At 32.3% G+C, this 143,434-nt stretch overlaps 10 protein-coding genes across 15 annotated transcripts in view; 5 read left to right on the top strand and 5 right to left on the bottom strand.

Moving 5' to 3' along the window:
* LOC130799263 (protein MAINTENANCE OF MERISTEMS-like) overlaps positions 1-2,136 on the top strand; it is a 2,738-nt gene extending 602 nt beyond the window's left edge. Inside the window, exon 2 of the mRNA XM_057662367.1 lies at positions 2,082-2,136. Within this exon, the coding sequence (XP_057518350.1) occupies positions 2,082-2,136 (55 nt within the window). The remainder of the gene's footprint in view (positions 1-2,081) is intronic.
* A 630-nt stretch (positions 2,137-2,766) lies between these two features.
* Positions 2,767-10,091, bottom strand: LOC130799840 (protein NUCLEAR FUSION DEFECTIVE 4-like). The gene is made up of 3 exons (XM_057663094.1): positions 9,471-10,091; positions 3,849-4,795; positions 2,767-3,748 (listed from the first exon to the last, which is right to left on the bottom strand). The coding sequence occupies exons 1-3, from the start codon at positions 9,777-9,779 to the stop codon at positions 3,271-3,273; spliced, it is 1,734 nt and encodes a 577-aa protein (XP_057519077.1). The 5' UTR covers positions 9,780-10,091; the 3' UTR covers positions 2,767-3,270.
* Positions 10,092-26,062: 15,971 nt separating this feature from the next.
* On the top strand, positions 26,063-38,770 carry LOC130799579 (carbon catabolite repressor protein 4 homolog 4). Its single transcript, XM_057662720.1, has 10 exons — positions 26,063-26,546; positions 26,824-26,921; positions 27,911-27,951; positions 28,960-29,009; positions 32,069-32,138; positions 32,274-32,395; positions 34,609-34,742; positions 36,050-36,200; positions 36,336-36,483; positions 38,177-38,770. The coding sequence occupies exons 1-10, from the start codon at positions 26,494-26,496 to the stop codon at positions 38,483-38,485; spliced, it is 1,176 nt and encodes a 391-aa protein (XP_057518703.1). The 5' UTR covers positions 26,063-26,493; the 3' UTR covers positions 38,486-38,770.
* A 12,403-nt stretch (positions 38,771-51,173) lies between these two features.
* On the top strand, positions 51,174-56,827 carry LOC130799767 (pectin acetylesterase 8-like). 2 transcript variants are annotated; one of them, XM_057662998.1, is made up of 13 exons: positions 51,174-51,433; positions 51,895-52,007; positions 52,383-52,465; positions 53,425-53,554; positions 53,633-53,712; positions 54,180-54,266; positions 54,363-54,487; positions 54,576-54,636; positions 54,722-54,775; positions 54,860-54,937; positions 55,741-55,846; positions 55,944-56,089; positions 56,586-56,827. In XM_057662998.1, exons 2-13 carry the CDS (start codon positions 51,896-51,898, stop codon positions 56,691-56,693), a joined length of 1,170 nt encoding a protein of 389 aa, XP_057518981.1. In that variant the 5' UTR covers positions 51,174-51,433; position 51,895; the 3' UTR covers positions 56,694-56,827. The 2 variants fall into 2 exon arrangements, with proteins under 2 accessions (XP_057518981.1, XP_057518982.1); XM_057662999.1 differs by having other exon boundaries at positions 51,238-51,433; positions 51,892-52,007.
* A 15,756-nt stretch (positions 56,828-72,583) lies between these two features.
* LOC130799821 (pectin acetylesterase 8-like) lies at positions 72,584-82,853 on the top strand. 3 transcript variants are annotated; one of them, XM_057663066.1, is made up of 14 exons: positions 72,584-72,635; positions 74,102-74,223; positions 74,383-74,465; positions 75,281-75,410; positions 75,493-75,572; positions 75,663-75,749; positions 75,825-75,949; positions 76,022-76,082; positions 76,160-76,213; positions 76,456-76,533; positions 77,186-77,291; positions 77,377-77,522; positions 78,582-78,713; positions 79,221-80,176. In XM_057663066.1, the coding sequence occupies exons 2-14, from the start codon at positions 74,103-74,105 to the stop codon at positions 79,311-79,313; spliced, it is 1,296 nt and encodes a 431-aa protein (XP_057519049.1). In that variant the 5' UTR covers positions 72,584-72,635; position 74,102; the 3' UTR covers positions 79,314-80,176. The 3 variants fall into 3 exon arrangements, with proteins under 3 accessions (XP_057519049.1, XP_057519050.1, XP_057519051.1); XM_057663067.1 differs by having other exon boundaries at positions 72,590-73,000; positions 79,221-80,153; XM_057663068.1 differs by lacking the exons at positions 72,584-72,635; positions 79,221-80,176 and adding exons at positions 72,647-73,000; positions 80,395-82,853.
* A 1,399-nt stretch (positions 82,854-84,252) lies between these two features.
* Positions 84,253-103,369, top strand: LOC130799180 (phenylalanine--tRNA ligase alpha subunit, cytoplasmic-like). Of its 3 annotated transcripts, none has more exons than XM_057662283.1 (20): positions 84,304-84,450; positions 84,624-84,811; positions 85,100-85,139; positions 87,057-87,121; positions 87,212-87,304; positions 91,664-91,720; positions 92,552-92,607; positions 92,737-92,829; positions 94,248-94,338; positions 95,542-95,579; positions 95,739-95,777; positions 97,625-97,701; positions 98,252-98,336; positions 98,638-98,734; positions 101,132-101,228; positions 101,623-101,694; positions 101,956-102,022; positions 102,199-102,324; positions 102,711-102,765; positions 102,889-103,369. In XM_057662283.1, the coding sequence occupies exons 2-20, from the start codon at positions 84,665-84,667 to the stop codon at positions 102,940-102,942; spliced, it is 1,449 nt and encodes a 482-aa protein (XP_057518266.1). In that variant the 5' UTR covers positions 84,304-84,450; positions 84,624-84,664; the 3' UTR covers positions 102,943-103,369. The 3 variants fall into 3 exon arrangements, with proteins under 3 accessions (XP_057518265.1, XP_057518266.1, XP_057518264.1); XM_057662281.1 differs by having other exon boundaries at positions 85,100-85,163; XM_057662282.1 differs by lacking the exon at positions 85,100-85,139 and having other exon boundaries at positions 84,253-84,450; positions 86,999-87,121.
* Positions 103,370-105,812: 2,443 nt separating this feature from the next.
* Positions 105,813-112,202, bottom strand: LOC130799858 (diphosphomevalonate decarboxylase MVD1, peroxisomal-like). The gene is made up of 10 exons (XM_057663122.1): positions 111,593-112,202; positions 110,531-110,729; positions 110,313-110,376; positions 110,092-110,155; positions 109,641-109,721; positions 108,811-108,897; positions 108,116-108,273; positions 107,985-108,033; positions 106,510-106,634; positions 105,813-106,403 (listed from the first exon to the last, which is right to left on the bottom strand). The coding sequence occupies exons 1-10, from the start codon at positions 111,812-111,814 to the stop codon at positions 106,181-106,183; spliced, it is 1,272 nt and encodes a 423-aa protein (XP_057519105.1). The 5' UTR covers positions 111,815-112,202; the 3' UTR covers positions 105,813-106,180.
* A 7,506-nt stretch (positions 112,203-119,708) lies between these two features.
* Positions 119,709-125,913, bottom strand: LOC130799839 (zinc transporter 8-like). The gene is made up of 3 exons (XM_057663093.1): positions 124,102-125,913; positions 121,214-121,363; positions 119,709-120,227 (listed from the first exon to the last, which is right to left on the bottom strand). Exons 1-3 carry the CDS (start codon positions 124,735-124,737, stop codon positions 119,922-119,924), a joined length of 1,092 nt encoding a protein of 363 aa, XP_057519076.1. The 5' UTR covers positions 124,738-125,913; the 3' UTR covers positions 119,709-119,921.
* Positions 125,914-132,118: 6,205 nt separating this feature from the next.
* LOC130799695 (probable receptor-like protein kinase At1g11050) lies at positions 132,119-134,167 on the bottom strand. The gene has a single exon (XM_057662883.1). It carries the CDS (start codon positions 134,121-134,123, stop codon positions 132,279-132,281), a length of 1,845 nt encoding a protein of 614 aa, XP_057518866.1. The 5' UTR covers positions 134,124-134,167; the 3' UTR covers positions 132,119-132,278.
* Positions 134,168-137,787: 3,620 nt separating this feature from the next.
* LOC130799686 (uncharacterized) lies at positions 137,788-140,208 on the bottom strand. The gene is made up of 2 exons (XM_057662868.1): positions 139,954-140,208; positions 137,788-138,965 (listed from the first exon to the last, which is right to left on the bottom strand). Exon 2 carries the CDS (start codon positions 138,554-138,556, stop codon positions 138,140-138,142), a length of 417 nt encoding a protein of 138 aa, XP_057518851.1. The 5' UTR covers positions 138,557-138,965; positions 139,954-140,208; the 3' UTR covers positions 137,788-138,139.
* Between the last annotated feature and the right edge of the window lie 3,226 nt (positions 140,209-143,434).

The following is a 143,434-nucleotide window of genomic DNA, read 5'->3' as shown; positions in this document are numbered from 1 at the left end:
TGGAAAATTTATAATAATAATAATAATAATAATAATAATAATAATAATAATAATAATAATAATAATAACAACAACAACAATAATATAATAATAATATTAATAACAACAATAATAATTCATTTATTATTATTATTATTATTATTATTATTATTATTATTATTATTATTATTAATTCATTTATATTATTTTTATTAATTCATTTATATTATTATTATTATTATTATTATTATTATTATTATTATTATTATTCTTGTTATTACTATTATTTAAAAGAATATAGAAAAGCTAATAATATTATTGTTGTTGTTATTAATATTATTATTATTATTATTATAAATTTTCCAAAAAAAATTTTTTAAAAAAAATGAATCGCCCAAAACCGGGCGATTGGACCCCGGTTCAATCGCCACTTTTTTGGCGATTGAACCAGGGTCCAATCCCCCGGTTCTGGGCGATTCAATTTTTTTTTCTTTTTGAATAATAATTATTATTTTTAATTTTATTAATTATATTATTATTATTATTATTATTATTATTATTATTATTATTACTAATTTTATTTATATTCTTTTTGAAGAATATATAAAAGTTACTTATTATTATTATTATTGTTGTTGTTATTATTATTATTATTATTATTATTATTATTATTATTATTATTATTATTATTATTATAAATAAGAAATTTACAGGGAGTGGAAAAATTATAATTCTTTAAAAATTAGGGGCAAATTCGTAATTTTTGAAAGGGGTGGCGATAAAATAAAAAGGGTGGCGAAGTTTAAGAATTGGGTAAATTAAATTCGTTAGCCATCTTTGCAACAAATGATGAAATGAATGATTGCACTTCATCTTTCCCATGCCATCTATGCTTTACCTTTTTCCTCAAAGTAGGGATGGTCATGGGTCCAGGATCCTATTGGACCCGCCCCTTTTTAAGGGTCTAGAATTTAATTTTTGAGACCCATAGGATCCGGATCCGGGTCTGGATCTAAAAAAAATCTGACGGGTCCAAGTCCGGGTCCTAAGGTGAAGACCCGGACCCTAAACTTTTAAATTTTATATTTTGAATTTATGATTTCTTAATTCTAATAGTATGAAAAAAATCATCTGAAATTGATGCATAATACATCTTGGAACAAAATATTAGTATGAAATGAATGAATCATACTTCTTCTATCACTAAAGTAAGTAAGCTTCATTGATTATTTGTTTTTTTATTTACTTGATAATTGTTCTGAATTCTAAGTATTTTTTTGATTGTGATACAAAAATACAAAAAGACTCGAAAAATGTTTAATTTTGACAAATCAAAGAAGCTTTGTATAAGACCCATTAAGGACCCTAGGCCTGCCAAATTCGTAGGGTCCGGGTCCGGGTCTGAAAATTTTGGACCCTTAGGGTCCAGATTCGGGTCTGGATCCAAAAAAATAAAAGGATCCAGGTCCGGGTCTAGCCAGACCCGCTCCATGACCATCCCCAAACCAAAGGGATGAATACTATCATTTTTTTGCTAATGAACAGTAATGTAACTGTTTCCTTACTTTTGGTGTTTATTTCCTTTTTTCTTTGAGTTCATTTAGTTTGTATGTATTTCTTCAGTTTTATACAATTTAATGTTATTTTTAATTATTATATATTTAACTATACATATCTAAAAATTATAAAAAGTTAATATTATTAAAGTATGCGAATAGTGCGATTATTTTCTTACACATTTGCCGCAATACGTAAAATAAGTTTAAACGATGAATAGTATCAATAATCGCAATGTTGCGAGTATTTCAAAATGGAAAAAGTTTAACAAATCTTCATGCATCTCCCATTTCTCTCTCTTTTAATTTTCTCTAATCAGAACTTAAAAATTATTTTTTTCCTGTTAAAAATTATTTTTCTCTAAGCAGAATACTATTCATTTTTGCTAATGAACGTTGTTATAACTGTTATATTTGTTTCGACAGTTAAAGCTCAAATTTCAAAAAATAAACTTGAACTTTAGTATAAATGACATGAGATGTTATCGCCCTATTAAATTTGACATTAAATGACTTGAGGAATTTGTGATTACACATTTGTTCTAGGACAAGTAGGAGATCGAAGAAATTGGATATTCTTCGATCAAATGTAAACACTTAATATAAATAAGACAAAATATGAAGATGAAATATATTTGATTATTTTAGGTGTTTGTAGTGTTTTAGTAGATACTTAGTTTGATTTGTTTACTTATTCTATAGTTTAGTACTATTTGCAATCAGGTCTTATAAGGTCACCTATAAAAACATTCATAATCATAATCATTGTCATCCCAATAAGTCCAGTTTAAGGACATCGAGGGTGGGAAAGAAGAATAATCAATACCCCCATCACCAGGAAGTCGCGATTGAAGAGAGCCCCTAAACTTGAGTATCGCCTAACATATAAGGTCTCTACAAATTAGGGAAAAATCTGCAAAATAATAGAAGACATAAAACACAAGAACATATGATCACATCACCTTCTAGGAAAACAAAACTAACCAGACTACAAGAAGACAAAAACGAATAAGAAAACACTAGAAAAAGAAGGATTTGACATCTCTAACTACTCACGTTTTCTTAGGTCTTTCTCGATCTCTTTTACTGTAATGTGATGCTTTCTACTCTGCTCACTAGTGTATTACTAACTTTCCTTTACATAAGATGCATTGTAGTCATGCAGTGTATTGCAAATTAAGACGTATGAAAAAAATGTCAAACTTTATTACATTATTTGGAACTTAAGTAATGCAGGTAAAAGTACATTTATCTTCATTATGTTACTTAAGAAATACAAATGTAGTGACACAGATGCATTTGCTTATACAATCATTTATGTCATGTTCATTGACATTTTTCATAACAAAATTGCATTCTCTACATCCACCATTTATACACCCCGGAAATAATAAGAAAAATACATGTTTCGTACTAGTTTGCATTGTGATCCAATCGGTACTTAGTGGACCAATAATAAAGGAACGTCGATTGACGTTCATTCTTCTCCATTCAGTGAAGTACATACTCGATTATATAAAGTGGATGGCACGTTTCAATGTTATGATATTCTTCTATATTTGATAATGCATATTTATAATATGCATGCAATATTAGATTAGATGTTAAGAAAATATTTCTTGAAATTCCTCTTTGTGCATCTAACATCCAACATGTCAATGTTTTGCAAACTCGATGACCAGTTATTTCTGCCCCCCAAAACATATACAATATCAGCAGATAACTCAATAGTTTTCTAATCCAATTGGTAAGAAATTCGATCACGTTCAAACCGTTGATAAGCATGCCTCGTTCGCAAGAACAAAAGAAAGCACGAAAATAGCCCAACAATGGAGATGCATCCCCACCACACAAAGGTCCCAAAATAGCAGTTTCTCCCCATACAAACCACAGTATCAGTAACCATTGAGATACCTTGAGATGTATATCCAGCATTCGAATCATAAACGACTGCAGCTAAGAAACCGTAAAGTAAAGAACCAATAGGGATGTTTGTGATCAAGATATTGTGGTTGACTCCTACACTTAGAGGCCCGAAAAGCTCAGATGTTATGGAGACAGCTGCTGCGAATATGAAACCCGAGCTAAGTCCTATCAATGCTGTTCCTGCTTGGAGTGCCAGTGCACTTCCTGATCCTGTCAGCAGGAAGAAAGCAATTGGGGTTGGTATAAGTGCAATTGTTAGCCATCCTGTCCTCGCGAAGTACAGTTTCCTGCACAAAGTATAGATTTCATCTTTCATTAGTTAACTTCAACCATTCGAAAGACGAGTTTGAATCTGATATATATCATTCAGAAAGATGAATGACTTACGCACGAATGTAATCTGGTGTAGCTGAAAGTAAACGGCCAAAGAAGGAAAACGATGAATAGAGAGTTATGAGGGTCGTTGTGCTAGAACTCTGCCCAAGAGACTGAGCAATCTGTCCTAAGTTATTACTATAAACCAACCCAATTGTACCTCCACAAAAGTAAGCAATATAGTAAAGCCAGAAATCCACCCTACGAACAAGATCTGATGCTGAATGTTCTTCCCCAAGCATTACCAATTGATCTTTTTTGATTAATGCACCACATGAAATTTCACTCTTCCCGTCAGTAAGTGCACTGAAGCTATAAGAGGATCCAGTAATATGACTGGGATCCCAATTTTCGGGGAAAGAAATACTACCACTAATATAACTACCCTCTCGAATTGACACTTCCTTATGAAGCTCTAGATCATCGTCATCAATCAAAAGGAAACTCGACCCATTAATGTGGAAGCTTGAGTGAATCTGTTTGAACCATTCCCGAGCATAGACAATGCCAGGAATGCATAGAGGAAAGAAAAGAAGGAAAATCGCACCTCCAAAGAGAAGGCGTGAAGATGTCATACTATCATTAGTAGATGAAGAAAGGAAAAGAAGGTAAAAGCCTGTCATGATAGCCCAAATGTTAAGGAAGCAGAAAATGAAGGAGTCCCTTTGGACAGCATCAGGTGGAAGAGGTTCAAGTTCGGGTTGTCTAAGAATTGGGATCAATCCAATGAGGGAAGTTAATAAGGGAACAACAGCATTTAAGAAAAGGTAGAGTGAATGTGAAGATGGGTTGATTGCGTTAGCTGCTAAGGTGTAGAGCGCGGCACTTACACCATTGAAACTTACTGTAAGGGAGAGTGCAAGAGCTCGGTTTGCAGGAAAGTTCTTAATGCAGAGGACAAAACATACAGTATTGAACCAACAGATGCTGCATCCTGCTAATAAGCATAGGAGAAATACCTGCCAAATATAATTATAAAAAAGTTTAGAATCATTTATACATAAAAGGTTTTTCAAGACACATAATCTTCTTTAATATTGCTTCTTTTGCTTTTAATTGCAACTTTGTTATTAATTCTTTTTTTTTCTGTTGTATTTTTCCATATTGGCAATCAAAAGAATATGGTCACTAAATGAGCACCTTCATGCAAGGATCTTACAATGGAAAATGATCAAGTAGGGACACTTTCTTCTATGGCGAATAGATCACATGAGAATCATTTATCAAATCATAATGCTAAGGAGAAAGAAGAAGAGACCCGAGTCTTAGGTCTAGTCTCTCATGTTTGAATTGATCAAAACTTGATCACAATCATGTTCAAAACCTTTTGAAAAAGCGAGTATAAGTCCATGTAGTATATGACAGGAGAAAAAGGCATCTCTAGAATCATGGAGTTTTGGCTATGAAAGTCAACATATATACCTATCACAGTAGGCCAAGCCAAAAAGTTACAGTTAAGGGTTACCGAACAGTCTTAGTTGTTGGGCTTATTTGCATCGGCAACTATACTAAAAACAAACAATAAAAAATTTGTTGCGAAGAAAACTTAAACCTCTAACCCCGTGAAGTATCACGTCTTTCTTTATCATTAATTATTAAACCACTAACTCTTTGCTACTCTTGTAATAATACTATCATTATAGAATCAAACATTTCACAGCGTCAAACAAAAAAGTAGGTCACGAAAGTAGGCCGTAAAAGTGTCCTACTATTACTCTGAAAGAAAAAAATGATAAAAATCAAATCAAAAGTTTTTTAAAAAATAATGCATATTCTTATCGAGGCAAGATCCATTCTCATTTGAAAAATAAAACACAAAAAGGAGTAATTGAATCGTAAATTAACGTGAGCGTCTAATAAAATCGAATACTCATCTCCAATTTACGTTCTTGGATATAAGACCCGGACCTAATTTGTCCCAAAGTGATTTGAATAAAAGCAAGATGTCTTCTCGTTTAGAATGTGGCCCAATCTAGTGATCTAGTTATAACTGATAACTATAAAAATGTGTTTTTCATTTAAAAAAATAATAAATTAATTACATTAATTAAAAGGTAGTAGATTGTAAGGTTCTCAATTTTTGCAAGCTCTAAAGGCTCACACAAAAATGAGTAATGCTGGACCATGCCTAGACAAGACCCACAAAACTTTGTCTCATCCTCTTGTCATATTTTATGGAATACAAAAAAAATTGTATGCTACCATTTTACGCATGAGATCAAAAAATTTTTATATTTGTCAAATTTAAACCTTAAAACACCCATTTTAAAATTTAAAACGCCAAATTTAACCTTAAACTCCTATTCCAAGGCTCAATTTTCCTTCTTCAGAGGCTTAATTTAATTTTTTAGCTTTCGACGTCAACTTTTAAAACACTCATTCCTCCACTTAAAATGTCAATTCTAACTCTTAAAATCGCTACTCCAACCCTTAATTTTATATTTTACTTACCTACTTCAATTGTAAAATATCAATTTTAAAATTTAAAATGTATATTCCAAAAGTCTAAAGTTTGTCAAATCAAATACTTAAAATTGCTATTTTAAAGTCTAAAATGTTCAATTCAAGCTTTAAAAATAGCAACTTTAAAATTATGGGCTGGTCTTGTAAGTGGTCCCACGTATGCAGCCGTCTCATAAGAGATTTGCTGTATGAATAAAGTTTATACAAATTCTTAAATGAGTGATCTCATAATAAAATTATCTCTATTAGGCTGACTCTTCTATATGTTGATGTGTGATCGCTTACAATTTAAAGTTGAACAATTATAAAAATGAGCTAATACTATAGAATGAGTGTCATACAAACGAGTTATAAAGTTTGTTACTTGTGTGTCTCAGAATAGTATTTAAAATTCAGTTAAAGCGTTCTATTACTTATCATGGTATTATAATTGAGGTCTTATTTATCACTTTTGCGAAGATTTTCCTAATGGGTGATCAAGAATCCAATTAAGTTCCCCATTATTTCTTATCACCCCATCTATACATACTCACGTTATGTCTTCGGCTAATCAAGACATTCTTTTCACTACTTATTTTAATCTTTTTCTCCAATTGAGTCATGGCATAAATTGGAAAAAAAAAATGTTTTATGTTAAGTGTTACAAAAAAAATAAGATAATGAATTAAATAATACTCCCTCCGTTCCTTTTTGATCTTCCACATTACTATAACGGGTAGTTTCAAAAGTTCTTCCACTTTAGAATACTTTCTATTTTTAGAAAGTTTTTATCTCACTTTTACCCATTAAAATCCCCATTTTCTTTTAATAATACCCATTTTCTTTTATTTATAATTATTTTCTCTCTCATACTTCCAATACAATCATTACTTCACACTACTATTTAATTAAAATAATACCCACTACAACCTCATACTTCCAATACAATCATTACTTCCCACTATTATATAATTAAAATAATACTCACTACCACCAAAGATTCTCTTTTTCTTAATCTTTGTGAAATACCCAAATAGGAAGAACAAATAGGAACGGAGGAAGTAGATTGTTAGTGCAAGTGCCAGAGCTCCTTGTGTGAGGGATGATTTTGATCATCTCATAGCTCACTCTTTAGCATGAACATTGGAGGAGAGTAATGTGTATGCGATGGGATATGATAGATTGGTGTTTGGATCAGTACTTGAGGTGATCGATTTGAAGCAAGTGGGGTGTATTGGGCAAGACAAGGGAGGCTTTGATCAACGCAAGAAGAAGCTTCACATGAATATTGGGTCTTGCTTTGAACAAGACAAGGCATGGGGAAGGTAGCCTTGAACGAGGCAACGCATGGGGGACCTTGAACGAGGCAAAGGATCGCAACAGACAGTATCTTCCTGGACAAGGTGATCATTCGAGTGGGCCTTTTGCTGGTTCGAGCGGCCAGTGCAGAATCCAAACACGCGCGCTTTTTTGTTTTGTGGGCTTTGCTTGGGGAACAAGTAGTAACTCGTCCTAGGGTTTCTCTAATATATTGTAGGCTATATAAAGGCTTAAAGTAAATCAGACTAAAGAAAACAAGAGAGAGGCTATACAAGGAGGCAATTAGGTTAACACTAAGAGAGTTTCTTTTACATTGTATTGGTGTATTATAGGATGATCTCCATCAAAAGTGTAATCATTGTCTTGAGAGTTTGTTCTCAAGTGTGTGAATTATGGGGAGTTGATTTATTAAAGTAATGTTTATTGATTAATGATATGCAACTTAGTTTGAACAGGAGGTATCTAAGATACCTCATTAAATTATTATATGCGCCTCCATTGTGCTCTATTTTTCTTGTTGTCCTCGTATTGTTTATCACTTGCGAGTCCTAGACACTTACATTTCATTATGATATCAATATGCATAAACTAAAACAATAAATATAGTAACTTGTTGATGTAATTAACACTACCATCATGAGGGAATATTTCTTAGTGAAACGACATCAAAATAAGGAGTTTATATTTTTATAATTGGTATTAGTTGGATTATCAATCCACATACAATATCTTCATCGAGTTTCTAACTCAATTAGAGAGCAAATACCATATTTAAAGAAAGGCCTTTTGTTAGATTATTACCTAACTATCCTCTTTCCATAATCAATAAAAAAAAAAAAAAAAAAAAAACTCCATCCGTACTAGTCAATGTGTCCATATATTTGACACTTTTATTAAAATTATTTTTAATTTGCATTTTATTCTAAATTTATAAACTAAAATATAGCCAAGTAAAATTTTATTTGATTCATCTCAATATAAAGATATTGATATTAAATTTTATAATTTTAATTCTATTAAAAATCAATTTTAATTTACATATTATTCTAAATTTATAAACTGAAATATAGCCAAGTGAAATTTTATTTGATTCATCTCAATATAAAAATATTGATATTAAATTTTTAGAATTTTAATCCTATTAAATTAGATGTATTAAAGTTTGAATAAAGGTATTAGCATAATGGCATGTGTACCAAATTAAATTGGACAAACAAGTAGTACGCAGATGTTAAACTAAATGCACTAAAGATTTGGAAGTACTATTCGGATAAATTTATTTTATTTTTCATGTTAGTCTATTCTTTTTAAATTTATCATATTCTATTTTTAGATATAGTATCACCATTTTACTTTATATTTTCTCCATTTTCTATATATTTTACTAATTTAACTCATTATACTTATTTTTTAATTTTAGTGCCAAAAATAAATTGGCTAATTCGTTGGGATGAAGGAGTACCAGCTACTCCCAATATCCATCAATCAATATTTCATTTTCAAATGATGATAATAAAGTTTTTCGGAATATTTTACATGTGAGGAAGATTTTATATTATTTAAATATTAAGTTATAGATTTGCATATAATGCTTGATAAATAATCTCTTAAATTTGAAAAGAAGTAAACATTATCAAGTGCGTATGTACACTCATTACTCATGAGCTTGTAAGCCACAACACATAGATGTCGCATGAATATGTCCACACAAGCGGACCCACATGGTAATTGGGTGATTATTTGAAAACTATTAGGCCTAAATTTTTAAATTCACAAATTCTTGCATGAGACGTTTTACCATAAAACATGTCTCATGTTTGAATTAAATAGTCTAATAATAAAAAAGCAGAAGAAGGGAGGAAGATAACATACCACAAAATACGGGGGAGAAAATAAGCCACGAATAACAAGCCATTGACAACCATAACCAACCAAACCCATAAAAGCAGCTATGAACGTAACAAGCCACAAAGGCAAACACATCAACGCTAATCCAGATGACCATCCAAACACTTTCCCTAAATCGGACGCAACTGCTAAGTAATTTAGTTGCACTTGACTGATCCCTAACAACGCTTTCATTTCCGATGAATACGCCGAGAAATCAAAATTAGTGCCGGTAAATGCTTGCAACCATATTGTCGCTACTAATATTACCCATTTTCGTGATTGTCCGGCCATCGATGTTTAATACTATCTGTGTGCTGGTTCTGGTGTTGGTTCTGGTGCAGCTTGTTCGAGATTTGTGGGAAGATGGCGGATGTCGCCTTACGGGTCGATTACCAGTGCGGGGTGTTGTAATGTGTAGTCCATTGGCATTTATAAAGAAGGAAGAGTCTGGAAGTTGAGTTTTGATAATGGGTGTTATAATTTGAGTGGGCTCCTTTTTTTTGTGTTTATTTATTTTGATAGTTCTGCAAAACATGGTGTGGATTGATTGGATAGTGAGATGAGGGACTAAGGAGTGAGAGGACCAAAGTGGAAGCTAATGGAACAACCCATTCTACTTCTATTTGATAACAAAATAAATTGCATTTATTTGATAAAAAGCTTATTTTTATCAAAAATTATCTAGAATAATTTTTTTGTCAAAAAATATCTTTAAAATTTATTCTTTTTGTTAAAGACTATAAGTATATTATTTACGTTTTTCATTCAAAATTCTGTTTTCTCATCACACATGAAAATCACGTGACTTTTTTTGTATAAAACTCCATTCTAGTTTCTAATTGGAAAGCTAACGGAATTCTAATTTGAATGAAGCACAGTTCTTTTTCATCCTATTACTTCTTCCAAATTAAAATCATGTGTTCAAGCTTTGAAATATGTCCTTCTAATATTAATAGCCTTCATCATCCAATTTAAGTGAAGTCAATCAAATTTTAGAGACAAAGAATAACTTACCTAGAGAAGGAATCAACGAATCATGATGAGTTTGGAATGGCAGAAGTGCAATTGAAATGGAAGAAATTTCGAAACCCTAGTATGAGTGGAAGGGAAAACAAGAGATGTTAACTTTGGGACATAAGAAATTGAACATGATTTAGAAAGGCATAATATTATTGGGATTTTTTATATTTAAAACTTGATTTACTAACGGATATTTAACAGTAACCGTTAACAGGTAGTCTTTCACAATAAAAATAGAATTTGTAGGTAGTTTTGATTAAAAAAAATGTTTGAGGTAGTTAATAGGTAATTTGATAAAAATAGATTTTAAAAGTAATCTTATCTAATCCTGATAACTAGGGTTTGGGAACACCTTTTCAAAGACCTAGATGAAAACGACGATGTATTAGAGTTCGAACAATGTGTTTCAAACTCCAATATTGCCAAGATCGAGTGTATGAAGTTTTAGTGACAAACAAATTACGCTATCAATAATATTGATGTTTGTAGGAGAAAATAAAGCAATAAAACGACACAAAGATTTAACGAGGTTCACCAAATTAAGGCTACGTCCTCCGGTGTGTAGTATCTCTTATATTATCAAAAGGAGTTCAAAGAACTCTCAAATATGGAGAATTACAATAGAGAAGAGATATAGGCTAGTGCTTGGCTTGGGGTGTATTTTGTGGATGATTACAATGTGATTGAGAGCTCTCTATTTATAGGAGAGATCACACTAAGTTACATTAAGTACATTAAAGCTATGATTAAATGATAATGAAACATCCCTAAGTACATGAAGAGTCATAAAACAACATTCTAGAGTATCAGAGACTTCGCTCGACCAAAACAGGGGTTCGCTCGGTCGAGCGACTTGGTCGAGCGGACCTCAGGAAGTTTCTTGTTGCATTCTGTCTGCTCGCTCGACCCAACCTGAAGCTCGCTCGGTCGAGCGGCCCTTCAAAAGGCTTCTGACAGTATTGCTCGACTTGCATAGTAGAGCATCTTGATTCAACCTTTCCACTTCTTCATTAAGTCCCATAACTCTCACACTTCATTACCTTATTAATCCATACTTAATCACCATCATAAATCAATCATCAAAACTTAACTTAATACACCCACATTAACACATTCATGGGATTCCATCCCAAAGGTCACACATGAATGCACCTCATCAAATGTGCACTCAAGTCACACTAATCACAACACTAGACTATATACACAGTTCCATACATAGTTGCAACCCGCAAGGTACGTTAACCTTTATGTAACACCCCGACATTTTCCCGATATATTAAATGATTTGCTAGTAATATTATTATTTTTATTATTATTATTTTTTTTAGAAAAAATATATATTTCTTTTTATTATTTATTTTGTTAGTAGATTAAATCATGAGACTTCAACTTTTAAGGCAATTAAAATCATTTTAAGCCCAAATCTTTTTCCTAATCTATCTTTAACTTCAAAAAAAAAAAAATAAATAAAAATAAAAACAAAAAAAATAAAATAAAATAAATGGGAAGTGGAATCATTTGGCCGGCCATATGGAGGGTTAAGGGGGGATTAGTAACCTCTTAGGAAGATGAAGATCAAGGAATTATTGCCTTCTATAATTATTGCCTTAATTTCCTTAATTCCTTTATTTCCTTAATCTCCTAATTACCTTACATCTTTTCATTTTCAAACCATTTGCAAGTAAGAAAACACTCCCAAAACACTACATTTCTCACGCCTAAATCCTCCACCTTGGTTCATCAATTTTGGTGTTTTGTTCTTGAAGCAATTGTGAGTAATCCTTAATCTAGTTTTTATTTTTTAAATTTTAATTTAAATTTCTATGATTTTTATGTGTGTTATTTTATAGTTTATGATTTATTCATGATTTAAAATTCATGTGTGGAAGTATGATGTTTTTCCATTTAAATTAATGTATGGTTTTAGGGTTTTAGATATGTTTACATGTGTATGAAGAATTGTTTGAAGAATGATTGAAAAAAAATATATATATATATATATATATGTATATACAAAAAAAAAAAAAAATGGTTGCTCATATAAAAAAAAATATATGTGGTGATGGAAATTTATTTTTATTTTTATTGATAAATAGTGGAGATTTATAATGTTGGTAGAGAAATATACATGTATATGTGTGGTGTGTTTGTGTGTGTAAATTGGTGTAAAAAGATTTATTTTTGAGAAAAATATAAATAAATAATTAAAATTTATTTTTGGATGTGATCATGAAAATTATGTAAATTTTATTGTTTAGATTTAATAGGGAATAAAGCATTGAAATTTATATATTTGTGATAAAAAAATGAGATCCCGTAGGTTTTGAAGATGATGGAAAAATTGTGTTTTTGGAGCATTTTTGGCTTTAAAATTAAGTTAAAAATACTTATACTATGTTATAAATTATGAAAATTGGTACTCGGGGGTTTTGACGCCTTCCGGACGCAACGGTGAAGTCGGATTTTCAGTTTGACAGTTTTAAGATGAGTTTCTGGACAGATTGTATAGGCTGTCCGGTTTTGTGTATATACCATGTCATAGTATGTGATGGATGTTCATGTTGTGTGTAGTATTCTAGGTATGGATGTGATTGTATATGTGTGTTATGGATGATTTGAGGAAAATGTGTATGTGTGCTTATTTCCCGAATACGATTGAACCTTGTAGGAAGTCGATTCGTGACCGGGAATTGATTAAGACGCTTGCGAGTTGGTTATCTTGCTTAAGGTATGTACACGCAGCGTGGTTCGCATTAGTCCGATGTATCATGTATTAATGATACCCGAAAGTAAGGCATGGGTATATAGAACGAATAATGTTATCGTTCGAATCAATAATTTTATACATTGTTATGATAAGTAGAGGTAGTATGTCCTCACTAACTTAAAAGTGGACGTAGTATGACGTCAATCTTTATATATTGTTTTGATAAATGGAGGTAGTATGACCTTACTAACTTAAAAAGTGGACGTAGTATGACGTCAATTGGTGGAAAAGAATTACTCGCGGTATATGAGGGCATTATGAGCCACCGCGGGGGTATGCATACTTAACTATAGACACCGAAGTAAGGCGAGTGTCTATGGTAGAGGCTTGCTTAGGGGTTAGCTCCCCCTAATGTATTGTCTCACTTATGGAGTTTGGAGTGTACCGGCAGTATGGCTGGATAGTACAGCAGTATGGCTGACTAACTTTTACATGAAAATAAATATTCTTAATAAGCATGATCGAAGCGTACGGTTCTGTGATTTGTTAGCTAATTAATTAAAACTTTCTCTTGTGTTATTATTTATTGGTATGCGACGTTCGCTGACGTGTGCTTTTGGTCTTAACGACCCTGCGATGATGTTGTGTCCTATCTGGGCAATGACTAGCAGTAAGTTAAGTTGCAGGTCTGGGGAGTGAGGATTGTCCCTTGAAGAAATAAATTATTAGGGTAGAAAAGTCTTAATAAGATCTTAAAAATTTAGTTTAAAGAACATTTGGTTTTTATGAGGCGACTTTCGTTCTCAAGTTGTAATAAGTAGATTTAACTTTTCGTTCTTATCCGCTGCTAAGAATTTCTTATTATCTAGTAGATCTTAATAACGCTAATAGAACTCGATCCGCACGTTTTCCTTAACTTCAAAACCGTTTTAAACTGTTTTCTAACATCCCGGTTTGACTCGGATTATAGTTGTCTCGTTTTTAAAAGGTCATTTTCTCTTCTCGTACGACCCGAGTTATTCCGAGATGTTACAACTGGTATCAGAGCGGGAGTTTTATTTAGTGTTATTTATCTATATCGATAGACTAACGTTAAAAAAAAAATTTTTAAAATTAATTAACGAGAGTAAAAGGGGTAGACATTAAGGGGATATGATGTGTTGTGCTTTGTGTCTTTAAGCATGATGTCATGGATAACTTGATGAGTGTATGATAGCATTTCTGTGTCTATATCTCTGATGTTTTGAATTATCTATCTTTGTCTGATCTTAGAAATTGATTGCCTTGTTTTCTTTCCTTGTGAGTTAGGAAGTTCGATTATTATTTTTCTCTCATGGATAAAGGAAAAAGACCGGCCGATGAAGGAATTAATACCCGAGAGGAACCCTGGAGAGTTTTAGATAATGCCCCAGCTTGGGCAGAAATAGAGGCTCAGGGAATTTGGGATAGAAAAGAGGGAGAAAGTGATTTGGATTACACCCGACGAATGAAAATGATCTACAAAAAGTCCAAACAGGTGTATGAAAGAATAATGGAAGAGGAAACGAATGCATTGAAAGGGATGATTGACGAGTTTCACCTAGAGCTTGACAGGAGGGTAAGAGCAGTGCAAACTGAGGGTCGGGACGGAGTTGACGTTCCAGAGTCTAGTGGGGCAAGGAGAGATAATAATGAGGAGGATGTTCACATAGTAGACCCAGACTCAATGCCATTTATAATCTTCGATGGGTTGGATTTCGAGAGGGATCCAAAGGAGGATCCAGAAGAGGACCCGGAGGAGGAGGACCCCGATGAGGACCCAGAAGAGGAATATGAGGAGGAGTTCGAAGAAAATTCTGATGAGGAGCAGGGAGAATTCATGGAGGAGGATCCTTTAGGAGTGGTAGAAGATCCTGATGATGATAACTTAGGGGATGGATATAATGCTGATGAGGAGGGGGAACTAGCTTATAGAGATGGAATGATGAGTGATGATGATAGTGGGCATATTATTTTAGGGGGTTGGCCGGTGAGGCGAGAGGATCTTATGAGCGAGGAAGAGAGTGAAATCATGATGTGGGTGGAGGAACCACCTGAGCCAATAATTGTAGAGCTTTCTGATTCAGTAGCGCGACTTACTATGAGTGATTCCTTATCTGTGGGGACCCTTTCTGATTCCGATAGCGCGTCTAGCGATGACTCCGATGATGCTGATTTTGACCCTGATCAATACATGGAGGATCGGGACCGCATGGATGCGTCACCTTTATGTGCCTGATTGTTTTTACTTTATTTTGATGATGCATGTGCTTGAGTCGTATGTCTAGTCCCTTAGTAGAATAATTGCGAACAATTTTGTTGGTTAAGTGATTTGGTTGTTTATCTCGGACTTTTGTAGTTTTGAACAATGACTATGTGGGAATTTATACCCCAGTATTCTTTCTAGATTGGAAGTATACGGTTTGTTTGTTTTGAATTTGAATTTCATTTTTAAAATTATAAACAATTAGAAAGTAGAATTGATTCAGTGTTGTATTTATGGAACAAAAAAAAAAAAAAAAAAAAAAAAAAATCTGATTATAGACTTATTGTTCAACCTTTTTACCTTTAGGGCTACTACCTTGTTTACTTTAGAACAATAACAGAATGAGTTTTTTTTCCTTAAACCTCAAACGCTATAGAAATGTATTTACACACCTTGTTTGAACCTGATGCAGTAAACTTGCCATCATGCCACCCTTTTTGAAAAGGTCCGTGCCAAGAGGAAACTCTGATCGAGTGCTTCGAAACCTAGTCAAGGCCCTAGCTGGCGCAAGGAATCCGAGACCGAAATCCTTGGAGGAAAAGGCTTCGTCAATTAGTAAGAGAATAGCCCAGAGTAAACCCTCGACTTATAGTGGAAAAGGTGAACCTTCTATGTTGGAAAACTGGCTGAGAGAATTTGACAAGCTTTTTAGTGTGGTGAGATGTCCTGCTGAGCTCATGGTTGACCAAGCCGCGTTTTTCCTAGTGGAAGACGCTGACTATTGGTGGACACATAGTAAGATGAGGTTGATATCAGAAAACAACGGTGACTTAAGCTGGGAAGGATTTAAGGGGGCGTTAAGGGACCAATTTTATCCGCCTCATGTTAGGAAGGACAAATCAAATGAGTTTGCTAGGTTCGAAATGGGAAACCTAACGGTAGATGAATATTATCAGAAATTTATGGAATACTTGAAGTTTTGCCCTGACGATGTCCCAACTGAGGGAAAGAAAATACAGCGTTTTGAGTTAGGTCTATCGTATGAGATCCAAAAACACATTGAGACTGATAGATATGATACGTTAGACCAGCTATATAAGAGAGCTGCGCAGATTGGGAATGTTATCAGGAAGGAAAAAGAGAAGTTGGGCCATAGCGGAGAAAAGAGAAAAGAACCCGTGTTTCAGAATGATACGAATGCGAGTAATCAAGTCCAAAATCAATTTAAGAAGCACAAACCGTTTGGAGGCTTTCAGGAGAAAGGTTTCCATTCTGGTCAAAACAGCAAGAATGGGGGAAATTCGAGAATAGAGGCTAGAATGCAGAAGCCTTTGTATGATCGTAATGGGAAGGAAAGAATCTTCAACTGTAGGAGATGCCAAAAGAACCACCCAGGAAGGGACTGCCGGGGTGCGTTAGTGGACTGTTCTTACTGTGGTAAGCCGGGCCATAGATTGTACGAGTGTTATACTCGCATAGGACAACAAGAGTTGCAAGGGGGAAATCATAGAGGTTTCCAACAACAAAGAATCGCTAACGGACGGGGTAGTAATGATGCTGGTAGGGGGAATCACATTGGTGGAAGTTTTGGCCGAAACTTGGGAGGTGCCTCAAACCCAAGGTTTTCGGGGAATAACTCCGGTCTTCAGCAACGACCGGGAAATGCTAGAAACGAGAATTTCCTTTCAAGCCAACGTGGGAATCAAGGAGGTGTTACTACTTTTACCCAGAACTACGGCAGGCTTTCAGCAGTTAACTCGAGGGAGGCAGCGCAGGCGTCGGATGTGGTCATAGGTACATTCTGTATTAATGAAAAATCCGTTAAAGTACTGTTTGATTCTGGTGCATCATGCTCGTTTGTTTCAAAGTCTAGAGTTAAGGACTTAGAATTGGAAAACCCCGAGGAAACATCTTTTTCAGTCTCTACTCCTTCCGGGGAGATATTTCATTGTAATACGTTGTTCCGTGAAGTGCCGGTTAAGATAGGGAAAGTAAAATTTCCAAGTAATTTATTTTCTCTAGAAATGGATGACTTAAATGTAATACTTGGGATGGATTGGCTAAGTAGATATAAAGCGATAATAGATTGTGAAGAACAGTCAGTGACCTTAAGTGGACCTAGGGGGGAGAAGGTTAAATATAGGAGTCTTCCTAAGGGACCGAGGATAAAAATCGTATCATCATTAAAAGTCAAGAAGTTAATTAAGCAAGGGCAACCGTGGTTTCTGTGTAGTATAAGTAAAGTAGGGGAGCGGGAGTTGCAGCTTGAGAACATTCCAGTGGTCTGTGGTTTTAGAGATGTTTTCCCAGAAGAACTTCCTGGTATGCCGCCAAGAAGGGACGTGGATTTCTCGATTGATTTAATCCCTGGGACAGGACCGATTTCAAAAGCTCCTTACCGAATGGCCCCAAGGGAGATGGAAGAATTGAAAATCCAATTGGAGGAGTTGTTAGAGAAGAGTTATATAAGACCTAGTGTGTCGCCTTGGGGAGCCCCAGTGTTGTTTGTAAGGAAAAAGGACGGAACGATGCGTCTCTGTATTGATTACAGAGAACTTAATAAGGTCACTGTTAAGAATAAGTACCCATTACCACGGATCGATGATCTTTTTGATCAGTTGCAAGGGGCAGGAGTCTTTTCCAAGATTGATCTGCGGTCCGGGTATCATCAGTTACGCATCAAGGAGGAGGATATTAGTAAATCAGCTTTTAGAACCAGATACGGACACTTTGAATTTATAGTGATGCCTTTTGGGTTGACCAATGCACCCGCAGCATTTATGGGGTTGATGAATCGGGTTTTTAACGCGTACCTCGATAAGTGTGTGGTGGTGTTCATTGATGATATTTTGGTATATTCCAAGAGCCAAGAAGAACATCAAGAACATTTAAGGATAGTCTTGCAGATTCTGCGAGAGAATCAGTTGTATGCTAAGTTTTCGAAGTGTGAATTTTGGTTAGAGCAAGTGGCTTTTCTGGGTCACATTGTTTCTAAGGAAGGAATTTCCGTTGATCCAGCAAAAGTAGCAGCTGTTCGGGATTGGTCTACACCTCGGAATGTTACAGATATCCGGAGTTTCTTGGGATTAGCAGGATACTATCGTCGTTTTGTGAAGGACTTTTCTCGCATCGCTCGTCCACTGACAGCCTTGATGAAGAAGGAAAAGAAGTTCGAATGGACTGAGGAGTGCGAGAAGGCATTTCGGTTATTAAAGGAGAAGTTAACTACAGCCCCTGTGTTGACCTTACCTGACCCATCCTTGGAATACTCTGTCTATAGTGACGCTTCCAAACATGGGTTAGGTTGTGTTTTGATGCAAGATAGAAAGGTGGTGGCGTATGCTTCACGTCAACTAAGGACTCATGAGGTGAATTATCCAACACATGACTTGGAGTTAGCTGCTGTGGTTTTCGCATTGAAAATCTGGCGACATTACCTTTATGGTGTCAAATGCAAGGTCTTTACGGATCATAAAAGTTTGCAATTTTTGTTCACTCAATCCGAGTTGAATTTGCGCCAACGACGTTGGTTAGAACTTATCAGTGATTATGATTTAGAGATTTCATATCACGAAGGCCGTGCGAATGTAGTCGCTGATGCTTTGAGTAGGAAATCGAGGCATTCCGTCTCAGCGTTAATAACCTCTGAGGAGTTGTGTAAGGAGTTTGGGAGAATGAACTTGGAGATAATCCAAGAAGGGGAATTGGAAGCCAAGTTGAGTGCCTTGTCTATTCAACCTACCTTTTTCGAAGAGATTATGGCTAAGCAACTGGAAGACCCAAAGTTCATTAAACTTCGGGAGCAGATCAGTGAAGGGAAAGCTGAAGGTTTTACAATTCATGAGGACGGTAGTCTTCGTTTTAAAGGACGGTGGTGTGTGCCGGATGGGTGTAACTCCTTGAAGGAAAAATTATTGAACGAAGCTCATTATTCTAGATACTCGGTTCATCCTGGTGGGGATAAAATGTATCAAGATTTAAAATGCATGTTTTGGTGGTCTGGTATGAAAAAGAATATTGCTGAATTTGTTTCCAAGTGTTTAACGTGTCAAAAGGTTAAGAGTGAACATCGAAGACCAGCTGGGTTACTGCAACCTCTAGAAGTCCCGGTCTGGAAGTGGGATGACATATCTATGGATTTCGTGTTAGGGTTGCCACGAACTAAAGCTGGTAATGATACTCTTTGGGTTATCGTGGATAGGCTTACTAAGTCTGCAAGGTTTATTCCGATGAACTGTAAGTGGGATATGGAACAACTTGCTCGTGCCTATATTCGATACGTTGTTCGATATCACGGAATACCTCGTACTATTGTCTCCGATCGTGATACTCGATACTTGTCACATTTTTGGAAATCATTACAGCAGGCTTTGAGAACCACTCTTCTTCATAGTACGTCTTTTCACCCTATGACGGATGGTCAGACTGAACGTGTCAATCAGATACTAGAAGACATGTTGAGAGCAATAGCCATGGAATGGCAAGGTTCATGGGATGAACATTTGGATTTAGTAGAATTCTCTTATAATAACAGTTATCAGGCAACGATTCAAATGGCTCCGTTTGAAGCACTGTATGGTCGTAAGTGCCGTAGTCCTGTATGTTGGGATGATTTTACTGAATCCGTCACCTTAGGACCTGATATGCTTGTGCAAATGACAGAGAAAGTAAAGTTGATTCGCGATAAAATGAAGGCAGCCCAGAATAGACAAAAATCGTACGCCGATCTCCGACGTCGGCCTGATGAGTACGAAGTGGGCGACAAAGTTTTACTCCGTGTGTCTCCGATGAGAGGTGTGGTTCGTTTTGGTGCTCGTGGGAAGTTGAGCCCGCGTTTCATTGGCCCCTATGATATTGTGGAGCGGATTGGGAAGTTAGCTTACCGGTTAGCGTTACCTAATGCGTTGGGTAAGGTTCATGACGTTTTTCATATCTCCCAGTTAAAACGTTATGTTGCGGCTTCTTCGCATGTCTTAGACCCGGAACCGTTAGAACTTGATGAAAGCCTCACCTATGAAGAGCAACCTGTCCAGATTTTAGATAGAAAGGTTCGCAGTACTCGGCGAAAGGATGTTGCAATGGTTAAGGTTCTATGGTCAAATCATCGGTCACAAGAGGCAACTTGGGAAACAGAAGCTTCAATGCGAGAGAAGTATCCGCATCTTTTTCCTCAGGTTAGTAAGTTACGGGGACGTAACTTTTTAAGGGGGGTAGGAAGCGGTAGAATTTTGCGTTTTACGCGCTTTGAGGTTTATTTTGATCTATTTCTTTTGTTGTGTGCATGTTTTGTCGTTTTTTTTTTATGTGTGTGATTGTTGTGTGTTTGTGTTTGTACGTTGAGGTTTGGGGGTCAAAACCTTTTTAAGGGGGGTAGTCTGTAACACCCCGATATTTTCCCGATATATTAAATGATTTGCTAGTAATATTATTATTTTTATTATTATTATTTTTTTTAGAAAAAATATATATTTCTTTTTATTATTTATTTTGTTAGTAGATTAAATCATGAGACTTCAACTTTTAAGGCAATTAAAATCATTTTAAGCCCAAATCTTTTTCCTAATCTATCTTTAACTTCAAAAAAAAAAATAAAAATAAAAATAAAAACAAAAAAAATAAAATAAAATAAATGGGAAGTGGAATCATTTGGCCGGCCATATGGAGGGTTAAGGGGGGATTAGTAACCTCTTAGGAAGATGAAGATCAAGGAATTATTGCCTTCTATAATTATTGCCTTAATTTCCTTAATTCCTTTATTTCCTTAATCTCCTAATTACCTTACATCTTTTCATTTTCAAACCATTTGCAAGTAAGAAAACACTCCCAAAACACTACATTTCTCACGCCTAAATCCTCCACCTTGGTTCATCAATTTTGGTGTTTTGTTCTTGAAGCAATTGTGAGTAATCCTTAATCTAGTTTTTATTTTTTAAATTTTAATTTAAATTTCTATGATTTTTATGTGTGTTATTTTATAGTTTATGATTTATTCATGATTTAAAATTCATGTGTGGAAGTATGATGTTTTTCCATTTAAATTAATGTATGGTTTTAGGGTTTTAGATATGTTTACATGTGTATGAAGAATTGTTTGAAGAATGATTGAAAAAAAATATATATATATATATATGTATATACAAAAAAAAAAAAAAATGGTTGCTCATATAAAAAAAAATATATGTGGTGATGGAAATTTATTTTTATTTTTATTGATAAATAGTGGAGATTTATAATGTTGGTAGAGAAATATACATGTATATGTGTGGTGTGTTTGTGTGTGTAAATTGGTGTAAAAAGATTTATTTTTGAGAAAAATATAAATAAATAATTAAAATTTATTTTTGGATGTGATCATGAAAATTATGTAAATTTTATTGTTTAGATTTAATAGGGAATAAAGCATTGAAATTTATATATTTGTGATAAAAAAATGAGATCCCGTAGGTTTTGAAGATGATGGAAAAATTGTGTTTTTGGAGCATTTTTGGCTTTAAAATTAAGTTAAAAATACTTATACTATGTTATAAATTATGAAAATTGGTACTCGGGGGTTTTGACGCCTTCCGGACGCAACGGTGAAGTCGGATTTTCAGTTTGACAGTTTTAAGATGAGTTTCTGGACAGATTGTATAGGCTGTCCGGTTTTGTGTATATACCATGTCATAGTATGTGATGGATGTTCATGTTGTGTGTAGTATTCTAGGTATGGATGTGATTGTATATGTGTGTTATGGATGATTTGAGGAAAATGTGTATGTGTGCTTATTTCCCGAATACGATTGAACCTTGTAGGAAGTCGATTCGTGACCGGGAATTGATTAAGACGCTTGCGAGTTGGTTATCTTGCTTAAGGTATGTACACGCAGCGTGGTTCGCATTAGTCCGATGTATCATGTATTAATGATACCCGAAAGTAAGGCATGGGTATATAGAACGAATAATGTTATCGTTCGAATCAATAATTTTATACATTGTTATGATAAGTAGAGGTAGTATGTCCTCACTAACTTAAAAGTGGACGTAGTATGACGTCAATCTTTATATATTGTTTTGATAAATGGAGGTAGTATGACCTTACTAACTTAAAAAGTGGACGTAGTATGACGTCAATTGGTGGAAAAGAATTACTCGCGGTATATGAGGGCATTATGAGCCACCGCGGGGGTATGCATACTTAACTATAGACACCGAAGTAAGGCGAGTGTCTATGGTAGAGGCTTGCTTAGGGGTTAGCTCCCCCTAATGTATTGTCTCACTTATGGAGTTTGGAGTGTACCGGCAGTATGGCTGGATAGTACAGCAGTATGGCTGACTAACTTTTACATGAAAATAAATATTCTTAATAAGCATGATCGAAGCGTACGGTTCTGTGATTTGTTAGCTAATTAATTAAAACTTTCTCTTGTGTTATTATTTATTGGTATGCGACGTTCGCTGACGTGTGCTTTTGGTCTTAACGACCCTGCGATGATGTTGTGTCCTATCTGGGCAATGACTAGCAGTAAGTTAAGTTGCAGGTCTGGGGAGTGAGGATTGTCCCTTGAAGAAATAAATTATTAGGGTAGAAAAGTCTTAATAAGATCTTAAAAATTTAGTTTAAAGAACATTTGGTTTTTATGAGGCGACTTTCGTTCTCAAGTTGTAATAAGTAGATTTAACTTTTCGTTCTTATCCGCTGCTAAGAATTTCTTATTATCTAGTAGATCTTAATAACGCTAATAGAACTCGATCCGCACGTTTTCCTTAACTTCAAAACCGTTTTAAACTGTTTTCTAACATCCCGGTTTGACTCGGATTATAGTTGTCTCGTTTTTAAAAGGTCATTTTCTCTTTTCGTACGACCCGAGTTATTCCGAGATGTTACACTTTACCTATTCATTCATACTTCCACAAAAGGATCTCACATTCTAAACAAGCCCTAAGTCTTCTTCTGTTAGAGCAACAGGCCACTATGCATTCTTATAGAAAGGTTAGGCAACATTTCTCAAACACATACTGACTTAATCATCGGAGGAGATCCCCTAGAGAAGCCCTCTTCAGCCCTCGTTTGTTGCTTGTGTAGGTTAAACCGTTCAAGGCACACTAGATAGTAACTCTAAACCTTACCAGCATTTCATTACCATCAATCGGTTTAAAAGACACTCTTAATTCCCTATTTAGTGTGATGATTGATCCAATCCTTGAAAAAATGATAATAGTATTGAAATTTTTTGGATGATATCATAGAGGAGAGAAAAATGAGAAGAGATAATCAAAGATGGTGATAGAGATATTTTTATAAAGAAAATTTGTTAAGTTAAATGGATAGATGAAAATAAAAAGTGTTGGTAATTCATGGAAATAGATGGAGTACTTCCTTACTTAGCTCCTATAAAATTACACCACTTTGTAGAAGTTGTTTTATTAGTGTTGTAGTTGGTTAATACAATGAAAAACAAATGGGTAAAAGGCAGTGACATATTATTTAAGGGCCACTTGTGTTACCAATCCTATAGAAGAAATAAAAATCTTAAAATTTTTAGGCTAATAAATTATATATAGGTTCACAATAAACTTCATTGAATACACTCAATTTCCTTTTGAAATTGTCATATGACTCCAAAAGGCTCTAATATATTTCAGTCATAAGGTTTAACTTGTTCCTAGTTTGGACCAGATACAATTAATAAACACTAATGTGGTTAGTGTAAACAGGATTAAAGGAGTAATTGTTAGTTTAGAGACTTGTCTTTGCTATATCACATTTTTTTAAGTTAGATAACTATGGGGACCAAGTCTTCACAAGTAACACACGTTAGAGGGCTTCCAATTCGACTTCGAGGACCGCCTTCGATGCTCAAGTCAATGTGCATTCCGACCCCTCAAACCGCCGGTGACTACTTATAGAGACTGTAGACTGGCCCCACAAACCAACATAAGTCTTTCCAACGCACTTTGACCTCACTCGTTCACCCATCCTAAGATTACTCCCACCAAGCACATTGAATTGTGAAGTTCTTATCAAATGGGCTCCCATGATGTTGTAAGATCGCCTAAGACTTAGGGGTTCATACAAACTTTAATCAAAGATCGAAAGATAGAACGATGAAGAACGATGGAAGGAAAGGGTGATGATGGAGGACAAATGAACAAACTGATTTGTTTTTCTGTATTTTTTGCTTGATTTTTCGAACAGCAAGGGGAAGGATAGTGATGGCTAATATCAAAACTCACTATGAATCCACGTAGCAAGTAACGACGCTCTTAAAGCACAAGTGCACGCGCCAATACACCAAGCATAAGAACTTTTGCTAATACAACTCTAATCCAAGAATCATACAACAACGAGGATTGAAACAAAGCGTTTCGGGTTTTCTCTAACATCAATCATCAACTGAAAATTACAATACATGTTGAACTATTTACAAAAAAAGCAAAACGAAAGAAACTAACTTAAAAACCGACTCACAGTTATGGCCGACTGTATGGCGTGTGGAAGTTACCACATATGGCCGGTCATAACCACTTCTCGTGTAACTTTCGTCCCATTATTGCCTATTACAAAACCGACAAATAACTCCCTAAATTTCTGAAAATAACTCCTGATTACTCGACTTAAAACCGAAAATAACTACCCTAATATTTTTGAAAATAAATCCCCTAATATTTCTGATTTTTTTGATTGCTTGCATGATAATAACTACCTAGCTACTTGGACTAAAAGGACTACAATTATGATGACCTTCCACACGCCTAGATTGGCTCAACTTTTGCTGAAAATAACTTCCGTGCTTTGACTTGATTTCTGTCTTTGATTTCTTCTTGACTTAAATAACTTCCGTGCTTTGACTTGATTTCCGTCCTTTATTTCTTCTTGACAATACTCACATACATGACATATTTTTGTTTGTTTTCTTAATTAAAAGTAATCATTAAAAACATAAATGGACCGACCCTAATAAATATAACACAAACTGCAAACTTAAACATTAAAATTTAGATTTTTATGAGGTGAAGCTTGATTACGGATGATCTTTGAAAGGTGGATGAAATGAGTGCTTGTTACATAAGGATGAGGCACCAACACATGAAAAGAAGATGCACCTTATTGATATAAGTAGTCTATTAATTCTTTTTTAAAGTCACCCCCACTTAGGAATACAACATCCTCGTTAAACCGTAGTTTCAGGATCTTTTCTCTCGCTAGGTGTATTGAACACACAATCATCCACAATCGCAAAGTAACTCTAATACCATTTGTAACACCCCGACCCTTCAAAACGTCGGTGACTACTCATGGAGACTGTAGACTGGCTCCACAGACCAACACAAGTCTTTTTATCGCACTTTGGCCTCACTCGTGCGTACCAAGTAAAACTTCCCAAGGAAGTCACCCATTCTAAAATTACTCCCCACCAAGCACGCTTCACTGTGGAGTTCTCATCAAATGGGCTCCCATGAAGAGAAGATACACCTTATTGATATGAGTAATCTATTAACTTTTTTAAAGCTAAATTTGTGGTATCACACAATGAATATACTAAATGAGTACCTGGGATCCAATTCTAAATACCCCATGTACCTTTAAAGTGTGGTACAAGATATATGGGTTGCTTGGAAGAATTGCATCTAGGACAAACTCTTTAGGGCGGGGAGCATTTGAGAGAACCTTGTCTAAAAGAAGTCCCGCCCAAAAGGACCTTGCTGCTTGGAACAAACTCGTTTGGAAGAACCTTGTTCAGTATAAACCCTTGTCTGATACAAGGCATTTCCTGTTAAATGACTTCTCACAAATACAATTCTTTCAACCCACTAGCGTTTATCTATAACGCTCCTGCTCAATCAAACCACCTTATCTATCCATGGAGGCTGTAGACTGGCACCACAAACCTACACAAGTTCTTTTGAGTAAATTTGGGTACTAAATCTGGAACCGACCTGTGTGACTCAGCCGCCAACGGCCTACAACAGGCTTTGAACGCTTACGGACAACAGCAAAACAGCCTTGGTTGAGATTCAGACTCAGAAAATTCAAAACCATTAATTGATGAACTCAATTCGTTCATATCATTCTCATGTTTAGAACCCTCTCTTTGTTTCCTCGTTTGCCGCTTTCCTTCCCTCAAAGGTAATAACTACTAATTAGTATTCCTTATGTTTTGATTTAATGCTTACCCTTTGTAATTTAGGCTGTAATATATCATGGTTCGGGTTTAAATTTGTTGTTAATCAACCTATATGGGGTTTACCTACAATGGTTCTTGCTGTACTTGGATGAATTTTCACTTTTCAGTAATTGTTGGGTACTTTTAATTTTTTATCACATGAATTTGTTTTGGATTTATACTCTGAGTAATCATTGTTGATTTGACATCCAAATATGTTGTTTTTTTTTTTAATTTCAGATTTTGTTTTGCTACAATGTCTGTGGAAGTTAAACCATGGCGTCCTAAGTTTATTCCTGTGGAGCAAAGTCAAATCACTTCAATTAGTAGCTCTGAAGGTTTGTTTCTGCTTATATTTGAAATGTTTTCTCAAATTGGATTCTAATTTGAAATATTGTGTGACCTCATCGAGCACAAAAGTCTTTGTAATGGTATTATGGATGGACTGGGATATGTTATATACTCTAACATGTCCCCTCACACGAGAGCCCGTTGAGCTAGAAGTGTGGATGCACACATGCATTGAATGTTCCACTTTAAATGAGGGGTGGTGCAGATTCCAACCCGTGACCTCTTGTCACGCTGGCTTTTGATACCATGTCAATAAACCAATTCAACCAAAAGTTTAAGCTAATGGTTGAAGGCTTGAAGCCCCAGGATATGTTATATACTCTAACATGAACTATGTAGGACTTATACAATCCTCCCACGATTTTTGATAGATAGTAAGTTGACAGAATAGTGTGATTGGTTGAGAAGGACAGGGTTGTGTTATGTAGGATTTACAATTGTTGTAGGTAAAGTTAACTAGAATGTTATATTGATCAACCTTGTTTCTTTTTAATCGAATCGATATCCCTACCCCATCATCCTTGTGTGAACTAATCATCAATGCTAGAATGATACCACCCTCAAAAGCTAGTAATAAATCATCAAATTTTTAACTTGCATTGTTACTTGTTTGTTTATCAGTTTGTCCTTCTTGAAGTGTACATTGTGTAGTTTGAAAAACTATGATCTATTTTTGTTGTAGTTATCTTGAACATTGTCATCATTTTCCTTGCTACTTTCTTACCTTGAACTCCCGTTTGCTCTTGTTGGTTGCAAGCGTCTGATTTGTTGCAAACCTTGTCATGGCTAGTTGCAATTGCTAATTGTCCTGTCTGTTTATATGTGAGAAGCCGAGATTGGAATATATGCCGATGCCCGATAGTAATGAATGTGTTTAAGGAATTCCAAGTCTCTTTTTTTATCTTTTAATGTGTCAAAGTTTTACTTTAGCATGTGATTGGTGGCTGACTAGAAATGCTGAACTCTTCTACTGCAGCATACAGATTCAGTGTTGTTTCGTATAACATACTGGCACAGGTATGATGTACGCTTCAGACTTTAATTAGTGCTTTGCACCAAATACATGGAAAATTGTATATGAAAGTCTGCTATATGCAGGTGCAGTTCTGCTTATTCTCGTAGATCTTTTGCCCAAAAGAGTAACACGTTTTTTAGGGGGGGGGGGGGGGGAAGAAGTGGGATGTAGCATGCTTTAAACTGAGGACTGTATTACGATAATCGTGTTCGCTGGATTAGAAGTATGGACATTTTAGAGGAAGTTGATTGATAACCTGCCTTTTTATAGAACTTTTCCTTGATTTCAATAAATACATGTCAAATATCCACAACCAATTGCTCTGAAGTCCTACAATCAATTGGACTTCCCCACCCTATTTCCGAAGAGACTATGAAGATATGATGTTTCTCAAAACAAACTTTAATCCCAAATTTTTTCAAAATTCCCCTTACAAAAGCTTTGTGATTAATTTTTGTTAATTGTACATTTTTTCTTGTATATTAGGAAAGCATCAAAAAAATGTCGTTTTAATAAATTTTTCATCTATTTCTTCGTTTTTTCTAGTATATTTTAACTTTATATTACTTGAACTCATGAATATATTTTATCCAGCGTACAACCAGGTTTTTTTAATATAAATAGTATAATATTTACCTATTACTTTTGCTATGGCCTATGCCCTTGTAATAGTTTTTAAACATTCAATTTCTCCTTTACCCCGTTTCATTCCGTGAGCTTTTAATGGTTATTTCACTATTTAAAGAGTAGTTGCTGCATACTAGTTAGGGTAAGACTACATTTCGTATTGTGTTTAGTTTGTCATTGTTAAGTTGCTAATCATCAAGTAATGCTTGTAGAATCCAAACAACCGTATCAAAATTTAGTTGGTCGATATGTATATAATTGAAACAAATATGATTATGATAAATTTCAAATGTTACCAACTTGCTAATTTATCATACACTTGCATGTTACATTTTCTTTTAACTTTCTCTTAATGTTTGCAACTTTCCAAATTCCATTTGAAGGTGTTTGTGAAGAGTTCCTATTTCCCACACTCCCCAAGACCTTGTCTCAGGTATTTCAGCTTGTTCATTTTTGTCTTCTATACCTCTTTTGAATTATATTCTTCCTTGTTTTTATATGGTCTATTTCCGTCAATACACACGAATGCTTTTTAATGATCAACCTGAAGGAAGGGAATTGTGGAACAATCGTAAAACATTTTTTTACTTCAAGAAGACTTTTAGTTACTTTATTAGAAAGAAACGTGAAAAATAAGCTAGAATGAGAGAAAATTCAGTAAGGACATGAGGAAAAAGTATGGCTGAAAATATCTAGAACTTTTGCAAGCTTGTATTACCAATAAATATTTATGAGTAATCTCTCTTTACCTAGAGTATACTAGGGTAAATTTTTCTCATGAAAAAATGTCTTATTCTTCAATGTCCTGAGCTATACTTCTATACCAACTGTGCGTCCACCTTCATCGTCGTCTTTCTATATAGTCCTTCATCAACATCCTCCTTTGTCGTCCTCCTTCACCAATGAACAAACACTAGTTTTTTTCTCCTTACCATGAAAGCTCATCCGTCTCTTACAATATTCAACATCGGCAAATGAACATGAAAAGATGTACCATCATGGAAATTGACTCTCCAATCACAAATGAATTACACCAACTAGCATTAGTTGGTTTCAATTTCTTGAAACTATGAATTGTGGGGTTTCTCCTTGCTCCATTCTTTATGTTAATTTGTTACCATTATGGTCTGTACAAATGGAAGTTGATTCACCACTCAAAATCAATAAAAGAAATACTGCATTTTGTTTAACTTTCTTTCCCGACTTTGAAAATTGTCTCATATTCTTGTTTGGCAAATAGTAAAAATAGATAAGGAATTAAATAAAAATTGATTATATTTAAAAAATCATCCTTATAACTCTTACTTTTCTTTACTTTCATTAATGGCAAAAATGTCATTTTATAAATTTCCCAAGTCTCAACCTTTGCTAATTCCCATTCCCCTCAAACAAATAAGGAATTTTCTATAATTCTACCCCAAAATCCCAATCCCTAACCTCGATTCCCCCTTGCCAAACACACCCTAAGAGTCTACTGGTCTGAGAAAAGGATTTGATCATCAAATGTTCTGTATTGAGTTTTTTTAACGCATTTGAGAGAGCACAAGCCTCTCAAAAGCTTGCAACTATTTTAATTGATTTGTAAAATTTTAAGTAGATATATTCTTTCTATCTTTTCTTGCTTTTCATATATTCCTCAACTTCTACAAAATGAGTCAGATTGGTGTCAACGTTGTTGCCTAGATCTCATTGGAAGTCAAGACTCTAGACTATGAGTATTTATACGACTATGACTCCCTGAAGCTTTATCACGAGAAACGACTCAGTTTAAACTGTGTTAATGAAGATATGATAAGAAGTTAGAGTTGGACACTTGAAGAAGATTATTATTATTAGCCACTAAATACTACTACCTAACAAAACATAATTATTCTTTCTGGATTTTAAGGCGCTTCACACACAAAGCTAGCGCATTCGCATGGTTTCTAGTGTCTATGTTATAAGAAACCTAAGCACCTTGGGACGCCTTGCGCCTTTCTAAACTAAAGATCTCATTCATTGAGAAACGTTTTGCTAAAGGTGAGTGTAAGATAACTCTTGTGAAAGAAATGCTAAAGGCTTGCATTAAGCTTGATTGAATTAGAATCTAAGAGCACATTAACAATTTTGTTTATTACTTAAGTTTCAGGTCACCATCTAACCAACACATAAATGCAAGATTTTAAAATCATGTTCATGATGTGCTCTTAGGCTTCCCAAATCCACCAATTGCCCGCTACGATTTACTTTGTCAAGTAGAGAAGAATTTTTACAAAACGCACCAGTATTACAAGATATCTTCGTCAAGTCCAGCCAACACAAACTCGTTCTCATGCTTTGAATTTCCCTCCTAGATATATTGCCTAATAGGAAATAGCCCATTTTTACTGCAAACTTTCGTCAAGTCTAGTGGACCAACCATCCCGTGTTCTAATGAAGTTGAAGTTGATTATTACCCACCTTAAGGACACACCGAAAGTGTGGGATAGTGTCATGATCGTGCCAAAGAAAGGTTGTTAACGAAAGATTATCATTATTTGTTAAGAATGACTACAAAAGAAGACCATTAATTACTTTGTAAGAAGCAAGTTTGTACTTTTAAAAGAAGCTAAAAAAGAGGAAATTCTATAAATAAGTGTATAGTGAGGAGTGAAAGGGATCTAATTATTGAGTATTTTGTATTAAGTTTTTGTGATTTTTTATGTGAGTGAACAGGCCTCTCGAAAACTTATAATTATTTTTCATATTCTGCAATATTTATTGAATATTTTGTATTGAATTTTCTAGATTAATGTGGGAGAGAACAAGCTTCTCATAAGTTAATAAGATACAAACATTTTATGCAGTTTTTAATCTTGATCGGCAATGCAAGCTATCCATCTGATGTGGCAACAAATGAATTGCTAGTTTACCACACGATAAAGAAAAAGAATTTTTACATGTTTTTTTATTGATAAGGAGAAGGCATGTGAAAATTTTCTTAAGCACTTTGGCAGGTTATATAAAAGAAATGTATGTCATGAGTATATGAATAATGCATGAGAAAGTATACACTAATGTAAATATCATCCATGGACTATGGTTGATGAATTTTGCATAGAAAAGTTCCTAGTTCATAATTATTATTAATTGTAAATTAATAAGACTTGTGAACAATACCCAATAATAATGGAAATATTGTTTTTAAGTGATAGTGATTGCTCATGAATCATGTCTTGTTATTGACTTTTAAGTCAATAATGGTTATCAATTCAGATTTCTTAACAAACTAAAGAGCTTATTATGTTATATAATAACTGTGAAATTAATTTTAGGCTGTTATCTGTATAATGGAAAAGGCTAAAACAATAGGTGTTTGAGAGAGTGTCATAGAGAGACAGAGTGAGAGAGAGACTTGGTAACTTGAGCAAACACCATTCTTGCACTCTTTCATTTACGTGAAGGTGATGAAGAAGCCGTTTGAAGGTTATTTCTAGTTGTAACTTTTGACTCAAGGTTGGTTTGGTTTTGCAGATGGAAGGCTCGTTCAGAAGCTGTTTTAGCCGCTCTTAGAGCTCTTGATGTTGACTTTCTCTGCTTACAGGTATTTTAACTTGTAAGTTGAGGTTGGTAACAAATAAGTTCACTTTTCATCTCTTATATCTGATGCGCTTTAAAGTTGCATGTGTTTTGTTTTAGATTCCCCATGTTCATGTGTGTGTCATTGTGGTCAAACCAGGAGTTGGATGAGTATGATAGCTTTTACAAAGAAAATTTGGAAAGACAGGGATACTCAAGCATCTATGTCATGAGGAGCGGTCAAAAGCGCGATGGTTGTGGAATCTTCTACAGGCAGACTTGGTATACAATGTTTACTTGAATCCTTAATATTTGTTAACTATAGATGTTCAAAATTGACTAGATCAAACTTGAATTGATGAATTTGTATTTTGTATTCGACTTTACAGAGAGACGAAGTCGTTTGTGTGCCCCCAATTGAAGTGATCATACCCATAAATGGAACGAGCAGCTCTAGTTCTTAAATAGATTTTAAACTATCATTGCTTTTGATTTCTCTGTTGTGCATAGTTTAAGTTCTTACTCACATTGTTTCAAAGAATTAGCCTTATTTTTCTTTTTTTTCTATCCCATTGAATTTGCCACATTTCTATTTTTGGCTATCACCCATATCCTTTTATAATTCCCATGCACACATTTAACTTACATTTTCATTTCATCCACACATTTCTCCCACTTTCCCATAAATTATACTCTTTTATACATCTTTTACTTAGTTTCCTTGATATTCACTCCAATTGTACTAGGGATTCTTTGGGATAGAGGGAGTAGTTGACTAGCACCCTTTTGAAACTTTGTCGAATCAATTTTGTATAGATACTTAAATTCAATCATGTTCTGAGCTGGTTTATAGTTCCAAATAATTGAAAATGCTAGCAAAAGAGGAGTAAAAAACACATTTAATACTATTTTTATAAGAACTAAGTGAATACTTGTGTCATAAATTTCTTGAGTGGCTTAGCGACTTCCATTAAGAATATAATTGACATATCGAAGAAAAAGTGTTGTTAAACTGATACCATGTGTTATTTCATATGGGACTATAGGTCAAAATAAAACAAAATATTTTTTTTCTTATTTTGGGTGATCCGTTGGACATAGATCCTTTTTTGCAAAAATTTTGATTCCTTGGGATTTTTCTGCATGAAGGTATCAAAATGCCACTATGTCTCTGTCTCCTAGGAAGATGTATATGATCATCATTATCTTACCTAGAAAGATGTATGTCCCCGAAAAAAATTTCAAAGTTCAATCTTTTTGTTTCCTCTTCACTCACAAAACTCTATCCAATCAGCTTCTTATTTTCAAAATGATTTTGTATCTACTCCAATGATACCATTTTTGTGTATCATTAGAAGATACTCAAACTAGTCAAATATTGACATAGAAAAATAGCCAAAATTTTGAAAACACTTCTGCTCAATTTTTCTTGGTCTGGTTCAACTGAGAACAAATGAAGTCATCATTCGGTGATGGACTCATTGTTGTGGAAGTTGTGGGTGCAACAATGCACTTATAGGACATTTTTCTCGCGAATTGACTGGAAAAGCATTTTATGATTTTAATTCAAGATTTTTATCACATATTTTAAGATTTTATCTTAACATATACTTTTCAAATCCTTGTCAATGTACTGGCATACATAGTATTATATATACATACAGCTTATAACAGATTTGATCTTGTGATTTCAAGTACATGTAATGGAACGTGACCATTGCGCAAAATTGTAGTTATGGTCGCGATTGTGGTAACACATACGGTGATGCAGTATTAGAGGTGATGTTGTCATGCTTCCAAATATCGGCCTAAACAATGAGATATCGCTTGAAGCGACCTAAAACACGGTTATTTTACGCCTGTATAATGCGGGCAACACTGTTTTGGTAAATTTGAAAACCTTTCCAATGCGGTTGATGCGAAATGATGCTGCCTTGTTTTTGCACTATGAACGTAGTGAAATTTCCTTGTTTGATGGTTGGAATTCTGTTGCAAAATGACCTTTTTATAACAGAACTACTTCATGGTAATTCCACATGTTTTCTAATAGTGATCTCTGAGCCCACTAAATTGTGAATTGTAAATCTGAAATCATGAATTGACTGATGTCATATATTTTTACATGATTAAACTGCTAGCCTTGTCCATAGCGTATTGCTCGTCTAGCATGCGTGCATTGGTTCTCAATTGTTTTGACATTTGGTTCTCTTTTTCTATTGGCACACAAATGGTGTTTACTAACCAAGTAAAATGATTATACCATAAAATAAATTCCTTTTCTGATATACTATGCTTTGCCTTCTCCAAACTGCTAGTGAATCTTAGACTGTAAAGATGAAGACAATATTGACTTGCATTTTTAGCTGTCCCCTGTGACTTCAGAATAGAGATGTATGCTCGTTGTTATGCTGCTGCTGTTCCTGTTATGATATACCCACTTGACATCTCATTGATAATGTAATTCATTTACAGCCCATTGACATGGTTATTTTCAGTGCAGAGCTGGTCTTACAAGATAATATTGACTATAACGATCTTGTGGAATCTATTGAAAGTGAAACAAACACAAGTGTGATAAATAGTGGCGTTCCGGTAGGAGGAGGAAATGCTGATGATGAGGGCACCCAAGGTACTATTTTTTTATTTTTTTTTTCTGGATCCTCCTTGACTATGAAATCCCCTCTTGATATTCTTAAGTATCTTCCAGTTTTTATTTGAAAATCCTAGTGGTTAGGGCTTTGATTTTTATATAATATTGCGGTACTTTAATTTGAAATTCTTGTAAACATTCTAATTTTCTTTTCATTATTTCTATTCTGTCATAGTTGGATTTCATCTCATGTTTTTCTTTTGTAAATATTATTTTCACTGGATTTGTTGGGGGTAATAGTAATACCAAGGTGTCATCTGGCATTTTATCAATAAATACATTATTTATTTTGAATTGTTTGGCTTGTTCTAGCTCTGTAACCTGTTAATTTTTGGATTTTAACAGTGGGAATATTATCACTTGATGTTAGTTTGCTGGGTAGATCTGTAAATGCATAAGGCAAAAATCTTTTGTTGCTTATGTGCTCCTTAAAATCATAGCACGTTATTACGACCGACATTACTGATCCCTTCATTGTGTTCAGTTTAGTCGCTGCCATTATGACCCCTTATTCATGACACTGTCCATTAAGAAGGCAATTAAATTTACGAAAATTTATATAACGGGTTTTGTGCTTACCGATCCACAAAACTCGTTATGTAACATGTGTTTTGATGCCATTGAATAACAACCATTATAAGCTGTAATTCTAAAAGGCCTATTATAAGCTTACGCCATTGTGACCCCCTTGAATGTTGGAAAATTCGGGAGTTGGAAGTTAAGGAAGATGGACTATATGAAATTAGGTTAGAAAGAAAATGAGAGTAGATATAGTAGAGTTATTTACAATGATTTAGTGTCCGATTCTCCCAAATCTCAATTCTATGAACTCATCTTCTAAATTCTTCCTCTTTTTGTGTTAGATAGACTACGGTAGCTGGAATAATTGACACGAGATGCTAAGTTGGTAAGCACATTTCAAAGTCTACGGAGTGTTGTCTTTTCTATTTGTTTCTCTTCTTGAGCTTTCTCCTGTGAATTTCTCTTCAAAATGCCCCTTCATATCTCTCGTTAACCTCCTTGTTTCACCCGATTCTTTTTCCTTCTTTCTCATTACCTTTTGATCTTTCTTCTAAATTCAAAGAGCATACTATGAGAAGTGTTGTCAATAGAGGCAGAACTGTTTATGTGATTAGGCGCTCAAATGTTCTCGCAATCTTTATATTCAATGGAGAATGATAAAAGATCTATCATTTAACCAGTATGCTTTAGCTTTATAAGTATTCTCCCACGACAAATAGGTATTAACTTTTGTAATGGTTTATTTATTTGTATTTTGATTTCAGTTTCAAAAGAAAAAGGTGCTAAAGAAGACCATGGGGATCTTAATGATCCTCATGTTAGACTAAAACGTGATTGTGTTGGAACTATGGCTGCATTTAGACTAAAGAATTTTTCTCAAGATCTGATCATTATTGCAAATACACATTTATATTGGTATGTCGTTTGTTGAGTTTTACTTACTCGTTTTTATTATTTTGCCTCTTATATTCTGTACTTCGATCAGCCTTCTTACTTTTTGACCCCCCCAATAAAAATTTAGGAAAATAGTTAATATTCGAATCAATGCAGGGATCCAAAATTAGCTGATGTTAAGTTGGCTCAAGCTAAATATCTTCTGTCGCGTTTAGACCAATTCAAAGCACTTGTCTCGGAAAAATTTGAATGTATGCCTTCTGTTATTGTGACTGGAGACTTCAACTCCACACCAGGAGATCAGGTAATATTCATAACATCTACTGTACATTGTTATCCTAGCATTGATATAGTCCATGAATTCTCTGAATCAATCAGCATATAAAGCAAACCTGATATCTCACTCTGGTCTTTGTTCATGCGGGTATTTCCTTTTATGTACCCTTATACTTTTTTTTGTTTTATTTATCTGTAAGATGATATTCTTGAGGAGATTTTGTAACAACCTGACTTATCGTTGACCGAGTAAACAGGGTCATTACGGGGTTTATTTCTCGAGAAACATAAATTTCAATTCCAAAACTTGTGCAAAGGAGTCACCAGTTCTATGACATAGCTGTATCAGCTAATTCTCAATCCAAACATCTAACTAATATACAAAGTAATCATAAAAGTCGCTATAAAAGTCCAACATAACCAATACAATCTAGTCCAATATACATTTACCAAAACCTAATACAAAGCTACAACTTCTCACGTACTCGTCTCAATTTAACATCCATGTAACTCTAATCATCACCGTGAACCCATCGTTCCCGATCGGTTCCGATCTGTAGACAGTCTAAAAGGTGGAAACAACAGGGCGTCAGGTTAAACTGAATGAGAAGTAACAATCCAAAACAACAAAACACAGTAATTCAAAACATAGGTTTAAAAACAACATCAGTTTTCTAAATCTATGTGCGCACAGAGAGTCTAATTGAGAGGAACATCCATAGCTCTAAGACTATGTCACTCTCTGGTGAGACTAGTCAATATTTGAATGACAATTCACCTCAAAACAGGGGAGTAGAGAGACAACGCTCCTCTATTCTGTTAATGACCAGCTCGTAAGCCCGATCCATTGACCATATCATCATATCAACATAATCAATCAATTCACAATTCCGTTTCAATAATTATAACTTGCAAAAACATAATTTTGATAAAACATTTCAAACAATAGTCCGGCCAGACCCTTTTTAAGGGACTGCTACTATTCACCAAAAGGTGCTTCAAGAAGCTAAGTCTAGTTCTCCACGATCACTAGAAGGGTTCCTCGATGATATCGCCTCCTGTAGCATAACAAATCACATCACGAAAGAGCGTTCGATACTACAATCTAGATATAATTACTTATTGCTTCTCGTCCTAGTCACTGCACCTTAACCAAGACTTTATTCTTAATATTCCAACTCTCATGCCATAAGGTCATTTCTAAGCAATTTAAAGAAATTAAGGTTGTTCACATTCTCCTAGAAGATTCTCAACACTCATTATCTTCTTTATACATCTAATTAACAAATATAACCATTTTAGTCCATCAAAATTATACTACCATTATCATGGAGATTGACGTCACTTGTACACATACGCCAAAATCATATTACCATTACCACTAGAGGTGTTCATTCGGGTCATTAGGTCAATTTCCAGTCAGGTGTTTCGGGTCTGTTGAAAATCGGTTCTTGTGTCCACAATGATTTTTACATTATTTTAAATTCATTTTGAAGTCGGGTTAAGTCGGGTTCTGTTCCAAGGTCGGGTTAATATTGGGTCATCAGGTTTGTTTTGAACACCTCTGATTACCACCGGTCCACCATCTAGTACTGGCTACGACACAGCCGATAAAACCTTAACCTACCTCCTTTTGACATGGGTATTGAGCCGTCGGTCCTTGTCAACGGCATGACCAATCGGTTAAGTTAAGACTGAAGCATTCATTTTGTGTCTTTCAGGTGTACAACTACCTAATTTCAGGAAACTCTTCCTTCGAGTCTGCAGTCGAATGTCCGGATGAATTGCCGATTCCTTTATGCAGTGTATACGCCTACACAAGAGGAGAACCGCCATTCACCAACTGCACCCCTGATTTTACAGATACTTTAGATTACGTCTTCTTTTCGCCATCAGGTTACATAAAGCCAGTAAGCTTCCTGGAACTTCCCGGAGCAGATTGCCCGTCTGTGGCTGGCGGGCTGCCAAACTACCAACATCCTAGCGATCACCTCCCCATCGGTGCAGAATTTCAAGTCCTAAAACAATAGCACTACATTATACTCTCCTTGATTCCCTTTCATTCTTTCATATCATATTACCCTGGAAAGATACTTCCAAATTTGATTATTTTCCTGGGTATACTAAACTTTTTTGACCTTGGTATATTTTCCTTGTAAGATATATCATTCTTTGACCTTTTTTTTTAAAAAAATTCTTGGGAAGTTTATTACTGGGATGACATTTGCAACTTAAATTTTGGCTAGTTGGGCAAACAACCCCAGCATTTGGATCTAACATTATTTATTTTCATATTAATGTTCTTGTTCCTTGTTCTTTGCGATTTTACATCACTCTTTTGCTCGTTTATCTATTTATTACCTATTTTGTCTCTCTCTGTTCTTTAATGAAGTTGTCATAAGAAATATTTACGGTAATTAAGAAAAATAGAATCTTTTAGATAGTAAAGTTATTATTTTATTGAATAATAAATTTGATGGAGGAAAAGTAGAGACCATAAATATTAAAAAAATATTAAAAGAAAGTTAGTGGAAAAAATGCGGGATCACAACTAATAAAAAATATTTTTATAAAGTTTGTGGAAAAAATGTGGGGACAATAAGGAATATAAAAATGTTAAAATAAAGTGAGTGAGAAATATGTTGGGACAATAAGTATTATTATAATATTAAAATAAGGATGAGTAAGGTTATTTTTGTCTAAAATTTGTAATATAAATGACAAGATTCTTTATGGGAACAATAATTTGAACACCCTAAAATGGAAAGGAGAAACTTTTTTAAGGAACAGAGAGAGTAGTTTTTATTTAAATTTATGTATTTTTATTTATTTATTTATTTTAATTTATGATTATGGTCAAGCATGTGTGATGTGTTTTAAGATGCAGGCTTGCGGGTTCAACTTTACTAGGTTTTTTCATTGCATGAATATCTTTTTCTGAGGGTATTTCTCGAGCTGAGGGACTTTTTGTCCGTATCCTTTTTTATGGGTATGGAATGTCTTTCTTTTTTCCCCATAAATTGTATTAATGCAGGCTTGCGGGTTCAGCTTTACTAGTTCCTATAAACGGGATACATTAAGCACGATAATGATGATATTAATGCTGTATCTGTTACTCCTCACCCACTAAATTGTTGGATTATGCTTAAAACCATTTTAAAAATTTTGTTGGATTAAGATGAAATATTGGTGGGGGAAATTAGTTGATTGGCAGTTGTTTGCACAGCTCCTGTAATGGCCGGACCTTTTAAGATGACAAAATAAGTGGACGCTATTATTCATATTCGTATCCAACTTTAAAATTTTGATGTCTATTATCTACCTAATTTCTCATACCATGTCCTGCCCACGTGGTTATGTGCTCAATATACTCTCCATTCGTTTTTGAATTGTGTATACCAACAAGACTCCAATATTAATGGTTTGTTTACTTATCGGTATTAAATGACAGAAATTTTAATAAAAAGTTAATGTAATTTTAATAGAAATTTTTTTTTAATAAGTTTAATAATTGTGTTTATTTTTTTTACACGTTTGTCAATGTACTAGTTTTAATATTTAATTAACGATAATTGTGTATGATAAAAAAATTATAAAAACTACTCTCTCTGTCCTTTTTTGATCTTCCACATTACTATCATGGGTAATTTCAAAAGTCCTTCCACTTTAGAATACATTCTATTTTTAAAAGTTTTTATCTCACTTTTACCCCTTAAAACCCTCCCTTTTTTTAATGTACCCCTTTTCTTTTATTTATAATTATTTTCTCTCTTATACTTTCAATATAATCATTACTTCACAATACTATTTAATTAAAATAATACCCACTACAACCTCATACTTTCAATACAATTATTACTTTACACTACTATTTAATTAAAAAAATATCCACTACAACCCAAAGATTCTATCTTCCTTAATATGTGTGAAAAACCCAAAGTGGAAGATCAAAAAAGAACGGAGGGAGTAGATATTATTAAACCTTATGTTGAGATGAATCTTACAAAAACTCAATTGGCTATGTTTTAATGCTTGGATCAAGAATAAAATTCAAATTAAAAGTGATTGATAAATTATAACCCAAAAGCAAATGAGACATTTAAAAAGAAACTGCAGAAGTATAATTTAATTAAATAATAAATTTAATGCAGAAAAAGTGAGGATGATTAATATTAAATTATTAAAAATATTTGAATAAAGTTAGTGATAACATGCTGAAAACATAAGTAATACGAAAATGTTAAATTAAATTAGTAGAAAATATATGAGAATTGTGAATATTAATAAAATATTAAATAAGGAGAACAATTTAAATATGTCTAAAATTTATAATTTAAATAGAAAAAATCTTTATGAAAATAATAAATTAAAGGAAAACTTACGCATAATAATCTAACCTTTTCATGATTTTTTTACAATAATATCATTTATTGATTAACCATGAACAACTTTTAGGGGTATTTGCTTAGAGTAAGTTGGGTAACCCGATGACTTACTATAGTAAGTAATTCACAAAAAAAACCTTTAATTAATGATTAAAATTAGAGAAAAATTTACATAAAAAATTATGAACGATTTAAAAAATCAGAAATTTTTTTAACATTCTTTTTACATTTTTTGATATTTTATTTAATTTATCTTTTTTTAATATAATTAAACTTGCTATAACAAGTCATCCGATTACTAAGTTACTCTAGAAAAACACCTTTCAAAGTTGTCATTATTCATAGTTAATCATTAAATGAGATTATTATAGAAAAATTATAAAAAAATTAAATTATTCTATGTAATTTTTCATAAATAAAATAATTTAAAATAATAAATAAAGGGTGATGCTATTTTTCGCCACCCCTTTTCATTTTATCGCCACTCCCCCTGTAAAATTACATTTTTGCCCCTGTATTTAAAAAAATTACAAAATTGCCACTATACTTAAAAATTAATTAATAAATGTAAATCACGCTTAATAACACTAATAAGAATTTAATGCGTAAGATTTGTCTATATATATGGAATTCTGAGATGCGTATGAAGTACGAATTCAAACACGGTACTATCTCTCTAAAAACTGGTATTATCTCTCTAAAAAGTGTTAAAGAAGTGGTAACCCGTAATTGGTTAAATATGGCTAACGAAAGCGACTATGAGTCGGATGCGGTACGTAAAGTTGTCGGTGGAAAATTTAAAAAAAAAAAAAAAGGCGCAGAAATCGGGGCGGCTGAACCATGGTTCAGGCGCCCAGATCTGGGCGGCTGAACCATGGTTCAGCCGCCCAGACCTGGGCGCCTGTGAATTTTTTTTTTTCCGTATTAATTTTTTTTTAATTATTATTATTATTATTGTTAGTACTATTTTTTATTTTCCGTATTAATTTTTTTTTTATTTTAAATTTGCAGGAGTTTGAAAACTTTGGAGACAACGTAGACTACTCCGGTAGCTTTGTTACGGATAGGGAATTTATCTCCTTAGATGAGTTACATAGTTGGGCCGATGCGATAGCAATAACAATCGGTTTTCAATTTACACGTGCTTCTTATAAAAAGAAAGAAGGACGTTCTAGAGTTAGTGTCTATTTAAGATGTCACCGCTATGGTAATATTAGGGGTGATGTACATAATCTAGATAATACTGCCCGACCTGGTTCTAAAAGTAGAAGTTGCGGGTGTAAATTTATGATTGTAGGAAGTAGTCGTAAACCACCAGAAAGACCTTGGACGGTAAGGGTGTGTCCTGGTGAAAAGGGAAAACATAACCACCCGTTCTTGGTGTACAGAGATGGTCATGTAAGGGCAAATAGGATTAATGTAGACATTCGGGAGCACATACGACAGCTTAGTGCAACCGGAATGCAACCGGCCTTTATTATGAATTCTATTAGAGATAATTTTCCTGGTTTTTATGCTAGTATGAATCAGATATATAATATTAGATAATCAATAAGGAGAGAAGAGATGGAGGGTAGGACTCCCCTTCAACACTGTCTTCATATGGCCACAGAACTTAATTATGTGGTCTGGACAGACTTGGATAACGAAGGGCAATTGAGCAGACTATTAATTGCAAATCCTACCTCTATCCAAATGATACGTACGTGGCCTTATGTTGTGCTGATAGATACAACGTACAAAACGAACAAACAAAAGTGGCCACTATGTGAAGTGATCGGAATGACGCCAACCAATCACAATTTCTTGGTTGCGTTTTTTTTGATGCGAGATGAGGCGGCTGTGTCGTATTCGTGGGTGTTGCAGGGATTGAGAGATATTTTCGGCACTGCTCATACTCCTAGCGTCATTGTAACCGATCGAGACGAAGGTTTATCTGCAGCTATTCGTGACGTCTTCCCAGGTAAAAAGGCTTTGCTGATTCATTATTGTGGTTATATCTAATGATAATGTCTTAATTACATTCAATGTTTTGTTTAATGTAGATGTGCGGCATTTGTTATGCATCTGGCATATTGGAAACGACGTTGAGAATATGGTAGACAAGTTGTGTGGCGGCAAGAAAAATCAACAAGGGCAGGTATTCAGGAAAAGTAGATGGAACCCCTTGGTTGAAAGTTCTACGATCGAGGAATATGAAGATAAATGGCAAGTGATCGTCAGTACGTGGTCGGTTAGGAACAAAAAGGTCGTTCGGTATTTGACTGGAACATGGATTCCACTGAGAGAGAAATTTGTCCGTGCGTGGACGAATGATTGTTTACACTTGGGTAACCGGACTACCAGCAGAGTTGAAAGCCAACACTCGTCTTTTAAGTATTACCTTGGTAGCGGTAAAAGCTCATTCGATACCCTTTTCAAAAGGGCGCACACACAGATTACAAATAAGCAAGCTACAATCCGACAAGCGCTACAGGATTCCATGTCTTCTGTACCAAGATCGATGCGACAGCATTACTTTAGACCTCTATATCGCCACGTATCTCTCTATGCCTTGGAGCAGCTCCAGCTTGAGTATAACCGCATGTTAGAACTCGGTGATTTTGTGTTTAACAAATGTGGTTGTGTACTTCAACAAACCCATGGATTGCCGTGTGCATGTTATTTACATATGTCCATCGGATCACATGGTGCTTTGTATTTGGATGACATTCATGAATTCTGGAGTACTTTGAGGTACACAGAGGTAGGAGACGAAACCGATGAAGGAGTACGATACCCGAACGCCAATGACAAAGAGTACTTTCAATCTCTGGTCGATGAAGTCCTCAAATCTGATCCCGCTGTTGTTCGCCGAATGTCTCAGTTACTTGAATATGAACTACACCCAGATGGCGCGGAAATACCTGAGCCTTACGCTAGTCCACCGAGAAAGGGAAGACCAAGCACAAGTAAAAACATGAGAAGGAGAAAAAGTTTATTTGAATATAGCAGATCATCTTCTCGCGGTCGAGGGTCTAGATCTTCTTCCCGCGGGAGATCTAGTGGCAGATCTAGTGGTCGAGAGACGCAATCCTCAGTAGGAATTAAGTTCAGTTTCAACTTATCCGGTACTTGACTATATTTTTTTGTTTTTTGCATTAATTCGTCTCAGTTTACGCATATTAACTTTATTTACATTTATTGTAGATGAACCTGGAGGTCGAGATTTTTCACACTTTCCATGGCCTAATAACATCCCATTTATCCTTCCTCCTTACTTGTTCGACTGGATTGATGTGTTAGGTGATGGTAACTGTGGATTTAGAGCAATTGCCGTCACAGAGCTGGGAGGCGAGGAAGCATGGCCTCTTTTAAGGCGTGCTATGAGTATGGAAATGCAAATGAATAGAGCGCAATACCTAACTTTGTATCTATCCCAGGAGTCACTAGACGAGTCTATATTCAAAATAGGTTCACACGCATACGGACCTGCTCCTTTAATGCACTGGATGGATGCACCGATGGCTTTGTACTCTGCAGCAACATTTCTAAACATTGCCATTGCTTATTATGGTTCTGCTGACTGTGATTCGCAATACAACTGTTTGAACATTGCCGAACAGATTGGTGATACCAACCTCCCACTCCGCCTGCGAAGGCTCAGCCGGCAGAGAACCTTCAATAGAAATACCCAATATGCGTTGCACGTCGTGCAACATAATCGTCATCTCTCTCCAGGGCATGTGGAAGGTGTTCGTATCCGGCTGCCACCTCTCGACGAACGCAGATATCAAAGCACAATCGATGTGCTGGTGCATAATGACCGGTAGTCGGCCGAGGGAAGTGGCAGGTAGAACATCGTTTAGCGCATCGGACATATCCTTCAGTCCGATGATGGACTCCACCGGTCTCTTCCTAATACGGCATTCTAGAATCGGAGGCGTACGCTCGGAGCCGTCATAAATAAGTTTAGCTATGTGCCCACCATAGCTAGGGATCAGTCGCGTATCTGTCGGCCCACCGGGCTGGGGTGATGTCACTAACCAGTCCGTGTTAGTGAACTGTGAGGGCTGATTATCGACAAAACTACGTCCTGCGCGCTCAGATGCGGCAGAAGAACTCGGGCTGCCCCGGGCAAATCTGCCGTCGGGGCTGCGAACAACATCCCAGTCCACTTGGCGACACTCAGTACCTTGGAACTGAACATCATCAGCATCATTATCATCATCACTATAAACCCCCCAACTACTCTGGAGGCTGTCAGCCTGGTCATCAATAGGAGTACGCACTTGGTTCAGCGTACTCGACCTTTGGGCCTCACTGTGTCTGAAAGCCTCTTCATGCCTAGCCCTCCTAGCAGAACCCGTCACCCCCCTCTCATGCGGGTCCCCTCTAAGTAAAGTAGGCCTTGAACTATTACCTCTCAACAATTGCCTAAAAAAACCTTTTCCTTTTCCTTGATTACCAGCCATTTTCTACAATTTTTACAGTTTTATTCAAAGATAAATAATAATTTAACAACAAAAAAATTAACATACAAATTTACACTAATAATTTATAAAACAACACATGAACATATTTATAATAATAAAAAAATAACAATCACATTAATAATAACATTAACATATATTTAATAAAAAAAAAATACAATCACAATAATAATAAAAATAAAATTAATAATAATAACATTAACAACAATAATAACATACTTCAAAATTTAAATTAATTATTCCTAAATATAACGAAAAAAAAAAAATTTTAAAGGGAGGCGCCCAGATCTGGGCGCCTCCCTTTTTAATTTTTTTTTTCTTTTGCATTCAAAACAATATATAAAATTTACTAAAAAATATAAAAATTACACATTACAACATACAAATTTATAATAATAATTCAAAATTTATATTAATTAATCCTAAATACACGAAAAAAAAAAAAATTCAAAACGAGGCGCCCAGATCTGGGCGCCTGAACCGGGGTCCAGCCGCCCAGAACTGTGCGCCTCCTTTTCATTTTTTTTTCTTTTGCATTCAAAACAATATATAAAATTTACTAAAAAATATAAATATTACACATTACAACATACAAATTTACAATAATAATTCAAAATTTATATTAATTAATCCTAAATACACGAAAAAAAAAAAATTCAAAACGAGGCGCCCAGATCTGGGCGCCTGTACCCCGGTTCAGGCACCTAATTTTGGGCGCCTGAACCGGGGTCCAGCCGCCCAGAACTGTGCGCCTCCTTTTCATTTTTTTTTTCTTTTGCATTCAAAACAATATATAAAATTTACTAAAAAATATAAATATTACACATTACAACATACAAATTTACAATAATAATTCAAATTTATATTAATTAATCCTAAATACACGAAAAAAAAAAATTCAAAACGAGGCGCCCAGATCTGGGCGCCTGTACCCCGGTTCAGGCGCCTAATTTTGGGTGCCTGAACCGGGGTCCAGCCGCCCAGAACTGTGCGCCTCCTTTTCATTTTTTTTTTCTTTTGCATTCAAAACAATATATAAAATTTACTAAAAAATATAAATATTACACATTACAACATACAAATTTACAATAATAATTCAAAATTTATATTAATTAATCCTAAATACACGAAAAAAAAAAAATTCAAAACGAGGCGCCCAGATCTGGGCGCCTGTACCCCGGTTCAGGCGCCTAATTTTGGGCGCCTGAACCGGGGTCCAGCCGCCCAGAACTGTGCGCCTCCTTTTCATTTTTTTTTCTTTTGCATTCAAAACAATATATAAAATTTACTAAAAAATATAAATATTACACATTACAACATACAAATTTACAATAATAATTCAAAATTTATATTAATTAATCCTAAATACACGAAAAAAAAAAAATTCAAAACGAGGCGCCCAGATCTGGGCGCCTGTACCCCGGTTCAGGCACCTAATTTTGGGCGCCTGAACCGGGGTCCAGCCGCCCAGAACTGTGCGCCTCCTTTTCATTTTTTTTTTCTTTTGCATTCAAAACAATATATAAAATTTACTAAAAAATATAAATATTACACATTACAACATACAAATTTACAATAATAATTCAAATTTATATTAATTAATCCTAAATACACGAAAAAAAAAAATTCAAAACGAGGCGCCCAGATCTGGGCGCCTGTACCCCGGTTCAGGCGCCTAATTTTGGGTGCCTGAACCGGGGTCCAGCCGCCCAGAACTGTGCGCCTCCTTTTCATTTTTTTTTTCTTTTGCATTCAAAACAATATATAAAATTTACTAAAAAATATAAATATTACACATTACAACATACAAATTTACAATAATAATTCAAAATTTATATTAATTAATCCTAAATACACGAAAAAAAAAAAATTCAAAACGAGGCGCCCAGATCTGGGCGCCTGTACCCCGGTTCAGGCGCCTAATTTTGGGCGCCTGAACCGGGGTCCAGCCGCCCAGAACTGTGCGCCTCCTTTTCATTTTTTTTTCTTTTGCATTCAAAACAATATATAAAATTTACTAAAAAATATAAATATTACACATTACAACATACAAATTTACAATAATAATTCAAAATTTATATTAATTAATCCTAAATACACGAAAAAAAAAAAAATTCAAAACGAGGCGCCCAGATCTGGGCGCCTGTACCCCGGTTCAGGCGCCTAATTTTGGGCGCCTGAACCGGGGTCCAGCCGCCCAGATCTGGGCGCCTCGTTTTGAATTTTTTTTTTCCTTTTGCAACTAATTAAATTAAAAATAACTTACCTCGATTAATAATTTGGGGATTGTACTTAATTTTTGCTCCGAGATTTAGCTTTAGTGACTTGTATTTAGTTGTAGTGAGAATAATTTTAGGTGGAGTGTGGTATATATAGGAATTTTATCCTTAATGGCAATGTTGTTAATTTTTTATAAAGTAAGGGTAAAATTGTAATTTACTCAGGGGGGTGGCGATAAAATAAAAAAGGTGGCGGAATATAAGGATTGAGTAAATAAAAATAAGTTTAAAGTACGAATAGGTATAAATGAAACTAAATAGAGGTGCGACGAGAATAGGAAAAGAATGAGAGTCTAAAGACGGCGTAGACCGAAGAGTAGATAGATGATTGATCATTGATGGAAGATTTACACTCACAAATTATTGATAGTGATGCTGTTTGTTGTGCGATTGTGACGGTACAAACGCGTAGATCTACTGCTCTGCTTCTGGTCTTAGTCTTAGTGCTCCTTTTCTTTATTCACATTTATTATTTCCTGTCGTCTCATCTTTCCGGCCCAACCACCTCATCCACCTCTTTTTCTTTGCTCATTATCCCATTCATTCTATTTGGGCATGAAAAGTATCATGTTGATTTGATGGATACTCCTTTCGTTTTTAATGTATTCCATCTTAATGATTTATAAATTTAATTAATATTTTGGGTGAAATTTAATTAATTTAATGTTTATTTTTTCTGTTCTTATGAAAAGGCACCTAAATATTTAAGTAAAATTTAGTGGAAAAAGGGTAATTGAGTTGGAGAATAAAACAAAAAATAAGTGAATAATAGAAATGAGTGGTTAAGATGAAGAGAGATAATAAGTTTAATAAACCCATTGCCAAAAGAAAAAGTGCAAAATGAATAAGACAAATTAAAGGGAAACAGTGTAATTTGAGAGAGACAAAGAAAATTATAATACTCCCTCCCTTTCTTTTCAAACGTCTTATTTGTTTTTTATACGTTTATTAATGCACTAATTTAATGCATCACAAATTCTCAAATGATGGAGACGGATTAGTATATGTCAATGCCAAACTTCTCCCCACTAATTCAACTCGGTGTATTTTTTTTCTTACTACACTTTGTAGGCATAAGCCCATTGTAACTTACGTAATGGGCAAGATCGGTTCTAAGAAATGGCCAAAACTTTGACTAATAATATGATTATTCATATTAAGAGTCATAGGTAAAGAAAAATATAAATTCTTTTTTCTTTTAAATAAATCATCTTTGAGTACTATTCTTTAGATTGAAATAAGATAAGATGCATTTGCTTATAAAGTGTAGAACCTCATATATATATATATAAAATAATAACTTTAATACTAAATTTCACACATTTATAGGAAGAAAATATGAAAAACACAGCTATTAAAAAATATTTTAATAAAGTTAATGAAAAATATGTGGGGATCATAAGCAATATAAATGTTATAACAAAGCTAGTGGAAAATATATGAAAATCATAAACATTATTAAAATATTAAAATGAGAATTAACAAGATTATTTATGTCGAAAATTTATAACTTAAATAGAAAGATTTTAATAAAAACAACAAATTATACAATACAAATTGACAAATCGGAATAATTTTAACTAAATTCAATCTTGTTTATTCATGATTAAGTGACAATGTTCCATAAGAGAATTTATAGTTGGAGCTTTGAAAGTAATAAATGTTATTCAATCTGCACCGATGCATGTTTTGCTATCTTTTTCAAACAAACATCAATATATATTGAAAGAAATTCCAACTACCAAATACCACTAGCTTGCATGATTGGTGTTATTAGTATCAATAATTACTCCCTCCTATTCATCTCCTATTCATATAATGTGTTATATTTGGCTTTTCATCGTTTTTTAGATGGTCAAATAAGACTACATATAAAAGAAAAAAGTATAAGTAGAGGCGAATTTGAAAGAGAAGATGAATAATAAAGAATAAAGAATATAATGATACGAATAAAATGAAAGAAAAGCAAAATGATCAGTTTTATTTTGAGGGAGAAAAAGGAAAATATTTACGCTTCATCCATCTCAAATAAATATTTACCCGAAATGAGAGGAGTATTTTTTTTTTCTCCATCAATATACATTTATTTCTTACTTTTGACGATAAACATATTCTCTTAATTTTTTTACTTCAACGACTAGAGTGACATTTATTTTTCCATAAATATTAAATAGAAGTATTTACTCTTAATAAAAGTATGACGTAAACGTGTGATCCTTTTAAATTTTCGCTATATGAGAATTCAATGTATGAAAAAGTATTCGTTAAGATGTCATTATTTTTGCCTAATTTCATTCCTTGCATTTCACTGCTCCTGCGTCTGTATGTGCAATCTACTACCATCACTATCATCCATATAATATTAGCCACCTTCTATCATGCAATCTACTACCTCTGTTTTAAAAAAATAAACAGCCGGTCTCTTTGAGAGACGTCTTATAGATCGAGTCTATTAAATCTTAATGTCCACCTACTATATCTTTAATGTCTACTTATATTATCCTTAATGTCTACTTATATTATTCTTAATGCCTACTTATAATATACTTAATGCACATCGAAAAAGTACTTATAATATCTATTTATAATATTCTTAATACCTACTGTGAAACTTAGCCTACTTACCATATCCTTAATGCCTACTTACAATATCTTTAATGCCTATTTACAATACACTTAATGCCTATTTACAATATCTTTAATGCCTACTTACAATACACTTAATGCCTACCGAGTAAGTATTTAAATACTTACAATATTCTTAATGCCAATCAAAAATCATATTCAATATTTTCTTTTTTGTTTCAGCCCAATTAAAGATGCAAAAAGACTGTCTCTCACAAGAATTTGTGAAAAATAAATATATATGATCCATCTAAAAATGTTACTTCTATTTACTATTTAGTTATAAAATAACATTAAACTGATAACTAAACATTAGAAGTACTCCATGTGCTTTTTTTTCTTTCTTTCTATTTGAAATATGAGAAGAAATCAAAATAACAAAAACTACCCAATAATATTACGAGAGTTGAGTAAAATAATATAAAAAATAAAGATTCTATTGACTAATGTGTAAGTATAATAATATCATTAAATTTCATTGGGTGTCTTAAAGTAAATGTATTGGGAAATAAAATGTAAATTAATTTATATAGATTAGAGTATAAGTGTAATAAGAGTAATTTTTTTAAACTCTATTGATTACTAAAATAGAATGATTTTAAAAAAAACATTTTAAAATTTTCAAATGAAGAATATGCGAAGAATAAAAGAGGTATTAATTAATTAAGGTGTTTTAACATAAACTTTATAAATTGTATGGTTAGATTAAGGAGAATCAAAGAAACAGAAAAAGGGACATGAAACCGATCTAGAGATGTGAGATGTCACATGCTCTTATTACTATTTATAAGAATTTTAACTGTCAGCTTTCTAAATGCATTATCCTTATTTTAACCATAAACAACCAAATCCAAACATATGTCAACCAGTTTTGTATAACATTATTCTTAATAATAAATAATAAACAATTGTGTATAACATATATTTTTGACCTTTTCCCATTTTATATATTATATTATATTTTCATAAAATATATAATTAATAAAGTACCATAGCTTTGATTCCTGTCTCAGCTATAAACCAATAGCTGATTTAACTTTATGTAAAGAAAAGAACAATTTCCACTTTTTTTTTTCTTTTTATTTTTTAAATTCTGTTATTATTCCAAGTAGCCTCACATTTAAGTAAGTACTACAAATACCAGCAAGATCTTCTATCAAATTCCATTGAACTTTCTTTAGTGACTTCTTTAAGCAAGCAATCCTAGCTCATATCAGGTACCTTTTCTTTTCTGCTTATAAATTTATAATATTTTCTTATTTTATCAGTTTAACTACCTAGTTGTAGCACATGAGTTTATTAATCCCCCACAGTAGATTATATATTCTAACACGCCTAGCTAGCTACTAACCCTGCACAAGCCACAAGCCACAAACCACAATCCATAAATCCGAGGATAAATTATATAGTCTAACGCGCCTCCTAACCCACATATTCAAGGATATGCTATGTACTCTAACGCACTTCCTAACCCATAAGCCACAATCAACAAATTCAAAGATATATTATATACTCTATCATTATTAGCTATATTATCTTTGATTTGATTTGATCTGATTTGATTATCTATATATTCAGAATCATCAACAGTAATATAAGCTCTAATTAATCATTCAAGTTTGAGCTTACATTTTTAAATTTTAATTATTAATTTTCTTTTACCTTTTTTTTAAAGCAGGATGGGCTATTCAAAATGGTTTGAGTTTGTAGTTTGTATTGTAATGTTGTTAAGAGTAAATAGTTTTCAAGTTCCAATAACTTTTGTTCAAGATGCAATAGCAAAAGGTGGTGGTAAGTGTTTTTTTTGCATTATTTTATGTTATTTAGTATTTTTTTTTCTTTTTTATTATACTTGCTACTGATGGTGATATGGCTTTATTAATGAAAATATTTTATCAGTAGCAAGTGCTCCTTTTTATTTGTTCTTCCCGTTCACATCCTAATGCAAATCTAAATTAAAGTCAAATAATTTAATTGTGAATTTTAAAAATTTAAAAATATTGATATTTAGAAAGTATATATTAAATCGAATCTATCAAGATTCCTCATAAATATGTTTTTTAATTCACACTAAAATTTGTAAATTATTTTATAAGAGTAAGTTGTAATTGATTATGGATGTCTAATCACAATCTAATTAAAGATATGTTATGATTAAATTTACAGTTTGCTTAGATGGAAGTCCACCAGCTTACCATTTTGATAAAGGCTCTGGTTCTGGTCTTAACAAATGGTTGATTCATATGGAGGTACGTGTCTTTTTTTTTTGGTCATATTGTTTGTTTTTGAATGTTGTTTGGTAGGATGAGTATCTTACATTTGGTCTGTGTTTATTCGTTCGTATATGATGATAGTGAGAATAATTTAATTTAGAATTAATTTGTGAATTATAATTTTAAAGTTTTATATTTTTGCGAATTATAATTTTAATGTTTAATTTTTACGAATTATAATCACCAAAATATCAAAGTTTACTGGTGCAGACAAAAACACAGAATTTTGACCATTTTAGTGGTCGGAATTTTAGGTTAAGTGGTTGAAATTTGGTGTTTTTAATCTGATTATTGTAAATTTTAATACTTTGTGGCTATAATTCGCAAAATACAAACATTAAAACTATAATTCATGAAAGTGTTAAACCTTAAGATTATAATTCGGAAATTATTCTTTAAATTATACGAAATATGCTACTATTGCCGTTTCAATTGCACAATATTCACTTGGTGAACAATTTATTGACTAGAGATAATTTTCACACTATTCTAGTTCTATTATTCCAATAAATAGTATATTGGTCACTCGCTAAATGCTATACTCGAGAGTTGAATGCAAATAATTTTATCCGATTATTCCTAATAAATGGATTAGATCACGTCTTGTTCAAGTGTAAAAACAAGGCCACATCATATCACATCAGCTACTTTGTAAAGCTTCTTAAAACAACCAATCGAAATTTCTCGCGTTGTAAAGGTGTAAAAAATCCGCGTTTTTAGCCGTATCAAGGGATATCTTTTGGTTTTGACCAATATTTAGACGTTAAGATAAAGCATCACTCCTGTTACCGCATCACCGTTTCGTTACCAAAATCACGACCTTTACCGCATCATTAATCTATGGTCTTGCTTAATATAACACATGATTTATTAACGCATTTGATTGATTTATTTTACTTCAACATTTTTTGTTGAAAAATTTTGGGCTTGTCTAGGGAGGAGCATGGTGTAACAATGCGACTACGTGCTTTGAGCGTACAAAAACTCGTTTAGGCTCATCTAAGCTAATGACAACACAATATACTTTCTCAGGGATACTAAGTAACCAAGCAAAGTACAATCCTGGTAATGCACATTATATATTTTCTTGCAACTCTTTTATTTAATCATAATTCTGAAATGAATATTTGATGTAATTGCTAGACTTTTATAACTGGAATCGAGTTAAGATTCGATACTGTGATGGATCATCGTTCACTGGAGATGTCGAAGCTGTTGATCCCGTATGTTCATGTTTATTACTTATATTATTAGTTGTTACTAGGGGTGTTCAACGGGCTTGACCCTATTTTGAGCGTTTATCCTGCTCGTTTTTTATAAGGGTTTGTGTTGAAAATGGATCGGGCTGAAAACGGACTTTACTATAATTTAAATGAAGCGGACTATAAAAGAGCCAAATAAGAGTCGGAAACATCCTTTGTAAATAGCATAATTGATGAATAATTTAATTATTATAAATGACAATGCCAATGGGTTTATAATGTTTCTACGATTTAATTATTATAAATCGATCATTGACTATTACAATAATTTTTAGTAATAGAATGGGTCGGGCCGGGCTTTCATTACCCGACCCATATTTACTTAAGCCCAACTCAGCCCGTATCCGGCCCATTAAACACCCCCTACTTGTGATTTATCAAGTCCTTTTTAACAATTCTAGTAAATTTGTTGCACTTAAACTATGCAGAATGCTAAAGTTTACTACAGGGGAGCTAGGCTTTGGAGGGCAATCATGGATGAATTATTAGCTAAAGGAATGAAGAATGCTGACACTGTATGATCCCAAATAATGGGCTACATTTCTGTTTTGAGTCGTCCCAAAATCATGGATCGCTTTCTAAACTCGAATATTGCTAATTGCAATTTACAGGCATTGTTTGCCGGGTGCTCAGCTGGTGGGCTAGGAGCAATTCTACAATGTGATAATTTCCGGGCTTTGCTGCCTTCCGGTGCCAAAGTGAAATGTCTTTCTGATGCCGGTTTCTTTATCAATGCGTATGTATCTTGAAAACCCGTCAATGAATTTTTTTCTATTTACCGGGATTTGATCTGAATTTCGACTATAATTTGTCGTTTTTGACAGTAAAGATGTCTCTGGAGCATCTCATATCCAACAAATATTTGCTGATGTTGTTACAACACATGTATTCTCTGCATCCCTCTTATAAATTCAACATTCTAGCTGCTTGTTTTGTCTGATGTAAATTCTGTGGCTTTTGTTCATGTCAGGGATCAGCAAAAAACCTGCCTCCATCGTGCACGTCAAAATTTGATCCGAAACTTGTGAGTATAATCGAAAATTTAACGTAATATGTTAGTTTTCTGCGAAAATCTCATATCTCAACTGTACTGTAAACCGTTTTGCAGTGCTTGTTCCCTGAGTATGCTGCAAGGGGAATCCAAACACCGTTGTTTCTACTAAATGCAGCATATGATGCATGGCAGGTTCGTTCACATCTTTCGATTTCATAGTATTGTCTGTCGTCTGGGTTTTGATTGCGATAGCCACAAGCTAGGTTCAACTGAAAGATCGTAAAAATTTTAAAATCTATGTTCTCTAATATCCCCATTGTTAAAATCTGAGGGTTGAAGCCCAGAATATGTCATATACGCTAACACGCCCCCTCACACGAGAGCCCTTTGGGCTAGAAGTGTGATGCAACACAGGTTACCTTCATACCTGGCGCTAAATATTCCAATTTAAATTAAGGGTGGTTGAGATTCGAACCCGTGACCTCTTATCACGTTGGCTCTGTTACCATGTTATGGAACCAACTCAACCAAAAAACTTAAGCTAATGGTTGAGGCCGCAGAATATATTATATACTCTAACAACTACCACATCTCTTTGATGTGAACATCTCTAAAAGACATTCAGTTAATGTACTAAACTTTTGAATTTTGATGCTGAGCTAATTGAACATGGATTTATGCTAGAATTAGAAGGCCACTCATACACTTCTTGTATCAACAAAAAGGATCATTTGTCTTCTACATGAAATTGTTGAATTTGTTTGGGTTTGTCTTTCTCCTAACCATGTGTTGGATGGGCAAATTTTAGCAACTATCTGAAACAAGAATAACATTGTTTACATGTTAGCTTATTGAGCCATGTTCTTTCACTATAATAAAACAAGTTCACATGTGGGTTATGGAAGTTATGTTGAATAGAGATAAGTTTCGATAAGGATAATTCAGAACAAAACGATGAAGTATCAGTCGTTGATTTGATGATTTAAGTGGTGCAGATAAAGAATATCTTGGCACCAGGTGTTGCTGATCGCCATGGGACTTGGCACAATTGCAAGGCTGATATAGTCAAGTGTTCTGACGCTCAGCTCCAAACCATGCATGGTAAGTCTTCCAAATCTAGTCCAGGAAGAGTATGAAGAGAATAGAACTAGAATAACATGGTGTGATTAATTACAATGAATTATGTACATTGTTTCAGGCTTTAGGCAAGATTTTCTAGCCGCATTGGCATCTTTAGGTGACTCGCCTTCTAGAGGTTACTACATTAACTCTTGCTATAGCCATTGCCAATCGGGAACTCAAGAGACATGGCTAAGAAATGACGCTCCCTTGCTAGATAACACGGTATGAGTCTCCCTTTTTGCTTGTGTGTGTTACTCATTCTGTCCTAGAGCCAAGTGGTTACTAATATTTAAGAAAAAATATAGTCAAGTGAGATCATGCGTCCATGGAGAGCTTACATCGCTTGATGCTAAGTTCAAAACACGACTTAAAACATCCAACGTCCTAACATTTTTTGGTATGAAATATAGAATTTTTTGTCAAGGAATCAATTCAACCAAAAGTTTAAATTGATGTTTGAAGCTCCAAAATATGTTATATGCTCTAACACGCTCCCTAACACAAAAACATTTTGGGTTAGAAGTGTGGATGCAACACGGGCTCTATTCATACCTGGCGATGAATATTCCATTATAATTATGAGGGGTGCTTGAGATTTGAACGCGCGACCTCTTGTTACATTGGTTCTGATACCATGTTAATGAATCAACTCAACCGAAAGTTTAAATTGTTGATTCCAAGATACGTTATATACTTTGACATTTTGTTATCTTTGCAGATGATCTCAAAGGCGGTAGGCGACTGGTTCTATGACAGGAAACCCTTTCAGAAGATCGATTGCCCTTACCCTTGTGACAAGACTTGTCACAACCGTGTTTTTGAGTAACCAACATTGAATTTCTTCTTCTTTTTGCATTCAACTTGAGGAATCCAGAAGTTATAGAAGATATATATATTGTATTTATTTATTAAATGTATGAAACTACTTAATTTTTATAAACAATAAAGTCATTTGGTTTACTTTGTTCTGCCATTCATATCGTTAAAACATTACAGGCAACTTATTCAGTTCATAGTTGCTTTATAAAGTTATAACAATCTACTAGTGAACTAAAAATAATTATGTTTGGAAAATAGAAAGTAGAATAAAATAAAAAATATTATTTTCAAAATATTATGTTTTAAGTATTTATGATCTTTTTAATATTTAGGATATTAAGACTATTTTGTTTCTTATTATTTAGGTTTAGGTTAATAATTTTTTTTTCCTAATTTTAAGTCCTAATCATGTATAAATAGAGGTGTTCCTCTTATTGATAAATCTACAATCTGTAACTATTATTAAAACAAAACACGGCTGATATCATCACCTTTTAAAAATGCTTACATGTTGCTTTCTCATTAAAATTAAAATTTTCCCTCTAAAATTTAATGATGATGTCATTGTTAGTATGATTATCTTTGACTTATTACTTTCTTATTTTGAGTATATTATTATTCTTATTAACTATTTTTTTACTTTTTGGGTGAAATTGCATTTAATGTATTAGAAAACTATATATTATATTTCATTTATATCAATTATTTATAAAATGTTTTTAATTTTATTTATTAAATGAACATTAGTTAGTGTATTGATATTTTGAAATGGTTAAAATATAATATACTTTTATTACGATTTGTTTTTGTTATTTATACTCGTAGTTACTTAAATGCAATGATTAATTCTAATATGATTTAGGTTGTGACTATTTTTATACAAGTAACTTATATTTTTTATGAGAAAAAATTATCATTGCTCATTTAAACTAATTAAATAATTTTACATATTTTTATGTATTTATTTTTGATTTTATACTGTGTTATTAATAGTAACTAGATACATACTCGTGCTACGCACAGAGAGTGAAAAAAAGTTTTTGAGTTAATTTAATACTTGTATAATATTTGTTTTAAAGATCATTTTCATTAAAAATTCAAAAGAAGGTTATATTATCAATTTTGTTTCTTCATTAGTAGTTTCTATAGATTATAGAAGTGAGATCTTATATTTATTTTTTAATTACTATATTTACATAAATATATTTTATTTTATTTTTTAATAAATTCAAATAAATTTGTTTTATAATAAAGCTAAATTTTGTTTTTTTAAATAATTGAATGATGTTTTGAACTGTGTTTAAAAAAGTTAAAAATATTACAAATTTGGTCTCATTTTAAAGATCTTGAAAAAATATTACCGTTAGTACAATTTTTTTTTTAATATTTATTTATAGGTGAAATTACTATTTAATAATAAAACTACTTTTTAAAGAAAATAAGAATATGAAGTAGATAAGTAGCAATTACAGAATTTGCATGTTAGAGTAATTATGAAAATATAATTATTCTACAGCTCGTAAATAATTTTGTATATCAAGATATTATTCTCTTTTATTTTCGAAATAATATTAGAAAATAATACTGGTTTACAAATTTAGTCACGTTTTATTTTGCTATATCAAAAAGTTATTCAATTTTACCAAGGTAAATAATATAGAAATAATACTGATTACCAAATCTTCTTTTGCACACTAAATTGTACTATATTAGGAGAATATTTTCACTAAAAATTCAGCTGCCACATCAACATAAAAATGAGCGGGAAAATTTTCATTTAGAGTCTGATACGTGTCAGTCATGTTTCTTCATTAGTAGTTTTTATAGATAGATTATAGATTATAGATAGATTTTTTTAAAAAAAAATATCTATTTATAGGTGAAATTATCTATTTAATAATAAAACTACTTTTCAAAGAAAAAAATAAATATGAAGTAGATAAGTAGCAATGATAGAATTTGCATGTCAGTATAATTATGAAGATATAATTTTTTTAAAGCTAGTAAATATTAATCTTGAAAAATAATTTTGTTATATCGAGATATTATTCTCTTTTATTTTGGAAATAATATTGGTTTACAAATTTAGTCACATTTCATTTTGCTATATCAAAAAGTTATTCTATTTTACCAAGGTAAGTAATATGGAAATAATACTGATTATTGAATCTTTCTATGCACACTAAATTGTACTATGTTAGAAAATGATTTTCACTATTATTCAAGCCATGTGACTACGTGAGCATAGAAATGAGCAGGAAAATTATCGCTGAGAGTCTGACACTTGTCAGTCCTATTTCTTCATTAGTAGTTTTTATAGATACTTCTATAAATTAATGTAATGGTTATTTTTGTTAGCAAAAATTGGTATGTTATTTTTTATTAAAAAATTCATAATTTGGTATTGTACTCAGGGTATAAACCATTTGTTCTTTTTTCAAAATAAAAAATAGAAGTATAAATATAATTATATATTACGAACAATGCAAAGTATGATATAATGTACGTAATGTATACAACTGTTTAGAGTGAAATGAAATATAACTATAATGTATAATTTATTTTTTAAATTTTAATTTCTTAATTTATACAAATATGTCTGAAAATTTGATAAAGCCTTACATCGCACGGGCACTATCTAGTTAATACTAATCCAGTATTCATAAGATTAAACCCTAACCAAATTACGCATTATGATTTTCTATATGGTATCAGAGCCGTAAAATTTTTCTGGACGGAAAACTCTATCAGTATTTTATCATTGATCATAATCGACCAAAATCGATCCAAAAAAAACCAAATCAAAACAAAACCAATCAAACCAAATCTAAACAAAACCAAACCAAGACCATGATGTCTATGGCTCAAATAGAACATATGTTCCGACTTATCCAAAACTTAAAAAAAAAAATTATATTTGGGCAGAAATTTCTAAAAACTAAATTTCAAAAATTACACAAAGTGGTGTAAAGAAATTTAAACTGAAATTGATGATTGGGGGCGACTCAATCATATTATTGACGCCCGCCTACCACTAGAGATCAAGAATGGAATCAAAATGATAAATTGATGATCTCTTGGATCCTTGCAAGTCTTGAACCCACCGTTATTGATGGTGTTCTTGACTATATTATTAGTGCCCATGAATTGTGAACTTGGATTCACACCATTCTCGGGTCAATTTTGCAACCACCCGTGAATAACACCATCCAACGTGAGGTCGCGAGGGGAAGAAATATAGTAGACAAGGGAGAAGAATCAAAATGGATAAGAAATGACGTTATGGGAGCTAAACTGGAGGAAGCTTCCTCAACTGATAAATTGTAATATGCACAAAACCATAATCGTTTTGAATCCTCCACTAAATCAAATTCATCCCCCGTTGAGCAAGAAATCACAAGAAAGATAATTTTGATTTTGAAATTGATCTTATAGCACCACCACCACAATCAACAACATCCCCAGAGAGAAAGCAGGAAATTGTGGAAAACGAAGGGGCAAATGAGAAGTTTTTATGGTCATGGATAGTGAAACGTATATAAAATACAAAAATGAAGATGATAATAAAATTAATGGTGGTGATGATAACAAAGATGAAAAGGAAAGAGAAAGAAGAATTGATCTTCAGCTTTATTTAACAAAGTCTAGTGTTAATGATGATAAGTTAAATCCACAAAAACTCAATTGTCTATCCTTGATCCGCTCAAACCCACAAACAAACAAACCCATTTCTCTTTTGATTTTTTATCTAAATCAAAAAAATTGAAAATCAATTATGGCAAATTTGCCAAAGAGATTCGTAAAATTAAAAGATTAACTAGCAGACTTTCTGCTAAAGGCAATTGGATTTGAAAAATTGAAAATTATTGTGTAAGTTCGGTCTCGGTGATCTCAAGACCGAACTTGAGGGGGAGTGTAGGAAAATAAGAAGTTAAGATCTTTTTAATATTTAGGATATTAAGGTTATTTTGTATCCTATTATTTAGGTTTAGGTTAATATTTTGTTTCCTTATTTTAAGTCTTAGTCATGTATAAATAGAGGTGTTCCTCTTATTGATAAATTAATACTGATCCAATATTCATCAGATTGAACCCTAACCAAATTCCGCATTATAATTTTCTACACCATTGTGGATATTTTCTAAAAAATATTTCTATCATTAAGGGATTATTAGTGTGAAATGCAAAAATTTATGGATTTTGATGAAGAACAAATGGGTTAAAGAAGGCATAAAAACATAGCACAACATAATAGAACAACAACACATAGACTAATGAGGTATCTTTGGATACCTTCCCCTTAAATCAAGTTTACTATCATTAATATACTTAACAATACATCAATGATAACTCACGCAATTTTTTAAAACACTCTCTTAAAGTAAACATTGAACCTTTACGGCCCGTTTGGTTGTTGGTAATGAAGTAATTGGAATGAAATGTTGTAATGGCAATAGTAATGAAGGAATGGATATGAGAATTGGTAATGAAGATTCTTTTGTTTGGTGTGCATGACTAAAGAATGGTAATGGAAGATAATATTCCATTGATTGCATTTGGTTGTTAGTAATAAAAAATGGTAATGACTCTTAGTTTCATTATTGTATATTTGTATCTAAAAGTATTATTGTATCTAAATTATTCTATCTAATGATTCTTTTTTTAATAATAATATTTTTTTAGATAATTACATACATTACCTTTTTTTTCTTCATTATTTTTTTTCTTCAGCTCAAAACAACATTACCTTATTTTATTACCACAGTAATACTTCATTACCATTACCGCCTAATACCATGTTGTTTGATGGTAATGAATATGGCTCTTTTTGGTAATTTCATTACCTTATTTTATCACCATCCATTACCATTGAAGGCATCCAAACAACCAAAATTTTCATTACTTAATTTTATTACCATTACCGCCCTCTAATACCATGTACCAAACGGGCCGTTAATGTCGATCTCTCTCAAATGCACTAACACAAGGATCGGAAGAAAGAACTCTCTTGGCTAAATGATAGGTCGTTTTACTACCAAAAATAATTCCTAATTCACCTAACTAGTATAGTTGGGAAAGTAGGGTCGAACCACTGTGGAAGGACAAATAAAGTCACAATTTGAACCAAGTTCACTATTGCTAACGATCAAATGTTGGATTTTTGTTTATCTAAGTAGAACGCAAAAAACAAGAGATGAATAATATTCAATAATTAAAAACCTAGGGCTAAAAGGATTCACTATGCATCGATCATGATTCATGAACAACAATTGGGATAGGAATGAATATAGGCGAAGGAAGATGTTGCTCTCGCAAACAAATTCGACAATCAAACAATAAAACAAGCTATCGCGATTAAAGCTTAATTGTTCAAAGAAGGAACTCGTTCACTCAAACTCGCAACTCTCACTTATAGATTTGAGCGAATAAAACTTACAAATTGGCCAAACATGCAATCAATCTAAAACCCATCAATTGAATCGCCTAGACAAACCAAATTTAAATCCTAAAATCAAACAAGAATCATGACCTTTTGCATAGATTCACCAAACCCTAGAAATAAAACTACGCACTAAGCATATTAAAACTAACAAGAGATTCAACAATTAAATTCATGGAGAAAATCAAATTCAAATTTAATGGAGAAACAAACATTCAAAGATAACAATGATAAACAAGAACAAGAGATTAGAATTGAAATTAATACCTTCAATATAATTAAACTTACAATGTCGAAGCGTTGATTAACAATCCCTCAAGGCAAGTAATATGATAAATCCCTTTCAATACCAAACCCTCAAAACAGAGAAAAAAATTGTCTCAAAAATTCCTCTCAAAAGCTATTTATATCCTCCTTCCAAGAGATCGGAGGATATGGGAAGTTACTATGAAAAATAACTGCTGGACCCGGCCGGGTATGTGGAAACCCGGCCGGGTGCGAAGCAAAACTAAATCTTCAAGACCAAAAATTTTCTAAGTTCAATAGTAAACCCGGCCGGGTATGTGGAAACCCGCCCGGGTACGCAGCATAGCATTTTAATCTTCAATGGAAGCCTGGCCGGGTGTCTAGAAACCCACCCGGGTATGAGAGGCTCACCCGGCCGGGTATGTGGAAACCCGGCCGGGTATGTGGAAACCCACCCCCGTATGAGACCTGGTCAGCACAAAAATGACCTTTGAGTAGCTTATGACCTTCCAACTTGCAAATCTCGCTCCAAGAGTCGATTCCTAGCATAATTAGAGCTTTGTACCTACAAAATAGATAGGAAACAAACACTCCAACCAAGCATAAAAACCAATAGGAAATTGAGCAAAATACGGAAGAAATACTATGAAAATACAATGGGGGCATGGTAGAAAATAATATATAAAACACACACATCACTAAACTCTAGTTGTTTCTATGTATTAGGCTCTCCACACTATTCTAACGATGTAGAGCCTCCCTTATATAGTCTATAACATATTAGAAGTCCTAGGACCTAAAACTTGTTCCCCAAGACAAAAAAATTCCGCACATCAGAAACGCTGATTTGGCCCACTGTCCAGGCTGCTCAAACAAGTGGGGGATGTGCCTTGACTCGTCCAAGGCACACCCCAAGGCCCTCTTTAATTTGAATGCTCTCTTGCCTTGAGCCGTGTCATGTTTTGCCCAAACCTCTTCAAATCATCAATAGTGATCACTTCATTAAGTGATCCAAACGTTAGCATTCCATTCCCCATTGCACATTTCATATCACTATCAAGTATGCAAGACAATACATAAACTACAAGGTGCCTAAAATCATCTTCAATATCATGGGAGTTGACACTTGCTCCAGACATAGTGCCATAGTTGTATATATTTTATGTTGAACATTTACTTTGTGTTCGCAAGTTGGGTGCAATCTACACTTAGGTGGAATTGAAGAGACTTAAATCAGAAGTTAGTCGATGCCTTAATCTTGCCTAACCTAAGCATAACAAATGTTCATTTGAATAGTTGGGTTGAGTTAACATTTTCTTTTGATTCAAAGTAAATAGAATTTTCCGTTTAAAGTGAAATTGAATTTTTGGTTTGTAGTGTAAATTAAATCTATGTAATGATGATAAGAGAGAAAGTTTTCGAGCATTAGTTCAGCTTATGATATTGATTTGAATTTAGTTATGATGTTTTGGTTGGATTAAGAATTTTGATTATTTTTTTTGTTTATACCTAAATAGGATGTCACTTTTCACTATTAGCAAATCCAGTAATAAAATATTGTCTCACCATAAGACAAGCTTATATAATTAATTTATTTATCTAATTGATCACTTTAAGATTGTAAATGGTCATTTTAAGGTTATACGTGATCATTCTATGACTATAAAAAATTTTCACTTAAAAATTATAAGTGATTGCTTTAACGTCAAAGTGATTATTTTAAGATAGTAAGTGTACATTGATTAGCCCAATATAAATGATCTTACACTCTTACGGTAAGACTGTCTCATTTGAGAATTTGGGTTTCATTGCATATTTACATAGAAGTATACTCGGGATGGCAACGAGTCGAATTTGAACCGGGTCCAAGTGGACCTGGATCCAGATTATTTTTAAAGGTTTGATGCAAACCCGGATTCGGATCCGCAAGTCTAATTTGTCAAGAATCATATTCGAATCCGCGGATCTCACAGATTCGGATCAAGTCCGAGTCCAAAACGGGTCCAAACTTACTTTCGTGAGTTTGATTAGATTTTACTTCATATTGTAATTACAATAGAGTTTCAGAATAATAATGTATAAAACAAAATAAGAGGATGTGGCAAACTCAATTATCCACTCTTATTCTTGTTTTTAGCCCGTATATTGTATAGAAAATTTGAAATATTTAAGCAAAAAAAAAAATTAATTAAATAAATTAAATTTTAAACTTATTCCAAAAGTAAGCGTGAAATTTTCAAACATGAGGTTTGGGGCTGTTCGCAGTTACTAACCGCGAACAGGTCAAGAAAGACAAAATAACTGTTCGCACTTACTAACTGTGAACAGCTATTTGACCTGTTTTGACCTGTTCGCAGTTAGTAACTGCGAACAGCAACAAGACAAAATAGCTGTTTCCAGTTACTAAGTGGGAACAACTATTTTTGTCTTTTTTGACCTGTTCGTAGTTAGTAACTTAGTTTTGGAATAAGTTTAGAACTTAGTTTATTTAATTATTATTTTTTTTTTTTGCTTTAAGTATTTCAAAATTTGTATTGTATACTCTTTGGGCTAAGGTCAGTCGAGTCTAAATTCACTTTTTGTTTTTGTTGGGCTCAATCATGTTACGTTATATAAAGCAATACACAAAAAACTCGCAAGAGACTATGACATCGTTTATATTAATCGGCCTAAGAGCCAAAAATTGAAAAATAAAAATGGCTATCCAAAAATAAAAAATTAAATATTTAAATTTGACTTAAAAATATATCAATTCTGACAATAAAGTGATCAATTTCAACTTAAATATGTCAATTATAATAAAAAAATTCAATTTTGACCTAAAAGTAATTAATTTTGATATTAGAGTGATCAATTTCTACTTACAAGTTTATAACATTAAATGATCAATTATTTTAAAGTCTTCAATTTCGACATTAAAAATAATCAATTCAAACCTAAAATGATTTATTAAATGATCAATTATAACTTATAAAGGAAATCAATTTTAACCTTAAAGATATAAATTTTAATCTTAAATTTATCAATTACTAAATAAATATTATAAAAAATTAATATTGGGCAAATTGAGATACTGGTCTCAATATGAGACCATCGCTCCTAAAACCTATTGAAAATAATAAGTCAATATAATTATAGATTTTACATCGTACCCAATAAAAACTTCAAACATAAAAATATTACGATATAGTAAAATCAGTGAGTCAGAGCACTATAAAGTTTCCCATATAATTAAATTTTGAAACTTTTATGTTTCTACATCACGTTACTTGCATGAAATCAATGAATAAACATAACCAAAATAGTTTTTTGTAGTACATTCATGGAGTACTACGTAGTAGGCATTGTTAGGCCATGAGAAGATTCATCACCAAATCATTGATTGGAGTCATAAGTATTTCTAGTAGATAAATGTTGAAAGATTGCCAAATTGTCTAGTTTTTAGCCCATCCTTTGTTATCATCTTTTAAGCAATAATTCCGTTATTATCTTGAAAGTGTCTAAACATTTGATAATGACATGTGCATCATCATCAAAAGATGCTCAATCCTAAAGCTCACCAATTACACCCATATAATGGTCGATCGAGTCGGTTTCGTACAGTTGGATTTGACCTAACATTTTATAGATTTATTTCTATTTTATTTCGATCACTATAAAATAATTAAGAAAAAAAATTTTCTTTCACATTATATTTGGCCTAAAATAACTTTTTAAGTCATAATTGTGCTACATTAAACTCAAATAATAAAAAATGACAAAATAATAATCGGTTACAACTCATAGATATTCATGTAAAACTCAAAAGAATTACTAAATTTAGAAAATCGTATCGTAGGTTGGATTTTGGTCAATCAATCGAATCGAATTAAAATTTAATATGTCACATTTAGATCGGATAGAGTACTTTCAAAGGAGATATAGATGAACCAAATTAGAGTAAGTTGAGTGTTCAATTGGCTCACAATCTTGTTGTAAATCAACATCATCTATTCATCTTCCACCTAATAGCTAGAGTGATTAAATACATAATTTTACAAAGTTTTTTTTTTTTTTTTTGAGATGTAATTTTACAAAGTTTTTATACATGTGTACATTAAATTTTTGAATGATTATGCGTTTGAAACCTTGATAAATCCAAAGTTGGCCCATATCATTGTTTTTTGTTGGATGTTAAAATTAAGCTTTAACTATTAATTAATCAGTGATTTAGGGTATTTTCAGTGAGATATCTAAAGATTTATAAATCATTTACAATTTAAATAATGACCAATAAAGTTAAAAAATGTGAATTTTTTTACCTATATTTCACTTATTTTGAACTAATAAGTGTAGATTTTAGTTTGTTATTAATAGTGATATTTTTTTTTTTTATAATATGTTATTATAATGACAAATTGAAAGTGGAAGTAGAGTGTTAGTTGTGAGTTTTGTTAGTTTCCAACTCCTTTAATCCCAAGAGAGCAATGAAACGTAAGGTAGACTTAGATGATTTATCCCAACAATAACGTCTTGTTGCCCATAAAGTGGTGGTTAAAACCTATTTCAAACTTAACGAACTTTAGTTAAGTCTGTTGAAATGTCATTACTAAGATATGTTAGGATTTAACTATCATGAGTTCATGACCCAACTCATGTAAGCAGCCATATTTATTGTTTGGCCCTAATCAAATACATAATTAGATTAACACAAATTCTTGTGAGAGACAGTCTCTTTAAGAGACTATCTCTAATTGGGTCGGCCCATAAAGAAAAATATAGAGTAAGAGTAGGCATTAAGCTTTAATGGAATAGGCGTGACAGACGTCCGTCTCTCAGAGAGACGATCTCTCAGGAGACTAGCTAATTAGATTAATACTATCTCCTACTCTTTTTACTTATCCCATTTGAGTTGGGCACAAATATTAAGAATAGGAGGGGGTCCACTAAAAAGGTAGTAGTTAGGGAATTTTAAGTGATTGAATTAAATGTTCATGATTCCCTCCTTTTTGTTAAATAAAGTAGATAGAATTGAATTTTGGAGGGAAAATTGGGTTTCACATTTCTAATAAAATTAATTTACAATAATACATTTTCGGGTTTTTGTAATTAACAAAGCATAAAAGTACTTAAATTACAAAAAATTACATAAACTAAATTACACATTATAAATTGAAAAAAAAACTAAGTCTTTAATTCTTCCTTAATTTCTTCAACGTTTTATGAACGGCAACCGAAAACAAACAACCCTCTCGCCACATGCACATGCAGATATTAAATCTTTCATTGACTTTAGATTTTAAAAAAACAAACACGGTATGCATTTAGTGTTCAAAATTGATTAATTAGCTACGAAAAATATGAACATTTTTATTTGAAACAAAGCCATCAAACACACTGGAATCAACCATGAATATGATACACAACACACAACAGAACAACAATATCAGAAGGCAGTGAAGAGGCGCCAACTCCAAACAGAAATAGTATTGCAAACAAAAACCCAAAAATTTCAGAATGGTGCCAAGTAAGACAACAGCCAAGACAAAGAAAAATCAGTGGCGCCAAATCCCAAAACCAGGAACACCACTAAATACCAAGTATATAAGGACAACATTAAATAAAGAGTAGAGGATCACTAATTATATAAGGACATCATTATATAAGGACAACATTAAATAAAGAATAGAGGATCAGCGTATAATTATGCATGGTTGGTTAAGGCAGTGAATGCAGCATTTGAAAGTCTACAACCAAATGCATTGAAGTTTATATAGATCACTTTACAAACATGTAAAGTTGAGGTTATTAAGAACTTAGGTGGTATAGATTATCACATTCCACATATGAACAAAACAAAACTTGCAAGGGAAGGGAGAATTCCACATTGTTTGGCGGTATAAAGGGAAATTGTTTACGAGGCACTTCGTTATTTGGATACAAAGGTGGATCAAAGTACATTTGAGGTCATCTTATTTTACTTGGGAATTAAGGATGAACAATTTTTTCATCAACAATAGTTAATAAATGCTCCAAGACTAGCAACAGAGACACAACAGTTAAATAATACAAATGAACCAACAACAGAAACAACACCAACAACAGAAATAACAGCAACAATAGAACCAACTTTAACAACAACAGCATAAGCACAAGCATCAACATCAAAACAACCAGCACAAGCATCAACATCAAAGGAACCAGCAACAGTAGCATACGCATCAACATCAAAAGAACCAACACAAGTAGCATGAACACCAACATAAGCAGTACAAGTCTCATGTATATATGACAAATATGAGTATACTTTTGGGTTACTTGTTTATACTCACTTTTGGGTGAACTAAGTTAAGTAAATGTTTAGGTGTAAACATGATGTAGGAAAAAAAATCATCAAGTTGTTTAACCGTAAACATTTAAATGTAAATGACACCTTCAACAATTTTATGATGGCTTCAAAAACAAGATCGAAAAGTTCATTTTAGAGAACAAAATGTTCTCATCACAGATACCCCATAAGTCATATTAATTGCCTCCTGTATCTAGTAAGAACATAGCCTCCTAAACATGATGTTTGGTGGCTTATGAACTGAAAACCCTAGATTGGTGGCAAAATTTCTTGATTTAGAGTTTATTGTAGCTATAATCAAATGTTTACCTTCAAAAAAAATCATAGGGCAAAAAATCAGAGCATAACACAGACATGCATACCATCAAAAAACACATACACAAAATCATCATAAGTCAAAAAGGAAAGATGTATCCATACGAGAGAATGGTCTTCCAACATCAAAATTAGACTTTAAATAATCATCATCCGGTGATTCTTAATCTAAGGAAGGGAACAAGTTCTCAATACAAAGATCTTGCAGATCTAGTTATAAATCAAACAAATCCTCAATTTCTTCATCCTCAGAAGTTAAAGTTCTTCCCCAGTTAGGATCGATTTCAACAGAGCTCGTAGGAGATGGAGGAGCTCAATTGTAGAAGTCAAACCAAGGATTAGGAGGACCAACTAGATCACTTTCTTCAGATGAAGACAACCAAGAAAGACAAGAACTGGGTGACTTTATATTCGAAAATCCATAGGTTTAACAAAAAAAAAAAAAATCATATCTGAAAATAAAAAAACCAAATAAACCAGCACAATCGAACACCAGATTAGATAGGAGAGAGAGACGGGAAGGGAAATAATGAAGGAAAATCGACACATAAAGTGAAGAAGGGAAAAGGTGAAGGAGAATCGAGGCACACAGTAACAATGGGGATGAAGGAGGAAGATGAAGATGAGGCACAATCAGGGACGATGAAGAGAGAAAAAGAATTAGGGTTTCACAATGAGGGATGAGGATGGGAGGAGCGATTTTAAAAGGGAGGGAATCATTAAGGGTGTTAATAACTAATTATGTAGATAATCAGTTTGGGTAAGTAGTATAAGCGGGGGTATTTTAGTCATTACGTGTGTGAACTAAGGGTATTTAAGTGCAAAAATCAGTGACAAAAAAGAAAATGAGACAAGTAAGGTGACTTTATCCAATAAGGAAATGAGACAAGTAAAAAGAATAGGAGGGAGTTAAAATTTTTTTTTATTATAAAGACAAATTTTATTCTTAAATGAGACAATTTAATGGTAAAAGATTATTGTAATTGGACTAACTTAATGTACACTCATTACTTTAAAATCATCACTTATAACCTTAAAGTGATCACTCATCACCTTAAGTAATCATTTAGACCAATAGGCTAATTATATGAGTTCGTCTCATCTCATCGTGAAACAGTCTCATACGAAACTTACTGTGTTTGTTATTAGAAGGTAAACAGAGGGAAAGGGGGTAAGAGACAACTAAATGATAACTGAATCTAAAATCTTACTTAAAAAAATTTTAAACTTTTGGTTAAATTGATTTTTTAACATAGTATTAAAAACCTACTTGACAAGAGGTCACGAGTCCAAATTTCAACAACTCCTAAATTTTAGCCTAAAAGACTCTTATATGAAAGGGCATAAAAGAGTATTAATATTAAATTAAGTTGGATTAAATTAGATTAGGCAGTGAAAAGCAACATAGAACAGCAGTCAACAGGTAGTGACACATTCATTCCATTTCCACCATTCCCTCCATATTTTACGGATTAATTAATTGGTGGAGTATGTGTTTTACACGCTTTATTATTGGGATTTGGGGTTAATCTTCTTTTCCTATTTTCAATTCAAGCATACTTATTTTAATAAGTGCTTTTAATTATGAATATCTAAAGAAGATACACCCTCCCTCCTAAAACTTGTCACACGTTGATTTTAATTATTATTATTATTATTGCCATTATTATTATTATTATTATTATTATTATTATTATTATAATAGGAAAAATTGATATTAATAATCCAACGTTTTACCTATCCAATGTGAATAATCCCATTTTTGAATTATTTTTTTAACAAAAATTACTCTCCTGTGAGACGGCTTTAGCCGTGCAACTAGCCCAGGCCTAATAATTTTTTAAAAAATATTCTAACATACTAATTTTAAGACTTAAAAGAACAATTCAAAGACTGAAAAATCCAATTTTAAGACTTAAAAGGTTAATTTCAAAGTTTTTAATATCTATTTTAATGTTTGAGTTATCATATTTTAATGTTGAAATAAGAATTTAATGTCTTATAATTGGTCTTTGAAGTCTTAAATTAGTTTTTTTAAGTATTGAAATTGATCTTTTAAGTCTTAAAACTGTCAAATTCCTTGACTTAAAATTTTAATTTCAAATCCTTGAAATTGTCTTTTAACTCTTAAAATTGACATTTTAATTTGTGAAATTGGAAAAAAAAATATATACAATTGGACTGGCCCAATAAGACGCATCTCACAAGTGAGGCGGTTTCACCCAAGTTTTTGTGTATTAATAATAATACATTTAACTTTAGTTTGCTATCAACACACCTTTTTATTTTATAATAATTCAACTTTTGCTCTTATTTAGCTATCAGCATACCCTATTAGTATGCCTAACAGCAAACTAAGAACAAGAGTTGGCTTATTAAAAACAAAAAAATCCAAAGTTAGAATTATTTATGGTGGATGAGAGAAAATTTGGATAATTAATATCAATTTTTCCTTATTAATAATTAGAAAATCCAAAACAATAACAGATATTTACACATAACTACAAAAGACAAAATACATACTATTAAAATTAACAAAATAAGAAAAAAATAAAATAAATTCTCAAAACCCCACCTATAAAATTAGGATATATAATCGAGATTTACTAATTTCTTAAATAACCATTATTTACCTATATATTGTCATTAATAATATGCCATTAAAAGTCGTAATTTCCCCTCTAACATATAACACACACACATATATACAGGGGCAGATTTAGAGAAAGGTCAACGAGGTCAGTTGACATCACTTAAATCCAAAATAAAATCAAATAGTATAAAGAAATATATGTTAGATTAGTGGTTAGTACTCTCATCTTCCATAGTATAGACCTAGGTTCAAAACTTATTAATAGCATTTATGAATATTTTTTTCTGTTTTTATTACCCCTATTAGTTACTCCCAATTTCCAAGGAAAGTAAAGGCCCAATGTCGAAGCAAGACCCAAACGACCAAACCCTCTGTCGACTCGGCTCTGTGAGACTATAACGGTTATCTGGCCGGCACCATCTGACTGGCGACCGGCGTCCACCACAGCACCACTCCACTTGTTGGCTACCGCGCTGCACATCAGTACATCACTGTCTTTTGTTGGAGTATTTATGATTTCTCTTGTTTAAGGTTATTTTTTTCTTTTTTCTTTACAATTTTTTGTCATTTAATCTTAATGTTGAAATTAATCAAATTAATTTAAAGTAATTCATTTCTAATGTTGGAATGATGATGAAATTTTTCATATTAATTTTTTATTTGCAATTACATAATCAGGGTTGTTAATTTTAGGATTTTTTTAAATTGCGTAAATTACTTAATTTGTTGGCATAAATTGAATTTTTGAATTTAAATTTGATGAGTTTTTGAGTGATTCTATTGTAACTTATTCTGAGTGTAATTTGTTTCATAGTTTGTCTGATGACATAATGCATCGCTTCCAAAATATAAAAACGCGACGTGAGCATTTGTCTTAATTTATTCAATAGTAATTATAATTCTTTTATTATTAACATTATTTTTTTTTCCTGGATCCGTCACTGTATATATTTGAGTTTTCTCATAAGCAAACTCGGGGAGGGAGTACACATTTTACTCCGCTTTGATCGAGTAGCACGAGCAATAGGTAAAAATAAAATCCCACAAAATTAGTTACCAAAAATGTCATTATTTAATTACACGCAATGGTGGCTGACTTTATTCTTCCCCTTTCTGTAAGGAATAAATGTCGGCCCTTGGGCTTTGCACACTTCTACTCACAAAATTATTCTCATGTCATTAGTCTTACGTTTCAGCCTTCCAAAGGAAAAAACAGGGTTGAAACTTAGGAAAAGTAAAGAAAAGGCTAGCTTTTTTTCTTCTGGGTTTATTCCATAGCCAATCAATTTCTTTCTTTCTGCCAAAGTTCTGGCCTTTTCTCCAATATCATTAAATTAAGGTTTTCCAATCAATATTTTACATCTGGGTATTTTTTTTTATTAATCAAACAAGGTATACTTTACTAATCATAAGATTTTCTATTTTTTAGTAGGATTGTAAAGGGTATTCTGTCATTCATTTGTTTATGTTTTTAGTGATTTTGTTTTTGCATTTGAGATTAACACCTAAATGTAGTCTATGATGATAGCTGTTTTTTCATCATGTTAAGGGAATGAACATAGATTCTTGTTAATTTTTCAGTTTGTTAATACATTAAGAAAGTGTGTTTCGATGAGATTATTTCTGGGGTTTTCTGATTTTTTTGGTTAATGATGTTTTGGTAATGAATGATGGAAATATGGTAGAATTTTCAGAATTTTCCAAATAAGGAAGTCATTTCATGGGTTTTATCTTAGTTGGGGCATGTATTACGATTATGGGGAGGAACCTGAGTTGAATTCTCGCTAGTTCTTCCCTCGGTCTACCATATAAGAGAACAGAGTTCTTTAGTTTTTATTGATTGGATGATGAACACTTTCATTTGTCTTCTTGTTAGTTGTCTTACCTTTTCTTTTTGTTTGTAAGTCATGGAAATGGTGTTATTTTAAGGATGGAAATCAAAGTTTAGAAGTATTTTTTCAAGAATGCCAAGAATATTTTGTCATATCTTGCTTATTTTTATTTTTTGTGGTTGGTAGTGGAATGGTGGGGAAGGGAAGAATGGGGTTGGATTACATCGGTTAGGACATTATGGAGGTTGAAAATTTAAGATTGAAGATTGAATATTTCATATCATTATGTTACTGATAGTGTGAAACTTAAGGAATGGTCACATCACAATATAAATCATGTGGGGAATATTTACTTGTGTCAGTGCTATATCTTAGTCTTAGTTATAGAAATTTAGAGTATATAACATGTTAAACATCAGCTCAAAGTTTTGACTGAGTTGGTTTCTTGACATGATATTAGCAAACAGCGTAACAAGAGGTCACATGTTCAAATCTCAACCACCCCTCACTTAAAACAGAATATTCAACACTGGCACATCCACGCTTCTAGCCCAAAGGGCTCTCGTGTGAGGAGCCATGTTAGAGTATAATATATCCGGCCCCTCAACCAGAAATATGTTATAGTTACCTTGATCTTATACTGTCCCTTTTATATGTGTAGAATGACCCACAGAACAATCCAACAATGGATGAAGCTTCTATTTCTCATGGGTATGTTTTTGAAAACACAAGGCTTATATGTGGGAATCACATATGTCAAAAGTGCAGTGGCTAAAGGAGCTGGTGAGTAGCCTTTTAATTAAATATGAATCAAATAGAAATGTTACTTATAACCTTTTCATTTTACATAATTTCAAATATTTTGTATTTTAAATTAGTTATTAATGAATGATTGGAGTTTAATGTTGGGTGGTTTGTTGTTGTCACATGTAATTTGTGCAGTTTGTTTGGATGGAAGTCCTCCTGCGTACCATTTACATAGAGGACATGGAAGTGGTATCAATAGTTGGTTGGTTCATGTGGAGGTTAGTTCCATGATTGCCTCCATTTTATCATCTTCATCAATAACAACACTTCAATAAAACTTTAAGTTCTACATTATCATGAGTCCTCCTCCTAGTAGAATTCTCAGCATTTTCTCATATTTTAGCTTCAAAGAACATATTTGGATGAAGTTACTACCTAAATCTAACACTATGTTTAAATAGCAAATTAAAGAAAAGAAAGGAATAGAAGGGGAAGGGAAAAGAGGGAAATAGTGTCATTCCTGCCCTAGGCAAGTAGGCAAAATAAAAGAAATGGAGAACCTTCTATAGAGGGTCGATTGTGGTCTTAATGGGTGTCTAGCAAAAGTATAGTTATAATTTTACAAATGGCGTTTTACCTCCTACATGACAACATTGATAAATTGAGGTATTGGCCTCACTCTAAGCTCTGGGCCCTAGGTAACTGTCTATTTTGCCTAGGGTTAGAAACGACCCTGAAGTGAAGGGTAAGGACGGAGATTGCACATTGTTTGTTTAGAAGGATAGGGAAGGGAATAGGAAGAAAATTGAGAGTTTCCTTTCAAATCTTTCCATTTCAGGAGAGATTGTATTCTTAACAAAATTTATTCATGTTTTTTCTCCAAATCACTCCTCTTTCTTTTTATTTATCCAAACAAGGGATTTTTTCCTTCCTTTCCCTTCATTTCTCCTTTTCCAAACACAGTATAAGCGTTAAGACTCAGTTCATGTGTACTTCTCTTCCTGAATTAGGCCAAGTTGACGATATTAATTGATACGTTTATTGTTAAATCTCTTGTTAAGATATTCACAAGTCATGATCTGTTTCTACTTAGGGTGGAGGTTGGTGCAATAATGTCACAAGTTGTCTAGTACGCAAGTACACACACTTAGGCTCATCCTGGAAAATGGACAAACAGCTTGCCTTTTCCGGAATTCTGAGCAACAATCCAATCTTCAATCCAGGTTTTATCCAATCTCATTAACACGTACGTTCTCCCTTACTTATTCATAGCTTCAACTAACTTCCACAATCTCAATTCTACAGATTTCTACAATTGGAACAGAGTCAAAATTCGATATTGTGATGGCGCATCATTCACAGGAAATGTCGAATCTGTCAATCCTGTAAATTTCCTCTCCATTTTCCCTCATTTTCGCGTGCTCCATTAGCCAGTACTTTCCTCTATATAAATCTTTTCGTATTTCTGATGATAGGCTACCAAGCTGTACTTCCGCGGTGCCAGAATTTGGCACGCAGTCATTCAAGATTTAATGTTCAAAGGAATGAAGAATGCTAAAAACGTACGATTTGTTCTTGTTTCATTTGCAATATGCTGTACTTTTGTCGCTAAATCTGCTGAATCGTTGCTGCATTAGGCCATCCTTTCTGGGTGTTCAGCTGGTGGTCTGACTTCCATTTTACATTGCGATAACTTTCGAGCTCTTCTACCCGTTGGTACTAAAGTAAAGTGCCTCTCAGATGCTGGCTACTTCATCAATGTGTAAGTAATTTCGCTCAATGGCCACATTTATGGTAATGTTTCGTGACTGATCACACCGCCTTTCTTGAACAGGAAAGATGTCTCCGGAGCATCACATATTGCATTGTATTTCGACCAAATTGTCAAATTACATGTACTATTACTTGCTCAATCTATTTACTAAGCAATCATATGTGTTTTTCTCTTCTGATTGACTGCACATTTGAGCAGGGATCAGTCAAGAATCTGCCAGCATCTTGCACTTCAACTTTGAGGCCTGATTTGGTAAGTCTAGGTTTCGGTTTTTCTTTACCGTCATCAACTGGTACCCCACATTGATGAATTAAAGAGATGTTGAGTAACATATATACTTGATGAGTTACTGCTCCTAATATCAATTGGTTTTAGGATGGAACCTCATCGGGTTGTGTGTAGTCAACTTTGTTTTTGTGTGGGTCTTGTGTACAAGTCCAATAACAAATTTATTTGATTCTTCCTAATTATTAACACGAATAATGATGTTTCAGTGCTTCTTCCCGCAATACATGGCACAAAAGATTAGGACACCTCTCTTTATACTAAATGCGGCATATGATTCATGGCAGGTTAGTTCTTTTATTTCGCTTTTTGGATGGGGTAGGGCTGAATATAGTTTGGTCTAAAATGCAAATTAAATCGGATTAAACTGTAATTTTAATATTTGGTCGGTCTAAACGGTCTGGTCTAGTTTTTTTTTTAAAAAAATTATGGTTTGCGGTCTGCCCCTGTTTTTTTTTAAAAACCAGACCAGACCACAAACCGTACTACGACCAAAAATCATAATCTACCTAGATATTTTGAGATTTAGTTATTTTTATACAGAAATATATACTTGAATAATGAAAATGCAATCAACTAATTACAAATTATTATATTTGGTGATGGTAGGTGCGAAATATTTATATAAACACATATATTAATTTGGCAAAAGTATGAAATAAAATATCATGGACCAGACCAGACCATTGTAGAACAGTTTGGTCTGGTTCGATCTGGTGATTTAAATGGTCCGGTCTGATCTGAAAAATTTTTTTACCGGAATTTTTGTTTTGGTCTGGTGATTTAAATGGAAAATTTCCAAACTAAAAATTTTGGTTTGGTCTGATTTTAGTATCAGACCAGATCAAATCGGACCGTGTGCACCCCTAATTAGGCGCATAGCATCGGAAATAGGTTGATTGAATCCAGTAAGCAGTAACACATACTGTTTTGTTTCAGATTAAGAACATATTAGCACCAGGAGTTGCTGATCCTCATGGCTTATGGTCTGACTGCAAAACAAACATTATGAATTGCTCAACCAACCAACTTACTGTCATGCAAGGTTCACATCATCCATCCAACATATTGTTTCAATTGTTCACTATACATTGTACACTCATTTTCAAAATCCTTCTTATTTGAGGCAGATTTCAGGAAAGAGTTTTTAAACGCGATAGGAAGGCTAGGAAGATCGCCGTCCAGAGGACTGTTCATAAACTCGTGCTACGCCCATTGCCAAACCGAAATACAAGAAACATGGTTTAGCCATAACTCCCCTGCTTTACAAAAAACAGTACGTAACATAAACTCAATCTTCTTTTCTTTTCAGCTCGTCTTGTATGTTCATGAGATGGACCCATATAATTAGTCTATTTTTATAATTGATCATTTTTACACACTAAAGTTGATCGGCGCGTCTCATATGCAGCCGTCTCAATAATAAGACGTCGTATATGAGACAACCTACTATAACCACATACTGCTTAGAAGCGGTCACATGTAGCTAAAAATCCGTCCCATATAGCTTAAAACTGATGCATACAGTTTAAAATCATATAAGCTTAAAATCAATCACATAGAGCTTAAAATTGACCACATAGTGCTTACTATTGACCTCTTCTAGCATCTCTTAATTAAATGAGAATAATAATATATTAGTGCAAAAATTATAATTATAATAATCACTTACACTTTAATAATGATCACATATTCCTTAAAAATGTACATAGAGGTGACAAAATGAAGCATAGTGTAAACTTAAATCTATAAAATCAATCGCATATATCTTAAAACCAATCACATATATTTTAAAACCAGTCATATACAACTTATACTCGTCCTATTAATGGATGGTCTTAAACAAGAATTTGTGAAATGTGATTAATTTGTTATTAGGCTTTTACATAACAAGACCCGCATAAGATGAGAGTTGGCTACACATAAATCCAATGAGATTTCATCCTAAAACAAATTGATATTAGGAGTAGCCCATCAATTATATATATATATATATATATATATATATATATATATATATATATATATATATATATATATATATATATATATATATATATATATATATATATATATATATATATATATATATATATATATATATATATATATATATATATATATATATATATATATATATATATATATATATCAATCAACTTTTCTAATTTTTCGACGTAAAATCACATGTGGTTAATATTCCAACAAAATGTATATAGATCAACCCAATAGAAATGATTTTACCATAAGCTATTCATTAAGAATTTGTGTGTGTTTTCTTTATCAATCAAATTTGCAAGAAGTATCTTGATTATATGTCAATTATACACTGCAGAGAATAGCAGATGCAGTTGGAGACTGGTTTTATGACAGGAGACATTTTCAGAGGATAGATTGTCCATACCCTTGTGATACAAGTTGCCAAAATCGAATTTTTGAGCCTCAAGAACCACATCATCATCATAAAGTATAGTATTTTTTTCTGAATTCCTCAGCAAAATTACATTCATATTATTTTATAGGTGCTATATAGAAGAATCCATATCTACATTTGAAGGAAAAGCATAATACAGATAGTTACAAGGAAAAGAAATTCTAACTACATTAATAATACATTATACTAAACATTGTATTGCCAAGCAATTTAGTGGTATATTCTTTTTCATCTTTGAATCATTCAATTATATAAAGTAACAACATGTCTTGTATAAGATCGTCTTACTATAAGACGAGTCTATATAATTAATCACTCTAGACTGTAAAAAGTGATTATCTTAAAACTGTAAGTAATCGCTTTAAAATTAAAAAAATGGTTTCACTGTGAGACTGTCTCATTTGAAAATTTGTGAACATATAAGTATTCATGGCTTTCATGTATAATATGAGCAAGAACATGATTTCAGTTTAAAGTAGTTATTGCAATTGTAATTGCATGCTAAGCTTTAAGTTGAAGCTTGATCTCACACATGCACAGGGTGGAGGTGGAAGAAGATCTGGAATAATGCTATTTCAGAAACTGCTTCTTATTTTTTGTTTAGTAGTTTATGGAAGCTTGTTAGTGAAGTAGGCTTTGTATTTGTAATTTGTATAGATTATATAGAGATCATCCAACAGCATTCTTTATACTTGTACTAGCATTACAGAAATACAGTGGTCTTTGTATAGAGTATATAATCCATTATACCCAATAGTAGATATTTAAGATATTATACTATTAGACCTGTGTGTTTGACACAGCATACCTAAGTTATTGAATGGGATTTGGGTAATTGTCTTTTAGGTTTTAAGCTTATCATTATGTTTGATTTGATCTGTTTTTTTTTTTGCAAGTTTGTATAAGTCTGGCTAATCAGATTCTTTTTCCTAAATATTGCAATTTGGGAATTTATTTCCGATTCTAATCCATTTCCTTTGGTACTGTCCACCTATGGTGGACTAGGAAAGGTTCTTTTATTACTTTTTTTAGACCAAATCGTCATATGAGAAAGCGGTTTGGTATGAATTTAAACTCAAAATTGCTTTTCTTGAATGGCGGTTAGCTTCGGACAATATTTTTTATAAAAATTAAAAAGAAAAGTGTCATCTCAAATGGAGGTTTATAATACATATTTAATTAGTATTATTAGTACATCTGAGATGGCGGTTTTCTCTTTCACAAATTTGAAGAAAATAGGTGTCCTAATAATCAAGTGTAACTACTAAAATATAAATAGGATATAATATGGAGATTAATACATTCGATTATATTAGGTGGTTATAGTGTTTTGCTAGAAACCAGCTTCGATCTGTATATTAATTAGATTATTATACTACTATTATGATCAAGTCCTATGAAGTCACACATATAAGTTACCCATTAGGTAAAGCGGTACCAATTCCATAAGATGCTTTTTGGACTATTTAGTGTAGGAGTTTTTAGTATGAAATGAGATATGTTTTAATTGGGAATTAAAACACGATTAATTCATTTTGATTATTACATATAAATGTTATATGTAACTATCAAATGGGTATGTGAAGAGGTGTTGCATTTGGGTATAAATAGATGCACTTTGCTCATCATTTTCATAAGCTTGTGTGCTATTGCTCTCTACCTTTCTCCACCTTAAAAGTAATAAGAGTAATAGTATTTTTTTATTCCATACTAGCATACGTGGTGATCCAATTGGTGCTTGTGAACCAATATTAGAGGCACGACACTTGACGTTTTAATCTCATTTGGTGATATTACATACCCGGTCGTACAACGTGGAATTCATGCATCAAGGGTATGATTCTTATACATACTTTATATATATTAATATATGCATGAGATCTTGTTGTAGATGTAAAGAAATATGTTTCTTGAAATTCCGCTTAACGCATCTATATTCCTACAAAAATAACAGTCTTCCTCCCTATTAATAATTAATAAAAATAAAAAAAACGAAAGACCAAACCGCCATCTCAGATGACGGTTTTATTATTAACAAAAATTAAAAAAAAAAAGAAAATAAGCCAGGATAAATCGACATCTCAGATGATGGTTTTTGTTAAAGCTAAAAACGTTATTTCAGATAGCGATTTTGTCTGGCAGATTTTTTTTTTAAAAAAGATTCATCACGTGGATAAACCGACCCGAAATCAACCCGATAACCCGAATGAACACCTCTACTTTTTTTTTCATTAGCTAGATCTAATTTACTATGCACATCTGAATCTCGACTTCTAGTAGGTAATTTTAAATATTAAAATATGCATTATAACCATTTAAAGTAGGTATTTTTATGTACTAAAGTATGTGTTAAACCATTTAAAGTAGATACTTTTATTTATGTATTAAAGTAGGTGTTTTAACAATTTAAATTAGGTAATTTTAAGTATTAGGTGTTTTAATTTAGAGTTAATTACGAATTACAGTCTTAATGTTTAGTGGTTTCGCGAATTACAATCTTAATGTTTTTTTTTTCGAATTACATCCTCCATAGTTGATTTTTGACCACTTTTCAGGCCAGGTGACCAGATCCGTAAAAAATGATTGGTTGACCAGCGTTTTTACCTTTGACTTTTTCTCTTTGCATTGAATTAACTTTTGTGGGTTAACATTATATTATTATTTTACTGCACCATATTTAATTCCCCCTCCCCCCCATTTACCCCTCCATGTTCTGTCACCATCAACATCAAGCTTTTCGAAAAAATTATTGGTGTTCATTTATCCGCTATTACTGAGCTTCAGGAAAGGTAACTTCTCCTTCTTTTCGTCTTGTTTTATTAACTAAATTTTGGTATTTGGTGTTTAATTATGCTATAATTTCAACATTTGGGGCTATTTGGTTTTTAATTTCTGATTTTTGAAGTTCTATTCTTCACTTAGAATATTTATGGTTTCTGAAGATTAACCATATATGTTGTTGAATTTTGCCACTACAGATGACAATCTCAAATGATTCAGTAAAAACTGAAACACTGAAAGAAAATTAAAGAGAAAGGGAAGTAAAAAACAAATAACTCATCTGGTATAAGACTGTCTCACCATGAGACGGACTCGTATAATTAGTTTATTTTTGTAATTCATTACTTTAAAGTTGTAAATGATTACTTTAACATACTTAATGTATAAGAGGCAACCCAATAGAGTTGGTCTCACACTCTTACTATAACACTGTCTCATTTAAGAATTTGTGAAAACTAAAACCTAAAAATTTCCTACTTATACTAATAGGTTACATGGGAAACAATCTTTCCAAAAATCTTATTTTTAACTTGAGCCAAGACGTGAGAAGACGTGTATGGCTCTAGAAGACTGGGGACAAGTCGTCCCCTGTAAAGCGGCGGTTCGTCGCATAATTGTAGCTTTTAGAATTAATTATTTTCAATGATGTGATTTTTAGATTTTTGAATGTTCTTAAGAATGTCCAATAGCTTTTTATCTTCTATAAGTAAATACTTGGATTTTAAATCCACGTGGATGTGATTTTAGATATACCAATGCTTTTGCTTGTTCAATACAGGTTGGATTGCCACCCTTCATAAAGGTATGATCAAGGTTTTGTGCTTTGAGATATGTCATTGCATCAATTGTCCATTTTAGGCATCTTTGCACGTAAATGTAAAGAATTTTAAAGTCTCTGTTTGCGCTTCTTACCATTATTCCGATTAAATCTCATTAGTTGTAATAATATTTGAGAAACATTTATGCATGAGTTATGCTATAATATTTGCATATCAATTGAATGTAAGCCACAACAATTTGAGTGTTCCAATCTGTAATAAAAGGTTAGAGGTTTAAAAAAAATATATTTTTAAAAGAAATATTAAAGAAATATTGTAAATTTCTTAAAAAAAAAAAATACTTTTATGGTTAGTAGTATAAGTAATTAATTACTTAAGAGGTGTCATAAGTTAGGCATCAAATACTTATTATCCTCATTATTATTTCATTTTGCTCATTAAACACACGGTGATAAAATTACATTAAGAAGTATATATTTTATGAAAACGTTTTTGAAGTTTTAAATTATATGCATAGTAGCTTGAAACCCATGCAAGCACAGAAAATTAAATTATATAAAATATTTTATTATTTTAAAAACTATAGTTGCTTTTTTATTAATAAAATAACAATTTGATCCTTTATTCCCCATTTGCTTTTTTTAAAAGTTGTAAAGATTCCTTTAAAATTTAGTATTTGAAAAGCCTTTTTGTCATTCATTTATAATTCTATTAATCTATAGATATTTATATATATTTAATACATAGCAAAAGAGAAACTTGAAAAAAAGAATTCTAGAAATAAATAGTCTATTAAAAAAACTAAAACAATAACATATTATAGTACAAAGCTTTTTTTTTTGAGTGTGATACAAGTTTTAAAAATGATTGTTAGACTATTCATATCAACAATGTACATATTCTTTTCAAGGAAGCCCATTTGTTAAGAACTCCAAAGTTATACATGCTTGTTGGCGAGGAGCAATCTTAGAATGAGTGACCTCCTAAAAAGTTTTCTCAAACGACTGTGACTAATTCAAACGACTGTGACTAATTGTGTATTCAATGCACCTAACAAAGAAAAAGATTCAAAAACCAAGGTGTAACGAGAACGTCGCATTCTTATGTGGGAGTGAGTGTGATATATCGAGTTAAGCTTTAAAAAGGATTGTTACACTACTCGTCTAACCATGTCAATAAGGTGCATTTTCTTTTCAAGGGAGCCTATTTGCTAAAAACTTCACATTTAAGCGTGCTTGGTGGAGAGCAATCTTAGGATGACTAACCTCTTGAGAAGTGTCTCAGATGTTCACACGTGATTCTAAAGTGCGATGAAAAGACCCGTGTCGATTTGTGGGGCTAGTTTACAACTATATGAAAAAAGTGTAAAAAATCTGAAAATTCATAATTTTTTATTCTTATTCCAAATCCACTCTAAATGGTGGTTATGGTCTTTTAATTTATATGACATGACCCGTCTAGTTAGGCAACTCTTTACATAGTCCTTGCCCCTCCATGAAGGTGACGTGACTTGCTAAATTCTATTATAAAAGTTACATGGTAGGTTATTGTGTACAACTTTAAATAAATATTTGATAAAGTAACATTGTTTAATATGATATGAATGGAAAAAAAGAGTTTCTACCTTTTGAGTTTTAAAGCAAATTCGTGCTGATAACGTATTATAAAAGAATATTAATTAACATAATATTTTAAAGGAAAAATTATCGTGAATAATATAATTTTTTGTTAATTTTCCTACAATAATACCAACGATTGATTAACCATAAATAATACCAACTTAGGGGTATTTTGCTGAAATAAAACTAACTTTAGTTTATTAACTAATTTATCAAATTTTTTTGTCTTATAATTACCTATGGTTTGATTTTTAACATATTATGGATTTTCTAGAAAAACACCCCTTTAAATTAGTATTATTTACGGTTAATCAAAAGTTGATATTACTGTAGGAATATAAACAAAAGATTATATTATTTCTGATAATTTTACCTATTTTAAATAGATTTAAGATTAATGAGACTTCCATCTAAACGTTGTTATCATATACATATCCTTTTAATTAAGTATAATACATAACACAATTAAAATTGAAGTGGCTCCATATTTGAAACTTGGGTTTATTGGGCATTTCGTGGACCGTGGGCGACTGATGTGAAGGAAAGAAACCAAAGAGCCTTTTTGAACAACCTCCTCTGCGCCGCCGCCAGGTTAGCTACTCTTCTTTTTGGATGTTCTTCCTATAGTGTACTTTAAGATTAATTAATCAATGCTGGTAATTTGTTTTGATTTCATTTATTTTCTTCAGATGAATTTTCTTATATTCTTATCTAAAAGCAACGAATCTGAATTTGCATTGATTTTATTTTATTTCGATTTCTAGGTTATTTTGAAACTGAATAGTAGCGGTTGCTGTTGGAATCAATGGCGGAAGACGCTATCTTAGGATATTTGGAGAAGAATGAGGGAATTCTGGATTCTGGATGTTTTGCCGTGGAATTTGGAATCGATCATGACGAAATAATCAATGTTACCAAAAGTCTCAATGGATATGGACTTGTTATTGCTCAGGTTTTTTTCTTCATCTTTTGTTGAACTAAATGGTTACTTGATAAACTTATTTCGAGTGATTTTCATTGATTTAGCTATTTTTTTCGAAGCTGAATGCAGAATTTTATGATATATAATTGACAGTTTTGATGCTGTAAGTAGTTTCATTTTTCTAGGGAGTTTATTTGAATTCCTTCATTCATAACAAACATCAATTGAGGAAGGTACTTAGAATTCAAAAAAGCACGGTTGAACTTGTCCCCTACTTATCAAAATTGAAATGTAATGACTTTTTTTATTTGGATGTAGGCTAAAGAAATTTTCAAACTAGGGGAGAAAGGAAATTGCGGTGAGAATCATACCCTTTTTCAAGGTTGAAAAGAAAGTCCTCAACCATTAGGCTAACCTTCGATTCTCATTGAAATGAACTTAATAGAACTGAAAACAATCCCCTTTTTGTACTGAACTTGTTAGATATAAGTATTATTAAGTAAAAAATCTGTTTGGGACATGTTTTCTAAAACTTTTTTGGTTTGACATTGTGGTAGTTTTTGAGACTGGATATCTGTTTTCTAAAACTTAATAAATCTGAATTTTTTTTTTCCTGAATTGTATTTATTAGATACACTTATTATCAAGTGAAAAAACCGCCAACTGGATTCGTTAACTTATTATAACTGATTAAAATATTTTGAAGTGTACTTATTAAATACAAGTATTATTAAGTAAAAATCTACTCCTCTGCATGGTTTCTCCAACCTGTGATAAAGATGTTTAAAATATATAGAACCGAAGTGTACACATTAGTATTAGACAGAACTTAACATGTTAGGATTTATTATTTAGTGAAGATGTAAGAGTGGATGTAATGGGCAAAAGTTATAACTTACAACTGAAATGGACTTATTTGACTTTTTGAGTATTAAAAGATAAAGAAACCGAAAAGACATTGAAAGGGAAAAACATACTTGATGGTTTGTCCACTATTCGTTGGTTTCGTTAGGGCCTAGAAAAACAAAATATTGGCAAAGCTGTGGAAAATATAGGGTATTTGGACTCAAGTTGTAAAGATCAGTGATAAGAGCCCCATTTGATTTTTTGGGCTTGTTCAACGACCTTTTATCCATTGTATTCTTTGCTTGTTTTCTCTATTTTCATCTAAGGGAGTGATTGTTGTGTTTCCTACAACTTTTCCTTGTTCTCGATTAAGCTCATCAAAATTCTTTCTCCATCAATCCTTAATGTTCTCGTCTAAACTATAATATTCTTATTTTTATCCTTAATACACTTTATTACACTAATGTCATTAGGCTTTGCTTGCCTTTGCTTTGCCATCCTATGTGCATCTTTTTCTCATTCTTTATAATCTAGTTTGTCAAACGCCTCTTTAAAAGCCTTCCATTTCGCTTCGCAAACAACTACTTTCGTTTGATTTCCTTATACTTGGCTAAGTTTTCTCCATCCTCACATTTTCTTCATTACCTTGTAAATAGTAAGTAGTAATTAGGTAGTTGGAAGAAAAAGATTTAGAGGAGAACAAAATAAAGAGGAGGGTAGGAGAAAGACCTTTAGTCATATGTTGAAGATTTTGAATGAGTTCTTGATTCATTTCTTGGAGAGCCACAACCCACAAGCCGCTCGAATGTTTGTATAACTATCAAATTGTATCACAATCTTTTTAGGTTACAAATTACAATCAATATACATGTTTACATTCAACACACGTTCATCCTTTTACATCATTCAGCTACATTGATACAAATTACCCTATCACAAAAATTTCTCTACAATTCTAAATATACATTCATATAGAGCCTGCCTAATACTGATTCGTAACATAATCTTTTATTTTCATTTGGAGGGATCAAAGCTGTGTCCACTCTCGAATGAATATTTTTAATACAGAGAGGAAAATAATCTATTATTTGCTGGATTTTGAGGTGTTTGAAGTGTGAAACTTCTACTTTAAAATGTTGTACTATGTTGCTGCTGATGATAGAAACACAATGTATACGCTTGCTTTATTTGATCACAGTATACTTATGAGTTTTAAAACTCCAATTTTTCGTGTATGGTTCTTTTCTATAATAATGTGAGTGAGGTAGAGTGTTGGTTGCATCTTTTGATTCACTTAATGAAATAAAGAAATGTATTAAGAATTTTTTTTTGTATTTATTGTATGTACCCGTATGGTTGTCAATTTTGCAGGATATTAAGAGGGAAAAATGGGTTCTCACTGATGAAGGAAAACTTTATGCTACTGCAGGGTCTCCTGAAGTTCAATTATATTCTGTTATACCAGCTGAGGGTATCTCGCCAGATGAACTTCAAGTTGGTGGCTATTGTTTGCAGTATTTTGGTACCTTTGGTTTTGGTAGTCTTTGTCAGTGCAGTTTTATAATGACTTTCATGCCGTTGCAGAAAAGGGTGGATCCGACTATCTTCAAGGTTGGCTTTGCTCAGGCTATGAAAAATAAGTGGGTGGAAAGAGTAAAGCAATTGATTTCCAGAAAGGTAAAAAAATAACTTAAAGTTATTTACTCTACAGTGCATTATTGTGCTATGACTTTATTGTACCATAGTATTGAAGTTCTAGATTGAGATGTTTTTCTTGTGTGTATATGTTTGTTTCTTTTCGTTTAATTTTTCTGCCTTCACTTTTTTTTTTTTCGTTTTCTTATGGATAGGGGAGAGGCGTTGAGAGTAAAGGTGGCAATTATGGATCGGCTCGGGTCTTTTCGAGTCACATATGTACCTTGGTCGACTTGTTGATACCTATGTTACATAGACTCGGGTATGAGTATCGGATACGGATGTGGATCTTAGGATCTGGTATGACAATTTTGGAATTCTAGGATACATGGACGCTGTGCTAATATTGGATAGGAGTACGGGGATACGACATAATTATACTTAAATATACAATTAATAGTAGTGGACAAACAAAATGGGACATAGAAATTATTATTATTATTAGTACTAGACACTAATAGTACTTCATTCATTTAAAAATACTCCCTCCGTTCTTTTTTGATCTTCCACATTACTATAACGGGTAGTTTCAAAAGTTCTTCCACTTTAGAATACTTTTTATTTTTAGAAAGATTTTATCCCACTTTTACCCCTTAAAACCCCCTTTTCTTTTATTTATAATTATTTTCTCTTTCATACTTCCAATACAATCATTACTTCACACTATTATTTAATTAAAATAATATCCACTACAACCTCATACTTCTAATACAATCATTACTTCACACTACTATTTAATTAAAATGATACCCACTACAACCCAAAGATTCTATCTTCCTTAATATGTGTGAAAAACCCAAAGTGGAAGATCAAAAAAGAACGGAGGGAGTAATAGTAATCTATTAAAAAATTATATTAAAAAAGTAAAAAAAAGTAAAACAAAAAACTAAGAAAAGTAAAAAAAGCAAAATAAGTATAACATTATTTGTCATAACTTGTCTAGGAAGCTTGTAAAATAGGAAAAGTAAAAAAGTAAGAAAAGTAAAAAAAGTAAAATAATTACTACGTTCTTCAATGTAGTACAACTGTCTACATTTTAAATTACCCCATCATCTTCCTAAGAGCATGAACAATGAAGAGGACAAATATATCCTCTTCACAATTCTATCTTTTTTTTCCATTTGACACGTCATTTTCTCTTTCCTCCACATCATTTTTCACTATTTACATCCTCTTCCTCATTCTATTCCTTTAATTTGTCCAATATCTAAGGTATACTCTTTCATCCTCTTTTCACTTTCTCTCTCCTACTCACGTATACTTCACCACACATTCTTTTTCCTATCCAAATTTAATAATTGTAATTTGTGTAATTATTGAATGATAAATATTATTTACTCAATTGTTGTATAATTAATTAATTAGTGGATTATTAGTCTTGCAACCCACAAAAAAATATTCATAATTTCATATTTTATAACTTAAAGAAACAAAGTACATACATTAATTAAATGTTCGAAAAACATAGAATTTTTAAAAAAAATGAGTTTAGATGGGTTTGGGTTATTTTGGGTTATTTTAAAAGCTTGAGATTAATTAGATCAAAAGGGGGTGTATTTGAGTTATTTTGAGGGTTTGGGTAGTATGGAAAGTTGAAATTTCTTCCATAATATGGATTATTTGGATCCATAATTAAGGATATGATAATGTGAATGAAATTATCAACAAGAAAATGAGTTTAGATGGGTAGTATAGAAGAGAGAGAAAAGACCAAAAAATTAAAGTGTGAAATATAGGCAAATTTAGGTTCATTTTATAGAGAAAAAAAAATAAAGTCGGTGAAATTATTTTGAAATTTTGCTTTACCATTTTTTTTATGACCATTGTAAATAATACCGTTGTAAATAAATCAAACTTAAATTCAACTAATCAAATTGTGCCAAGTGTACCAATCCTCTTGGCCCAAATACTTTTTTTCTTTTTTTTTTCCTCCTTTTTTTCCCTCCCAACGTAGGAATGCCTTCATTGTTTAAAAAAGAAAAAAAGTATTTGGGCCAAGAGGATTGGTACACTTGGCACAATTTGATTAGTTGAATTTAAGTTTGATTTTTTTGCAACGGTATTATTTACAACGGTCATAAAAAAAACGGTAAAGCAAAATTTCAAAATAATTTCACCAACGACTTTATTTTTTTTCTCTATAAAATGAACCTAAATTTGCCTATATTTCACACACTTTAATTTTTCGGTCTTTTCTCTCTCTTCTATACTACCCATCTAAACTCATTTTCTTGTTGATAATTTCATTCACATTATCATATCCTTAATTATGGATCCAAATAATCCAAATTATGGAAGAAATTTAAACTTTCCATACTACCCAAACCCTCAAAATAACTCAAATACACCCCCTTTTGATCTAATTAATCTCAAGCTTTTAAAATAACCCAAACCCATCTAAACTCATTTTTTTTAAAAATTCAATGTTTTCCGAACATTTGATTAATGTATGTACTTTGTTTCTTTAAGTTATAAAATATGAAATTATGAATATTTTTTTGTGGGTTGCAAGACTAATAATCCGCTAATTAATTAATTAATTATACAACAATTGAGTAAATAATATTTATGATTCAATAATTACACAAATTACAATTATTAAATTTGGATAGGAAAAAGAATGTGTGGTGGGGTATATGTGAGTAGGAGAGAGAAAGTGAAAAGAGGATGAAAGAGTATACCTTGAATATTGGACAAATTAAAGGAATAGAATGAGGAAGAGGATGTAAATAGTGAAAAATGATGTGGAGGAAAGAGAAAATGACGTGTCAAATGGAGAAAAAAAGATAGAATTGTGAAGAGGATATATTTGTTCTGTTCATTGTTCATGCTCTCATGGAGAGGATCATGACCAATCCTCTTGGCCAAGAGGATTGTTGTTTCCTCTTCACATCCAAGAGGATAGTTAAGATGAGGAAAAAGATTGGTAAGAGGAAGGTGAATACTCTTGGATGTTCATGGTCTAACACTTCTCAATTCTCTCTTATTCTTCGGTGCCTTTTCATCTTCATCAAGAATGTGTTTTCCTTACTTTCAATCTTTCATCTTCTATTTTTTCTATAATCATTCAAGCTTTAAATTTAGACATGCTTCAATGTCTTTCTTCCTTTAACCCCTTCCTTCTTTATTTCTAAAACAAAAGAAAAAGTCATCTCTAAAACAGAAGATTGAAGCTTCTATCGCGAAGAATGACAACATGAAGTGAGCCGTACCCATGTGCAATCCAGCGTACCGGACGCGTGTCCGACATCGTTATCCGTACCGGCTTTACTGGACATTGGTGAGCCGGCGAATATGGAGGGTCCAAGTAACATAGGTTGATACCATTTGATTTTTCATGATAACAATAATGTGAATAATGACAATAGTAAAATCAATAATGATAATAATGATAAATATCAATAGTATTTCAAAAAAATAAATATAAATAATAATAATAATAACATTATGATAATAATGAACAATAGACGATAAAAAACCATAACTGCATTATTAACACATTTCCACAACCGAGGAAACACACCACCCATGCGTTTTCCGCAATGGCATTGGAACTGTGTTTTGTAAATAAAATTTTAAAAATTGCAACTACTTGTTTTGAATTGAAATTGTTAGTCTTATTAATTTTGTTGCTTGATTTACTTGAAATCATTAGTTTGAATGAGTAGAGTTTGAACAAGTTGAAAGAATTTTTTGAGTAAGGAAAAATTTTTTGACCTGCAAAATTAAAGAGTGGCTACACTAAAGAATGTCCATGACCTTTTGGTTACTTTGGATTCTAGAATTTAGTAAGAATTTGTCAGTTAAGATATGGGTATATAGTGACATTAGGGATGTAGTATTGTAGTGTATTTGCAAGAGAAGGTAAAGATGTTGTCTAATCTCTTATCTCTTTTCTTACACTCTTTTGTATATGCAAATTAATTGTTAGTAACTTGATCTATCACCATTATAATAGTTAGTAGGCAATAAGCGCGAACATATGGTTTCTTCTCCATAATCAGATGTGTTCTTAACCCTTGAAAGTTTGTTCTTTGACACATTTCAAATGTTAAAGTGTGCAATTTATGTAAAAGATATTTTTAGTATTAGAAATTATTGAAAGTGATGACCTAAGAAAAAATAATTATTTGCTTCCTAGCAACCGAAGGTGCTCACCGCTCATCTGAAAACTAATGCTTAATAAGAATTGTTGATTTTAGAAAGAGGTGAGGTTGTTTAATAAACTTATTTGTATATATGCATATTGTGCTTGTTTAGGTTGTTTTATATTTATATATATGCATATTTTGTTTGCTTGTGTAGGCTGTTTGAAAAACTTATTTTTTTATTCTATTGTAGGTTCAACATGTTGATGACAAGGTCAAGGAGTGTCTTGTACATATACAAGCTGGGGAGGTGAGGTGGCTTCTTCACGTAATCAACTGCTGAAATGGTATATGTGATGTGTTCTTAGGCATAGTTTCAGAAGCATCTTCAAGTCTGTAGATAATTGAATGGTTATAGTTGTATATTTTAGTTCTGGTATGGTGGTGTTTCTTATTTAAGTGAAGTTGCAGATAAATCATTAGCCAATTGGAAGTAGTCTTTGTTATTAGAAGGGTAAGATTGCATACATCTTTCCCCTAACTCTAACCCTTACTTGACCCCAACCCCAACTTCAACCCCAAACCTAATCCCAACCCCCCTAACCCCAACCCCGACCCCAATCCCAACCCCAACCCCAACCCCAACCCCACATAAGAGGGTAATGCAATGTTGTTGTGTTATAGAAGGGATACTTCCTTAATTTTGAACATGATTATCAATTTGCATGGACATCTATTCTAAATTCCTAATTTGCTTAAATCGTTTGAGTTTGGATCCTTGTTATATGCTTTGAGATGTTTTTTTACCGTAGCATCTACATGTACATGATCTATATTTTCCTTAGTTTCTTTAATTGAATTTCTTTTTAGGACAATCTCTTTACTAGTTGGGGCATTGGGGTTAAGGACTAAGGTTTACAACTTCTCATTATTTGACATGTCTAATTATGGTGGACCTCACCCATGGTTTATATTATCGTAGGTGGTTTTGTTGTGATTAATAATTAATAAAATGTTTGGTGCTAAATCTGCTACCTTTGTGTGTTTGACTTTGGTGATTCAACCTGTTGTTTTTGCGGCTTAAATTCAATTTTTGTTACGCCTTCAAGATGTTTATAATTCGTAACTTTCTTGCTTGTAGGTTGTTGGGCGTGAGGAGATTGACGCTCTTAAACGAAGAAAACTTATATTATCTCAGTAAGGACTACTCTCTTGCCTTTGGTATACTTTAACATTGTTTTTAACTAACATTTAATAGAGCATTAGGGTAATTTTTGTTCCTATTTGTCTATGATAAACGTTGTAATCTGTTTAATTTTTCTCTAGGACATGGAAAGGGTATTCAATTAGGAAGGGTCCAAACTATGTTCCAAAAAGAAAGAAAGCAGCAACTGATCTGACTCGTGAACACTTGCAAAGGTATTTCAGTCATATTGCATCTGCAAATTGTTTTTTGCATCTGTATTATCTGTGGGGGAGTGTGTATGGATGTTTTGAAATTATGGAATGATGGTGAATTGCGTTTGTTTCATAACGTGGAGCAATCTGAAGTTTCTTGGGTGTTTTTCGGTCTGAACGATGTGTCGAGGAGGAAGAAAGGGATATGTGACATTCCAGACATAGAGCATGGAACCTGGTTTTCTTCCTCTAAACAAAGGTCCATTACAGGATAGTATTAAGTGGGAATTATCTGATGCTTTTTTTGCGTATAAAACTCATGCTAAAATGTTAATGTGGTATTTGTTGTAAATGTTTTTTTTTTAATATTCTTTTTTCTGGTTTATCCTATTGTTATCTATTCAAAATGCCAAAACACCAAATCTACTTTATAGCCTTAAAAACTGTTATATATGGACTGGTTATTTTTTTCTTTTAAAAAGTCTCCCTGTACGATTTATTTATGAAATTTCAGAAATGGATTTGCCTTTTGTATTGATCTATCTGCACGAGCTTGATCTGACCCCAATGAATTGACGATGTCTAGAAGACATAGAAAAAATTTCGGATGCAATGCAGTAGCAGTCATGATGTCGCAAACGAAACACACTTGCGGCGTCGAGACTCATTTTGCAGACATCGCAATGTAAATTGTTGACTTGAAAAATATCTGTTGTCATAGTAATTCAAGTTTTCTAGAACATATTTTTAAATTGAAGCTTATAATAACTTTAGAACTAAATACATATTTTAAAAGTATTATAATGGCTAATATGTTAGAATCATAGTGTAAAAATGCGGTAACTGTCGCGATCGCGGTAATAGAACGCTGATGCGGTAATGAGAGTGATGCGGTTATCATATCGCCTAAATATCGTTGAAAGCATAAGATATCCCTTGATGCGGCCCAAAATGCGGTTTTTTACACCTTTGCAACGCGGGAAAATTCGGTTTGTTTATTTTGAAAACCTTTACAACGCGGCTGATGCGATGCGGCCTTGTTTTTATTCTATGGTTAGAATTTGGCTTGAAATAGTTATTAATAACTCTAAATAACATATTATGTTCAAGTTCTTTTGCGGAATGCTAATCTCAAAATTCGTTGTAAAGTGGTCATTATTGAACAGAACGATCTCATTTTTGTTCCATGTTAAAAGATGGTGAGATCTTAATGAGTTTGATTGATGTATGTATCATATTTTAGTGAAGTGAGATCCCTCCTAAAATTTGACCCTGGAATCTCCTCCAGATTTTGGTGTATATCCCAGTATTCTGCATGCCTTATACTCTATATCTTCTGTTTCCTTGAGCCAAAATCACGTGATTTTTTTTGGACTTGGGCTCCAGCAGATTGTTTTTTCATGTTCTTTTGATTGCTAATGTTAGTGTGGTATTTACAGCGGTGCATGGAAAAAATTGGAACTCAAAGAATACAACTTCAATGCTAAAGGTCTGCCGCCTGAAGGTGGTCATTTGCATCCCTTACTCAAGGTTAGGCTGTTGATTCCATCTGCCTGAGGTTTCTTGTCAATAACAATAACAATAACAATTGAGGTTGTTTCTTAAGTTAGTTTATTGATTGCGAGGATTGTTTTCTTGCGTTGTCGAAATGACTTTGAGGCATGTGTTGAATTAAAATATCGATCCAACATTCCAGCTGTATGTTGAACATGGAAATTCTTCCAATGTTTTTGACAAATGTGCATTTATTTGTATACTGGATTTTTGTTAATGGGAGTTTTGTAATACTGGTTTTGTTCCTAACTTTATGTCATTATGTGTTTAATATTACTGCTTGCTTACAGTGTCTAAAAATTAATTAGTAGCAGCTGTCACTTCTCTGGGCGTTAACATTATTAGCCTATGTAAAAATTATGAAAAATATTCAATAAATGTAAGCGGGTGATATAACATGTGGATATTTTAACATATGTGATATGATGGATAGGGAATGCCTCTTCCTGCTGTATGAAATGAACTTGGTCTCCTGGGAAATATCATTTCATAATTCACATATAAAATGCAAGTTGGCATTCTTATGATGAATTTGATGAACATATACATACAATCATTTTTGTTTGATCTTTTATCATACTGTCATCTCTACATTTGGTTTTAATTCGACTATATTTTGTTTATTTACTTCCATTCTGGATAAGGTATTGGTTTGCTAGACATTAGTTACCCTTTTTGTCTCTTTGATTTTGGTAGATTGGTAAATGTTATTTTTTTAAGGGTCAAGGCAAATGGGGTTAGGCCAGCCTTTAAGGCAAGTGGGAGGAGAGAGATAGAGAGGATGGTGAAATCATTTCAAATTTGGGTGAAGTAGCAAGTGCAAAGGCACCATCATGTTTGCAGGTGGAGCAAAATTAAAGGAATTGGAGAGTAGATTTCTCATTAGTAGATAAGATGGTTAGTTAGTAAGAGAAGCATGAACGTTTCCATGCAGGGTATCTAATGTAGTATATGAGCTATTTCTTCAGTGATATGAAATGCCAACTCTTCAGATTTACAGGCAATATTGCATACTGCTTTAGTCAGTTAGACGTGTGCTTTTGTTTAGTTTAAATTTCCTTGGCTTAATACTTTCCTGTAAGATTTCATTTTAATTTGTGCTACTCATCATCATCTTGTTGAACACATCTTTGAATAATTTAAATTTGAGTCACTTACTGTCATCATATATTGTTTCAGGTTCGGCAGCAATTAAAAAATATTTTCCTTCAGATGGGGTATGATCTTTTCTTCTCCTTATTTCAGTGTTATTTATTATTCTGTTTTTTTTTTTTTTTTTTTTTTTTTTTTTTTTTTTTTTTTTGTCATGATTGGTTTTCTACTGTATTTTCATTGAAAATTTATTGTATTCTCAAATTCTCTTTGTCGGGATGCAGTTTTGAGGAAATGCCGACAAACAATTTTGTTGAAAGCAGGTATTTTGTTCTTTCATTTGTAACTTGTTTATCTGTTCTGGACTTGCTGATATCCTTCAATTGTTTGTGTAATGTTGAACAAGTAAAACTTGGACTTGCTGAACATGAAGAAAGCCTTTAAACCTCCCATCTCTATATTTATATTTAAACTGATAAATCCATTAGTTCAGAGTCTGTTTTTATCTATATAAATGCAAGCATCATGGCATATGGCTTCCCTCTCCTATCTCTGAAGATGAAGGTTATGGAAATACTTTGTGGGGAAGCGAGCTGCATATCTTTACTTGCAGTAATCACAAATGTTGACTAGCATTTAATAAATAGTTTTAAGTTGACTTTGTTGTTCCTTTGTTTACCTTTACATGTGAAGTAAGTATATCCTGTATGTTAAATATCATCTATTGGAAGATTATTTTAATGATCCCAGCCAAGCAACAATGATCTTTTATAAAGGCTTATTTTTGGAGCCAATGTCTTGTACGTTTAATATGGAATGATATAATATATATTATATAGGCCTTTGGGAAGGATAGTTATTTGTGAAATTTCTTTTTGTGCAATTGAGACCTCTTGCGGTGCTAACTTGATGAGTTTTAATAGTTGATTGTTGGACATAATAAAACAGGAACGGGAGGGTAATGTTTTGGGACAAATCGAAAGGCCAAAATAGATGGGAGGATCTTTTAGGGATAAGGGGAGTATCTCATGGAATATTGTGCTTTGTTGGAGATCATCTAAGTGCTGGATTTACCGTTAGGGGGTGTTTGGCACAAGGGAATGGGATTTGTGGGACTTTAAGATGAGACATTTAAAATGAGACTTTGGAGAGAAAAAAGTCTCATTCCTTGTTTGGCATGTTAGGGACTTGGAAGAAATTGATGAGAATGAAAGTCTCAACTCAAATGCAACCCTCCCCCAAGACATTTTTCTTAGGGTCTTTCACAATTTTTAGTCCCATTCCCTTGAAACAAACAATGACTTGAGACTTTTTTTACCCCAAAGTCCCATTCCCTCCTTGAAATCCCATGTGCCAAACACCCCCTTACCTCATTTACAGTCAATATGATAATTTGTGTGTTTGAAAAAGAGTGGATATCTGCTACTTTTCAGCTTGGACTTTTGAAATGCCCAGTACAGAGTATGTGGACAGTAGCAGTTGGAGTGGTAAATGATCGTGGAAAAGGTTGGGTATGGTAATGCAAACAACTCACAAAAACCGCCACTATTGCACACTATATCTAGGCGCAAAGGCAGGGTAAACAATTAGGGTTGACACTTCTTTTAGAATATTTGATGAGTGGTAAACAGCTATGGCAGCAACATATTCTTCACTTTTTGTTATTTTGGCATTAGTAAGGACAGGGGGTGAAGAATGAGGCATGGGAGTTATTGTGAGAACCTAGTTACTTTTGATTAATCATTTATAAAATTTAAAGGCTGTCAGCAAGCTTTTGCTGCAAGTCACACTATCAAACACCCATCTGTCCAGTTAATCGAGAGGTTTCTGTTATCTCTCATTTTAGAATTTAACATTCATATTCCTAATATTTATTGGACCCATTATCGGATCCTTATCGGCCGTCAATCATCAGGGTTTTCCCAAATTGCATTTTCTAAATGCTAAAACTTTCTCAGTCATAGTCTCTGTCTCAAAAATTATGTCTTGCACTTTGTTTGCTCACAATAAAGCTTTATTTTGAAGTAAAGCGAACTACTACCTTTTACACCTAAAAAAGTGGGAGACATAATTATGCCTAAATTAGTAATATATTCATGTTTTGCTTGAACTTGTAATTTATATTAGCATGATAAAATGAAGTTTTAATCCTTTAAGTTTGCACTTTTAGTTTTTGGAACTTTGACGCCCTCTTCCAGCCACAACAACACCCAGCTCGTGATTCACACGACACTTTCTTTTTGCAAGGTTTGTTGTCATCCATTATGTTGCCTTTAATACATTCTATTGTGATATCGATGTATCAATTTCTTTTTATATTTATTCATCATTTAGTCTGCTTTACTCGAAATATTATTATAGTTACAGGTCTTGAAATCTAATTACATCAGTTCTTTTTTGAGCCTGCTTACTATTTCCATTAGTGGTAATTGTTTCTACTGTTGTAATATCACCATAAAAACTTCTTTTGTAATGTCTAGTTAATCTTATATGACAGTCATGCAAGACAGTGTATGTGGTTTAATAATGGTGGTCTAAAGTAATTGAAGTGTTCGGATATTAGAAATGCTTGGAGGGAGGGGACAATAGTTATGCATTTATGAATTTATTGCTGAAATTTCCGTTTGCTTCTAATGATCTTGAGGTTTTTCATTCTTCCATTGATATGTTCTCAAACTTGCGGATGACACCTTCTATCCTGGCGTAGTTATAGTTGCTAACTTTTATGAGGCTGCACCGTTTTAATTTTTAGAATTTTGTTTTTCTCGCTCACTCAATTTTCCTTGCTACACTGCAGCTCCTTCTACCACGAATTGGCTGCCTGAAGATTATGTGGAGAGGGTAAAGTGTGTTCACGAGTCTGGTGGTTATGGATCCAGAGGGTATGCAATATTATCTTGTAAAATTTGCCTTTCTTCTGATTAAATCAGGGCTGGATCTACTAGCATTATATTTGTGTCCTGACCTCCTGGGGGCTGGGGCACCAATTTTAATTTTCTGTTTGTCTATGTTTTATTCAAGACATAAATTAAATTCTTAAATCATTGAAAGAGGCCAAGTCTTATATATCTGGAAACTTATGATTAACTTTTTCCTGGCACAGTATGAAAAATTTTTGGGGCCATTACTTTTATGTTGTTGTGCTTCATTTGTATTGTCTATTTATGGGATATCTCTTTGTAGGTATGGATATGACTGGAAACGGGAGGAAGCAAACAAAAATCTTTTGCGTACACATACAACTGCTGTTTCTTCAAGAATGCTATATAAACTTGCACAGGTAAATTTATTCAGGTGACAATTAGGCTTAGCCCATGAAAAAAAATCGCGGAAGTCGTCGCTATTGCAGTTATGGTCATGATGTCGCGGACGTGGCACTTCGTGGTGTTACAATCTGTTTGCGTACATTGCTATGTGAATTTTTAACGTGAAAACACTCATTTTATATTAGTAATTAGATCAAAATTTTCTTGAACTTATATTCAAAATTAAAGCTTATAATAAGTTTTTTAGAGCTTAATACACTTTTAGAAAGATCATAATGGATATTATGTTGGAACAACACCATAAAATGGTTGTTACTCCATGATTAGTTTAAATCACAGGCTATATACCAAGGTTTTTCGTTAAGTTTAAAACCGTTATAAAGTGGCTGTTATATAACATATAGCCCTCATTTTTATTCCATGGCTTAGCCTCATTGGTATATTTTGTACCATATTATATAATGGTTGTTACACCATATATATATATATATATATATATATATATATATATATATATATATGAAGAAGTTCCAGTGAGAACCATCATTATATGAAAACTGTGAGAAGCAATCTGCCTGACAAAAAATTATTACTTTTTTACTAAAAAGGGGTTACTTTTAGGGAAAAAAAAGTATTACTTTTTTTGAAAAAAAAGATGATACAAATAGGCAAAAAAGTGTTACTTTAAGAAAAAAATTCTGAAAAAAACTCACAATAAGGTGTTACTTTTAACATAAAAGGTGTTACTTTTCGCAAAAAACGTATTACTTTATATTTATATTTTTTTTCTGAAAGTAACACCTTTTTGCTATAAAGTATCAAATTTTTTTTAAAACAAAAGTAACATTTTTTTGTCCAAAAGTAACACATTTTTTGTGCAAAAGTAACACATTTTATCGGAGAGATTGGTTCTCACGGTTTTCATATAAGTTTGGTTCTCATATATATATATATATATATATATATATATATATATTGACGTTCATGATAAAAAAATAATAATCCAATTTTTAAAAGTGTAGAAAAAATAAAATAATGGACAACTATAATATAGTACAATTATTATCATTACACTTTCCATATTTTAAGCCTTTCAATTGCATCTAAAATTTGCTCGTCATTAATCAAATTAATAATTAACTTTGAAGTGTTTTGACAAAGAAAAAATTCAATATTCAAACTATAATTCTCTCATGAAATTAATATGGAATACCTTAAATTATTTATTGTATTGAATTTAGAATTATTTGAGCCTAAAAAAGTAAAAAAAAAAAAAAAAAAGTCCATCAAAGAACTGACCAAAGCTTAAAAGAGTCCAACAAGGTGGAGTAAAATAATTGTTGACTCTGAAATTCTTTAATGAAAACGAATATGTTTGTAAATCATCTTAAATAAGTTGATTAAGCAAGATAATTAATGTCTCTTAACAATCTATGCCCTTGTGACCTTGTGGCGTAGGTTAGATGATTATATAACATTTATTTTGGTACAAAAATAATAGTTTTGATAATGCCTCATATTTTTCCTAGTAATCTCATTTTTTTCACACTTGTCGAGATAATATTTTAACTGTTAATATCTTTAATTGTGTATAATTAAAAATTATAAAAAAATGATATTAGTTGCATTGAGATGAATGAAACAATCTATCACTTGAATATGTTTTAACACATAGATACATATTAAGAATAAAATAAAAATTAATAGTGGTAAGTGAATAGTATCTTAAAAGTAAATGAGATTATTAGGAAGAATAAGGAGTAGTAATTTTATCTTTAGTTATTCTTAACTTGCTATGCGCCCTTGCTCATTTGTAGAGGTGTTCAAAATAGACAGGATGCTCAAAAATTGTAATCGAAACTGATTTGACCCGACTTTAAAAATGATTTACAATTATGTAAAAAAACAATATGGACACAACCCGATATCAAACCGACCCAAAACACCTCTACTCATTTGACACTACACTCGGGCTGTGTGGCGCATCATTTTTTAGATGACGTCCTAGCATAAGTAACCTGCCCATGCTCATTTGACACAACACTCGCTGCGCTTACCATTACATACTTCATATGCTGAAAAAAATAGGCATGCTTTTTTTTTTTCTAGGTTTTTTTGTTCTTTTTTGCGATTTTATGTGCATTCATGTATTTATGGTGGGTAGATAATCTATGGTACATGTATAAGCATTTTATTCTTATTCCCACTGCTATGGTTGAGGACTCTAGGTTAGGAATGCATAGAGAAATGACTGTAATTTGGTTCTTGACAATTGACACATTAATGGAGATTTGATGTTTTTCGTCACTATGTACTTTGTTGTAAATCTCCTGCTTATTTATTTAGCCTTCATCTATAATTTTGTGAAATTTAATTATCTCTTATGGTACTTCATTTTCTGATGCTTGCAGAAACCATTCACTCCCAAGAAATACTTTTCAATAGATCGTGTTTTCAGAAATGAAGCAGTTGACAGGACACATTTGGCTGAATTCCATCAGATAGAAGGTAACAATGCAGTTATTGAAATGTTTTCACCTAGTTGATTGGAACCTTTCTCTTGATATCTTGACTTGGCTCAGGGTTCCACCTGCTAAGTGTGTTTGAAAATGCTTTTTAAGATCAAGAAAGTTCCGTTTGACCAATATGTTCTGCAAGTTCATTTTCTCATTGTAAACTGGTATATATTTTTAGTTTTTTGGTTGAAGTTGGCAAAATTTTCTGTCCTATTTGATGAAATGAAAATATTGAATTTAAGTAGCTCTTGGGCCTCTCTTGACTTATCGTTCACTTGTTTAAAGACTTGCACTTGATACCTCTCGTTGATAATATTTTTGAAGCAATAGTAATTAGCTTCTCTCTTTATCAATTACTAACCTAATTGTGTATTATCTCTTTTCAGGCCTTATATGTGATCGAGGCCTCACCCTAGGTGATCTTATTGGCGTGCTGTATGATTTTTTCTCACGCTTAGGTATCATTTGCATGGTTTCTTTGAACTTATTGTCTAGACTCTAATGGCTGAATGATGCAGCACTTGTTTCACAGAGGTTACTTCTGCCAGAATTTTGGACAATTTGATTAGACGAGAACATACAATATAAACAAACCTGTGTTAGGATGCTATTAAGCATACTCTTGTGCATTTTGGATAACTTTTCTATTGTAAAATTGAAATGTTGTTTTAAAATGATAGTTTGGTGTCTAAAATGAATTTTTTGCTTGCTTTGTGCAGGGATGACAAAACTTCGTTTTAAGCCTGCTTACAATCCTTACACTGAACCTAGTATGGAAATATTTAGGTATGATATTGAATGAGAACAGGGGCTTAATGCATGCCAATTTAGTTCACGATGCTACTGTTTTATGAATGCTTTTTGTTCTCACTTAATCTTCGTTTAGGGACCTCAAGACTAAGTAACCACCAAAGAATAAATTGTTTTCTTCTTTGTCGATATAATTGATATTTGGTATGCAGTTACCATGAAGGCTTCGGAAAGTGGGTGGAGATTGGGAATTCTGGCATGTTCAGACCTGAAATGTTGCTTCCCATGGGGCTTCCAGATGATGTCTGTGTAGTTGCATGGGGTTTGTCCCTCGAGAGGTGAGAACAATTGACTAAATGATATTTCTTGGTTTGAACACCAACCCAATCGTGTTTGTTTGCTTGCTAATTTTTGGCAAACAAGTTTTGCTTTCTATATGTTAAACTAATTGTCCATTCTCATTGGAATTAGAAATTATAATAATTCGTTGGTCTTTGGATTGTAAGGACTATAAAATTGCTCACTAATATTTAATTGAAGTTGTATGTTTGCAATCCATGTTTAATGGGAAACAGTCAAATAACCTATTTCTTATTACAATGCAAGGTTAAGTATGTATACATCCGACCTTAAACCCTGCTTAGGGCGGAAGTCACTAGGCATTATGATTAGACATGTATATAAATAGTGGGACTTCTTATATATGTCGCTTCTGTTTATGCAGGCCTACAATGATCTTATATGGAATCGATAACATAAGGGATCTCTTTGGGCATAAGGTATTGACATGTATTCTGATAATCTTAACTATCTAAGCCATGGTTTGATTTAAGACACCGCAACTGATTTGAATCCGGTGAGTAACATTTTGTGCTAACAAATGACTTTTCCTTGTTATTTAGGTTGATCTGGGTCTGATGAAGAAGAATCCCATCTGTAGACTTGGGCTTCAATAGATCTTATTTTTTCGACCCCAAATACAAATTCTAAAAATTTCATTTGGAGGTCGGTTTAGTCAATACTTTCAGTCGTCCAATTCATGAATTAGATAGCCCTCGGGTAACTATAACTCTAATCTAACTTTGACCTTGAGATTTTGTATGGTTGTTTTGGATATCCAATGTCTTTATCGAGCAATGCACAATATTGTCAGTATGGAGAGATATATAATTTTTTAAAACAAATACTGCAAATATATATTATTATTATTAGGGAAATTCGCAAAGAAATCCCTTTTAAAACCCCTTTTTTGTAAAGAAATACCTTTTATAATTTTTTTTTTGTAAAAAAAACACCTTTTAAGAGACTTTTTTTTAAAATAGACACCTTAATTCAATTTCCGGTGGCTTTTGTGTAATTTCCGGCGTTGACTATGCCTGTTGACCTCCAAAAATTTAAAAAGATTAATTTTTTTTATATATTTTTTTATTTTTATTATTATTATTATTATTAGTTTTATTATTATTATTATTATTATTATTATTATTATTATTATTATTATTATTTATTTTTTTAAATTTTTTTTTATTATTATAGTTAATTTTTATTGTATTTTATTTTTATTTTTATTTTTATTATTATTATTATTATTTTATTATTATTATTATTGTTATTTTATATTTTTTTTTACTTTTTATTATTATTATTATTGTTATTATTATTATTATTATTATTAATTTTTTTAAAATATTTTTAAAAAAATGTTTTTTTAATTATTTTTTTATTTTTATTATTAATATTTTTTTTTTAATTTTAATTTTTATTATTATTTAAAAAATTTTTGTAAAAAAAAAATAAAAAAAAAAAATAATAATAATAATAATAAAAACAAAAATAAAAAATAATAATAATAATAAAAATTAAAAATAAAATAAAAATAAAAACAAAAGGAACAATAAAAAAATAATAAAAAAAAATAATAAAAAAAATTTTTTTAAAAATTTTTTAAAAAATTATTATTTTTTTATTTTTATTTTATTATTATTATTATTATTATTATTATTATTATTATTATTATTAATATTATTATTATTATTATTATTATTATTATTAATTTTTTTTAAAATTTTTTTAAAATAATAATAAAAATAAAAAAAAAAAAAAAATATTATTATAAAAATAAAAATAAACATAAAAACAAAAATAAAAAAAAATTTAAAAATGTAAAAAAAATTAATAATAATAATAAAAATAAAAAGTAAAAAAATATAAAATAACAATAATAATAATAAAAATAAAAAAATAATAATAATAATAAAAATAAAAATAAAAATAAAAATAAAATTTAAAAAAAAACAACTATAATAATAAAAAAATTTTAAAAAAAATAAATATAATAATAATAATAAAAATATAAAAAAATATAAAAAAAATTAATCTTTTTAAATTTTTGGAGGTCAACAGGCATAGTCAACGTCGGAAATTACACAAAAGCCACCGGACATTGAATTAAGGTGTCTATTTTAAAAAAAAGTCTTTTAAAAGGTGTTTTTTTACAAAAAAAAATTATAAAAGGTGTTTCTTTACAAAAAAGGAATTTTAAAGGGTGTTTCTTTGCAAATTTTCCTTATTATTATAAGTTATAAATATTTTGGCTATTCATTTACTTTTTGTTATGTATGTTGATTTTAATTTCCATTTGATTTACTTGGATGCATACTTATTATTTACTTGGTTAATTGAATTGCTAATCAAGTAAGAATCTAATATTTGATGCTCGATCAATTATAGCCACTTAGTTTTGATTGAATTTACAAATCATTGAAGAAACTAGGAAGAGTTCATCAACTGAATTAATGTTTGATGAGTTATTCATACATTCATACTATCATTGAATTGACGTAATGTATCGATTATACGTAGGTTGTTCATTGATAAATGCTAAATTTGTCATTGATTATGAAAGTTAAGCCACATTAGAGATGTTAAAAGTGTATTTGGACTTCTTTGGAGGAGTAGACTTTTTTCTTTACCAACACTTGTGAGGAATGCCTCTCGTTGGAAGCTCAACCCAATATTTAGAAAAATGCAATAATAATTTTTTAAATAGCGTACGATTTTCAAAATAACAATTTTTGTCCCTGAGGCAAATCTTCTCCCTAAAACTGCTCTCAAATTTTTGAAATTTAACTCTAATTTACACTACAATTTAGCATGAAATATAGAGCAAACCATCAAGCATAATAGAAATGGGGAATATTTAATGATTGAATTTTATACTTTTACATCTCAAAATCAATCAAAAAATAAGACAGATGAAATCGTAAGTTTGTTATTTTTGATTGGTTTTGAAAACTTTTTTAATTTATATGTCCTCAAGAATCTTTATGTTTATATCATAAATTTTGGACATAATTAACATTGTTTATTCTCATTTTAATATTTTATTTATGCTTATGATCTTACTTCCACATATTTTCCATTAATTTTATTTTAAATATTTTTATATTGTTTATGATTTTACATGTTTCCCACTAACTTTATTTAAACATTTTTAGAATTTATCTATTCTCCATATTTTTCAAAAATTTATTTTAATATTTTTTTAATGCTTATAGTCTCTACTTTTCCTCTATCAAATTTCTTATTAAATAAAATAATATATTCACCACCTAAAAGATTTTATTTTTCTTAATTTTAGTGAATGTTTCTTTAGTGAGAACAACATGAAGGAACAGAGAGTATACCATAACTCATACTTCATATACCATAAACACTTATTTTATACGCCATAAACACCTAATTTAACTCCCGTAAACACTTACTTTAACCCATATAAAAACCCACACTCTAAAATCGATAACTACATATAAAATCTCAACAAAAATGAATTCAAACATAACAATTTTATACTTGTCTTTATATTTTAAGCTTTTGTATAGAACCTCCCAAATTCCACTTGGGTAGAGATAACTCATATTATTCAACATCTAACCTCAGTACAAGAAAATCAGAACTTGAAGACAACATACACAGAAATGTCCTGAACCAATATCTTTCTATGAAGGACTTCTAAGCCTGGAACCATACAAAGCTGCAGAAACGAATTTAACACTACAAGACTCTTCACACATATAAATCAAATTGCTACTTCTTGGCATTTTTGATGAATGAATTTAACATCACAAGTTCATCGGAAACCAGAAAAACATAGGCAATACCATCGGAAACCAGAAAAACATGGGCAGATCCTCTTCACTTCGGCAACCCTGTTTCTGGATCAAGAAGAGCCTTGCTGTCATCAGAAAGTACAACAGGACCCTGTCCAGGTTTTGTGCAGATAAAATAACTAACATCTCCAGCACATTTCTTGACAGAATTAGCATCCTGTAATTCGGAAGGCAATGGAAGAGATTCAACATCTTTCAAGCCTTTAATTCCCGCATCATGAAGTATAGACGTATCACCAAGGACATAACTACAAGAGAAGAACAAGATTTAAAATCATATACATTGATGAGAAACTCCCTCTCACCCTAAACAGCAGTGAAGTGCTATTAAGGAAGTGCAATGTGGTCAGTTACCTATTGAGATCAGCACCGGCACCAGGAGGGAAGTGATAAAGCAGCCGCTGCAAAAGTTCAGAAGCAACCTGTCTGTTACGTGCAATCAAGACAGCGTTTGGCCCTGCATCAAAGGTATATGCCACCTGAAATATTCACAAGAATGAGAAGCTAAGGCACCCGCATAAAGTTACGCAACAAAGCAGCAAATGGTTGTTCACATCTAATGGTTTATCATGAGACATAGGCATCTATCAGTTGACCTAGTTCTAAAGAGACAATCTATTAGCTAAATATTCACATTAAGGATTTGTCAATCCTTGAAATATAATGACCAGAAAATCCATTTCTAATCCTAGTTCAAAAGAAATGCAATTTCCAATGATTGAAGAGCGGCAATTGAACAATTGACGCATCAAATTGGTACAAATAAAAATAAACTTTTGTTGGCCTTCAGGTATTTGACTGTTGTTAAATGTCATATTGAGCTATTTCTCATTTGTTTCAGGAGCTTAATTCTTATTCTAAATTCAATATAATCACAATTGCTTATTTCACTATTTAACTACACAATAATGAAGATCAAACCCAAAATATTTATACAAGACAAGATTAGACCTTGATAAATTAAGTTCAGATCATCATATTTCAGGTTAAAAATAACATGCAATTTCATCTATTGGAGCTCAACTACCAAATTCTATGTATGCTACTAGTAAACATAACTATAGTTCACAGAGATCATCAGTAAACAATACCATTACAATTGATTGAAACATTCAAGTTTCAAGATCCCCATAATGTCAAACTTAATTCAACACACATCTCATGGAAAAAAGAAAAGGGTCAATCTGAGATTTCATGGTTGGAGGCATGCATGCTTTAAAATCTGACAAAATAGCTTTTTGATAGAATTTAAAAAGTGTGCCTAGGCAACCCAAACATTGAGGAGAATTCTTAACCTACATATACGCTCAAAGAAGATTCACCACTAAAATCAATTGGTAATAATAGGTATGCTCTTCTCTTTCTCCAATGTGGGAAAACTAACATGTGGGTAACAAAAGGACACTTTAACAATTTTCATGTAAAATTACAACAGCAATAGAAAGCAAGTCAACTCGTCATCTCTAAAGGCAGAAGCACCTTCAAATATCCCATCCATTTTTTCAAATTTGCAACAGAACTTTGCTAAAATTGACCTAATTTTATTATTGCTTAGCCCAAGATTATCTATTATTTAGAGTAAAGAGTGCATCTGTCACATGAACCTAAAAATGTTGGAACGTCCTTTAAAGAGAATGTTGAACCTTCACCATTAATTCAGTTGTGTTTCCTCAATGTCCAACTAGCATATGGTCCAGGGATTTAACTGATAAAATGCAACTCATCCTTCATACTAAGTTACAGGAACATCTTGGAACATGCCTAAGAGTTTATAATTTATTCACAGCAAGTATATATGTCTCAAGAAAGCATATCACAGAAAAACAAACCTGAGGTGTTCCCTCTGCACGATTCCACTTTTCAACAATGCTAATAATCCTGAATGAAATAAAGTTAACAATGATGTGCTTAGATTGAGAATAAGTTACTAAGAAAGAAGGCTAAGCAAAAGGGAACTTACTTATGGGATGTGTCATTCATGTAGAATATAGGTGGGGTTGTGTCCAGGCAGACAGCATGAAATTGATTACTATCAGCACACGTAAGACGAGCAAAAGATGGAAAATCTTTGTTTTTTATGGCTTCTTCCATTTGCAGTATGCGCTTCGGTACTATTTCCTATTAAGCATGAAACAGGTCTTTAAAATAATGCATAAATGCAAAAGAAAAACCAACTTCAAAAGCCGCTAAAAGGTAACGGGAAGAACGGCAAATTGCAGAAATGAGAGATGAGTAAAATGTCGCTGACAATAATACCACCAACCAGAGTGGAACACCCCATTGACTGGGCTGAAGAAGCCAGTGAGGAGATCGAAATGTGTATTCCTCACTAGACAGAATTTGTAGCATGTCTCATCCAAGCAGTAGAAGATTTGGTATCAGAAAAAGGGAAATAAATCTTATGGATTTTCTTCACATGTTAGAAAACTAGAAACTTATTCAAAAGTGGCTATATTTTTCACCCAGACTGAATATAAATTCACATAATGCAATAACAATTATTCAAAACTCTTTCAACTTCTTACTTGCGTAAGGTCCATATTTGACCAGTATAACTTGGATTTGGGAGAATTTTTATATTTGTATGTCATAGAAACAAGGTAGTGATTTGAGGGTCTCAACAATTCTCTAACAAAACTTGATGAAGGAAAGTACCTCTGCTCTGTGCTTTAGCAGCAAGCTCGTTTCGACACTCTCACGCATGCCACTTGTACTGCTTGTTTCTTTTTGCCGAGAGCTTACCTATTTTACATATGATCCAAATATTATTTATAAGATATGAGAAAATAATTGGAATAGAGTGAACAGTTCAACTAACAAGGGTAACAAAATCGGCAGGTTTTTAATGATATATGAAGAATTTAAGTTTGCATAGCATTTACGCAAGAAACAAACAAGCATAAAACAATACAAACATGCAAAGAGGCAAACATATTACATGTATTAATATCAAAAAACATAAAGCTTTTACAACTCATTTGGCCGTTGGTACTAAATGGCGATAACGGGAATGATTTTAGTGAAATTTTCATGACTAGGATATACCCATGGTGATAAAACTTTAAACATAAAAGTTTGTTTGTTCAGAATTTTTCATTACCCATTTACCCCTAATACTACCCCTTCATATAGTAATGCATCGGAATGAATTTTGTGAAGAAAATGAGATGATAAAGGTAGAGCAACCATTATACTTGTTAAGAAATTTTCCAACCAAAATTACACCAACTTTTCATTACCATTTAAACCATTTAATATCCACAACCAAACGGGCCATTAAGGTTTTGGGCTTAATCCATCATTAAAGAGGACTATTTACAAACATGAGATATTGAGGGAGAAGCTACATAATGAAAAAATAATTACAATGGCCAATACTACATCATGAACCAGGTTAAAAGAATGAGACAAAATCCAGAAACATGAACCATTCAAAAGAAACCATGCATGCTGGAAGCATTGACAACAAAAAGAATAATACCTACCACAGCAATCAAAATGACAAGTTCATCCCAGTGCTTCTCATCTGTGACTTGAACAGCTAAGCTGTCGCTTCCATCTTCATTCTACATGCATGCCAACACAGTACGTCATATGAAAGATCAAAACTTTCTTCTAGGAAGAAGTGAAAACTATAAACTTTAGATAGGTTGCTATTATTTTACAAAATACTCTTCAGTCTCTCACTTTAAAACGACAACATACCCCCTCAATTTCACAGGGACTTTCTCACCATGTTAACAAGTTTAATTGTTGACCATCCTAGACTGCTAAAACAAAGCTATGTTGAACTGGTCCTTTCACCTTCATGATACTTGGCAAACAATAACCAGCACAAATACTAAGAAATAGACGTAGTGTAACGTTCCATTACAAATGATTAAGTAGGGCATTCATGCAGCAGAACAGAAAGAAATATTCATAACCTGAACTTACATTTCCCATGATCCACTTAACAAAACCACCAAACAAACTACGACAAGCACTACCAGAACCTTGCCTGCAAAACACAAAAGTTTAATTCAAAAATCCCAACAACACTCAAAAAACAATCGCTGCACATTGATAATTATATAAACAGAACTCACAAATGCCAAAGCTCTATTTGTTTTAAGTATATAAAGTATGATCTCAAACACAGAAATATGATTATATACCTTGCTATAGCTGAAAGTTGTCCTTCATCTTCCTTTACATTCATGAGTTTGGCTAGAGCAAAAACTGCATACATTGACATTTATACATACACATGAAACACCTCTATTTTGCGAAACAAATTTATACTAGCTTCAGGGAAACTATTCATTGATCATAAATTGAAGGGAAACGTTATACTCAAAAGACATAGGGGGTACAGAAGATAATGCTATCATACCAAGGCAAGCCAAACCAGCTGCTGAAGAAGCGAGTCCAGCAGCAGTAGGGAAGTTATTGTATGAAGCAATGTGCACATGAAGATTTTCCCAATCCTTCTTTGCTATTGTTATACCTTTCTCCTCCTCCTCAACATCACTAGCACGTTTACGAATTTCTCTTAGACAATTCTGGTATCTCTCTCCAGCAAGGGAAATCTCCTACACTAATACGGAAGAGGGATAAAAAAAATCATAACTTTACGATCCTTTTACTCTTAGCTAGCTTCTTGTAATTACTAAATGATAAAAATTTCAACTACTTCATTAAATTGTGCAGTGCAATCAATTGTTGCCACATATTCCAAGACACCGGTACAAGAGAGAATCTGACGACACTCAGGTTCAAATTGTTCGTACTAAGCCAATTGACATTGATGATGGGTGGAGGCATGGAGCGACCCATGGCTCTATGTTACTATGTAGTCATCGTCTCTCAGCTTTAAATGAGATTGCCTAAAACTTCATTTAAATACATACTATTTCCCTTTGTTTGTATTAAACTTGTCTTTTGTAGTCAAAATTTGGAACTTTTGTCATCAATATGTTCAAATTTTTAATGAGTTGCATTACAAAACTATTATTGACCAACTGTTCTTAAATATATTACTTGTGTAAGTCATAAGTGCAAATGATAAGAAAAAGCTAATGATAAAAAATGATTCTCACTAGCAATGAGATTAAAATAAAAATAAAATCTACATGTATATAAATCAACAATCACTTTCCAAAACTCTGAATTTTTGAACCATAAGGGGGAAATTAAGCAAGAATAATTGCAGTTCATGATCATATAAGCAACATACAATTCCTCAAAAAGCGAAATTCGATGCCATAAGTGCAACAAAAAAAAAGCTTTAAACTATTTTGGTTAAGATTTACCTAAAACTAATACTAACATTCTAGAAATCAAACGGCCAATCTCTTACATATCAATGTACATTTCCGTTTAAGAAATCCGAATTCTTGTTCAATTAATCATGGATCAAAAACAATCAAAAGCATCTGAAAATGATAGAAAATACCTTGCCATTAAGCCACATTCGATCATGAGAAAAATCAGGAGAAACAGCAACAGTAGTAGTAGTACAAAGATGGTTAGGATCAAGAGTAACACTAATACTATCATTAATCGGCAATATTAAGCTTTCATCACGTTTCCCCCAATACTTGATCACGGCTATATTCGTCGGTGTTTGTGCCGTCACTATTCTCACCCAATTTTGACACTTTTCTTGCGCCCCCATTGTAATCGATCAAACCAAAATCAAGCGGACAAACCGAGGGATTTTAGACTTTAAGTATAATAATGAGATCTGTTTCTTTCAACAGTAAATTCAAATAATTTATGGGATTTAAGAGTGAGTCTTGGGATTGGCCGATTCTCTCTCTGTATATATAGGCTGCACTAGAATCGAAATTCTGAAATTGCGATGAACTCGTGGAAAATGAGGAGATTCGTTAGTTTATGTATGAAAAGATCGTTGAAATATACTGACGCAATTTTGTGACGCTTTTTTATATTTTGGCGTGGAAATAATACGACGGAAATTATTGTTTTTTTTTTTTAATTGATTCAAGTTTTGAATCAGACCCGTTTCCCACGAGGGACAAACGTACATTAAGTCGTTAACTAAGGATTGTAAAAGATTGCTCATTGCATCATAAATCTTAAAGGTGATTGTTATAGTCGTAATTTATTTATTAGAGCTGCACAATTAAATATTTATAAGTTATAATCATTATAAATTAAAAAATACAAAAATTGTAATTATATTACTCAGAATTCTACTTAACCATTACACTTACAGTTCGTTTGGTTACTGATATTAAATGGTATATTGAACATATTCCTCCTGCCAGCTAAGCAGGAGGGTAGTAATGTCTTTTCTCTTCTTTTGCCTTCTCTGTTTTTCTTCCTTTTCTTATATTTCAATTTTTTGTAAATTCTTTTTTTTCCAGATTTTGGTCTATAATAAAATTCTTCTTTCTTCTTCCTGTTTTCGTTTTTCTGTTGTTTATCATCTGGGTAATCATCTTCATCATGGTATCAGAGCAAGGTTTATCAATCCTCAATTTTTTTGCTTTTGCATGATCTTTCCTGAATCTGAGATAAGTTCCCGTTTTTTTTTCTCTTCTCTACATTTGCTGAAATTAGGTTTTCTGTGTTCTTTTTTTTTCCTTTCTTTCTCCGTTCTTCCCTGTTTGCTTTTACCCCTCTTGTGTTATTCAGACAAAAATGTCCACAGAATCACATCAATCTACTCAATCTGCCAATTTTGCTCGTGTTCTCCCAAACAATGATCCCTCTAGTGTGTACTATATTCATCCTTCCGATTACACACCCCAACTTCTTGTTTCGTCTAAATTTAATGGCACCGGTTTTCACAATTGGAAAAAATGTATTTTAATGGCTTTTTCTGCCAGAAACAAGCTTGATTTCCTTCATGCCTCTCTTCCTAAACCTGACATAACACATTCTACCTATTCTTCCTAGATTAGATGTAATGACATGATAATGTCATGGATTATCTTTAATCTTGATCCAAGAATTGCAGAAAGCGTTATGTCCTTTAGCACTGCCTCTGATATTTGGCAAGATCTTGAGGAAAGATTTGCTTAAAGTTCTCATACTAAGATCTATAATCTTGAGAAACAATTAGCTGATGTCGACCAAGGGAATCTTAGTGTTCTTGATTTTTACACCAAATTCAAAGTTCTTTGGGATGACCTTAATTCTATAGATCCTTTACCTACCTGTACTTGTAACAATTGTACCTGCAATTTAACTGGCAAATTTCTTAAACAACAACAGAACAGAAAGCTTATCAGATTCATGATGAAACTAAACGAACAATTTTCAGGCATTAGAAGCAATGTGCTAATGATGAAGGATCTACCACACCTATCAGAAGCTTATAGGCTGTTTGCACAAGAAGAAACTCACAAAGAAATTGCTCAGCATACTACAGTGCATGAACCTTTGGGTTTTACCATTACTCATAACAAACCATACAACTCTGCTCCTTACAAACCTCAAAATTACAAGTCTCATTCTTTAACACATACTGATAGACAAAATACCACTCCAAAATTCACTACTAGCACCAAAAGACCACCATCATCTTACTTCTGTACTCATTGCAAAGTACCAGGTCACAGCTATGAAAGATGTTTTAAAATTCATGGTTATCCAGTAGGATTTAAGGGGTTTAAAGACAAAAAATTTGCAGCCTCTTTTCAATCTTCTCAGAGCCCTCAGACTCCTCTTAATGAATCTTCTTTTACTCCAAATATCAGTGTTGATCAATATAACTACCTAATGGAAGTTCTACAAAAACAAGCACCTGATTCTTCAAATACAAGTGGCACTACAGATCTTGAAACAAATTATCAAGCTAATCTCGCAGGTATTGTAAGCATGTTCTCTTGTTCTAACTCTCAGTGGATAATTGATAGTGGGGCTACAGATCACATTTGCAATAATTTAAATCTTTTTAGTGATTTCAAAACTTTTTCTGGTTCCATCATCATTCCTAATGGAAATAGGATTCACATACACCACATTGGCACTATCATTCTCAACTCCAATATTACTTTGCACAATGTTCTACACGTTCCTGATTTTCATTTCAATCTTCTCTCTGTCACTAAGCTCTGTTCTGATCTTTCTTCTACAATATACTTTACTCATAACTCTTGTTTCATTCAGGGGCACTCCTTGAAAGAGCCTCCAACACTTCTTGGTAATCTTGCTGATGGGCTATATAAGGTCAAGAACTCTCTGGCTCCTCAGTTCTCTCACAGTGCTCATACTGCCCACACTTCAACTAATACTGCTGCTTCTCGTATCAATAAAGCCCAGCTATGGCATTTAAGATTAGGCCATATTCCTTTCTCCCAAATTAAACATGTTATTCCTGATTGTTTTGTAACTGACTGTGTAAGCAATAGTCTATGTCAAATTTGTCCTGCTGCCAAGCAAACTAGACTTTCTTTTCCCACTAGCTCAATAAAATCTACTAAACCCTTTCAGTTGTTACATATAGACTTATGGGGTCCCTATAGGTCTAAAACTCACAACAATTGTAATCAGTTTGTTACTATAGTTGATGATTACTCCAGGTATACTTGGACACACTTAATTAATTACAAATCTGATATAGTAACTGTTATGCATCAATTCTTCTTACTTGTGGAAACTCAATTTCAAACAAAAGTGCAAAAAATTAGGTCTGACAATGCTCCTGAGCTCTGTGAAGGACAAATGAAAGCCTTATTAATCAAAAAGGGAATTTTACATGAAACTAGTTGTGTGAATACTCCTCAACAAAATGGTGTTGTTGAGAGAAAACACAGACACCTCCTTGACACAGCAAGGGCTCTATTTTTTCAGGCTAAACTACCCCATTCAATATTGGGGTGAATCTCTGCTTTGTGCCACATATCTCATAAATCGTATGCCTTTGAAACCTATACATTTTCAAACTCCTTATCAGCTTCTATTTCAACACACACCAGATTTTTCCATTCTCAAATCTTTTGGCTGTTTATGTTATATGACAACACACAAACAAAATAGAACTAAATTTGATCCACGAGCCATTCCATGTGTTTTTTTAGGATATGCTATTGGTCAAAAAGGGTATAAAGTTTTAGATTTACAGACCCATAAGATATATGTCTCCAGAGATGTGATTTTCTATGAATTGCACTTTCCTTTTCATTTACAGTTTGTTCCTTCTACTTCTTTTTCTTCTCATCTATATCTTCCTTCCTCTACTCCCTTCACACATATGTCTCACTTTGACATTCCTGATGTTTTTCTTGATACTAATATACTTCCTCAAGAAACTTCATCTTCTGATCCATTTACTACTTTTGATATCTCTTATTCTCCACAAATCATTCCACAAGAAAATCAAATAAGGCATTCCACCAGAACTAAGAAACCACCTTCTTATTTAAATGACTATCATTGCAACATGAGCATGCCACATTGGTGTAACTTGGGTTCTGACTTTCATGATACAAATGTTATCAAAGAACCTGAGACTTATGAACAGGCCGTTTTAGATTCCAAATGGATCACTGCTATGAATACAGAAATACAAGCTCTGAAGGATAATCACACTTGGGAGGAAGTCCCTCTTCCTACAGGAAAAAAGGCCATCCGTTGCAAATGGGTTTACAAGATCAAACTAAGATCCAATGGAGAAATAGAGAGGTACAAAGCAAGATTAGTAGCAAAGGGGTATACTCAAAAACCTGGGATAGACTTTGATGAAACATTTTCTCCTGTAATCAAGATGCCTACCTTAAGATGTATTTTAGCTTTGGCTGCACATAACAATTGGATAGTCTCTCAATTGGATATCAACAATGCTTTTCTACATGGGGATTTGATTGAGGAAGTTTATATGCATATGCCTAAAGGTATAGCCAACACTGATAATAAAGTTTGCAAATTAAAGAAGTCCCTTTATGGTTTAAAACAAGCATCTCGACAATGGTATGCATAAACTTGTAACAGCTCTGCAATCCCAAGGCTTTACTCCATCCAAATCAGATTACTCTCTATTCCTCAAAAAATACAATGGTCAGCTTACTATTGCTGCAGTATACGTTGATGACATTCTCCTTACAGGTACTGATTCTAACACCATTACAGCTCTTAAAACACACCTTCACTCTCTGTTCAGCATCAAGGACTTAGGTCCCATACATTACTTCCTTGGTATGACAGTTACTAAAGCTAATCAAGGTTTCATTTTATCCCAAACAAAGTTTGCCCAAGATCTCATTAAATTCAGTGGGTTTGAGCTTCTGAAAACATCTCCTACACCTCTGCCTATCAACCTCAAATTGCATATTGACCAAGGCAATCTCATACCAAACCCTTCCCATTATAGGTCTATTATTGGCAAACTCAATTTCCTCACCAATACTAGACCAGATTTAAGTTTTGCTGTTCAAAATCTCAGCCAATTCATGCACACTCCTAGAGAACCACACCTAGCTGCTCTACAACATGTTTTACAGTATGTTTCTGGTACTCTTACTCAAGGCATTCTCCTCAATGGTACTCCTAAATTGGTTTTACAAGCCTTCTCTGATGCTGATTGGGCAGCATGCCCCACCACAAGAAGATCTGTCACAGGTTATTTAGTTCTGCTAGGACAATCTCCCATTTCATGGAAAAGTAAGAAGCAATCTGTTGTTTCCAGGTCTTCATGTGAATCTGAATATAGGGCTATGGCTTCTGCAGCTAGTGAACTTACTTGGTTAGTTCGTTTACTTGAGGAATTGGGCATTCAAAATCTTACACCTATTACCTTACATTGTGACAATCAATCTGCCATCTACATAGCCAAGAATCCTGTCTTCCATGAGAGAACTAAGCATATTGAAGTAGATTGCCATTTTACCAGGGACAAAGTGATGGAAGGTTTAATTCAACTGACGTACCTTCCTACCAAGTCTCAACTTGCTGATCTGTTTACCAAAGCCTTGCCTTCCCCTCATTTCAACAAACTGCTATCCAATCTGGGATTGGTTACCACACCCAACCCCAGCTTGAAGGGGGGTATTGAACATACTCCTCCTGCCAGCTAAGCAGGAGGGTAGTAATGTCTTTTCTCTTCTTTTGCCTTCTCTGTTTTTCTTCCTTTTCTTATATTTCAATTTTTTGTAAATTCTTTTTTTCCAGATTTTGGTCTATAATAAAATTCTTCTTTCTTCTTCCTGTTTTCGTTTTTCTGTTGTTCTTCATCTGGGTAATCATCTTCATCATGGTAGTAATGAAAATGATTTATAATGGAAAATTTCATGAAAAGTTCCATATCATTCCCATGGTAATGAAACTTTGATCACAAAAAAAAATAAGTTTTTTTTATTTACAAATTTTCATTACCACCTTATACGACATCTCCGAATGGTAAAGCATTGGAATGAATTTTATGAAGAAAATGAGATAATTGAAGTTGGACAAGCATGTCCATTAAGGTAGCAAAAAATTTTTTCAACCAAAATATATTAATTTTTCATTCCTTTACCATCGTTATTACCACCTACCAAACGGGCCGTTAATCCAACCTATCACCTATGTAATTCATCGTTATTTATGATTATATGACAACTAAACATGGATGGTTGCCAATGGTGACCAGCTCGCGACCAGTCCGGCGATTACCCTTTAACTTCAGTTATTTATTTATTTATTTATCTTTTATAATTTTAGTTTTATCTTTTAGTGTTAGTCATTAAATGGTCTTAAATTGATCATTGACCAAAAAGAAATGAAGGAAATTTTCCCACCCACAATCATGTCTATTAATACACAACCCATAATTTTAGTAATCCATACTCATTTTTTGTAATTTATTGATTAATTTGTTTTATATTCATGAATAGCTCTCCTTTTCAACAACGCAAAGGGGACTTAATTTGTTTCTAATTATTATCCAAAAAAAGGGATGATTTTTCCCCGACAATTTAATACGACTAATAAGTTACTAATATAACTACTTTTTTACTAATGAAACTAAAATTATACTAATACGAAGAATACTATTTTAATTATAAATTATAAATTAATAGAATACGTCTTATAGTATTCTACTATAACTTATACAATACTAATACGACTAATATTATACAAATAATATATATACTAATAAAACTAATACTATACTAATTAGATTAATATTATGCTATACACCTAGATACTAAACTAATACAACTAATAATATGCAAATACGACTAATGATATGCTAATTGTAGAGATTGGAAGGGGGTCACAGAGACACCCACAATGTCACTCACAAGACAATCAACCAATAACTCTAACAAATCAACCCAATGAATTCACCAATATCAATTAACCAATAATACCAAATTGTGGACAACAATATGACAGTAAAAATAATCAATAATAAGCGAGAAATAAATCACAATCAACACACACAAATTATACGTGGAAAACCCTTTCGATGTGAAGGATAAAAACCACGAGACCTTTTGAGGAGTCCACCCTTATTTCTCTTATTGATAATTGAGGGAAAAAGAACCCTAAATCAGTCTAAAAAGGTTCATACACCCACCAACAATAGCCAAGAACAATAAGAGATCAAAATAGAGTAAAAGGTGAAGAATAGCACCAAAAACGTTAGGTCTGTTCTGACAGAAATTCCGACCAAACCGGAGCTCCAAACGACGATCAAAACCAGTCAAAACGAAGCTCTAGATGTCAGGAACAAGCTCACCAAATTTCAGCAAAATCGGACCACGGGAACTCCTTCGATCGACCACTTGATCAAGCTGGTGCTGGCTGAAACGAAAATCACAAAACCCACTTTTTCCCTCCTTTTTGTTTTTGTGCCTTTTTCTGTTGTTTTTTTTATTACATCAAGCCAAGTAAAAAAAAATGACCCTTAAGCTTCTCTTAAAAGCCACATAAATAGGTCCATTAATAAAAACCAAAAAAAAAAAAGAAAATATTTCCCAAAGCAATACAAGTATTGGATAAATAGGCTGGACTCATAACACTAATAATACATTAGTAAGAATAATACAATACTAAAATGCATAATATTAAACTAATAGTATACCAATACACCTAATACCACACTAATATGACTAACATTAAATCATAACACATTGGTATATATATATAGTTTACAAGAAGAATCACTATATCGCTTGTGGCTTATTAGCTAGGGTTTTGTGTGTTGTGTGTTGCTTTAGTTATTAGATCTCAAGGGGTTTGATTTCTTGCAATATGAGATTTAGTAATGGATTTTAAAGAATGTGTTAATCTGACCAGCTTAATTTATAATTTTTTTTGAATGGCTACAAAATGCAATATAGTTAGAAAATTCTATATAGCTACAAATCAAAACGATAGTAATTTGGTCGCTATATGTCTATAGCTATTAAATTGCTACCATTTTGTTTAGTCATTGTTTTGTGTGTTTTTGTAGTGCTAGTTCTATTGAATTTTCAATATCCTAAAAAATTATTGGTTTTTAAATTATTTTTAGATAAGGATTTATTTCATTAATGTTTTGTGAGAATATATTTTTCTAGTTTTCTATTTTATATTTAATTGAGTTATTATGAAATAAAAATTGTATGCCAAAATTTTAGAGGGTAAAGCCCCTCCCCACCCACCATATATATTATATACATCTAAAATCAACTAGTACATTTCATTTGATAATTATGCTTTTTTGTTGATATCAATCTTGAATTACTAACATGTGATCATGATTGATCTCAATAGAGGGAGAATCAAATAAACCAATAAACAAATTCTATAAATTGCTTAAAATTTATGTAATGATAAGACTAAAGTCAAGCCCATATAGCCAAAAGGGCCATAACACTAGCACCAAGTAGCAATGATACATTAGCACCCAAGAACAGCCTGGTATTTGTCTGCACCTTTGAGTTCATGAAGTCTTGAGCTAGAAGATCAACAAGAGCCATGTAGATCAAGATTCCGGCTGCAACTGAATTTAACATTCCCTGAACGACCAGCGCAGTTGGACTACTGTCATCGTACACATTTGCTATTCCGATACCAATTGCTATTCCAACAGGAGTAGTAAGGGAGAAGAACAATGCCATGCAGATTGCAGATCCTGACTTGAAAGCGGCCTGTAACACAGATGATTTTCATTCAGGACTTTTAATTTAAGGTAATTGGCTTTAGTTTTAACATGATAGCCTTATTGTCTAATTTGCTACAACAATATGCCATTACCAAGTGGCTCTCGTCTAGGTGTTGTTCGTAGAGCCAAATGTACGCAATCTTATCCTTATATTAATACTAGTAGTTTTGCACTAACGATCCTAGCCGATCCTACTGATCCCACCAACAATCCTAGCCGATTCTAACGATCCCACCAATGTTCCTAGCTGATTCTAACGATCCCATCAATGTTCCTATCTGATTCTAATGATCCCACTTGATCCCGATTTCACTAATGATCCCACTTGATCCCAATTCCACAAACGATCCTAGTCATTGGGTCTGATCTGAATTGTAGAATCGTACGATTTTACGATCCGGATCGCGATTTTAACAACAGAGATCAACACCTTACCATATCATGAATTCTTTGTAAACAACTTGATGTTTAAGGTAGTATGGTAATTGCTTTTAAGATACTATCAGTTAGCGTGGACCAAAGAAAGTGAAACTATGAACAATTTAAGCTAGATCAAAGATCACCTCTAAAACAAGAGTAGAACACTAGAACTACACTAGTACATTAGCACCTTTTCATTTGGTATTCTGCAATAGGTGAAAGGTAAGATTGGTCCCTTGAAGAAAAGAAAACAAGCAATTAACCAATATGATTTGCCAACTAGATGTGTTCAATATACTACTATCATGTAAGCAAGAATTCAATCTGTTAGAGTATATAACATATTTTGGGGCCTCAACCATCAGCTTGGTTGAATCAAAGATGATTTTGTAACTACTTATCTTCAGTACTAATCAATAGATGAGGTCATAAATTCAGTTTGCAGTTGGGTACCATAGCAGTTCAACCAGTACAAACTGATGTCAGTATTCAGAATCAAGAAAGAATATACTTCTATGAAACAGTCAAGATTTCTGTCAAGTTTTTTCATACCTGTGCTATGCAACCACCAAGTCCAATGCCTTCGAAAAACTGATGGAAAGACAGTGCTATGATAAGCGGTTTGATAGTGTCAAGACTATCAGAAGTACCTAAAGATATCCCAATTATTATTGAGTGAACTACAATCCCCATTTCCAGCACCTGCATCCAACACGATGAACCCATTTCCATATTAGCAGCTCCTCCAGGGTCAAAAGCTTGGTATTACCCAACGCCATATTTACATCAAAGAAGTTGAAAATTAAACAATATTAGGCTTAGTTAACCATCATAATGTATTATCTTCTTTCGAAATTTATAGTTTGGTATATTCCCTTTTTTGAAAAGTTCCTTGAAATGATTTACGATTGAATATCGAATCAGGTCCACATATACTAGCCCTTGAGCGTTGATATTGTCAGAGATTATAACTAGCTTACTAGAAAAAATTATAGTTCTCATCAACTAAAACAAACAGAATCGCTGAGCGCTGACAATGACAGCGATCTTTCTGTAGATTAGAATCTTAGGCAGTATGTTTTGCAACTAGAGCATGTAAAACAGTTGACATTATAAGCAATTTTATAAAAGAAAATCGTTCTAGTTGAAAATCTGACTTGAATTATACAAATAGAACAGCACAAATTCTTAAAGTGGTTTTTAGTGTCAGATCACTTAAAATAGAATATCTCTATTGGCTGGTCCACGTATATTTTGTGAAAATGATTATTTATCATTTTATAAATTGATTAATTAAAGAAATAGATTAATTATATGGGCACGTCCATTGATGAAAGGATTTCATATAAGACGAGCTTATAGAAAATTCCCACTAAATCCCAATCCTACGTGAGCCAGGAAGAAAGTACTGTATTTGTCCTACAAATTTTGCCTCAAAGACTTGGAAACATTTAAAAAGTAGGTAAAGTGATATTTTATGATAAATAGAGAAAATATGTGAATGAGATAAAAGGTAAGTTAAATATGTGAAACGGTGGAAGAGAATTAAAGAAAAAATTTGACGCATGACAAAAATAAAAATAGAGCAAATTTGGTGAGACGATCTAAAATGAAATCTAAAACAAATTTGGTGGAACAACGGAAGTAAGACAAAATAGATAGATAAAACTAAAATAATGATGAAAACATTAGCAATAATAAAAAGGAAAATTTTTTTACCGTGAATAATAGAATTTTTTGTTAATTTTTTTAGAAAAATACCAACTCTTGATTAATTATTATAAATAACACTAACTTAAGGGGTTTTTTTCCTAAAATAATACTAACTTTAGTTTATTAACTAATTTATCAATTTTTTTGTCATATAACCTCCTATAGTTTGCATTTTAACTTGTTAGGAATATTTTAGGAAAATATTCCTTCAATTGGTGTGAAAACATGATTATAACGAAGAATGACTAGGAGAAAAATTGTGATTTTTATGAAAAGGTAATAAAAGGTGTGAAAACATGATTATAACGAAGAGAAAGAATAAATTATATGAAATGTGAATGATATTAAAATAAATTTTAAATATGTGATTTAAATTAAAAAATAATAAAATTTATTTTTAAATAAGAAAATAATGCAAATAATTTAAAAATTAAAATAAATGCAAATTGAGTGAACGGAGAAACTACTACTCTATTTAGGTACACTCATAATTGAATAAGATAAACAAGCTCTAAATGAACATCGGCATCTCTATTGTATAAAAAAAAGCCCATACCTTGCTATAGCCTGATCACTCATCAATAACGAGGAATATGTAGCATAAAACAAACTTTGCCGTTTCAATATTCTCAACAATTGTTTTTTAAATGTGGAGTACTTTCAGACTTTTAGTGATTGTTACTTTACCAAGTTTCATACTACTTCTTATTCAATTCATTAGTTCTATTTAATTTTTTACATTTATTAAGGTAATATTTTAATATTTAATATTTTTAATTATTTTTAATTAAAAATTATAAAAAATTAATATTAATAATCTTTATATTGGGACGAATTAAACAAAATCTTACATGATTATGTTTTAACTTATAGACTAAAAATAAAATACAAATTAAAAGTGATAAGTAAATAGTGAAAAAAATAAATAGGAGTAATGGATAGAATAGGAGGGAGTATGTTGAATGTTAGCTAAAAGAGCTGTGTTGCGCACATAAGATCAGAATTCTCTTGGACAAATAGATGGTTTTCTTAATTAGTCTTTAATGGACCAATTAAGGAATAGTTGAACATAGAAGTATATATTTCCTCCATTTAATTTTAACCAAAATCAAAATTAGCTATACAATTAGATGGACTAGTACTCGCTCACGTAGCTTGGGCAGTTGTGCTTTAAATTGATCAATTTTCTATACAACAATAAAATTGATTTTACTTACAGTGGCAATACTAGGCCTATTTAATGCATTTGACCGCCAAGGGTTTAGAAAACTAAGATCTCATATATCGACAAACTTCTTATAGTCCATCAATCAACCATAACTTAGTTGCTAATATGTATTTCCGTAAAATTGATGGTTAGGGATCTAAAACCTACAATAAAAAAATCTAGTTTCTTTTCTACCATTAATAATTGACGAAGAACTTTAATTTTCAAAACATCAAAATTAAAAGGCCTTTTTAGGTGAATTGTAAGCTAATAACAATCACACAATCAATAAACTGCTGAAGCAAAACTTAACCTCATACATATAAAACACTCTATTATATTGCTACCCTAATATCATTAACCAAATTTCACCAAAGTGGTGGTCAACACCATAAATTCAATTTTATCCTTATCAGTAATGAATGGAATCAGAAAAAATAAATTCTTAACTACTACAATAAATAAAATTAATCTAGCATATTACTTAACAAATTAACAATGCAATAGTGAAGCAATATACCTGAGAAGTAACCCTGTACTTAATACGATCAAAATCACTCAAACCATCCAAGCTAGACTCAACTAGACTAGGTCCATGAGCATGTCCATGAGTAGCATGAGTATGTAAATGAAGATGACCAGCATGTTCCCCTTGTCTCTCCTCATCACCGCCACCACCACCACCAGCCGCCGGCTCGCCGAAGTGAGCCCTTTGATAATGCCCAGTAGCAATGGCATCAATCATCAAAGACCCAAGTGCACCAACCATTGCAGCAAGCCCAGCAAAAGGAAACTTCCCCCAAGGATGATCCTTAAGGATAGGATTTGTAAGGTCTTCAAATGCATCGGGAAGTATATGAATAAACCCAGTTGATAATATCACCCCAGCTGCAAATGCCTTAATCAGGAAAAAAAGTTTGCTTTCTGGGTGTAAAACAGGGAAGTTCTTCCCTACAATAGGCAGTGTAACTCCCACTCCACTTGCTGTTAATATAGCTAATATAGCACCAATTTTGTACTTCAATAAACTGTCTATGCTTAGATTTTGTGCTACAAAAGCACAATCGCATTGTGAATCATTATGTTGAATCACAGAATTTGTCAGAATTTGATCTAATGAGGTGAAAATGTAGCAGCATAATGCCTTAGACAACATTTTTTTCTTGCTCTGAAGTTGTGAGAAGAATGAAGGAATTCTGTTGTTTTAAGTATTGAAATGGTCTCTAGAAGTAAAACCAAAAAAGGAGAAAAAGTGTTCACAGGATGTCGTCATTGTAATTTGCAGCCAAGAATCATTTTATGAAATGGGTCCCTCATGCAGATCATCTGATTTGAATCTTTGTTATACATTATTTTCAGCTAAGAATTAATAGTGATTGATCATTTTATAGCGGATAACATCATTTACATTATACTTTTGGGTGTACATTTGTAATTAAATAAATATATTTGATGGGAAATTGATATTGGAAGTTTGTAGAAACGTATAACTAACTATGAAGGTAGAAATTGTTTTTTAATAATTGATGGTAAACCTTGATTTTTTTATTCATATAGTCATTTTTTTAATTGTAAATGAATTAATAATTTACACCATACAAAAATTCACAATTTTGTTTTTACAAGAGTTTGATTCTTTAGCTACCACAAATAAAAAAGAGTTGCAACAATTACAAATTGAAAAGAAAGGAAAACAAGTTGGGCGATTTACAGAAGATTAGACAAGGAGAAATCAAATCAAACTATGAAATGGGATTTGTGCCTTATTGAGATAGCCAATAGCCAAACTCAATCAATAATAATCGATTTAAGATTGTTTAACTTGTAGTATAAAAAAAGGGTTTACGAAAATGTTAGTACTCCAAGCCAATCAAAATGTCGATAGAATTCCAGAACAAACACTTTATTGATTGAGACAGAAGAGATTTCAAATCAAAAGAGGACGAATTTGATAGCAAAATCGATCGCGGAAAAAAGCCACCAATGAAAATTACTCAAAATGAGGAAGAATATTGGGAAAGTTGAAAAAAATTACCTCACAAATTCAATACGTAATTCTGTGATTCAATCCAATTCCCAACGGCTAGACAGATTGAATTGAATGAGGAATGAACAGCGATATAAGGAAAGCGTAAAGAGATGAAATTATTGTTAATGGAGGACTGAAATTGGAGGATAAACTGGATCTCTAAGAAATCATCAATTTAATATTTATATCAAGTCATAATTCCGTGAGTCTTAAGAATGAACATATTGGGATTGGTTGAAAATACCTATCTTTCATTTCAATTGTTTTGTTTGAAATATTTTATAGCATGACAACATTACAATAACAATGTTTGAGCTAAAAGATTAGGTTGAACTACGTGGCTTAATATATTATTTTCGATAGTCGTTTAAATGTATATTTTTTTATTTATTTTAATTTTCTAACAGCTTAATTTATAAGTCTAAGTAATTTATATCTTTTTTCATTCTTGTCCTTAAAGTCATTTTCGGTCATCCTCATTCTCTTTTTAAGTCTCTCAAGCTTTGGCCTTCTATCATCCGATTCCCTAATACTCCGTTTTTGCACATGCAAATCATCTTATACGATTTTCTTTCATCTTTTCCTTTATATTTTGTACTCCTAAATCATTTTTAATATCTTCGTTTCGAATTATCTCCCTCAGGGTATGCACTAAAACGATTCCAACTTAGCATTTAATCCACCTTGGTCTCATCTTCCAAAACAATGGCATCATCATAGAACATGCATCAAGATAGGTCTCCTTGTATCGAATGCATTATTTCATCTAAGATCTCTACGAAAAGGAAGGAGCTTAAGGTCGACCTTGATGAAAGCCAATTGTGATTGGAAAATCATTTGTTGCCCCTCCACATGTTTTAACATTTTTCTTTATTTCTCGATACATATCTTGCACTATTAATGTATTTCTTAGGAATGTCCTTTGTCATTGCCCACCAAAGTATTTTTCTTGGTACCTTGATGTATGTTTTTTCCAACTTGATAAAAATCATGCGCAAGTCTCTTTTTCTAGCCCTATATTTCTCCATCATTTATCTCATAAGATAGATTGCTTCCATTGTAGATTTCTCTGGCATTAATCCAAATTAGTTCACTGATATGGAAGTACATCTCCTCTTACATATCTCTATTAATCTTTCCCATAACTTCATAGTATGGCTATTTAGTTTTATTTCTTGATAGATAGAGGATTCTTGGACATCTCCTTTGTTCTTGTAAATAGGCACTAGAGTCCTTCTTCTCGAGTCATTAGGCATCTTGTTTGCCCTCCAAAACTTGTTGAATGGATCAATTAGCCAAATAACCCTAATCTTCCCTATGCATCTCCATACATGGCCCAACCGCTTTCTTTAGCTTAGTTTTCTTCATCCATTTCTTTTTTTTTTTTTGCTTAATTTTTTTTCAACTAAGAGAATGATTGCGGTGACAACATGTCCTTGTTCTTCATTAAATAACTCATCAAAATGCCTGCTATATCTATCCTTAATGTTCTCGTCTTGAACTAAAATGTTTTTATCCTTATCTTTAATACACTTAAGTACACCTATGTCATTAGTTTTTGTTTGTCTCCTCTTTGTCATCATATATGTATCTTTTTCTCATTCTTTAGAATATATTTTGTCAAACACTTCATTAAAAGCTTTTAATTTCACCCCACGGACATCAAATTTTGTCATTGTGTTTCAATATTATTTTTATTTGGATGCATAAAATTTTAATAATTGTTATAATTTTTAATGAAATGTATTTATAGATATCAAAACTCGAATTACACTTGGAATTTTACAAAAATTCGATGTAAAGATTAAAATAAAACTGTATAAGTAATTTTCTATTTGGCTTTTTTGTGAATATTATTTTGTGGTTTTCTTTGCTTGGATAGTCAAAAAAAAGTGTTTGATAAATAAATTTAAAGTCAATTAAATAACCGATTTGTCAAAATTAAAAAGCTTCTATGATCATTGACTTTGGTTTTTTTGATCTTTTTTTTTTAATAAATAGTTAAAAGACAACAATTAATTTTTTCCAAAAATTATAACAATTCAAATAAACAACTGATTTAAAACTAGTGGATAGTAAATAATTCGATACTAAAAAAAATATAAACTGAGATGGAGACATTTTGTCGTCGAACTTGATTACGGGATGGAGACGGAAGACTCCCGTCGTCAAAGTTGACTACGAGCATTTTCCCTCTAGATCCTGTGGACATCTCATGAATTTTTTTGTAGTGCGAGTTAATTACACAAAATGAACAATTATATCCAACAAACATTTATCAAACAAAATCATTAATTAGATGTACATCTCTTTAATAGCGGCTTCTCACCCAAATTTGCTGCCCAGTTGTGGTAAATAAAAGTCAACGCGTTAGGCCCATTTGTAAATGTGATGTTGCCTCTAGATTTGTATGAATTATTTGGACATTTACATATCTACACGTACTCGTATTATTAGTGGACAACCTAATCATATTATAATTTCTACCATTCAAATCAATTACTATTATTATTTTGATTATCACGATAAAGTTTTACTATAAACACGTCTTATATTTAAATTAACTAATTTAATTATATAAATTATTAGCATATAAATTTTTTTTAGATTATTTTATTAAAATAAATGCTCTCACGAGAATAGCTCATAATCAAGACATTTTAAAAATTTCTACACAATTTTTTTTATAAATTCACATGATAATCTTGACTTAAGGGCGTGAATGATTTGACTAATGGATGTTAGAAAATAAAAAAATTTTAAAAAAATTTCAACTTTAGTATTTCTTAAAACTTAATTTCCAAAATAGTGTTTTTATGAGTAAGGAGTTTTACTGAGCTAAAATATTTGGATTGAAAATCCTATCCTAACCATTAATGAGTCCCCGACTCAATTTATTGACCCTTTTTTCACATCTAGATAACATATGGGAATCTGTTATATTTTTTGAATATTTGGCTCTTTTTGTAAGACTCGTGGGTATTTTTAAATTTGTTTAACGTATATATTTGCTTGACAAAACAACATTATCCTTTCGCAGGTTTGGAATTGCCAAACAAAAAAATATATAGTTTAGTAAAACTATTTAATTATAAGAACAACATTTTAGGAATTAAGTTTTAAAAAACACCAAAATTAGAATTGTTTTTATTTTTTAACCCCAAATAGGTAAATTACTCTGAGCGATTAATTTGTTATTTTTTTTAAACATGTAACAAATTCGATTGACACTATTTGTTATTTGTTGTTTTATAAAATGGTACCAAAGTGTGGGAAAACAATTAAGCTTCATTTCTTATACAATCAGATTTATTCTATAAACAACCAGCTTCGTAGTCAATTTGCGAGAACATACCGCGACAAATACAACATCATCGTTGTTAAGTTCGTACTACACTTTTATCACCGACGACCACAACAACTGCGACACCACCTCAGCATTCTTTGTCACAAAATTGTAGCCTCCATCACCGGTGATCACCACCAACCTGCAATAATTAGAAATAAACTTTCAGATTATCACCATCTATGAGAAATTTGACCACACTTGCACTATTAGAAATAAGAAAAAAAAATTTCTCGTTAAAGTGTTTAACAACAATTATCACCATTTATGAGAAATTGAAGGACCAAGATTCCAAATCTAGCTAATATTTTAAACTCAAAATCAACCATCCAAATGGTGTTATTCATTAATTAATGATAGACAATTAATATTGCAGTGGTAGAGGGAAAAGGGGAAAAGAAAATGCCGCAAACCTGTTGATTTGCAAGGCGAATAGAGAAAAGTTTGTCTCCAATTTTACGGTTTGTGCTGAACACCTTAAAATAATACCCTTACTTTACACCATGTTTGTAAGGAAATAAATTGAGGAAAAGAAAGGGAGAGTGATTTGAAATGATGGAGAATTTTTTGTTTGCAAAATAAAAAGATGGAGAATTTTTTGTTTGCAAAACAAAAAGAAAGGGGATGAATTTGAAGTGGAGGCCGCAAGAATTTAAAGGGAAACATAGAAAATTTCTATAAAGAATACAATTTTTTCTAAAGGGGAAAGATTACTCTTAGTCTCTCTTCTTAGTTTTTCCGTTCCTCTTACTCCATTCCCTATTCCTTTCTTTATTTTCTCTTTTAATCTACTACTCCCTCCATTTTGAAATACATGCTACATAACGATCTTTAACCCTATTCTTCGTTTAAGCTTATTTTATATTTTGATGCTAATGTGTGAAAAAATATAGTCAAGTGGAATATTATTTAAATCGTCTAATTGTATATTTTCATAATATTAAGTTTTTATAATTTGTATAGTTCAATATATAAATGATAAGATAAAATTATAGCAATTTGTCACCATCCTCCTTTCATTTAGCAGACCTCTATTTTCAACTCCTACTGATATTCCATGTTCTAAACTTCCTCCACCATCTCTCACTAAAATTACTCTATCTCACTCATTGCATGCACGAATTGATTAAGTGAAGATTTTTCTCGTTCTTTTGTGAAGATTTACAAGACTCTTTTAGTGCAATACACTTTTCTTTTGTTCGACCAATTTAGGGTTTGTGCTGAATGTTAAAGTATTGGGTTGGATACTCAATTGGCGGTATATCTGAACTAAATTTTAAATTTTTATTTGTTTTTGTCATTCACATTGTTACAACAAGGGTGTCGAGGTTGTATTAAGGTTTAAGTGGTTGTGTGACGTTGACTTGATAATGAGTGATAAAACCAACTCAACAGTCGACACCCATGTAGTTAGTGCTTGGTTCAGTAGGTGCTCAAAGTAGCAAGAGGACTAGAAACAGTCTAATGGCCCTTTTCGTAATCAGTATTAAACAGTAAGAATGAAAATAATTTATAGTCTAAATTTTAATAATATGTATTATGTCATAATTTCTATGGCAGAAGCAGATTAAAAATTAACAAATTATTTGAAGGCCCATACAATTTCAAAAATTATGTTTTTTTTCTACCAACTTAATTTGTATCTAAACGCTTAATATAGTAATATATTCTACATAAATTAATATTGAAGCCCTTAATTTCTTAGGTCCTGTGCAGTCGAACATGTTAATCTTGCTCAGAACATCCCTTGTTCCATGGTAATGTAAGTTTGATTATAAAAGTATTTATTTTTTCAAATGGTGATGTGCAACATTAAAATGAATTTTGTGAAGAGAATAAGACTTGTTGAAGGAAAATGAATAACCATTAAACTTGTTAAGCGATTTTCGTATTAAAATTACACTAATTTTTCATTACTGTATATTCTTATCAATTAGTACTGATTACCGAAAGAATTTTTGAGTGTTAATAATGATGATAATCTATCTGATGATGCTACTAATTAATAAGGAATACATTCCATCAAAATCTGAAGAACTGAAGAACTAACAGAAAGATGACAATTATGAGCCATTTGAGGATCTTATTTTGGGTAATAACTTTGATGTGTCAAGGAACCAATTCAACCAAAAGCTTAAGCTGATGGTTAAGTGTAACTCCCGAATTTCCTCCCGTCCTTTACGGTTTTGGTTTCGTTAAGGGGAGAATTTCCGACCCCGAATTTCCGACCCCTTAACGAAACCAAAACCGTAAAGGACGGGAGGAAATTCGAGAGTTACATTAAGGCCCCAGGATATGTTATATACTCTAACACGCCCCTTCACACGAGAGCCCTTTGGGCTAAAAGTGTGCTTATATGGCGCTAAATATTCCACTTTAAATGAGGGGTGATTGAGATTCGAACCCATGACCTTTTGTCACGTTGGCTTCTGATACCATGTTAAGGAACCAACTCAACCAAAAGCTTAAGCTGATGGTTAAGGCCCCAGAATATGTTATATACCCTAACATGATGAAGAAGAGAATGATAGTAATTATATTAAGAGACTGTTCAAGAATGGAGAAATGTATGTGGATAATAGGCGGGGGTAGTATCACAGCGTAAAAATGTTGTAATGGACGCCATCGCAATAACGGAATAGTACATGCAGTATTGTGAGTTATGCGGTTATCGTAACGCCTAAATATTCGGTCAATACCATAGGATATCTCTTAATACGGCCTATCACACAATTTTTTTTTACGTCTTTAAAACGCGAGGAATATCGGTTCGTTCTTTTGGAAAACCTTTACAACACGGCTGATGCGATGTGATTCGGTCTTATCTGTTCGTTTATTTTTGAAACGGCCGTTGCGATGGGATCCATCATTATCGGTTCGTTTATTTTTGAAACCTTTACAACTCGGTCGATGCGATGAAATGCGATGCAGCCATGTTTTAACACTATGGATAGTATTTCTTTGTCTCCATGCATGGTAGATTTTCATTGGCAAACAACATTTGATTGAAGTTAGGGATTTTGCTGCTCACAAGGTGCTATTTGTGTAAAGAAATTAAAAAAAAAATTTCAGAGCTATATCAACTAATTTTGTTTAATCAAGTTTCATAAAAGAATTAGTTGACAATTATCTTTTTCTGTTGCCATTGCTCATCATCTTGTGTTTTTCCATATAAGTAGATGTAAAATGTATTTGTAATGAACATATGTTACATGTAACAAATTTTCAAATGTCACCTTCTAAAAGGCTACATTGTTATAAAATTGTGCAGGATTTACATGATTCTAAGATCATCAAAAAATTAACAAACAAAACTCTGTCCTTATGACAACAATAAGCTATTACTGCTGCTGTGTGCTGCTTTAGGCCAGAAAGATGAGCTAATAGACTCATTGTTAAGAGGCAATGGCCGATCCGGTAGCTTAGGTATGTCTATATCTCCTTCTAACATCTTGAGTGCTTGAGCTATAGTAGGCCTAAATGCAACCATAACATGAGCACATAGAAGACCAACATGCACAAATCTTTCCATGATTCCGGTAGGACCTTCATTTCGTATGGAATTGTCTAAAATAGTCTCCAACCTTTGCAATTTAACCAAATCCCATACCAAATCTGTGAGTAATGGAGTCGCAGAAGAGTTTGATGTATCGAAAGCCTTCTTCCCGGTCATGGTCTCTAAGATAATCATTCCAAAGCTATAAATGTCACTTTTCTCGGTTAATTGTCCATACATAGCATACTCGGGTGCCAAATACCCATGTGTGCCCGTTACCCTTGTGTGAAGATGAGATTGGCCTTGAATACTTTGCCTACCCAACCCAAACTCCGCCATCCTTGCTCTCATATCCGAGTCTAAGAGAATATTGGAAGCTTTGATGTCGTGATGATATATAGCCGGTATTACACCATAGTGCAAGTATGCAAGCCCCTTAGCAACATCAAGGATTATAGTCTTCCTTTGTGGCCATGTCAATTTCTTTAGGTCACCAAACAAATGATCACTAAGGCTACCATTGGGCATGTAGTCACAAACAAGGTACCGCCTTTTACCCCTTAGATTATCACTCGATACACAACATCCTCGAAGGGAAAGAAGATTTCTATGCCGAATCTTGCTTATAACATCTACCTCATTACAAAACTCTTCATCCCTCATAGAATCCAAGCCCTCGGTTATTTGTTTTATCGCGACTACAGACCCATTTAGCGTTCCCTTATAAACAACCCCATATTCACCTTGGCCGATAACATTTTTACGCGAAAACCCATCTGTTGCGCGTTCTAAATCCGAGACACGATACCATATCATACCAACATTAGGTGAAACTTGGCCCCTAACACTACTTACAAAAGAATCATGGATACCCTTTTCTTTTCTCTTCTTATCCCAAACTCTACACGTGTATATCAACCCCATCACAATGAAGACACCAATTAAGGCCCCTGAAACACCAAACACAGCCTTAAAGACAGTGTTTTTACTCAATTTCCCTGTAGATTGTCTATACCCCACTTGATCAGAAGCTAAAGGAATGCCTAGAATACAAGCTGCTGATCTAGGATCCTCTGGCCCAAACTGATTAAGAATACCAGCAGCATAAAAAAGGGTATAATAAAAACACTTGGTTGAATTTGGTGCTAAACTTACTAGTCTAGAATTCACTTTCATCCCTGCATCAAGACATGAACTACATTGTGTTAATACCCTCATATCACCCTGACATGATATGTTCAAATCCTGTGTAGGGCCCACTATTTGATCCCAATCCTTGATGGTTCTTATACCAGCACAATCTGTTGCAGGATGGTTGAGTAGCAAATCATCAGTAGAGTTCAAACAAGAGGAGAATTTGGAGATATTGATCGAGATCGAAGCGAGCTCTGTTTTGAAGAGGGAAAAGCAAGAGGAGGCTAATTCTGGTGTAGGGAGATTGAAATTTGAAGATGCTTTAAGGTATGTAGAAAGTCCCATGCCTAATAAGCTTTTAAGTGTTTGACAACATGTTTTTTGTTGGGAATTTTCATGGCAATCTTGAGTTTCCCATGGGAATGTTTTGACATAAGAGAAGTCTATTGGGCAAGATAAAGATGGGTTTGTGGTAGAATTTGATAAGGAGATGGAAATGAAGAGAATGGTAGAAAGAAACAATAGGAATGTTGGCATGTTTTTGTGTTGGTTTTTCAAGTTAATTTCTGTTCTATACAAATGTTATTTGGAGCTTAATTGAGTCCATATTATGAATAAAAAAAGGTGGTTGTTTAAGCAAAAGGTAAGTGTCAAATTAGGTTGGCTGCCTAAAGTTGAAGTCAAATGTTCAATTTGTCTGCCTTAATTCCATAATAACTGCTCTTTTAAGGAATAGTGGGCAATTTTTATACTAGTTTCTCTGCTTGATAATTATTTTCTTATTTTTCTTTTCAGCCCCTCTTGTATCATGTATGAGACCGTTTCACCGTGAGATGAGTCTATATAAAAGGTCTATTATGCTAAAAGTTTTTATTATTGTACTATTTAACCTAAGTATAAGGTACGTCTCACGTTAAGACCGTCTAATACAAGAATTTGTGTTTTCTTTTTAGTCTATCTCATAAATTAGTTTAATTTAATTTTAGTTATAACTTATATTTTTTCTTTAATTTTCATTCCCACATGTCTCCCGCAATCTCGTAATATTGATTTTACCAAATGGCATGTGTAAGATATCCGACTTTGATGGCATAGAACCTCAATAAATAAGGAATCTCAAGTAGAAATTTTTTTTTAAGGTTAGATTAGAGAATTCATACAGACAAGAATATAATAGTATGAGAAAGATGAAAAAAAAAAGATAATCAACTTTATTTTGGAGAAAAAGCGGATAATATTTCCCTAGCATCTCACTAAGATAAATATTTACTCAAAATGAGAGAACTAGTTCTTGTATTTTTTTTCTTCACTTAGCAACTACTTCTTACGATTGACAACAATAATATTTTCTTAATTTTCAAGTTCAGTAAAATTATTTTCTAAATTTGAATTGTATTTAACTTGATTAAGATTTATTCTCAATACAAGCATGACTATAGATAACGACCATCAAATTATTATCCACTCGTCTTTTATGAGACCGTCTCACTATGAGACGGGCTCATATAATTAGCCCATACATCGTAAGTGATCGTTTTAAAGTTATAAGGAATCACTTTAACACTATAATAATTACTTATTTTAAATTTGTAAGTGATCATTTTAACCTTATAAGTAATTATTTTAAGTCTTTAAGATAAAAGTGTATATTGAACTAATCCAACAGAAAAGATCTCATCATGAGATAGATTGAATTAGCGAATTATTATCCCACTAGGATAAATGGTTGAAATGAAGTATATATTTAGGTCTTACAATTTTGGAAAAATGTAAAATGAATGGGACAACAAATATTTGTGTTCTACACCTTCCCTTACAACAAATGTAAAATGTAAAATGAAGATGGTACGGCGACTGCTATTGTCATAATTAATAGTCTTTCGAGTTTTCTTCATTCAAGTAGAGGTAACTAACTAACTAACTATAGTGTTCAAACTTCAAAGTATTGCATAGCTACATTGGGCATGTGCCAAAAATATGGATATTTTACATTTTTCACTAAGCAAGGTCAAATTTGATGTGTTGTTTTAAATGGGCTTAATTGAAATGGTTAAATTAATTATATACTAATTTTTTTTTGAATTAGCATTATAAAGAAATTAGTAATTTTTTATATAAAATGTAAATAAATTAATGAATAACACAAGAAAATAAACTGTGTAGATAAAATTTATAAAAATTATAATAGGTTATGGTCATCAACTCAGCATTCACACAAAGTCAGGGTTCAGAGGGAGAGTAGTAAGACAAATCATAATAGCATCCACTTGAGAGAAAAAAAAATTATAATAAATAGATAAAATTAAAAACAATTTAATTAACACCATTAGATTCGTAAAGCTCTCATATAAATTTTAAAATCTCATTCTCATCAAATCACTCAATAAAAAAATAAAAAAATAAAAAAATAAATAAACCCTGAAAGAAAAGCAAAGGGCAGACGTCGCAATCAAAAACAAAGCTTGGTGGGGCAGGGAAAGCTGATACGCTAATTGTGAATTACAATTGTAATTTTACAAAAATTTTTTCCTTCTAATCCATGCTCTTTCTTTAATTTATATAGATACGTTTAGTATACATTTTTATCATATCTGCATAATTTTCTTATTTTCCTGTTTTATAGAGTAATTTTTATTCACTTTTATTGATTTTCACTTCATTTATACTTGGAGCTATTTATTTGAAACAAAGAAAGCAGTATCACTCATTCATTTCAATGAATTATTCTTGTTTGTTTTTAATACGAAAATTAAAAAGTTAGGCATATTAAATTAATTTAATAATATATTTAAAAATAAGAGAAAAATATACAGAATACTAATAATAAACTCATATTTAAAAATAATAATACAGTAAAATTATTAAAAACGGGTTAAAATTGAAAATAAAACAAATTTAATTAGACAAATAATTAGACAAATAACACACGTGATACGACCATATGATACCAAACCCTTTTAGAAAATAGACTGCTTGTCATATAAGCAACAATTTATGCTCTTAGAAAAAACAACGGAAAACAAAGTTGATCATTAGATGTCTTCATGTCTATACTAACTTTGGTACAATTGATTGTTAAAAGGTGGGATTAGGGGTGTTTAAAAATATCCGATTTGAATTATTCGATGGAATATTCGATATTTGTTTTAAAATCAGATAAAATATCCAGTTTTTATAACCGGATAATTCAAATCGGGTATTCGATTTTTAAACCGGATACCGGATTTGGGCCAACGTATTGGCAAAATCGGGTATCTGGATATCTGATTTTTTATTTTTTTATTATTTTTATTTTTATTTTAAAAATATATAAATATTTTTTTATAAATTTTTTTGTTTTGGCGGTTAAATTTACTAATACGTACAGTTCTCAATTATAACTAAATTGTACAACTAATTTATTGTTAGTTAGTTTAGACATTTGAAAATCCAATCATATTTCCCAAATGATTTATATTGTAAGTTTAAAAATAAGTTTTTTTGAAATTGTTTAAAAAATAAGTTTGATTAAAGAAAGAAAGCGAAGTGAGCTTAAATAGTTATGTAGAAAAAAACGTAAAATTGTTTCAACAAAGACAAAAAAAAAAATGAAAACCGGATATTCGGTACCCGATCTAGATATCTGGATTCCAGGCATCCGATTTTTCCGATCGCAACCGAATAGTGATTTTCACTATTCGAAAAATCGGATATCCGGATCCAGTCGATCCATTATCCGGTTTTGAACACTATGAGGGTGGGATTATATATTACATTGAAAGTCAAAAATGAGCTATTGCCCCTTTACTTCAGTAGGTATTACTTTCTTACAACATAGCAAGAAATTTTATTTATGTTTTTTTTTGTATTTTATTATAATATCTTAATTCCAAATTCAATAATAAATAATTACTTTTTGTGAGTTATGATGTATTTGCTTTAGAATTTGACGATATTGGGTGAAGAAAACAAATGCGGAACCTGAATCTTTCATCTAATTATTCAGCCAACGCAAACATCCACAAGAATTGAGGTTTCTTCATCCAATTATGAAGAGAACCAGGTTTGAAGGTCCAGCTTCAAATTCTCAAGATTAAGGATCTTAGTTAAATTCTTAAGCTAAATAACCGTCAACAAAAATAATGCCTAACGCCTCAATCCCAACTATATATACATGAGCCAAAATGAATGACACGAGATTCTTGCTAACAAGCATGAGGCAAATGGAACTCGTTTTCCCAAAAGATATCGACATAAAAAGAAATCTTCCGTTGTAAGAGTGATTCGCAGTTTAGCTGAATTCAACTATATAGTGCTGAATTCGACTATATAGCACTAAACTGACTGTTTAATTACAAATGGAAATAATCAATTCAATTACATTCCAAACAATAAATTCAAATATATATCCAACAATAAATTCAAATAGGGACTTTTTAGTAGCGCTCTCCTTTATGAGTATGATTGCCGTCATCCTTCCCTTTCTAAACAATGCTTATAGTTTTTTTTATAAGCGGAATTCACTGGGTAGTGGGTATGACGATGATGTAAAATTTGTAATCATCATAACGATTCTAAGTCATTTTCGACCCACTAAATGTTAAATTATTGGCACCAACCAGAAATCCTCGCTTAAACAACTGTGCAATATCTTTTACTTCCTTATTTGTACATTCCTCAACAAGCAAAAGACAATAGCCACCAATCTGAACAGTCCTTTCCATCTCGGCAACAAACCGAGAGGGGAACAAAACAATGTCAAACTGAGCAGAGAATGCAAAATCGAAAGCATCATCAAAGAACGGCAAGTAATAAGGATCAGCACGACTAACCAGTGGAGGGGAGTCAACAAGATCAATGGCTGTCACATCTGAGACACCAATCTGTTGGAGAGCCATAACCTCCTGGCCAACTCCCGCTAAGAGGCAGATTGACTTGGAAGAGTGACAAAATAGTGGTTGCGGGAATAACACTAATATGCTTTTGAGCATTAATGAAGACAATTAAAAATGACTTCACTTTGTTCATCCATGCGGAAGTAGACCAGAGGCGACGATTTTTCTTCTCTAGGATGGAGAAACATGGATGATGGTGAAACTCGCAGGTTTGAATGAGGAAATTTGAGGGGGTTATGAGGGAAGAAATGGGGAATACAAGTTTCAGGTGGACGGATGAGAATGGAAAAGAGGACGAGGGTCGCAATTAGCTCCTGAACTCTGGATGCAGTGTGGGGAAAATCCTAAAGAAAATCGTTACAGATAAACAAAGGTGCTGTGGATTGACAGCTGTTGGATAGCCAAAATAATTTCTTCAGGGATTTAGTACTAGGCAATCAAACCTTTTTTCTACCCCCACAAAGCCAGCAATGTCATGTTCAAGAATATTTTTGATAGAGAAGACCTGCATGCATAATACATTTATAAATTTCCAAATTTAATGAACTTATGCCCCAATCAAACATAACAACATAAGTTATAACCCAATGTCATTATATGGCCCCCCAGCTAGAGAGAGTTTGAAAGGTCGATACAGACAACCTTACCCATGTTATATCAAAGAAGTTGTTTCAATTGACCCTTCACAAATATTATCAGCAACTTCACATACATAAGGGTACATGATTTAATAACTAATTTTACAATGATCCGTTATAATCAAGAATAAAAGAAGTACAAATCTTTGACTCCAACAATAGACAAATCTAATAAACCTAAACAAGGGAAAATCCTAAAATTCACCAACCATGACAAAGAAACGGATAACAATTTCTTTAAGCTAGATTAACCTATTCAAAAACACCTCAACACGAAGCTCAATAAATGTCCAGGTTCACAAGTAACCAAGAAATTAAGCATAAATGCCCCAATCAACAAAATAATGACATAACCTAGCTAATAGGGCTACATACAATACAAATTTCAATCACTTAGAAATTTAAAAACACCAGAGATATAATCCAATGTCCGGTACAAGCTTACAACATCAATAATGTCGAAGCCATCGTCCCAACAAAATGGGGCATGTACCAGACTCGGAGAATAGGCAATCACCGGAATTTGGATTCAATGGAAGAATAGACCCAGGTTTGGGTTGGGCATTGAGCCGAGATATAAAGACCCAATATCCAATTCATCATACATCCAAAATTCAAGAAAATACAGCATGTTTTTGGCAATTACAATTATTATGCTACAATTCCATGCTCTCAACCCTAAAATTCAATTAAATCAATGACAAAAATTACTGATCTTCCACAATTCATAAAACATTGCAAACACAAGTAGTTCATGATTAACGAATCAAAGCATTGCTGTAGTGTAATGAATTTCTAAATTACGAATTGTGTGGATTTAAAAAGTTGAAACACAACAAATTGGCAAAAAATTACCTGGAGATGAAACATTTGGGCAGAAGATGAAGAGGACATTCCCAAATCCGAAAAATCTCAATGATGGAAATGGCGTTCGGGGCTGGGAATTTCCTTTGTTTGCTAAATCAGCCAAGTTCAAATCCCATTTTTGTGAATACACTCATGGTTATCAGAACTCCGATTCTGATCTAAAAATAGGTGATTGATCCAGATCGTAATTAGGATATCGTGCGATCATACTTAGCTCAAAATTTTAGGTAATAGGATTAGCACATGATTCTACCATCCTATTACCATTTTATGATCCTACAATCTGAGTCTACATATATAGTTTCAATCGTAACTTATTTTTATATAATACAAGATTTTACTTACGTATAAATATAAAATTTAAACAATTATATCAATACCTTTATAAAATTCAAGTTTTTTCTTAATTTGCATTTTAAAAATGATTATAAAGTATTATTTGTTCAAAAACTTAATAGATAACGTCAAATAAATTTTTTACTTATCCCTAACATAAAAAGAGAATGAATATAATTGATAATCAGTAACTCAAAGCACATTGATGCATACTTCTAGGATCCTACCTTCACAATAATTTTGATCCTATTAACCTTGCACAGTTATGAATACAATTAAAATCTCATTTTTGTTACAAAAACATAAAAACAATAATATTGTTATGAAATTATTTTTGATTTTTTTTTTTAGAATTTCATCATTGAAAACAGTAATAAGGCAATTATAAATGATCTTATTCAGAATTTTGCATAATTCTCTATCGCAGGAAGAAGATTAAATTGCAAATTGTCAGAAACTTTGGAAATTCTGCTCCAAACCAAATTGTATTATTCCTCTTTTGATTTTTGATTGAATATTTATTGTTATGGATGATAAATTAATAATTATATTTCCTAAATATTCGATTGATTTATGAGTTTGCATAAAAATAATTGAAGAAAGAAACTTTTCTAGTGATAAACATATAAGTCAATATTTAATTATGTTTTTGTTTATTTAGTAATTACTAATAAACAACAATTTTATTCATTTATATAATGGGAAGCACAATTAATATTTTTGCACTCAAGACCTATAAAATGTCGGAGACGATCCCGTACTAATCTAAGCTTTTTTTTATTATTTTTTTTATTTCTGTTCTAATCTAAGTTTTTTTTTATTATTATTTTTATTTTTGTCCTAATCTAAGCTTTTTTTTATTTTTTTTATTTCTGTCCTAATTTAAGCTTTTTTTATTTTATTTTTTTATTTCTGTCCTAATCTAAGTTTATTTTATTTTATTTTATTTTATTTCTGTCCTAATCTAAGCATTAAGGAGGACATTTAGGATGATTCTGTAATTAAAAAAAGTAAGAAAGACTCCTACAACTATTTCATTGCTATAAATTATTTTTGAGAAATAGTCTTACCTAATTTTAAATTTCAACCGTACGTCGCAAGTAGCAAATTCTTTAACAATTTAAACATCGAGTAAGGAAAACTGCAGCAATAGATACTTTTTTTTCCAACAAAATGTAGTAATTCAATGCTAGATCATGCCCTAGTCATATATATAATAATTCTAACCTAATCAATTGCATAAAAATTAAAAGGTGGTTAGATTATTTGAATTGTGTCATCGTGCCGTAAAAATGCAAAAATAGTTAAAACTAATTTAGAAATTCGTGTATTGCACAAAATTTAGTATAGAAATGTATAAATTAAATTTTCAAAAAATATTGCATGATAAAATACTCTATAAAGAAAAGTATGTAAATACTACATTTTTAATAAAAAAATTACTTTAGATAACAATATAACTTACTAAAATATTTAATCTAATTTAGCTTTTAAATTTTACTAAAACTTATTTTTGATGTTCTTCTGAAATTCAATAAAATAAAATAAAATAAACTATCTATTTATGAATGAATTGAGTTTATTTTGAATCGATTCAAATTAATTTATTTTTTTTAATTTTAACCTAATTTAAACAACATTTAATAATTTAAATAAATATATGTTTATAAATAATTTCTTACTTTCGTATAAAGAGTTTTTTTTGAAATAATTAATCTCTTAAAGATTTTTATTTTGTTATAAAGAATTAATACAATGAAATCTTTTAAATACTTATCTTATCTTACGAAATAAATACATTTAGCAAGGCTCTAAGAAATTGTCATTTGCTATGTCCAGCTCTTTTATCAATATTCATGATTATGATGATAATTTAAATCAATATATTTTTCAAGTTCTTACTTATGTATAAAATAATTTTTTGCGAAACAATTAATCTCTTTAAGATTCTTATTTAGATATAAAGAAGTAATTTTTTTTTTATGTATTTTAAATACTTACTTAACTTAACTATAAATTCATTTAGGTAGAGTTTGGCAACATAGAACTCATTTGAAAATAAGGAATTTCATTTTGGTATTCAAATTCAAGAATTTTAAACGACACCTATATACTTGGAATTTGCAAATTTTGATACTTGACCAATTTTACATTGTTATTGGAATTCTATGGAATTGACACAATTCCACATTTTCGAATTCAAGATTTGCCAAACATAGTATTTTGCCCAATTCAATATTTGGAAATGAATTCCAAGTTACCAAACATACCATTAGAAAAATAAATTATTGCCATGTAGACAATCAATTATAGTCATATTATATTAATACTTTTATATTGAACAAAATCTAAAAAATCGTCATGTGTTATTTTCCAATTCCTTTATTAGTATTTATATTAAATTAAAACTTCTATATTTAGCAAAACTCTAAAAATCGCAATGTTTTATGATTTTATTAGTATTTATGATTATGATATGATGTTTGGATAAGAATAATATCAATTGATGAAGACATTTTCATAAAAAAAAGATTGTAACAGAGTAAAAAAATGTATTAATAAAATGTGAGAATCTCTTAGAAACAAAAAAAAAATGTAAAATGTATTCAATTCATTACATATACTCAAGTGCTTTATAACAAGACAAAATTGCTTAATCAAGAGTACTATATCCTATTTAAATTGATACTGATAATGATATTTCTAATAGAAACTTGTAGGTGATAAAATGCCAATCAGAATAATTAAAAACAACCGTAAAATCATCTATACTAAAAAAACATGTATAATAAAATATGAATCGAAAATGGTGCAAAGAAGTAACTATGTATGATGTGTAAATTGTAAAAATATGTAAGAATCGAGTATTATAAAATATTATTAAATTAGAGATTATTATCAAAATAGATATCTCTAATTAAAATTCACTTAGATCTGGATTGTTTGTTCATTAGTACAATAACTAGTAGTTAAGTGCAAATGTGTCAAATTAAATAAGATGTATAGGCTACGATAGAAGGATTAATAATAACAAACACAATTATGATTATTGATCATTGGACCTTTAATTCACCGGCAAAAAATTGGATAATTATGAATATGTATAACATATAATTAAAAAATCATCAATTTG

The sequence above is a fragment of the Amaranthus tricolor genome, chromosome 14 (assembly GCF_026212465.1).
Source record: "Amaranthus tricolor cultivar Red isolate AtriRed21 chromosome 14, ASM2621246v1, whole genome shotgun sequence".
NCBI lineage: Eukaryota > Viridiplantae > Streptophyta > Magnoliopsida > Caryophyllales > Amaranthaceae > Amaranthus > Amaranthus tricolor.
The sequence above is the reverse complement of the archived record's forward strand: the minus strand, read 5'-3'. Positions and strand labels throughout refer to the sequence as shown.

Coding starts and splice junctions, on each gene's coding strand:
- LOC130799180 (XM_057662281.1), top strand. CDS start 84,665: ATGGCGGAAGACGCTATCTTAGGATATTTGGAGAAGAATGAGGGAATT. Junction 87,122..87,211: donor TCTCGCCAGATGAACTTCAA/GTTGGTGGCTAT, acceptor ATGCCGTTGCAG/AAAAGGGTGGATCCGACTAT. Junction 95,778..97,624: donor AACAATTTTGTTGAAAGCAG/GTATTTTGTTCT, acceptor TTGCACTTTTAG/TTTTTGGAACTTTGACGCCC.
- LOC130799695 (XM_057662883.1), bottom strand. CDS start 134,123: ATGCCAACATTCCTATTGTTTCTTTCTACCATTCTCTTCATTTCCATC.
- LOC130799767 (XM_057662998.1), top strand. CDS start 51,896: ATGGGCTATTCAAAATGGTTTGAGTTTGTAGTTTGTATTGTAATGTTG. Junction 54,267..54,362: donor GAATGAAGAATGCTGACACT/GTATGATCCCAA, acceptor TGCAATTTACAG/GCATTGTTTGCCGGGTGCTC. Junction 56,090..56,585: donor CTCCCTTGCTAGATAACACG/GTATGAGTCTCC, acceptor TTATCTTTGCAG/ATGATCTCAAAGGCGGTAGG.
- LOC130799840 (XM_057663094.1), bottom strand. CDS start 9,779: ATGGCCGGACAATCACGAAAATGGGTAATATTAGTAGCGACAATATGG. Junction 4,796..9,470: donor TTTCTCCCCCGTATTTTGTG/GTATGTTATCTT, acceptor TATATTTGGCAG/GTATTTCTCCTATGCTTATT. Junction 3,749..3,848: donor ACACCAGATTACATTCGTGC/GTAAGTCATTCA, acceptor TACTTTGTGCAG/GAAACTGTACTTCGCGAGGA.
- LOC130799821 (XM_057663066.1), top strand. CDS start 74,103: ATGACCCACAGAACAATCCAACAATGGATGAAGCTTCTATTTCTCATG. Junction 76,083..76,159: donor ACCAAATTGTCAAATTACAT/GTACTATTACTT, acceptor ACATTTGAGCAG/GGATCAGTCAAGAATCTGCC. Junction 76,214..76,455: donor CAACTTTGAGGCCTGATTTG/GTAAGTCTAGGT, acceptor ATGATGTTTCAG/TGCTTCTTCCCGCAATACAT.
- LOC130799858 (XM_057663122.1), bottom strand. CDS start 111,814: ATGGGGGCGCAAGAAAAGTGTCAAAATTGGGTGAGAATAGTGACGGCA. Junction 109,722..110,091: donor TTAAGTGGATCATGGGAAAT/GTAAGTTCAGGT, acceptor GCATGCATGTAG/AATGAAGATGGAAGCGACAG. Junction 106,635..107,984: donor GTGCAGAGGGAACACCTCAG/GTTTGTTTTTCT, acceptor TGAATATTTCAG/GTGGCATATACCTTTGATGC.
- LOC130799686 (XM_057662868.1), bottom strand. CDS start 138,556: ATGCTCAAAAGCATATTAGTGTTATTCCCGCAACCACTATTTTGTCAC.
- LOC130799579 (XM_057662720.1), top strand. CDS start 26,494: ATGTTTAGAACCCTCTCTTTGTTTCCTCGTTTGCCGCTTTCCTTCCCT. Junction 29,010..32,068: donor TCCCCAAGACCTTGTCTCAG/GTATTTCAGCTT, acceptor TTGGTTTTGCAG/ATGGAAGGCTCGTTCAGAAG. Junction 32,139..32,273: donor TTGACTTTCTCTGCTTACAG/GTATTTTAACTT, acceptor TGGTCAAACCAG/GAGTTGGATGAGTATGATAG.
- LOC130799839 (XM_057663093.1), bottom strand. CDS start 124,737: ATGTTGTCTAAGGCATTATGCTGCTACATTTTCACCTCATTAGATCAA. Junction 121,364..124,101: donor AGTACAGGGTTACTTCTCAG/GTATATTGCTTC, acceptor TGTTGGATGCAG/GTGCTGGAAATGGGGATTGT. Junction 120,228..121,213: donor TTGGTGGTTGCATAGCACAG/GTATGAAAAAAC, acceptor TCTGTGTTACAG/GCCGCTTTCAAGTCAGGATC.